The sequence below is a fragment of the Felis catus genome, chromosome A1, assembly GCF_018350175.1.
Source record: "Felis catus isolate Fca126 chromosome A1, F.catus_Fca126_mat1.0, whole genome shotgun sequence".
Classification (NCBI taxonomy): domain Eukaryota; kingdom Metazoa; phylum Chordata; class Mammalia; order Carnivora; family Felidae; genus Felis; species Felis catus.
In genome coordinates this window covers 87108342-87252520 of record NC_058368.1, presented here as the reverse complement: position 1 = coordinate 87252520, position 144179 = coordinate 87108342, and the positions used below count along the sequence as shown (strand labels likewise).

At 36.8% G+C, this 144179-nt stretch overlaps 4 protein-coding genes across 5 annotated transcripts; 3 read left to right on the top strand and 1 right to left on the bottom strand.

Moving 5' to 3' along the window:
* Positions 1-6364: 6364 nt before the first annotated feature.
* Positions 6365-7315, top strand: LOC101096031 (putative olfactory receptor 2W6). Its single transcript, XM_003980609.2, has one exon. It carries the CDS (start codon positions 6365-6367, stop codon positions 7313-7315), a length of 951 nt encoding a protein of 316 aa, XP_003980658.2.
* A 41043-nt stretch (positions 7316-48358) lies between these two features.
* LOC101095792 (putative olfactory receptor 2W6) lies at positions 48359-49306 on the top strand. Its single transcript, XM_003980608.3, has one exon. The coding sequence runs from the start codon at positions 48359-48361 to the stop codon at positions 49304-49306; it is 948 nt and encodes a 315-aa protein (XP_003980657.3).
* Positions 49307-77538: 28232 nt separating this feature from the next.
* Positions 77539-79776, bottom strand: LOC101095546 (olfactory receptor 2C3). Its single transcript, XM_003980607.2, has 2 exons — positions 78818-79776; positions 77539-77669 (listed from the first exon to the last, which is right to left on the bottom strand). Exons 1-2 carry the CDS (start codon positions 79725-79727, stop codon positions 77623-77625), a joined length of 957 nt encoding a protein of 318 aa, XP_003980656.2. The 5' UTR covers positions 79728-79776; the 3' UTR covers positions 77539-77622.
* Positions 79777-99241: 19465 nt separating this feature from the next.
* On the top strand, positions 99242-126302 carry GCSAML (germinal center associated signaling and motility like). 2 transcript variants are annotated; one of them, XM_019813897.3, is made up of 5 exons: positions 99242-99429; positions 107116-107175; positions 113110-113159; positions 125124-125152; positions 126025-126302. In XM_019813897.3, exons 1-5 carry the CDS (start codon positions 99401-99403, stop codon positions 126265-126267), a joined length of 411 nt encoding a protein of 136 aa, XP_019669456.1. In that variant the 5' UTR covers positions 99242-99400; the 3' UTR covers positions 126268-126302. The 2 variants fall into 2 exon arrangements, with proteins under 2 accessions (XP_019669456.1, XP_019669458.1); XM_019813899.2 differs by lacking the exon at positions 107116-107175.
* Positions 126303-144179: the final 17877 nt, after the last annotated feature.

Sequence of the window (144179 nt, the reverse complement as noted above, 5' to 3'; positions counted from 1 at the left end):
ATAGAAAATTTTCTTTTGTGTTTTTTGGACATTTTTCCCTTATATAGTAACTTAAAATGTTATTAATTCATTCTGATTAAGCAAGAACAAAATAAGAGCTTTGGTCTAAATAAATGATTTTACATTCTTCAAAAGAATTTGTGAATGAGGAGAGGGCAAGAGAGGCCCTATCTGATTCTGAGATAAAATGCAATTTTAAGCCCAAAGACGATGGGAGCAGAGGTTGAGGATGGGAGCTAAGTACCATAGGAAGCCTAAACTGTCCACAGTTAAACAGCTTGTGAGTGGTAGAGTCTGGAAATGAATCCAAATCTACAGAGATCTAATGCCGGGCCTTCTTCTGTTCTACCATTGGAAGAAACAATGAACTCATTTGGTTAAATAATAAATTGCTTAGAATAGTGCCTAGGACATAGAACAGAAACAAAAACAGATACTGAATTGTTTTCTTACAAAAGGCAGGAAATTAAGTTTGTTTATACCGCTTGCTAATTAGTATTTTTTTAGATGCACAACCCTGTCTCTCCTATTTAGTGACCATTTTATCAATTTCAATAACCTTCTTCAAGATCGAACTAAAAAATTGTCTCCTCTCTCACTGTGCTACATTTCCTTTGTCAGCAATATGAACCCAGTGTGTAAAATCTAACTTGTAAATTATGGCAATCTTCTTTCTAATTTATGCTAATGCAATTATGTGCATGAATATACAAGACAGCAGCTCTGCCTCATGAATTTTTGCATCCCAGGTACTAAGCAAGGTGTTGAGCGGTGGGTCAGAATTAAAGCTTGTTCATATAAAGAGTTTATGCTTTTAATATTGTTCCCTTAAATGCAATGTAACATTTTCAAATGCAGCAGAAATGTTAGTCAAATTATTTTGAGACTCCGGGTAAATGAGTACTCTATCAGTCTTTTGCAATTTACCAATTAATGTTTAGGATGAGTTTTCTTCTCTCTCATCTCTTGAGTCATCTTAGTGATTGGTCTGAAATAAAACTGTTTATATGATTTGCCTTCCTCTACATCCTCCACAAAAATCACTTGAGTTATCTCCCTTTAGGGTCTTATCTCTCTAGAGGATGGAAAAAGACCTAAGAACGCAGGCATTTCAGTCGCATAAACAACCTGAGCTCATTCTAAGAAATCTACAGGGACTTAAAGCTAATTTTCTAAAAGCTTGAAGAGCTTTAAAATTCCCTCCAGCTCAATGTGTGAAAGGAACATTGGGTTGGGGTGGGGGTTAGTGTTGGCTCCTCTTTGAAGGCAGCAAGGGGAAGGCTGATTTTTTTTCCTGGGATGGCAGAATTTCATCACCCCATTTCAGTGACTACAGAATGCTAACCACCACCGCCCCCAGCCGCCCTTGTAACTGAGCCTGTAAATTAGCCTGAATACGTACTTCTTCCCTTGGGTCAGCATTTCAGAGAGAGTCAATGTTCCTTGTTTTCTTCATTTCCATGTTGTATGTGAAAAGCTATATTAAATCCAATGCCAACATTGATTTGGTCAAATAAATCAACTGTGCAACTAGTTTCATCATCTTCATTTTTGTTCCCTAGACCTTTGCCATTTTAACTAAAAAGGGGATTCCCAATTAACATGTAATAATTTTTTTTCAGGAAAACTTACTTTTTGGCTCCCCAATTACCCACCCATGCTTTCCCAAACACTCATATTAATTTAGGGAAGAGCTAATGGGTACATCCTCTCAGGTTACACGAGTTGGTGCTAGAAATGATCTGTATATGTGCTTATGCTACTAGCAATAAAAGAGAATCCATTAATTTTATTTATACAGCAATATTCAAAGAACTATAATTTGTACAACATACAAAGTATTTTAAAATCCTGTCTTAAGTGGTTTTGCAGTTTGATTTTCCCAAGAGAACTACAGACCAAAGTATTTTCTTAATCAGAGAAAGGGCTTCTGTTTCTGTTGGCCATCTCCAAGTAGAGAATAATTTAATGTAAAGGTTTGGACGTTTCTTTTCACCTGTTTTCTTTGTATCTTTGGACCAGCATCATTTGTCTTCAACCATCTCCACTCTCCACTCATTATACCACCAGATTTCCCCTTCTAAAACTGGAATAGAGATATCTTTCACGTGCAGACCTCTGAGTCAGGAGTAGGTTGTTGGTCTGTCATGATAGCAGGATGAGCAAGAGATCAGTTGATGGCTTTTTGTAGCTTGTGAACTTAGCTGAACCTCTTCTTCAAAATCTTGGTGAGGACAAGGGCAAGATGTCGGCCATGGGCTCTGAGCATGCTCCATCCTTGAGAATTCTTTTTCCTCTTGGAGAAATGTCCTTGCTGCCCTTTTTCTGCAACTTGCCCCTTTAACAGGAGAGGGTGACTCTGGGAAGGTGCTTCATCAATCCAGGGACAACCTCTCATCCCAGATCTATTCATAATTTCTTCTGAGAACTTGATGCAGGTTAGTAAACATGGAAAACAGTGCTGCGGTGAGAGGAAATTGTTACCTAAAAAGATTTGTTGGCAGATGTATTTCATGTGAGATCATGGGCTCCCAGAACAATGTTCTAGAATACAGATGTTTTTGTATGTTTAGCATGAGTCTTATATTTTTGGAATAATTTTGTTACTTTTTCCTAACAAATATTCTGATTTTCATTGAAATAAAATATTTGAGTGCCTTTAATTTTTTTTTCAACGTTTATTTATTTTTGGGACAGAGAGAGACAGAGCATCAACGGGCGAGGGGCAGAGAGAGAGGGAGACACAGAATAGGAAATAGGCTCCAGGCTCTGAGCCATCAGCCCAGAGCCCGACGCGGGGCTCGAACTCACAGACCGCGAGATCGTGACCTGGCTGAAGTCGGACGCTTAACCGACTGCGCCACCCAGGCGCCCCTGAGTGCCTTTAAATACAAGTATTTTAAGGAATTCTCTGAAAACCCTGTGATATAGTCATTAATATTTCCTTATAAGAGGAAACCAGTTCTCATGATCATACTCAGGTCCATGAGGAGTTTCGATCTACATTTCAGATCCTGGGACAAAGGTGTTTAAATCCTATTGAAGTCTCATAGATCTGACTAATAGACCATTGCTGTAACAGATAATCAGGAATGTGTATGGTTAGGCAAATATATTTTTCAGATGTGTAATAAACCTCCTATATTTCTGCACACTTTTGTCAGTATTTAGTAATCTCTGTTTGAACATCAATTTCAAGAAGCTTGAGAGCGTTCAGAACAAGCAGTACAAGCTAATATGGTATTCTAAAAGTCCTAACAAAGAGCATGTCTGGCATTGTTAACTCTGTTCTATGGTAGAGGAAATGGAGACACAGAGATCTGCAATTCACTCAAGGGAGCTTTCTTAACTATGTGATCTCTAGGGTGTGGTGACTCACCTCAGGTCACGTGTACTTCTCAGCCCCATTTCCAATGCCCAATCCATTATAACAAAGGTCTGACAATTCTGGGGCTCCTTATGAAACATCCTGTCATCTGGAAAATGTGCAGATTATCTCCCTTCCAGATGTCTTACTTCTGAGTTCATAAATGTCTTTCTCCTCCCCATGTAATTGTCTCACCCCATCCTCTACACCATTACCCACAGATAAGGCAGCTATATGGAAAGAGTTAATGATGAGGGGTTGTGAAATGGGTAAAACCTCTCTAAACCTTTGCCAGAGTGATTATACAGATGGAAAATTCTCTTGTGTAGAGCTAATGGTAGAGACTCTCTTGCTCTGTTGCAAGTTTATAAATACACCTTTAAAATATTGTTTCGTTATGAAAAGGAATGGTCACTTTGGGTCCAACAACTTTTTGTGGTCATAGGCCTAATGTTCAGTTGACCCAACAGTGATTGAGTCCAGCAAGTGTACTCTTACTAACCAAACCCACAGATAGTTAGTTGACAAGACTGAATGTTACTTACCAGTAGAGGGAACAATATTGGTTACAGTATGACATTCAGGCCATTAGGCAGAAATCAAGGATGGCAGATCAGGGTGGATTGTGTAAGGATTGTTAGATGATCCCAGGAATATTGAATGTCCAAGACAGATGTGTTTGTTATCTACAATAAGATCTCCCATGCCAATGATGCAGGACCACTAAGAAGTGGCTTTCATATTTCTGAAAATGCATATCCTCATGTGCATGATTAAGCCTCCACTTTCTCTTTTCTAAATTCCATATAGTTAATTACTGTGATCTGTTGAGATCATGTATTTGGCTTAGTATCTCCAAGATATCAGACTCCAGGCCTGGAGCAAAACAATTAGTTAACACATGGGGAAGTATTGAATGATTCCTTGTTTAGAGAGTAGGCCTTATGTGTTCTTATCCACACACACACACACACACACACACACACATACACACACACATATGTAAGTTTGTAAATAATTATTGTCTATGGGTACATGGGATTAAGGAATTATTTTTTTTCTTTAATGGTCTTTGCTTTCTTATTTTTCTGTAACAAACATGTATTGCTTTTGGGATGAATTGTTTAAAAGTAATTCACTGAATAGATGACAGGCCTTTGTGTTTAGGGCATCGCTCTTCAGCCAAAAAATAAGAAAGAAAAATAAAAGAGTCATCCCTTTAGGTGTGGTGATTACAAATCAAAAATTACATCTCATTACAAAGTGTTTTTTAAATTTAACTTTTTATTTTAAAAATATTCAATGTAAAGAATTTTCTACCAAAAAAAGAAAAAAAATCCCTTGTATTCATGTTATAATTTCCAAGTTTGCAATTCATGCTGATGTACTTTAGCTCTTTGTGTGCATTTTCAGTACACGATCTGCAGATATGCTGTACTCATAACTTACTCAGTTCCCAAGCCATATCTTAAGTTTTCTACAGTTTTTAAGCTGATTTTTTAAAAACTCTGGCTGGAATTGGTCTTTCTATATGGCTTCACCTCAGACCATAACTTCTTCCTGAGTTTAGAGTCTGTGACCCATTATGATTGGACCACAGGTGGACATCCCCACAGGTAGACAGCAGAGCTGTGGGATCCATAGGCTTGCATTCATAGACTCTCCATTTACTCCATATTTTAACTTCTCCAGTAGTTTGTGAACCCCAAACAAGTTGATGGCAGGAAACTGAGTCCATACAGCTAGCATTTAATTATTGACATGGAGGACATGCATCTTTTTCTGTTAATTTCTGAATTTTAGAGGAGTTTGCAAGTCAAGTATTTGATTGGTGTCTGTTCAATAATGTAAATAGTCAAACTCTTATTGAAGCAATGCAGGTTGACAGGAAACCAACTCCGGCCTCCCCCAAACTCCCAAACCTGCTGCAAAAATAAACCTGCACAATGATTCTTATTTCTTTTTAGTTGACCTCTGGGCATAGTGTTATGTTGAGCTGGAATGTGCAAAAGGACATCCCTCATTTTCTGCTCATTTTGTGAATGCACATGGAAGGGAAGAAAATCCTCTCACCTCTGTGCAATCACATCCACTTTTGTTCTTTTGCCTAATGTTACCTTAATCACTGGGTCAAAAGATAGGACCAAATCATTAACTATTCAGAATCAAGTAAATTCAGGGCTTTCTTGGGGCGCCTGGGTGGCTCAGTCGGTTGAGCGTCCGACTTCAGCTCAGGTCACGATCTCACGGTCCGTGAGTTCGAGCCCCGCGTTGGGCTCTGGGCTGATGGCTCAGAGCCTGGAGCCTGCTTCCGATTTTGTGTCTCCTTCTCTCTCTGCCCCTCCCCCATTCATGCTCTGTCTCTCTCTGTCTCAAAAATAAATAAAAATGTTTAAAAAAAAATTCAGGGCTTTCTTATTTCAAGAGTCCCCAGGCTATTACTTTCTTGACTACAGAAGTAATTTAAATATTTTGTACAGAGGTACTGTCTATACTTATACCCGCAGGGCCTACCATATAGTAAGTCATCAATACGTTTTTTGTTTTTCGGTTGACTTTATAATCATGGAAACATGAGAATTTATTATATTAAGTTAAGCTATTGTTCCACAAATTTTAGGGAGTAATTTATCAGTTAGCAGAAATACACTCAAAGTCAATGGATTCTGAGAAAATTATTTGTTTTTTCCCCCAAATTACTTTGTTGCTCATTATATCAGTAAAAGTTTTTTAAAAGGATCTATCCACTTATTTCACTTAACCAGATTAGAAGATATTGAGGAAATATCGCTTCCATCACTATACAACTTCCATCACTTTACAGACAAATATTTTTAGCTCCTTACCCTATAATTCCAGGCAATGGTCAGGCAAGTGGACCAGTTAAATAGGTGGAAAAAACCTATTTTCTTGGGACAAAAATGAGGTGCATCATTTTCTGTATGAGTAACACCACAAATGTTAACCTCCCTAAACAGGTTTATCAAGCCAAGTGTGATGGAAAGAAATAATGAGAGCTCTGGAAACTTCATTCTGCTTGGGTTCTCTGACCAGCCAAAGCTGGGGATGGTCTTGTTTTTCACTAACATGGTGTTTTACTTTCTGGCTATCACGGGCAACTCGTCCATCATCTTCCTGTCCCTGGTGGACCCTCGACTGCACACACCTATGTACTTCTTCCTCTGCAACCTGTCCCTCCTGGATCTCTGTTACACCTCTAGCAGCATTCCTCAGGTGCTGGTCAACCTCTGGGGCTCACAAAAGACCATCACTTATATTGGTTGTGTCATACAACTCTTTGCGTTCCTGTCTGTGGGTGGCATTGAATGCATTCTTCTTTCTGTCATGGCCTATGACCACTTTGTGGCTGTTTGCAAGCCTCTTCACTACATGACCATCATGCACCCACAGCTGTGCCTGCGACTGGCAGCCTGTGCCTGGCTCACTGGGATTGCCAATTCCATCCTCATGTCCCCACTGACAATGTCCTTGAAGTGGTGTGGTCACCATCACATCAACCACTTTGTGTGTGAGATGCCAGCCATCATCCGCATTTCCTGCATGGACACTAGGTGTGTTGAAGGCCTGGCTCTCTTCTTGGCCATCCCCATTGTCCTGGTGCCCCTCGCCATGATACTGGTTTCCTATGGCTATATTGTAGCCATGGTTCTGCGGATCCAGTCTGCAGCTGGGAAGTGCAAGGCCTTCAACACCTTCTCTTCCCACATGATTGTAGTGTCTCTCTTCTATAGCACTATAATCTACATGTACATGCAGCCTGTGAATGTGGCAAGCCAGGACCAGGGCAAGTTCCTAACCCTCTTCTACTGTCTAGTGACCTCCACTATGAATCCTTTCCTCTACACACTGAGAAACAAAGATGTGAAGGGAGCCATGTGGAAGGTTCTTGGGAAAGACCACAGCCTGTCAGATGCAAGAGGGCACTGATGTAGGTGCTTGTTTTCCCTAAAGAATGCTTTGTTCCAGGGAGATAACAATGCATAATGTCATATAAGATGCTGGAGTGAGAATGGAGTAGGGTCTTCTCTCTTTCAGGGATCCCAGAATAAATAACTCCTGTCTTTGCTTGCAAGTAGATGGACAGGACCCCTATGTCCTTCCAAGTGACAGACTCAGTCACAAAAGATAATATTCTGATGAAGAGAAAAATGTTACTTGGATCAATGAGGTTTTATAGGGAAATAATGAGTTCTTTGCAGCAAACTTGAGACTCTGATTCCAGAAAATTGTAAAGTCACTATTAAGTCAGATCTAAGGAAAATGAGACCCCAAGTAGAAAAATGTGTGTATGTATGTGTGAGGGAGTGACTAATTTTGAGGTACACTTGTTCCACTCCATATACCCTTTTGTGCTAAGTTTTCTAGACCCTAATAGAGAGTGTAATGTTTCTTTTTCAGGCTGTTGTCTGCCTCTTCCTGCCCTGTGCAAATAATTTATAACTGCTTCTCTAACAAACAGTGTTTCTTTAAAATTTCAGGTCATATGCCACTTACTTACTGGTTATTAAATCAACTTAACAAGCATTTAAAAGTGAGTGAGAATGGCATGAAATGGAATAGAAAATTTCAGAGAGGATTGAACAAGGTATGGTAAATCAGTTGTGTGAGTGTTTATGTGTTTATGTGTATCAAAGGTTTTCCTTACAGTGAACCATTGCTACAAAAGTTTGAAAGTCACTGACATAAAGTCTTTATTGAAACAAGCTCCTAAGCAGGCAGTACTTTTGCACTGGGAAAAAATTAGGGATACAGTTCTTTTACTTTCTTTTTTAAAGTTTTTATTTACATTTCAGTTAGTTAACATACAGTGTAATATTAGTTTCAGGTGTACAATATGGTGATTCAACATTTCCATGCAACACCTGGTGCTCCTCACAAGTCCTCTCTTTAATCTCCATCACTCATTCAGCCTATCCCCCCACCCACCTCCTCTCTGGTGACCATCACTTTGTTCTGCATAGTTAAGAGTCTGTTCTTGAGTTACTTCTAAATTCTTAACAGAGAATTCTTAACCTCTAAATTCATGAACAGAAGTTCATAGAAGGAAATAGTGGCATGGTAGCATGTGGACAGGAACAGTGTAGAAAGTAACCAGGCCACAGCTGCTTACTATGAGAACACTTGCCAGGTTAAATGATGATGATAATGATGATGATGATGATGATGATGATGATGATATTAATTATTATGAATATGGAACTATAGTTCATTAACTCGTGGATTTTCACCATCAGTGAAGTAGGAAAGATTCAAATTTAAAGGCAAGGCACAGTTTAGCTTACAATATATATATTTTTTCTCAGACTTAAGGTAAAAGGTGAAAATGAGAAAATTTAAGTTGTAAAAATCAATGAAGTTAATAAAATTTCAACTATTCATAGGAACTAATTAGTCTCTGTAATGGTGAACCCTATGTATCAACTTGACTAGGCCACAGTATCTGGGTATTTTGTCAAACACCAGTCCTGCTGTTGCTGTGAAGGTAGTTTTTAGATAAGATTAACACTTCAATCAGTAGACTTTGAGTAATGGACTTCTCTCTATGTGGAGAGCTCTCCAATCAGTCTTACAATAAAATAAGCTGAGATCCCCTTAGGAAGATGGAATTCTGTCTTCAGACTGTGGTTGGTCTTTGGCTGCAACATGAACTCTTCCTTGGGTCTCCAGCCTGTACTGAAGATTTTGAACTTATGTGCCCACAAAATCACATGAGCCAATTCCTTAAAATCTCTCTGTCTACCTGTCTATCTCTCTACCTGTCTAAATCTGTGTATCTGTCATCTCTCATCTATCTATCATCTATCTATCTATCTATCATCTATCTATTATCTATCTATTATCTATCATCTACCTATTATCTATATCTATCATCTATGTATCTATGTATCTATCTATCATCTATCTACCTATTACCTATCATCTATATGTATCTATTTATGTATCTATGTATCTATCTATATCAATCTATCCTCTCTCTATCCACATATCTATTATCTATTGATCACCTATCTATTTATCTATATCTATCATTTATCTATTCTCTATATCTGTGCATTCTATTGATTCCGTTTCTCTGGAGAAACCTAATACTTTCCAAAAATTCATAAAAAATAGGTATGTCTAGATTAACTTTTGCTAAGTTTTACTTACTTTTGACCCTACCTTCTTTAGGTCTATACACAGTTTTCATATTTCTTTCCTTATGTTCAAACAACCATTTCCTTAAACAAGAGAAACTTTGCATTTATTTATTAATTTTTTAAATGTTTATTTTTGAGATGGGGGGGAGCAAGAGCTTGTGTAGGGGTGGGGCAGAGAAAGAGAGGGACAGAGGATCCAAAGCAAGTTCTTCACAGACTGTAGCAAGCCTGATTTGGGGCCCAAACCCATAAACCATGAGATCATAACTTGGTCCGAAGTTGAACCCTCAACTGACTGAGCCACCCAGGTTCTCCTTTGCTTTTATTTTTAGCCCACACTTCCTTACTGGATTGATAGAAATTAGAAAAACATGTGAGTATTGCAGAGCTTGAGGAGGGCAAGTTAGTTTATGCATATACTACTTTATTGTCTGGTTTCTCTGAATAAAAGAAAATTTGTGGCAATCTTTCTTCATTTTTGTCTTTATGAAATCTTTGAATTATATTTTCATGGTTTGCCTCTTGGTGGTCTTGATACATTTATACTTGTATGTACTAGGTATTGCAAGTTGTGAGTATATGTCACATGTTTTTGTGTAGCTTCTGGTACAATGTCACATGCATTTAATGTGGGCCTGTATAAACAACAGTGTTAAAACAGGTTTTAGTATATGTTTAAATAAGTAATTTAGAATTATAATTTACCTTTTTTTCTTTTTTTTTGTCCAGGAAACAGTCCTATAGCATCTTTCTGTTTAGAGAATCCACCCAATTTTTATATACCTACAGTATTAATTAAACATGATTGATAAAGTTCCATTAGGATAAGATTGTTACCATTTTCAAATTTTTATGAAAAAAAGGGGAGGAGCCAAGATGGCAGAACAGCATGGAAGTTTTTTTGTGTCTCGTGTCCATAAAATACAGCCAGATCAACATTAAACCATCCTGCACACCTAGAAAACTTATTTGGGGATTAACACAACAATCTGCACAACCTGAACCACAGAACTCAGCAGGTAAATGATGTGGAAGGTGAACTGGGGCAGAGAGAAGCTGCAAAGGGCAGAGAACTATTTTTGCTTGTGGAGAAAAGATGGAGATGGAAGGGCAGAATAAGGGACAAGCACCCCCCCCCCCCAAAAAAAAAACAGGTAGGAACAACTGCAGGGACTGAATTAAAAAGGGAGAAAGGAGAAAGGGGAAGATTTGAATTCCATTAAGACTGTATAAACAGGGGGAGCACAAAGTCTGAAACTCCACATCTTGATACCTGGTAGTGCTCTGGTGAGAAGGGTGAGTTCCCAGGAGCAGAGTGAAGTCTGGGGGGTCTTCAGGCCACATGGGGAGAGGTAGTTCCTCTATAGGGAGGACATCTAGTAGAGGCTGTGTGGCGACACCCACAGGAAAAGGCTCCAGTGGACCTGGGAGAACAACCACATTCTCTGGTGATGGAACAAGGTCATTGGGGTTGAAGCCTGGTGCCAGATGTGTGTTGTGATTTTCCATAAGCCCTGAAACACTTGTGCTAATGATCGTGTGAACTTCTGGGGTGGGCTTGCACCTGGCCAGTCTATGGGCATTGGCAGCTGCACAGTCCCGTGAACGTTCCTGGGTAGGGCCAGCCCCTGGCCATTGCTCAGTGTGATCCTCCTAAAGATGGACAGAATGGGTCAAAGCCACAGTCCCTCAGAAAAAAAGGTCAGGGAAAACACCCACATCTGATATAAAACTCAGGAGGTAGGTACTGCCTGGGCCTTGGTCACAGACAGTGTAAAAGTGGGGAGTGGATGGAAGCTGAAGACAAAGGACGGGTAAGGTGATTGCTGATCAGGGAGAACAGAGTTTCTATACTAGAGACTGGGTAGCTGAGTGATGCCATTTTCACCGCTCTCGCGCGTGTGCATACACACCTACAAGTGCCACAACAATCCACCCCAGTAAACTAAGCAGAGCCATCTAGTGGAGAATGAAGCCATTAAACTAAGCCCAACTGGGCCAACCTCGCTCTTCAGAAACACAAGTCTCTCTGCCTGCTTAATTTACTGACTATACAGGGCTTCATAGTTTGACTTCTAGGGGAAAATGAAATAATTTCAATTGTATTTCAGTCTGTTCTTTAGTCCATCTATATAATTTTTATTTTTTTCTTTCTTTTTTTTCCTCTTTTTCATTTCTTTTCTTTTTCTTGAATACAGAAAGAGAAAAAATTGTTCTTATTTTCAAGTTTTATTAAATATATTTTTCCTTAATTTTATTTTCTACTTTATTTTTTATTTTTGTGTAAATTTTTTCAAATTCTATTGTACTTCCATCATTTCTTTCTATTTTAGTGTATTCATATTTTTAAATTTTCAAATGATTTCCTTTTTTTTCTTTCTTTACCCTTTTTTCTTTAATCTACCAACCTCTTTCAACACCCAGACCAAAACACACTTAGGATATAGCATCATTTATTTGATTTTCTTGTGTGTGTGTGTCCTTTTTAATTTTTTAATTTTAATTTTTTAATTAAAAAAATTAATTTTAATTATTTTTTTACATCACTAATTCTTTTTGTCCCTTCAAAATGATGAAATGAAAGGATTAATTCCAAAAGAAAGAGCAGGAAGAAATGCCCAGGGACTTAACCAACACAGATGCAAGAAAAATGTCTGAACCAGAATTTAGAATCATAACAATAATAATAATACTAGATGGGGTAGAAAATAGATTAGAATTCCTTTCTGTGGAGATAAAAGAAATAAAAGCTAGTCAGGATGAAATAAAAAATGTTAAAATTGAGCTGCAATCTTAAATGGATGCCATGGCAGCAAGGATGGATGAGGCAGAGCAGAGACTCAGCAATATGGAGGACAAACTTATGGAGAATAATAAAGCAGAAAATAAGAGGAAGACTAAGGCAAAAAAGTAGGATTTAAGAATGAGAGAAATCAATGACTCATTAAAAAGGAACAACATTAGAATCATAGGGGTCCCAGAAGAGGAAGAGAGAGAAAAAGGGGTAGAAGGGTTCTGTGAGCAAATAGCAGAAAACTTTATTAGCCTGGGGAAAGACACAGACTTAAAATTCAGGAAGCACAGAGGACTTCCATTATATTCAACAAAAAATGACCATCAACAAGGCATATCATAGTTAATTTTAGGAAATACTCAGGTAAGGAAAGAATCATGAAAGCAACAAGGGAAAAAAAAGTCCTTAACCTACAAGGTAAGATAGATCACGTTTGCAGCAGACCTATCCACAGAAACTTGGCAGGCCAGAAAGGAGTGGCAGGATATATTCAGTGTGATGATTCAGAAAAATATGCAGCCAAGAAATCTTTATCCAACAAGACTGTCACTCAAAATAGAAGGAGAGATTAAAAATTTCCCAGACAATCAAAAATTAAAGGAGTTTGTGACCACTGAACCAGCCCTGCTAGAAATTTAAAAGAGGACTCTCTGAGGGGAGAAAAGATTAAATAAATAAATAAATAAATAAATAAATAAATATCAAAACAACAAAGACTAGAAAGGACCAGAGACAACCATCAGAATTTCCACCCTATAAGCAGCATAATGGCAATAAATTCATATCTTTCAGTACTCACTCTAAACATCAGTTCACTAAATGCTCCAATCAAAAGACATAGAGTAACACAATGGATAGGAAAACAACATCCATCTGAAAGACTTAAATATAAGACAGGAAGCAATCAAAATCCTCGAGGAGAAAGCAGGCAAAAACCTCTGTGATCTTGGCTGCAGTAACTTCTTACTTAACACGTCTCCAGAGGCAAGGGAAACAAAAGCAAAAATGAACTACTGGGACCTCATCAAAATAAAAAGCTTCTGCACAGTGAAGGAAACAATCAGCAAAACTAAAAGACAACTGACACAATGGGAGAAGATATTTGCAAATGACATATCAGATAAAGGGTTAATATCCAAAATCTATCAAGAACTTATCAAACTCAACACCCAAAAAACAATCCACTGAAGAAATGGGCAAAAGACATGAATAGACACTTCTCCAAAGAAGACATCCAGATGGCCAACTGAAACATGAAAAAATGCTCAACATCACTCATCATCAGGGACATACAAACCAAAACCACAATGAGATACCATCTTATACCTGTCAGAATGGTTAAGATCAACAATTCAGGCAACAATAGATGTTAGCAAGGATGCGGAGAAAGAGGATCTCTTTTGCACTGCTGGTGGGAATGCAAGCTGATGCATCCACTCTGGAAAACAGTACAGGGGTTCCTCAAAAAATTAAAAAATAGAACTACCCTATGACCCAGAAATTGCACTAGTACGCATTTATCCCAGGGATACAGGTGTGCTGTTTCAAAGGGACACATGCAACCCCATGTTTACAGCAGCACTATCATCAATAGCCAAAGTATGGAAAGAGCCCACAAGTCCATCGATGGGTGAATGGATAAAGAAGATGTGGTATATATATACAATGGAGTATTACTCGGCAATCAAAGAGAATGAAATCTTTCCATTTGCAACTACGTGGATGAAACTGGAGGGTATTATGCTAAGTGAAATTAGTCAGAGAAAGACAAAAATCATATGACTTCACTCATATGAGGACTTTAAGAGACAAAACAGATGAACATAAGGGAAGGGAAACAAAAATAATATAAAACCAGGAAAGGGGACAAAACATAAGAGACTCATAAATATGGAGAACAAACTGAGGGTTGCAAGAGTGGTTGTGGGAGGGGCGATCGGCTAAATGGGTAAGGAGCATTAAGGAATCTACTCTTGAAATCATTGTTTCACTATATGCTAATTAAGTTGGATGTAAATTTAAAAAAAATAAAAAAGAAAATTAAAAAAAAGAAAAAAGAAAACTCTGATAATAGCTGGAGACTATCCTGTGGTCTGGAAAAAAAAGAAAACAAGATCCATCTATATGCTGTTTACAAGAGACCCACTTTAGACCTAAAGACACCTTCAGATTGAAAGTAAGGGGATGGAAAACCATCTATCATGCTAATGGTTACCAAAAGAGTGCTGGAGTAGCCATACTTAGACAATCTAGACTTTACAATAAAGACTTTAACAAGAGATGAAGAAGGGTATTATATCATAATTAAGGATCTATCCACCAAGAAGACCTAACAATTGTAAACATTTATGGTCCAAATGTGAAAGCACCCAAATATATAAATCCATTATTCACAAACATAAAGAAACTCATTGATAATAATGCTATATTAGTAAGGGACTTCAACACCCCTCTTACAACAATGGGCAGATCATCTAATCAAAAAATCAACAAGGAAACAATGGCTTTGAATGACACTGGATCAGATGGACTTAACAGATATATTCAGAATATTTCATCCTAAAGCAGCAGAATATACATTATTCTCAAGTGCACATGGAACATTCTCCAGAGTAGACCACATACTGGGACACAAATCAGCCCTCAATGAGTACAAAAAGACCGAGATCATACTATGCATGTTTTCAGACCACATTGCTATGAAACTCAAAATCAACCACGAGAAAAAATTTGGAAAGGTAACACACACTTGGAGACTAAAGAACATCCTACTAAAGAATGAATGGGCTAAGCAAGAATTTAAAGAGGTAATTAAAAAGTACATGGGAGCCAATGAAAATGATAACACCACAACCCAAAACCTCTTGGATGCAGCAAAGGCGGTCATAAGGGGAAAGTATATAGCAATCCAGGCCTTCCTAAAGCGGGAAGAAAGTTCTCAGATACACAAACTAACTTTACAGTTTAAAGAGCTGGAAAAAGAACAGCAAATAAAACCCCAAACCAGCAGAAGACAGGAAATAATAAAGCTTACAGTAGAACTAATGCTATAAAACAAACAAACAAACAAAAAAACAAAACAGTAGAACAGATCAATGAAACCAGAAGCTGGTTCTTTGAAAGTATTAACAAAATAGATAAACCCCTAGCCAGTTTGATCAAAAAGAAAAAGGAAATGACCCAAATAAATAAAACAAAGAATGAAATAGGAGAGATCACAACCAACACAGCAGAAATAAAAACAATAAAAGAGACTATTATGACCAATTATATGCCAATATAATGGGCAACCTGGAAGAAATGGACAAATTCCTAGAAACATATATAGTACTAAAACTGAAACAGAAAGAAATAGAAAATCTGAACAGACCCTTAACCAGTAAAGAAATCGAACTGGTAATCAAAAATCTCTGAGAAAACAAGATTCCAGGGCCAGGTGGCTTTCCAAGGAAATTCTACCAAACATTTAAGGAAGAGATAACCCCTATTCTCTTGAAGCATTCCCAAAAAATAGAAATAGAAGGAAAACTTCAAACTCTTTCTATGAAGCCAGCATTACCTTGATTCCAAAACCAGCCAAAGACCCACTAAAAATAACTATAGACCAGTGCCCTGATGACCGTGGATGCAAAAATCCTCAACAAGCTATTAGCCAATGTATCCAACAATACATTAAAAAAATATTCATCATGACCAAGTGGGATTTATATCTGGGATAAAGGGCTGGTTCAATACACGGAACAATCAATGTGACTCATCACATCAATAAAAGAAAGAACAAGAACCACATGATCCTCCCAATAGATGCAGAGAAAGAATTTGACAAAATACAGCATCCTTTCTTGATAAAAACCCTCAAGAAAGTAGGGATAGAATAATCATTCAATGAAATCATAGAGCCATGTACAAAAGACCCAACGTTAGTATCATCCACAATGGGGAAAAACTGAGAGCTTTCCCTCTAAGGTCAAGAACAAGACAGGGATGTCCACTCTCACCACTGTTATTCAACATAGCATTGGAAGTCTTAGCCTCAGCAATCAGACAACACAAAGAAATAAAAGACACCCTAATTGGCCAGGAGGAGGACAAACTTTCACTCTTCACAGATGACAAGGTACTCTATATGGAAAACCCTAAATATTCTGCCAAAAAACGCTAGAACTGATTCATGAATTCAGCAAAGTTGCAGGATATAAAATCAATGCACAGAAATCGTTTGTATTCCTATACACCAACAATGAAGCAACAGAAAGAGAAATCAAGGAATAGATCCCATTTACAGTTGCACCAAAAACCATAAAATACTAGGAATAACTCTAACCAAAGAGGTGAAAAATCTACACTGAATACTATAGAAAGCTCATGAAAGAAATTGAGGAAGATACACACATAAAAGGAAAAATATTCCATGCTCCTGGATAGGAAGAACAAATATTGTTAAAACACCATTACTGCCCAAAGAAATCTACATATTCAATGCCATCCCTATCAAAATAACACCAGCATTCTTCACGGAGCCAGCACAAACAATCCTAATATTTGTATGGAACCACAAAAGACCCCAAATAGCCAAAGCAATCTTGAAAAAGGAAACCAAAGCAAGAGACATTACAATCCCAGACTTCAAGCTGTATTACAAAGCTGTAATAATCAAGACAGTATGGTACTTGCACAAAAACAGACACTCAGATCAATGGAACAAAATGGTGAACCCAGAAAAGGACCCACAAACGTATGGTCAACTAATCGTTGACAAGGCAGGAAAGACTATCCAATGGAATAAAGACAGTGTCTTCAGCAAGTGGTGCTGGGAAAACTGGACAGCGACAGGCAGATGAATGAAACTGGACCACGTTCTTACACCATAGACAAAAATAAACTCAAAATGGGTGAAAGGCCTAAATGTAAAACAAGAAGCCATCGAAACCCTTGAGGGGAAATCAGGCAAAAACCTCTTTGACCTTGGTTGCAGCAACTTCTTACTCAACACGTCTCCATGGGCAAGAGAAATGAAAACAAAAATGAACTATTGGGACCTCATCAAAAGAAAAAGCTTCTGCACAGCAAAGGAAACAATTAGCAAAACTAAAAGGCAACTGACAGAATGGGAGAAGATATTTGTAAATGACATGTCAGATAAAGGGTTAGTATCCAAAATATATAAAGAACCTATCAAACTGAACACCCCCAAAAAACAAATAATACAGTGAAGAAATGAGCAAAAGACATGAATAGACATTTCTCCAAAGAAGACATCCAGATGACCAACTGGGAAATACAAATCAAAACCACATCAGGGAGAGATGTGGTCCTCATCAGGGAAATACAAATCAAAACCACAATGAGATATCATCTTACACCTATCAAAATGGGTAACATTAACAATTCAGGCAATAAGAGATGTTGGGGACGATGCGGAGAAAGAGGATCTCTTTTGAACTACTGGTGGGAATGCAAACTGGTGCAGCCACTCCGGAAAAGAATACGTTGGTTCTTCAAGAAATGAAAAATAGAACTACCCTATGACCCATAAATTGCACTAGTAGGCATTTATCCACGGAATACAGGTATGCTGTTTCGAAGGCGCACATACATCCCAATGTTTATAGAAGCACTATTAACAATAGCCAAAGTGTGGAAAGAGCCCAAATGTCCATCAATGGTTGAATATATTAAGAATATATATATATATATATATATATCTTCATATATATATATATATATATAATATATACATATATATTACTCAGCAATCAAAAAAGAATAAAATCTTTCCTTTTGCCTTTTGCAACTATATGGATTGATCTAGAGTGTATTATGCTAAGAGAAATTATTTAGTCAAAGACAAATATCATATGACTTCACTCATATGAGGATTTTAAGACCCAGAACAAATGAACACAAGGGAAGGGAAACATAAATAATATAAAACATGGAGGGGGACAAAACATAAAAGACTCTTAAATATAGAGAACAAAGTGTTACTGGAGGGTGTTGGTAGGGGGAATGGGCTAAATGGGTAAGGGACTTTAAAGAATCTACTCCTGGAATCAGTTTTGCACTATATGCTAACTAACTTGTATGTAAATTAAAAAAAATGAATAAATGTTAAAAAAATAAAAATAAAAAAATAAAAACACAATTTATAACTACCAGTGGACGCAAGCTGTTTTTTTCTAATAAATACTCTAACATACACTGTTTCACACTGCTAACATATAGAGGGGACAAATATTAAAACTTTCTGTGTCTTATCAAAAATGTCTTGGAGGCTGTCTAGTAAATATATGCAGACACAGATTTTCTCTTCATTATGACAAAATGGAAATTTGAATATTGGAATGGTGGATGGTTTTATGTAGTTAGTCTCTAAATGTACCCTTTTCCTTTTGAAACAAAAGGAAATCTTTTTGCATCACAAATGCTTTTGCCTCAAGGTTGTCTCAAGGTTTAACACTGACTATGATTTCAGTTTGAGTACACATGATTTCCAACAGGATTTTAGTTAAGGCATATCATACTGTTAGCTCATGCAACTCCAATACTGTATATTGTTCCTTTTTTTTTTATTTTTTTTTTTTCAACGTTTATTTTTGGGACAGAGAGAGACAGAGCATGAATGGGGGAGGGGCAGAGAGAGAGGGAGACACAGAATCGGAAACAGGCTCCAGGCTCCGAGCCATCAGCCCAGAGCCTGACGCGGGGCTCGAACTCACGGACCGCGAGATCGTGACCTGGCTGAAGTCGGAGGCTTAACCGACTGCGCCACCCAGGCGCCCCTCCTTTTTCTTTTTAACATTTATTTATTTAATATACATATTCAGGTACAATTGGCATTAGTGTTATATTAGTTGCAAACATACAATATAGTGATATAACATTTCCATACAACACCCAGTGCTCATCATAAGTGTGTTTTTTTTAATATGAAATTTATTGTCATATTGGTTTCCATACAACACCCAGTGCTCATCCCAACAGGTGCCCTCCTCAATGCCCATCACCTACTTTCCCCTCCCTTCCACCCCTCCCTCAACCCTCAGTTTATTCTCAGTTTTTAAGAGTCTCTTATGGTTTGGCTCCCTCCCTCTCTAACTTTTTATCCCCTTCCTTTTGCCCTCGCCTTTTGTTAAGTTTCTCAGTATCTACATAAGAGTAAAAACATATGGTATCTGTCTTTCTCTGTATGACTTATTTCACTTAGCATAACACTTTCCAGTTCCAACTACATTGCTACAAGAGGCCATATTTCATACTTTCTCATTGCCAAGTAGTATTCCATTGTGTATATAAACCACAATTTCTTTATCCATTAATCAGTTGATGGACATTTAGGCTCTTTCCATAATTTGGCTACTGTTAAAAGTGCTGCTATAAACATTGGGGTACAAGTGCCCTTATGGATCAGCACTCCTGTATCCCTTGGGTACATTTGTAACAATGCTATTCTTGGGTCATAGGGTAGATCTATTTTTAATTTTTTGAGGAACCTCCACACTGTTTTCCAGAGTGGCTGCACCAGTTTGCATTCCCAACAGTGAAAGAGGGTTCCTGTTTCTCCACATCCTCTCCAGCATCTATAGTCTCCTGATTTGTTCATTTTATCCACTTTGACTAGTGTGAGGTGCAATCTCAGTGTGGTTTTGATTTCTATTTCCCTGATGATGAGTGATGTTGAGCATCTTTTCATGTGCCAGTTGGCCATCTGGATGTTCTCTTTAGAGAAGTGTCTATTCATGTTTTCTGCCCATTTCTTCACTGTATTATTTGTTTTTCGGGTGTGGAGTTTGCTGAGTTTTTCATAGATTTTGGATGCTAGCCCTTTGTCCGATATGTCATTTGGAAATATCTTTTCCCATTCCATCGGTTGTCTTTTAGTTTTGTTGATCGCTTCCTTTGCAGTGCAGAAGCTTTTTATCTTTATGAGGTCCCAATAGTTCATTTTTGCTTTTAATTCCCTTGCCTTTGAGGATGTGTCAAGTAAGAAATTGCTGCGGCTGAGGTCCGAGAGTTTTTTCCTGCTTTCTCCTCTAGGGTTTTAATGGTTTCCTGTCTCACATTCAGGACCTTTACCCATTTTGAGTTTATTATTGTGAATGGTGTAAGAAAGTGGTGTAGTTTCATTCTTCTGCATGTTGCTGTCCAGTTCTCCCAGCACCGTTTGTTAAAGAGACTGTCTTTTTTCCATTGGATATTCTTTCCTGCTTTGTCAAAGATTAGTTGGCCATACTTTTGTGCGTCCAATTCTGGAGTCTCTATAGTATTCCATTGGTTGATGTGTCTGTTTTTGTGCCAACACCATGCTGTCTTGATGATTACAGCTTTGTAGTAGAGGCTAAAGTCTGGGATTGTGATGCCTCCTGCTTTGGTCTTCTTCAATGTTACTTTGGCTATTCGGGGTGTTTTGTGGTTCCATATAAATTTTAGGATTTCTTGTTCTAGCTTGGAGAAGAGTGCTGGTGCAATTTTGATTGGGATTGCATTGAATGCGTAGATTGTTTTGGGTAGTATTGAATTCTCAACAGGATACTAGCAAATTGAATTCAACAGCATATAGAAAGAAATATGAACCATGATCAAGTCGGATTCATTCCTGGGCTGCAGGGCTGGTTCAATATTCGCAAATCAATCAATGTGATACGTCACATTAATAAAAGAAAAGAACCATATGATCCTTCCTTTTGATGCAGAAAAAGCATTTGACAAGATTCAACAACATTTCTTAATAAAAACGCTTGAGAAAGTCGGGATTGAAGGAACACACTTAAACATCATAAAAGCCACTTATGAAAGTCCACAGCTAATATCATCCCTAATGGGGAAAAAGTGAGAATTTTCCCCCTGAAATCAGGAACACGACAGGGATGTCCACTCTCACCGCTGTTTTTAACTTAGTGTTGGAAGTTCTAGCATCAGGAATCAGACAACAAAAGGAAATCAAAGTCATCAAAATTTTGCAGATGACATGATATTATACATGGAAAACCTGAGAGACTCCACCAAAAGTCTGCTAGAACTGATACATGAATTCAGCAAGTCGCAGGACGTTAAGTTTGTTTTTAGTCCCCTTTATCTGTTTCACTCATCTCCCCACCCATCTTTTCTCTAGTAACCATCACTTTGTTTTTTTGTATTTAAGAGTCTGTTTTTTTTTTGTTTGTCTCTTTTATCTTTGTTCATTGCTTTTGTTTCTTATTCCACATATGAATGAAATTGCATGGTATTTGTCTTTCTCTGACTGACTTATTTCATTTAGCTTCAAACTCTCTGACTCCATCCACATCATTGAAAATGGCAAGATTTCATTCTTTCTTATGGGTGAGTAATATTGCATTGTGTATATATATCACTTCTTTATCCAATTTTCCATTGATGTATGCTTGGGTTGCTTCCATTCTTGGTTACTGTGATTAACAGTGCCATAAACATAGTGATACATATGTATTTTTTAAGTAAGTGTATATATGAATATATATATGTACATATATATGTATATATACAAATACATATACATTTGTGTATATATATATATATATATATATATATATATATATATTCCCCCCCCCCCGCCCCGGTCAGGTGGGATTTATTCCTGGGATACAAGGATTGGTTCAATATTCACAAGTTAATCAATGTTACATATCACATTAACAAACTAAAAGATAAAAATCATATGATTATCTAAATAGATGGAGAAAAAACATTTGACAACATACAACTTCCATTTATGAAAAAAAAACTCTCAGTAAATTGGTTATAGAGAAAATTTACCTCGACATAATAAAAGCCATGTGTGACAAGCCCATTTCTAATATCATACCCCACAATGAAAAACTGAAATCATTTTTTCTAAATTTAGGAACAAGCCAAATGCCTATTATCACCACTTTTATACAACATAGTATTTTTTGTCTTATTTTTTATTTATTTTTTCTCATATAATTTATTGTCAAATTGGCTTCTATACAACACCCACTGCTCATCCCAACAAGGGCTCTCCTCAATGTCCATCACCCACTTTCCCCTCTCCCCCACCCCCCACCAACCTTCAGTTTGTTCTCTGTATTTAAGAATCTCTTATGGTTTGACACCCTCCCTCTCTGTTTGTTACTCTTTTCCCCCCTTTTCATTCCCCCATGGTCTTCTGTTAAGTTTCTCAAGATCCACATATAATGAACATACAGAAGAATGAAATTAGACCATTTTCTTACACCATACACAAAAATAAACTCAAAATGGATGAAAGACCTGAATGTGAGATGGGAAACCATCAAAACCTTAGAGGAGAAAGCAGGCAACAACCTCTTTGACCTTAGCTGCAGCAATATCTTATTTGAGGAATGTTCATATTGTTTTCTACAGTGGCAGCACCACTTTGCATTCCCACCAACTATGCATGAAAGTTAATTTTTCTCCACATTATAGCCAAAACTTGTTATTTATCGTGTTTTTTATTTTGGCTATTCAACAGGTGTTATTTGGTATTTCACTGTAGCTTTGATTTGTATCTCCCTGATGATGAGTGATGTTTAACATCTTTTCATGTATCCATTAGCCATCTGGATGTCTTCTGTGGAAAACGTCTATTCATGTCCTCTGTCCATTTTTTGACTGGATTTTTAGTGTTAATTTAAATTCTTAGGACTTTTTTATTATTTATTTTCTGAGAAAGAGAGAGTGCGTGGAGAGAAGGGGCAGAGAGAGAGGGAGAATCTCAAGCAGGTTCTGCACTGTCAGTACAGAGCCTGTTGTGGGTCTCTAACTCACAAAACTGTGAGATCATGACCTGAGCCAAAATCAAGAATTTGATGCTTAACTGACTGAGTCACCCTGGTACCCCCAAATGTGTAAATTTTTTATATATTTTGGATTTTAGCCCCTTATCATATATGTCACTAGAAAATATCTTCTTCTGTAGGTTACCCTTTTGTTTTTTTGATGGTTTCCTTTACTGTGCAGAAGCTTTTTATTTTTGTCTAGTCCTAATAGTTTAATTTTGCCTTTGTTTCTCTTGCCAGAGGAGACATATCTAGAAAAATGTTTCTATAGCTGGTGTCAGAGAAATTTTTGCCTATGTTTCCTTCTAAACTTTTTATGGTTTCATGTCTCATATTTAGGTCTTTAACCCATTTTGAATTCAATTTTGTGTATGGTATAAGAAAGTGATCCAGTTTCATTCTTTTGCATGTTACTGTCCAGTTTTCCCAGTACTATTTGTTGAAGAGACTGTCTTTTTTACATTGTATCTTCTTACTTCTGTTGTTGTAGAACAATTGACCATAAAAACATGGACTTATTTCTGGACTGTCTATTCTATTCCATTGATCTATATGTCTATTTTTGTGCCTGTCCCATTTGTTTTGATCACTACAGCTTTGTAGTATATCTTGAAATCTGGGGGTGTGATCTCTCCAGCTTTATTCTTTTTGGAAGATTGTTTTGGCTATTTGAGGTCTTTGGTGGTTCCACACAGTTTTGCTTTATTTGTTCTAATTATGGAGGAAATGCTTTGGTATTTTGAGAGGAATTTCCTTGATTCTGAACATTGCTTTGGTTAATATGGGCATTTTAACAATATTGGTTCTTTCAATTCATGAGCATAGAACATCTTTCCATTTGTTTGTGTATCCTTAATTTCTTTCATCAGTGGTTTATAGTTTTCAGAGTATAGGTCTTTCAATTCTTTGGTTAAGTTTATTCTTAGACATTTTATTATTTTTCTGCAATTGTAAATAATATTGTTTTATTAACATCTATTTTTAGTGCTTCATTGTTGGTGTATAGAAATGCAACAGATTTCTGTACAATGATTTTGTATCCAGAGACTTTATTGAAAATTTATCACTTTTTTTGGTGGAGTCTTTAGGGTTTCTATATATAGTGTCTATCTATCTATCTATCTATCTATCTATCATCTATCTATCTATCTATAGTATCATATGATCTGGAACTAGTGAAAGTTTTACTTCTTCCTTGCTTTTTAGGATGACTTCAATTTCTTTTTCTTATTTGATTGATGTTGCTAGGACTTTCAGTAGTATGTTGAATAAAAGTAACGAGAGTGGACATCTTTGCCTGTCTTTTTCCTGGACTTAGGGGAAAAGCTTTCATATTTTCACTATTAAGTATGATGCTAGCTATGAGTTTTTCCTATATGTCCTTTAGTATGTGATGTATTTTTCCTCCAAACCCATTTTGCTGAGAGTTTTTATCATGAATGGATGTTGAATCTTGTCAAATGTTTTTTTCTGCATCTGTAATCCTGTGGGGGAAAAAGTGTAAAAGATATGATCAGAAATTTTTTGAGAGAAGATATCCAGATGACTAATAGACACATGAAAAGATGTTTAACATGACTCATCATCAAGGAAAGACAAATCCAAACGCCAATGAAATGCCACCTCACACTATCATAATGGCTAAAATTACAACTCAGGAAACAACAGATGTTGGCAAAGATGCTGAGAAAGGGGAACACTTTTGCACAACCTGAGGGAATTCAAAGTGATACAGCAATTCTGGAGAAGAGTACGGAGGTTCTTCAAAAAAAATAAAAATGTGTCATGAAGAGTAATAACAATATGTTATGAAGAAAATTATCCTAAAAATGCTAGAAAATATATCACAGGTAATATCAATTTCACAAATATCCATATATAACTTAGTCATGTACACAGTAAAAGCTGTAGTATTGTTTTCTTTTTTAAAATTTTATTTAAATCCAAGTTAGTTAACATATATGGTAATAATGGCTTCAGGAATAGAATTTAGTGATTCTTCACTTACATCTAACACCAAGTGCTCATTCCAACAAGTGTCCTCCTTAATGTCCATCATCCATTTAGCCCATCACCACACCCACCTCCACTCCAGCTACCCTCGATTTGTTCTCTGTATTTAAGCGTCCTTTATGGTTGCCTTCCTTTCTGTTTTTATCTTTTTTTGCTTCCCCTTCCCTATGTTCATCTGTTTTGTTTCCTAAATTCAACATATGAGTGAAATCATAAGATATTTATTTTTCTCCGACTGATTTATTTCACTTAGCCTAATATACTCTAGTTCTAACCATGTTGTTGCAAAAGACAATATTTCATTCTTTTTGTTAACTGAGTAATATTCCATTGTGTATATATGCCACATCTTCTTTATCCATTTGTCAGTCAAAGGAAATTTTGGCCTTTTTAATAATTTGGCTACTGTTGATAGTGCTGGTACAAATATTGGGGTTCATGTGCCCCTTCAAATTAACATTTTTTACCCTTTGGATAAATACCTAGTAGTGCAATTGTTGGGTCATAGGGGAGCTCTATTTTTAATTTTTTGAAGAACCTCTGTACTGTTCTTCAGAGTTGCTGTATCAGTTTGAATTCCCTCAAGCTGTGCAAAAGTGTTCCCCTTTCTCAGCATCTTCACCAACATGTGTTGTTTCATGAGATGTAAATTTTAGCCATTATGATAGTGTGAGGTGGTATCTCATTGGGGTTTGAATTTGTCTTTCCTGATGATAAGTAATGTTAAGCATCTTTTCATGTGTCTATTAGTCATCTTGATGTCGTCTGTCAAAAAGTTTCTGTTATATCTTTTACCCTTTATTTTCACAGGATTTCTTGTTTTTTGGGTGTTAAGTTTGATAAGTTCTTTATAGATTTTGGATACTAACCCTAATCTGATGTGTCATTTGCAAATATCTTCTCCCATTCTTTTAGTGTCTGTTAGTTTTGTTGATTGTTTATTCACGGCAGAAATTTTTTTTTTCTTGATGAGGTCCCAATAGTCCATTTTTGTTTTTGTTTCCCTTTGTCTCCAGAGACATATCTAGTAAGAAGTTTCTATGGCCAGGGCAAATAGGTTGCTGCCTGCATTCTCATCTAGGCTTTTGATGGTTTCCTGTCTTACATTTATATTTTTTTTATCCATTTTGAGTTTATTTTTATGTGTGGTGTAAGAAAGTAGTTCAGATTTATTTTTCTGCTGTGGCTGCCCAGTTTTTCCAACACCATTTGCTAAGAGACTGTCTTTCTTTCCATAGGATACTCTTCCTTGCTTTGTCAAAGATTAGTTGGCCATGTTTGTGGGTCCATTTCTGAGTTCTTTATTCTATTCTATTGAGGTATGTGTCTGTTTTTGTGCCAGTACCATACTGTCTTAATGACTATGGCTATGTAATACATCTTGAAGTCCAGAATTGTGATGCCTCCAGTTTGGTTGTCTTTTTCAACATTACTTAGTCTATTCAGGGTCCATACAAATTTTAGCATTGGTTGTTCTAGCTCTGTGAATAATGCTGGCATTATTTTGATAGGGATTACATTTAATATGTAGATTGCTTTGGGTAGTATCAACATTTTAATAATATTTGTTCTTCTGATCCATGAGCATGGAATGTTTTTCCATTTGTTTGTGTTTTCTTCAATTTCTTTCCCAAGCTTTCTATAGTTTTCAGTGTATATATTTTTACCTTTTTGGTTAGGCTTATTCTTATATATGGTTTTTGGTGCAATTATAAATGAAATCAATTCCCTGATTTCTCTTTCTGCTGCTTCATTATTGGTGTATAGAAATGCAATCTATTTTAAGTTAATTTTATATCCTGTGTCTTTGCTGAATTCATGTATCAGTTCTAGCAGTTTTTTTGTGGAGACTTTTGGGTTTTTCAAGTAGAGTATCATGTCATCTATGAACAGTGAAAGTGTGATTTCTTCCTTGCCAATTTGGATGCCTTTATTTCTTTTTGTTGTCTGATTTATGAGACTAGGTCTTACAATATTATGTTCAACAACAGTGGTGAGAGTGAACATCCCTGTTGTGTTTATGAACGTAGGGGGAATGCTCTCAGTTTTTCCCCATTGAGGATGATATTAGCTGTGGGCCTTCTGTACATGGCCTTTATGATCTTGAGATATGTTCCTTCTATCTGGACATTCTTGAGGGTTTTTTATCAAGAAGTGATGCTGTATTGTCAAATGTTTTCTATGCATCTATTGAGAGGATCATATTTTTTATATGCTTTTTAAAAATTAATTGGATGTATCACATTCATTGATTTGTGGATATAGAACCAGCCCTGCATCCCAGAAATACATCCCACTGTGTCATGGTCAATAATTCTTTTAATGTATTGTTAGATTTGGCTGACTAGTATCTTGTTGAGAATTTTGCATCCATGTTCATCGGGGAAATTGGTCTGTAGTTCTCCTTTTAGTGTGGTCTCTGGTTTTGGAATCAAGGTAATATTGGCCTTGTAGAATGTGTTGGAAGTTTTCCTTACACTTCTTCTTCTATATATATATATATATATATTTTTTTTTTGGATAAACTTTAAAACAATAGGTGTTAACTATACTTTAAGTGTTTGACAGAATTCCCCTGGAAAGACATCCACCTTGGACTCTTGTTGGGAGATTTTTGATTATGGATACAATTTCTTTACTGGTTATAGATCTGTCCAAATTTTCTATTTCTTCCTGTTTCAGTTTTGGTAGTTTATATGTTTCTAGGGATTTGTCCATTTTTTCCAGATTGCCTAACTTGTTGGCATATTATTTCTCTTAAAATCTCTTATTATTGCTTATTTCTGTGGTGTTGGTTGTGATCTCTCCTCTTTCATTTGTTTTTTTTCTCACTTTTTTAAAAATTTTCTTTTTTCTTTTTTAAAATTTACATCCAAATTAGTTAGCATATAGTGAAACATGATTTCAGGAGTAGATTCCTTAATGCCCCTTACCCATTTAGCCCATCCCCCCACCTACAAACCCTCCTGTAACCCTCAGTTTGTTCTCCATATTTATGAGTCTCTTCTGTTTTGTCCCTCTCCCTGTTTTTATATTATTTTTGTTTCCCTTCCTTTATGTTCATGTGTTTTGTCTCTTAAAGTCCTCGTATGAGTGAAGTCATATGATTTTTGTCTTTCTCTGACTGACTAATTTCACTGAGCATAATACCCTCCAGTTTCATCCATGTAGTTGCAAATGGAATGATTTCATTCTTTTTGATTGCTGAGTAATACTCCATTGTGTGTGTGTGTGCATATATATATATATATATATCTCCATATTTTATATGGATAAAGAAGATGTGGTATCATATCTTCTTTATCCATTCATCCATCGATGGACTTGTGGGCTCTTTCCATACTTTGGCTATTGATGACAGTGCTGCTATAAACATGGGGGTACATGTATCCCTTCGAGACAGCACACTTGTATCCCGTGGATAAATGCCTAGTAGTGCAATTGCTGCGTCATAAGGTAGTTCTATTTTTAGTTTTTTGAGAAACCTCCATACTGTTTTCCAGAGTGGCCACACCAGCTTCATTCCCACCAACAATGCAAAAAAGATCCTCTGCATCTGCATCCTCGCCAACATCTATTGTTGCCTGAGTTGTTAATGTTAGCCATTCTGACAGGTGTAAGGTGATATCTCATTGTGGTTTTGATTTGTATGTCCCTGATGATGAGTGATGTGGAGCATTTTTTCACGTTTCGGTTGGCCATCTGGTTGTCTTCTTTGGAGAAGTGTCTATTCATGTCTTTTGCCCATTTCTTCACTGGATTATTTGTTTTTGGGTGTTGAGTTTGATAAATTCTTTATAGATTTTGGATACTAAGCCTTTATCTGATATGTCATTTGCAAATATCTTCTCCCATTCTGTCGGTTGACTTTTAGTTTTGCTGATTGTTTCCTTTGCTGTGCAGAAGCTTTTTATTTTGATGAGTTTCCAGTAGTTTCTCCTCTTTCATTGTGATTTTATTTATTTGAGTCCTTTCCTTTTTCTTTTTGATCAATCTAGATTTGGATTCATCAGTTTTGTTAGTTTTTTTAATATGAAATTTATTGTCAAATTGGTTTCCGTACAACACCCAGTGCTCATTCCAACCGGTGCCCTCCTCAATACCCATCACCCACCCTCCCCTCTCTCCTACCCCCTGTCAACCCTCAGTTTGTTCTCAGTTTTTAAGAGTCTTTGTTAGTTATTTCAACTAAAGAACCAGCTCCCGGTTTCATTGATCTGTTTTACTATTTTTTTTTAATATTTGATTTCATTGATTTCTATTCTAATCTCTATAATTTCCATACTGCTTGGTTTGGGCTTTATTTGCTGTTATTTTTCCAACTGCTTTAGGTTTAAGTTTAGGTTATGTTTTTGAGACCTTTATTCCTTCTTTAGGATGGCCTGGATTGTTATATATTTTCCTCTTATGACCACCTTTGATAAATCCCAGATGGTTAGGACTGTTGTGATTTCATTTTCATGGCTTCCATGTACTTTTTATATTCCCCTTTAATTTGCTGGTTAACCCATTCATTAAATTTTTTTAATGTTTATTTAATTTTGAGAGAGAGAGGAGAGAGAACAAGTCGGGGAGGGGCAGAGAGAGATGAAGACAAAGAAGCTGAAGCAGATTCCAGGCTCTGAACGTGGAGCTTGAACCCATGGACTGTGGGATCATAATCTTAGCCAAAGTCAGATGCTTAACTGACTAAGTTGCCCACATGCCCCATCCCATTCATCTTTTATTAGGAAGTTCTTTCATCTCCAAGTATTCATGGTCTTTCCATATTTTTTTCTTTTGGCTGATTTCAAGTTTCATAGTGTTGTGGTCTGAAAATGTGCACAGTATGATATCGATCTTTATTTACTTGTTAAGGGCTTATTTATGACACAGTGTGGATCTATTCTGGAGAATCTTCCATGTGCACTTGAGAGAATGTGTATTCTGCTGCTTTTTAGGGTGATATGTTCTGAATATATCTATTAAGTCCATCCAGTCCAGTATGTTATTGAAAGTCATTGTTTCCTTGTTGATTCTGCTTACATGATCTGTCCATTGTTGTAAGTGGGGTGTTGAAGTCCCCATACTATTATGGTATTATTTTCAATGAGTTTCTTTCTGTTTGTGATTTATTAAATTATATATTCAAGTGCTCCATATTAGAGGCATAAATTTTTACAATTGTTAGATCTTCTTTGTGGATAGACCCCTTAATTATGATATAATTATATCATGCCCTCCTTCATCTCTTGTTACAGTCTTTATTTTAAAATCTAGTTTGTGTGATATAAGTATGGCTGCTTCGGCTTTCTTTTGACTACCATTGGCATGATAGATGATTCTTCATCCCCTTACTTTCAATTTGCAGGTGTCTTTTGGTCTAAAATGAGTCTCTTGTAGGCAGCATATATATGGGTCTTATTGCTAATCCATTATGATACCTATGTCTTTTGATTGGAGCATTTAGTCCATTTACATTTAGAGTGATTATTGAAAGATATGAATTTAGTACCATTGTGTTGCCTGTGTAGTTAGTGTTTCTAGTTATGTTCTCTTATCTTTTCTAGTCTTTGTGGCTTTTGTACTTTTTTGTTTTGTTTTGTCTTTTCTCCACTGAAAGAGTCCCCTTTAAAATTTGTTAATTTTTTAAAAAATTTATTCATTTTTGAGAGACAGAGTGCAGGCTGGGGTGGGACAGAGACAGAGGGAAACACAGAAAAAAGATGAAGCAGGCTTCAAGCTCTGAGCTGTCAGCACAGAGCCCAATGTGGGGCTCAGACCCACAAACTGTGAGACCATGATCTGAGCCAAAGTTGGATGCCTAACCTACTGAGCCACCCAGGTGCCCCTCCCCTTCAAAATTTCTTGAAGCAAAGGTTTACTGGTCACAAACTCCTTTAGGTTTTGTCTGTGAAACTCTTTTTCTCTACTATTTTGTATGACAACCTTTCTGGATAAAGAATTATTGGCTGCATTTTTTTTTCTGATTCAGCACATTGAATATATCCTGTCACTCCTTTATGGCCAGCCAAGTTTCTGTGGATAGATTTGCTATCAACCTGATCTGTCTTCCCTTGTAGTTTAAGAACTCCCTCCCACCCCGCCTTGCTGCTTTCATAATACTTTCCTTGTCTGTGTATTTTGTGTGTTTGACTATGATATGCCTTGGTGATGGTAGGTTTTTCTTGAATCCAACGGGACTTCTCTGTGCTTATTGGATTTTGATGTCTGCATCCTTCCCCAGATTAAGAAAGTTTTCCAGTATAATTTGCTCACAGAAACCTGATCTTTTTTATCTCCCTTCATCTTCTGACTCTTCTATCATTTGGATGTTATTCCTTTTTAGTGAGTCACTGTGTTTTCTAACTCTTGCACTGTGATCTTTTGCCTTTGTTTCCTTCTTTTATTCTGCTCATTATTTACAATTTTATCTTCAATATTACTGATTCAGTGCTCTGCTTCACTTATCCTTGCTGTTATGGCATCCATTAGAAATTGTATCTCAGTTAAAGCATTTTTAGTTTTGGCATGATCAGATTTTAGTTATCTCTGGATCAGTGGATTCTCTGGTATCTTCTAGATACCAGAGTTTTTCAAACCCAGCTAGTATTCTTATAATCATGGTTTTAACTTCTAGTTCAGACATCTTACTTATATCTGTGTGGATTAAATCTCTGACTGTCATTTCTTTTCTGTCCTTTCTTTTGGGATGGAGTCCATCATCTTGTCATTTTGGATGAAGAGAAAAAATTAAGAAAATAAAAATTAAAAATTAAAAAATGAAAAAAAAATTCAAAAAATAAAATAAAGGAAGAAAGACCCTAGGTTTGTTTTGGTCTGCTTGTTAAAAGAACTTGACTAAATAGTAAAAAAAAAAAAAAGGAATGAAATAAAAAAATAATTAAGAAAAATTTATAAAATAAATAATAAAATAAAGTAAAACAAAGACAACATAGAATTAAAAATTTAAAAAAATAAAGAAAAAAAGAATTTGCTCTTTTTGTGTCCAAGAAAGGGAAAGAAAAGAAAGAAAGAAAAAAGAAAAGAATTTAAGTGAAACCAGAAGCAAAGAAAACAAATAAATGAACCAGCAAACAGAATGCAACCCAAATTAAGTTACATCCATTTTCTCCTAGAAATGTAACTATAGTCTGTACACCAAGCAGGTGGACAAATTTGTGCTGGGGGATGTTCTTGAATGGTGCAGTTGGCGGGGCTTGGTGTACTGGATTCATTTTCCACTAAGTGGTGCTGCTTAGCTTACTGGGGGGCATCTGTGTGTGTGTGCAAATGCGTGTGTGCACTAATGGTGTAAATGGCTTCACCCAGCTCCCTAGTCTCTGGCACAGAAACTTTGCACACTTACTTACCTGTGATCAAACACCCCTCCTTTGTCTCAGACCTCTGTCACTCCCTGCATTTACCTTGTCCATTTCCAGCCTGTCTGGCTACCAGGCGGCACCTCCCTCCCAGAGTTTTATCTCAGGTGGGGTTGTGTTTCAAAACCCCACACTTCAGAGACTCCCATGGCTTGGGCCCACACTGATTCTCTGGGAGAGGGTCTCACTGAGCAATGGCCAGATACTGGTTTGCCTCAGAAAACGTTCATGCCAGCCTGCAGCAGCAGAGTTCAGAGATTGTGGAAAATCCCAACACACAGCTGGTGCCAGGTTTCACTGCATTTTGGCACGTTGTCCCAATACCAGCAAATGTGGTTTCTCTCTAAGGTCCACTGGGACCTTGGCCTGTGGGAACGTCATATGGCCTCTACCAAATGCACTCCAAGGAGGGGAACTTCTTCTCTCCATGTGGCACATGGAGCCCTCAGAACCCACTCCTTCCTGTGGGGATTTGCCCTGCTTCCTCACCAGATCACCACCAGGCACTTAGCTGTGAACTTTCAGACTCTGTGCTTTACTGTTTATAGAATCCTGGTGGCATCGAAACCTTCTCCTTTCTTCCCATCAATAGTTTTGGGGACCAGATTTCTTGTTCAGTCCCCTCAAGTGTTTTCACTCTCTCTCTCTCTCTCTCTCTCTCTCTCTCTTTCTCTCCAGCTATGTTCGGGGTAAGTCTTTTCCTTGCACGACCCTATGTGCTTCACTCTCCCCCTTTCTTTTTCTCTCTGTCCTCTCTCCGTGAAAATGGCTTCCTACCCACCATGGCTTTACTTTCCCCCAGTTCACTTCTTCACACCATGTACCTACCAGGTTCTCAAGTTATGCAGTTTGTTGTGTTACTCCTCAGATCAATTTCCTAGGTCAAATGGTTTGGTGTGATCTATCTGCATTTCAGGGATGAGGCAATCTCAGAGTCCTCATACTGCTCTGCCATCTTACCCTTCTTCATGCCCTGTGAATTTTATATACATATAGAGTTATGTAACTACCATCAAGATAAGAATATAAAATAGTTTTATCACTATCCCCAAACTCTCTTGTTTTTATGCCTTCACTAACACAGTCTCCCCCAAACCTAAACTTTGGCAACCACTCACCTGTTACCATATTTTTGTCTTTTTGAGTTCTGAGAACTGTACAAATAAAATAAAATACCTTGATTTATTTTAAGATTTGCTTCTTTTAATAAGCAGAATGCCTTTGAGATTCATACAAATTGCTGTGTCAGTAGTACATTCTATGTTTTTGCTGAGTAGACTCGCATTGTTGGGGTGGCATCTGTTTGCTTAGCCCTTCACCAGTTGAAGGATATTTGGGTTGTTTCCAGTGTTGGGTAATTAGAAACATGGGTTTTGAATACAAGTTTCCAAAGGAACATAGTATTTTATTTCCCTGGGTTAAATACTCAGGAAGGTAAGATCCAGCAATTGCACTACTAAGTATCTACCCAAAAGATACAATAATACTGATTTGAAGGGGCACATGCACCCTGATGTTTATAGTAGCACTATCAACAATAACCAAATTATAGAAAGGACACAAATGACCATTGACTGATGAATGGGTAAAGAAGATGTGGTACACACACACACACACACGTTATGTGTATGTGTACATAAGCATATATATGTGTATATATATATGCTACATAATATATATATATATATATATATATATATATATATATGGAATAATACTCAGCAATCAAAATGAATGAAATCTTGCCATTTGTAACAATGTGGATGGAACTAGAATGTATTATGCCAAGTACAATAAGTCACTCAGAGAAAGCCAAATACCATATGATTTCACTCATGTGTGGAATTTAAGAAACAAAATAGAATACCTTATGGGAAGGGGATAAAAAAAGAAAGGGAACAAACCCTAAGAGACTCTTAACAATAGACAATAAACTGAAAGTTGATGGAAAGAGGTGGGTGGGAGGATGGGCCAGATGTGTAATGGGCAATTAGGGGGGCAATTACTGTGATGAGCACTGGGTGATATATGTAAGGGATGAATCACTGAATTCTACTCCTGAAGCCAATATTACACTGTATGTTAACTAACTAGAATTTAAATAAAAACTTGAAAAATTAATAAATAAGAGTGGGAGTACAAGTTCAGAAGGTAAGTATATATTTATTTTAAAAAGTGCAAAACCACTTTACAGAAAGGTGCACCATTTTGCATTTTTACAATCAATGTATAAGATTTCCAGTTGCCAATTTGAACAGCACTTGCTAGTGTCACTATCTAATTTTAGTTATACTATCGTTGTGCAATGACATTTCATCACAGCTTTAATTTTCCTCATGTCTAATTGATGAGGGATCATGGCAAGCTGAGGGCAAAGCACAAGCTATCCGCCACCCCCACTACCCAGGTGGGATATATGTAACATCCCTCAGTCACTTCTGGCTGCCAAGAACAAAGGAGAGGGAAAAACAAATGGTTAACTGATAGAGATCACAGTCATGCAAGACATGAGTCTTCATCAGTTTATAAATGTCTTAGTAAATTATAAGAAAAAGGTCATCTTATCAATAGTCTAATCTCCAGAAACCTATAATCTCAGTTTCTTGGAGCCCCAACATCAACCTCACTTCCATAGTGATGTGGGGGACAAAGGAAAGAAGGAAATGACAGGTAAAATTAAATTTCTTTATAATCTGCAGCCCAGTGACAAATACTTGAGACAAATACAAAGTATATATAACATTTCTCTGGGATGCCCCTAATGTAGTAATATTAATGACTTACTAGAGTAAAAACAACCTTAGCCTGACAATAGCAAGGCTCCTGGCATCTTATGAGTCCTTTTTTGCATATGGAAGCCCTTCTGGTGGCCTCCATTTTGTCTTTAATTTCCATAACTCCACAGTATATAACCAGTCACTCCTCACAACCCTTTGCAGCTCTTCCTGCCCATGGGTCCTTTACCCATGCTTTAATAAAATCTCCATTTTGTTCCAAAAACATCTCAAGAATTCATTCTTCGCTGTCAGTTCTGGACCCCCACCACTCCAAAACCCCCTCATGAGGTTGAACATCTCCCATGTGCTTTTTACCAATATATCCTTTCATTAAATTAATATCTTGTTTTTCTCATTTTAAGAATTGGGTTAATTTTTTTTTTTTTTGCCTTTCTGAAAAGTTTTGAATGTTATTTAACAATTATGGGAGGAAGTCACTTGATGGATGTAAAATTTGCAAATATTTGATCCGAGCCTCTAACTTGGCCTTTTATCTTCCTAATAGTGTCTGAAAGCAGAGAATTTCATTGGGATTAAATCCAATGTGTCAATTTTTCTAATATATTTGACTTCTGGTGTCAAGTTAAAATTTTTTTGTTATCTAACTCCAGGCCAAAAATATTTTTCTCTATTGTTTTCTGCTGAAAGTTTTATGATTTTTCATTTCACATTTGGATCTATAATCTATTTGAATTAATTTTGTAGAAGGTGTGGAGTTTAGTTAGACAACCATATTTTTTTGTGTATGGATGTCGACTTCCAATGATTTGTTCAAAATGCTTGATGAATTGCTTCCATTTATTTGCTAAAAATCAGTTGGCTACATTTCTGTGCATTAATTTCTGGGCTTCTGTTGATCTATGTGTTTACCCCCTAACTAATTTCATATTGTCTTGATCATTTCAGCTTGACAGTAAGTCTTAAGAGCAGGTTCCATGATTTCTTCAACTTCAATCTTACTTTGACAATGTGATCTAAATTTTCCTTTTATTTTCCATATAAATCAGAAATAACTGCCCATATCACCAGAAATAGCACTAAGATTTTGATAGAAATTGCATTAAATAAATAGATAAAATTGAAGTGAATTGGCATTTTCACCATGTTGAATCATCTTATCCAGGAACTTGGCATGTTTCCATATGAATTTGTCTCTTTTTTTTGTTTCAAGAGCTCCTTGATATTTAGCATCTAGATCCTTTTTTACCATATTCTAGACTCTGTGATAGAAAATTTTCTTTTGTGTTGTTTGGACATTTTCCCTTATTTGGTAACTTAAAAACTTTATTAATTCAATCTCTTTAAGCAAGAACAAATTAAGGTCTAATTAAAGGATTTAATATTCTGTAAAAGAATTTGTAAATGAGGAGAGCTGGAAAGAGAGGCCCTATCTGATTCTGAGGCATGATGAAATTTTGAAGCCCAAAAGAATGTGAGAACAGATATTGAAGGATGGGAGCTTTTCTTAGAAAACCTAAACTGGCCACAGTCAAAGAGATTGTGAGTGGTAGAGTCTAGAAATGAATCCAAATCTACAGAGATCTAATGCTAGGCCTTCTTCTGCTTTGCCATTGGATGAGGATATAATAAACTCATTTGATTAAATAATAAGTAAATTGCTTAGAATAGTGTCTAGGACATAAAACAGAAACAAAAACACATACTGCATTGTTTTCTTGTGAAAGTCAAAAAATTAAGTTTGTTTACACTGCTTGCTAATTAGTATTTTATTTACATACACAACTCTGTCTCTCCTATTTAGTGACCTTCTCATCAATTTCAATAACCTTCTTCAAGATCCAACTAAAAAATTACCTCTTCTGTCCATTGTTCTATTGAGATGATGATTGATGAGGTTTTGGGGTGATTATGGGGGTTCAGAACTGACAGCCAAGAAAGAATTCTTGAGGATGTATTTGGTACAACAAAGGTGATTTTACTAAAGCATGGGGATAGGACCCATGGGCAGAAAGAGCTGCACCTGGGGTTGTGAAGAGTGACTTATTATATACCTCCAGGTTGGGAGTGTGTTAGGGACAGCATAAATCTCTAAGGAATATTGGAAGCATGGTTTCCTTGAGGGTCCAGCTGTTGTTAGGAAGCTGTTGTCATTTATTACTTCTTAGTAAAACCTCAGTCATTGGACCCTTCAGAAGTTTATCAGGGTGCATATGCTTGGAATGTTATCACCAACATATACTTGGGAGTTAAAGATAAAGGAGGTTTGAAAAGGAATTTTTATGTGTTTAGGGAGATTACATTGATCCTGGGGGTATTCGGGATAATGTTAAGCCAAGATTCCCTGTTACCTCTAGAAAAGTGACATCATGGGGCAGCTGAGCTCCTAGAGGAAGGTCACTCTGCTTGTTTCAAGGATTGCCAATGGCCTGTAGGCAGTAAGGAACTTTAATTTTTCATTTGCCTTTGTTTCACACATCATCATGGCAATCACTTAAATTCCCTTACATCTTGATAAGGTGATATTATGGCTCGGTCTCTGGAGATCAAGCTATAGATAAGATTGCCTTTTTCTTATACTTTACTAAGTTATCCTTAAACTGAAGGAGTCTCCTGTCCTGCAGGACTGTGATCTATATCAGTCAACCATTTGTTTTCTTTCTTTTCCTTTTTTTCTTGGGCAGCCAGGAATGTCAGAGGAATTTCACACATATCCCACCTAGGGATGGGGGTGATGGTACTGTTAGCCTGTACTTTGCCCTCAGCTTGCCTTAAGTGCCCTCATCAATGATTACATTCTCTTTCTTTTTTCAGCAATATGAACCAAGTTTGTAAAACTTAACTTGTCAATTATGGCAATCTTCTTTCTAATTTATGCTAATGTAATGATGCGCATGAATATACAAGATAGCAATTCTGCCCCATGAATTTTTGCATCTCAAGCTTTTTTTAAATTTTTTTAATGTTTATTTATTTTTGAGACAGAGAGAGACAAAGCATGAACGGGGGAGGGTCAGAGAGAGAGGGAGACACAGAATCTGAAACAGGCTCCAGGCTCTGAGCTGTCAGCACAGAGCCCAAGGCAGGGCTCGAACTCACGGACTATGAGATCATGACCTGAGCTGAAGTTGGACACTTAACTTACTGAACCACCCAGGCGCCCCAACATCTCAAACTTTAAGCAAGGTGTTAAGCAGTGGGTCAGAAGTAAAACTTGTTCATATAAAGAGTTTGTGTTTTTAATATTTTCATCTTAAATGCAATGGAACATTTTTAAATACAGTAGAACTGTTAGTCACTTTTGTGACTCCAGGTAAAGAAGTACTCAATTTGTCTTTTGCAATTTACCAATTAATGTTTAGGAGGACTTATTTCTTTTTTCTCTCATCTCTAAAGTTGAGTCATCTTAATGATTGGTCTGAAATAAAATTGTTTACATTATTTGCCTTCCTCTACATCCTCCACAAAAATCACTTGAGTTATCTCCCTTTAGGGTCTTATCTCTCTAGAGGATGGAAGAAGACATAAGAACTCAGGCATTTCAATCGCATAAACAACTTGAGCTCATTCAAATAAATCTACAGGGGTTTAAAGCTAATTTTCTAACAAGTAGAAAAGCTTTAAAATTCCCTCCAGTTTAATGTGTGAAAGGAAAATTAGGATGGGTTTGGGGATTAGTGTTGGCTCCTCTTTGTAGGCAGCAAGGGGAGGGATTATTTTTTTCTGGGATGGCAGAATTTCATCACCCCATTTCAGTGACTATGGAGTGCTCTTACCCCCTTGTAACTGAGCCTGTCTTAACCTGAATTATTACTTTCTCCTCTGGGTCAATATTTCAGATGGAGTTAATGTTCCTTGCACTCTTCATTTCCATGTTGTATGTGAAAAGTTACATTAAATATAATGCCAACATTGGTTTGGTCAAATAATTGAATCTTGCAACGAGTTTGACCATGTTCATCTTTGTTCCCTAGATATTTGCTATTTTAACTAAAAAGAAGTTTCCCATTTAACATGTGATCAATTTTTCAGAAAACCTTCTTACCTTTTTTGCTCCCCAAATTACCCACCCATGCTTCCCCAAACACTCATATTTATTTAGAGAAGAACTAATGGGTACATCCTCTCAGGTTACACAAGATGGTGCTAGAAATTATCTGTATATGTGCTTATGCTACTAGCAATAAAGAGAATCCATTAATTTTATTTATACATCAATATTAAAAGAACTATAATTTGTACAACATACAAAGTATTTTAAAATCCTGTCTTAAGTGTTTTTGCAGTTTGATTTTCCCAAGAGAACTATAGATCATACTATTTTCTTGATCAGAGAGAGGGCTTCTATTTCTGTTGGCCATCTCCAAGTAGAGAATAATTTAATGTAAAGGTTTGGGTGTTTCTTTTCACCTGTTTTTCTTTGTATCGTTGGACCAGCATCATCTGTCTTCAACCATCTCCATTTTCCACTCATTATACCACCAGATTTCCCCTTCTAAAACCGAATATAGGTATTGTTGACATGTAGACCTCTGAGTCCGGAGCAGGTTGTTGGTCTGTCATAGCACGATGAGCAAGAGATCAGTTGATGGCTTTTTGTAGCTTGTGAACTTAGCTGAACCTCTTCTTCAAAATCTTGGTGAGGACAAGGGCAAGATGTCGGCCATGGGACCTGAGCATGCCCCATCCTTGAGAATTTTTTTCCTCTTGGAGAAATGCCCTTGCTGCCCTTTTTCTGCCACCCACCCCTTTAACAGGAGAGGGTGACTCTGGGAAGGTGCTTCATCAACCCAGGGACAACCTCTCATCCCAGACCTATTCATCGTTTCTTCTGAGAACTTGATACAGGTTAGTAAACATGGAAAACAGTGTTGCAGTGAGAAGAAATGTTACCTAAAAAGACTTTCTGGCAGATGTATTTCATGTGAGATCATGGGCTCCCCAAACAATGTTCTAGAATACAGATGTTTTTGTATGTTTAGCATGAGTCTTATATTTTTGGGATTATTTTGCTATTTTTTCCTAACAAATATTCTGATTTTCATTGAAAGAAAACATTTGAGTGCCTTTATTTTATTTTATTTTATTTTTTTAATATATGAAATTTATTGTCAAATTGGTTTCCATACAACACCCAGTGCTCATCCCAAACGGTGCCCTCCTCAATACCCATCACCCACCCTCCCCTCCCTCCCACCCCCCATCAATCCTCAGTTTGTTCTCAGTTTTTAACAGTCTTGAGTGCCTTTAAATGCAAGTATTTTAAGGAATGCTCTGAAAACCCTGTGATATAGTCATTAATATAAATATACATAACATATAACATTAATAATTATATATAAGAAATATATATTATTAGTAATAATAATATATAAAATATATATGTATAAATTTTAAAAATCTGGAAAAGAGCAAACAAGCATGTACATAAGTTCATTAATTATTATTTTCTGATTAAATTTTATTATGAAATTTTTTTCTCTGCTTTCTAATTTTTTGGTAGCAAACATGTATTGGTCTTAAGATGAGTTGTTTTAGAGTAACTAACTAGGTAACAAGCCTTTGTCTTCAGCCAAAAGTAGGAAAGAAAAAAATAAAAGCGTTGTCCCTTTATGTGTGGGGATTACAAATCAAAAGTTACATCTCATTACAAAGTGGTTTTTAAGTTTAATTTAACTCTTTATTTCAAACTTTTTTTCATGTAAATATTCTTCTACAAAAAAAATCTCGTGTGTCCATGTTATAATTTCCAAACGTGCAATTCATGCTAACTACTTTAGTTCTTGGAAGATCTGCAGATATGCTATATTCATAATATACTCCCATAATAGTTCTTAGGCCATCCCTTAAACTAGTTTGTCTGCAATTTTCAAGCTGATTTTTTTGAAAACTCTGGCTCTAACTGGTCTTTCTGTATGGCCTCATCTCAGACCATAACTTCTTCCTGAGTGTAGGGTTTACAACCCTTTTGATTGGACAGCAAGTGGACATGCCTCACACACAGGTAGACAACAGAGCTATGGGATCCATGGGCTTGCATTCACAGACTCTCCACTTACACCGTATTCTAACTTCTTCAGCAGCTTGTTAACCCCAAACAAGTTGATGGCAGGAAACTGCCCATATAGCTAGCATTTAATTATTGATATGAAAGACATACACGTTTTTCTGTTAATTTCTGAATCTTATTCAAGTCAAATATTTGATTGGCATCTATTAAATAATGTAAATATTTAGTCTACTCTTACTGAAGCAATGCAGGTTAAAAAGAAATCCAACACCCACTACCCCCAAATCTCCCAAACCTGCTGCAAAAATAACCCGGCACAATGATTCTTATTATTTCCTTTTATTGGCCTCTGGGCCTAGTGTTATGTGGAGCTGGATGTGCAAAAGAGCATCCCTCATTTTCTGCTTACTTTGTGAATGCCCTCACCATTGCACAATCAAATCTACTTTTGGTTTCTTGCCTGATGTTACCTTAATCACTGGGTGAAGAGATTGGACCAAATCATTAACCATTCAGAATCAAGTAAATTCAGGGCTCTTATTTCAAGTGTCCCCACGCTGTTACTTTCCTGACTACATATAGGTAATTTAAATATTTTTTAAGTAGGTACTATGTTTTATTCCTATCTATACTTATAGTTCATAGTGCAGGGTCTAGCATAAAGTAAGTTTCCAATAACTTTTTTTCAGTTGAATTTATCATCATGAAAACACGTGAGTTGATCATATTAATTGAATCTATTGTTCCACAAATTTTAAGGGGTAGTTTGTCAGTTACCAGAGAAATAGGCTCAAAGTCAGTGGATTCTGACAAAAGTACTTTCTTTTTTTCCCCCAAGTTACTTTATTGCTGATTATGTCAATAAAAGCTTAGTTTTTTCTCTTTCTCTTTCTTTCTCTTTCTCTTTCTCTTTGCCTTTCTCTTTTCTTTCTTTCTTTCTTTCTTTCTCTTTCTTTCTTTCTTTCTTTCTTTCTTTCTTCTTTCAAGTATATTTGACTTCTTTTTATTATTTTTTAAAATTTAAATCCAAGTTAGTTAACATATAGTGTCAAAATGATTTCAGGAGTAGAACCCAGTGATTCATTACTTAGATATAACATCCAGTGCTTATCCCAATAAGTGCCCTCTGTAATGCCCATCACACATTTAGCCCATCTGCCCCACCCAACACCCTGCCAACAACCCTCAGTTTGTTCTCTGTATTTAAGAGTCTCTTTTGGTTTGTCTCCCTCTCTTTTTTTTATCTTATTTTTTCTTCCCTTCCCCTATGTTCCTCTCTTTTGTTTCTTAAATTCCACATATGATTAATATCATATGATATTTGTCTTTCTTTGACTTATTTCACTTTGTATAATAGTCTCTAGCTCCATCCATGTTGCTGCAAATGGCAAGATTTTATTTTTGTGTGTATTTTTTTTGTTTTTTTTAAATGTTTATCATTTTTAAAAATGTATTTATTTATTTTATTTTATTTTATTTTATGTTTTTAAATTTATTTTTGACAAAGAGAGAGAGCATGAGCAGGGGAGGGGCAGAGAGAGAGAGAGATAGAAACAGAGTCTGAAGCAGGCTCCAGGCTCTGAGTTGTCAGCAAAGAGCCTGATGCAGGGCCCAAACTTGTGAACCATGAGATCATGACATGAGCCAAAGTTGGACACTCAACCAACTGAGCTACCCAGGTACCGCTTTATTTATTTTAATCTAAATCCAAGTGAGTTAACATACAGTGTAACAATAATTTCAGGAATAGGATTTAGTGATTCATCACTTACATATAACACCCAGTGCTCAACCCAAAAAGTGTCCACCTTAATGACCCTTACTCCTTTAGTCCTTCCGCCACCCAACACCCCACCAGCAACCCTCAGTTTGGTCTCTGTATTTAAGAGTCTCTTATGGTTTTATCTCCCTGTTTTTATATTATTTTTGCTTTCCTTCCCTTATGTTCATCTGTTTTGTTTCTTAAATTCCACATGTGAGTGAAATCATATATTTGTCTTTCTCTGACTGACTTATTTCACTTAGCATAAAGCACTCTAGTTCTATCCATGTTGTTGCAAATGGCAAAATTTCATTCTTTTTGATCACCGAGTAATATTCCATTGTGTATATATACAACATCTTTTTTATCTGTTCATCAGTCAATGGATATCTGGGCTCTTTCCATACTTTGGCTATTTTCAATAGTGCTGCTATAAACATTGGGGTACATGTGTCCCTTCAAATCATCACTCCTGTATCCTTTGGATAAATACCTAGTAGTATAATTGCTGGGTCATGGGTAGTTCTATTTCCAATTTTTTGAGGAATCTCCATACTATTTTCCAGAGTGTCTCCACCAGTATGCAGTCACACCAAAAGTGCAAAACCATTCCTCTTTCTCCGCATCCTCGCCAACATCTGTTGTTGCCTGAGTTGTTAATTTTAGACACTCTGACAGGTGTGAGGTGGTGTCTCATTGTGGCTTTGATTTGTATTTCCCTGGTTATAAGTGATGTTGAGCATCTTTTCATGTGTCTGTCATCTGGATGTCTTCTTTGGAAAAGTGTGTATTTGTGTCTTTTGCCCATTTCTTCACTAGAGTATTTGTTTTTTGGGAGTTGAGTTTGATAAGTCGTGTATAGATTTTGGACACTAACCCTTTATCTAATATGTCATTTGCAAATGTCTTCTCCCATTCTGTCGGTTGCCTTTTAGTTTTGCTGATTGTTTCCTTCACTGTGCAGAACCTTTTTCTCTTGAGGTCCCAATAGTTCATTTTTGCTTATGCTTTCTTTGACTCTGGAGACATATGAGGTATTACGTTGCTGTGCCAAGGTCAAAGAGGTTGTTGCCTGGTTTTCCCTCTAGGATTTTGATGGCTTCCTGTCTTATGTTTAGGTATTTCATCCATTTTGAGTTCATTTTTTGTGTATGGTGTAAGAAAGTGGTTCTGGTTCATTCTTCTGCATGTTGCTCTCCAGTTGTCCTAACACCACTTGCTGAAGGAACTGCCTTTTTTCCATTAGATATTCTTTCCTACTTTGTCCAAGATCAGTTGGCCACACATTTGTGGTTGCATTTCTGCATTCTCTATTCTGTTCCATTGATTTCTATGTCTGTTTTTGTTCCAATATCATACTGTCTTGATGATTACAGCTTTGTAATACAGCTTGAAGTCAGGAAATGTGATGCCTCGAGGTTTGGTTTTCTTTTTCAACATTACTTTGACTATTAGGGGTCTTTTGTGATTCCATACATTTTTAGAATTGTTTGTCTAGGTCTGTGAAGAATGCTGGCATTATTTTGATAGATAATTCATTGAATATGTAGATTGCTTTGGGTTGTATCGACATTTCAATAATATTTGTTTTTCAATCCATGAGCATGGAATGTTCTTCCATTTCTTTGTGGTTTCCTCAAATTTTTTTTTCATCAGCTTTCTATAGTTTTCAGTGTATAGATCTTGCACCCCTTTGGTTAGGCTTTTTCCTAGGTATTTTATGGGTTTTGGTGCAATTGTAAATAGGATCGATTCCTTGATTTCCCTTTCTACAGCTTCATTATTGGTGTATAGAAATGAAAATGATTTAGGAGCACCTGGGTGGCTCAGTCTGTTAAACATCTGACTTCAACTCAGGTCATAATCTCATGGATTGTGAGGACTTCTAATACTATGTTGAATAACAGTGGTGAGAGTCCACATCCTTGTCATGTTCCTGACCTTAGGGGGAACATATATGTCTTTCATATATGGCCATTATGATGGTGAGGTACTTTCTTTCTATCCCTATTTTCTTGATGATTTATCAAGAAAGGATGCTGCATTTTGTCAACTGCTTTTCCTGCATCTATTGAGAAGCTCATGTGGTTCTTATCCTTTCTTTTATTAATGTGATGTATCATATTGATTGATTTGCAGATATTGAACCAGCCCTGCAACCCAGGAATAATCCCACTTGATCATGGTGAATAACTCTTTTAAGGTATTGTTGGATTAAGTTTACAAGTATCTTGTTGAGAATTTTTGCATTCATGTTCATCAGGAAATTGGTCTGTACTTCTTCTTTTTAGTGGGGTCTTTGTCTGGTTTTGGTATCAAGGTAATGGTGGCCTTTTAGAATGAGTTTGGAATTTTTCTTCCCACTTCTATTTTTTGGCACAGCTTCAAAAGAAGAGGTGTTAACTCTTCTTTAAATGTTTGGTAGAATTCTCCTGGAAAGCCATCTGGCCTTGAACTCTATCTACTCTTGTTTGTTGGGAGATTTTTGATTACTCATTCAATTTCTTTACTGTTTATGGATCTGTTCAAAATTTCTATTCCAGTTTCAGTTTTTGTAGTTTGTGGAATTTAATCCTTTCTTCCAGATTGCTCAATTTGTTGGCATACAATTGCTCATAATATTCTCTCATTATTGTTTGTATTTCCACAGTTTGGTTGTGATATCTTCTCTTTCCTTCATGATTTTATTTATTCAAGTCCTTTCCTTTTTCTTTTTGATCAATCTGGCTATGGGTTTATGTATTTTGTTAATTCATTCCAAGAACAAGATCCTGGTTTCATTGATCTGTTCTACTGTTGTTGGTGTTTTCTTTTTTTTCCTGATTTCTGCTCTACTCTTTATGATTTGCCTTCTACGGCTGTTTTGGGGATTTATTTGCAGTTGTTTTTCCAGCTCTTTTAGGTGTAAATTTAAGTTGTGTATTTGAGACCTTTCTTCCTTCTTTAGGAAAGCCTGGATTGCTATATAATTTCCTCTTATGACCACCTTTGCTGCATCCTGGAGATTTGGACTGTCGTGTTTTCCTTTTCATTAGCCTTAATGTAATTTTAATTTTTAATTTTCTCTTTATTTTCTCGGTTAACCCATTCATCTTTTTTCAACCCCAGCTAATGTTCTTTTATATTTTTAAAAATTTGTATTTATTTTTAAGAGTGAGTGAGCACATGTGGGTGGGGGGTAGAGAGAGGGAGACACAGAATCCAAAGGAGGTTCCAGACTCTCAGATGTCAGCACAGAGCCTGACATGAGGCTCAAACTCATAGACTGTGAGACCATGACCTAAGCCAAAGTCAGAAGCCTAACTGACTAAGCCACCCAGGTGTCCCAATCCCATGTAAGATTGTTATTATCATGGTTCTAAATTCTAGTTCAGACATCTTATTCGTATCTGTGTTGATTAATTCCATGGCTGTCATTTCTTCCTGTTTTTTTTTTTCTTTTGAGGTGAATTTCTGTTTTGTCATTTTGGAGAAGGAAAAAAAATTGGTAAAATTAAAAAATTAAAAACAAAACAAAAAATCAAATAAAGGAAGCTAGATCCTAGGTGTGTTTTAGTTTGTTTGTTGAAGTAAGCTTGATAGAATAGTGAAAAAAGGAGAGGAATGAAAAAATAAGGTAAGAAAAAATTTAAATTAAAACAATTTATATGACAAAATAGAATAAAATTAAACAAAGAATAAAATAGAATAAGAATTTTAAAAATAATAAAAAGTAAAGTAGAAAATAATAAAATTAAATTTTTCTCTTTCTGAACCCAAGAAAGAGAAAGGAAAGAAAGAATAAAGAAAATGTAAGCAAAAACAGAAGCAAACAAAACAAATAAATGAACCAGCAAACAGAATGAAACACGAATGAAGTTACATCCAGTTTCCATGTAGAACTGAAACTATGAAGCACTCTAGAGTCCCTAGACTAAGCAGGTGGAGTGACTTGTGCTGGCTGGTCTCCAGGGGGATGTGCTTGGAGGGTACAGTTGGGCATGGCTTGGTGTAATAGCTCCATTGTCCACTAGGTGGTGTGGCTTAGTTTACTGGCGTGTTTTAGTGTGGTGCACATGTGCCCTGTGCTTATGCATGTGCAGGAGATGTGGAAATGGCTTCATCCAGCTTCTTAGTCTCTGGGGTAGGAACTTTGTGCTTTCAACAGTCCACAATCAAGCACCCCTCCTTTTGTCTCAGGCCTCCTTCCACTCCCTGCCTCTACCTTGTCTGTGTCCAAGTCATCTACCAGCCAGGTGGCAACTTTCTCCAGAGTTTTATCTCAGATATGGACATGCTTCAAAACCTCACACTTCAGAGGTACACTGAAGCTTGTACCTGCACAGACTCTCTGCGGAGAGGATCTTACTGAGCAATGGCCGGGGTGTTGGCTTGCCACAGAAAACATTCATGCAATTGCACAGTGGCAGAAGTTCAGAGATCACGGCAAATCAGAATACACAGCTGGCACCAGGTTTCCCTGCACTCTTGGTGTCTTTGTCCTAATACCAACAAACGTGTGCTTTCCGTGGTCTGCTGGGACCTTTGCTGGTGGGGAGGCTGTTTGGCCTCTATCAAATGCGCTTCAAACACGTGAACCAATTCTCCCTGTGTGGCACACAGACCCCTCAGACCCTGCCATTCCTGAAGATTCACCCTGCTTCCTTGCCAGAGCACCACGAGGCACTGAGCTCTGGGAACTTCAGATTCTGTACCTCATTGTTTATAGAATCCTGGTGGTTTTGAAACCCTCTCCTTTCTCACCATCAATTGTTTCGGGGAACTGATTTCTTGTTCCCTCCCCAGTGAGTGTTTTCACTCTTTCTTTTTCTCTCCAGCAACTTTAAGGGCGGATTGCTTTTCTTGCTCAATCCCAATGTACCACACTCTCCCCTTTTCTCCTTCTCTGTCCTATCTCTGCAAAAAAAAAAAAATACCTTACCCTCTGTGACTTTTCCCTCTTCACACACATAACTGTCAAATTCTGTGACTCAAATTATGCAGATTATTGCATTAAACCTCAGATCGATTTACTAGATGTTCAAAATGGTTTGGTAGTGATATACCTACGTTTCACAGACCAGGCAACTCAGGGTCTCCATGCTGATCCACCATTTTAACTCTTCTTTCCAAAGAAGACTTTTTTTTAAAGATGTATCCACTTATCTCACTTAACCAGATTAGAAGATATAGAGGCAAAAGTTACAGCTTCCATCACTTTACAGACAAATATTTTTAGCCCCTCACCCTATAATTCCAGGCAATGCACAAGCAAGTGTCCCAGTTAAATAGGTGGAACAAAACTATTTTCTTGGGAAAAAATGTGGTGCCTCATTTTCTGTATGAGTAATAACACATGTTAGCCTCCCTAAACAGGTTTATCAAGCCAAGTGTGATGGAAAGAAATGAAAGCTCTAGAAACTTCATTCTGCTTGGATTCTCTGACCGGCCAAAGCTGGAGATGGTTTTGTTTTTCACTAACATGGTGTTTTACTTTCTGGCTGTCATGGGCAACTCGACTATCATCTTCCTGTCCCTGGTGGACCCTCGACTGCACAGGCCAATGTACTTCTTCCTCTGCAACCTGTCTCTCCTGGATCTCTGTTACACCTCTAGCAGCATTCCTCAGATGCTGGTCAACCTCTGGGGCCCACAAAAGACCATCACTTATATTGGTTGTGTCATACAACTCTTTGCGTTCCTGTCTGTGGGTGGCATTGAATGCATTCTTCTTTCTGTCATGGCCTATGACCGCTTTGTGGCTGTTTGCAAGCCTCTTCACTACATGACCATCATGCACCCACAGCTGTGCCTGCGACTGGCAGCCTGTGCCTGGCTCACTGGGATTGCCAATTCCATCCTCATGTCCCCACTGACAATGTCCTTGAAGCGGTGTGGTCACCATCACATCAACCACTTTGTGTGTGAGATGCCAGCCATCATCCACATCTCCTGCGTGGACACTAGGCGTGTTGAAGGCCTGGCTCTCTTCTTGGCCATCCCCATTGTCCTGGTGCCCCTCGCCATGATACTGGTTTCCTATGGTTATATTATAGCCACAGTTCTGCGGATCCGGTCTGCAGCTGGGAGGCACAAGGCCTTCAACACCTGCTCTTCCCACATGATTGTAGTGTCTCTCTTCTATAGCACTATAATCTACATGTACATGCAGCCTGGGAATGTGGCAAGCCAGGACCAGGGCAAGTTCCTAACCCTCTTCTACTGTTTGGTGACCCCCACTCTGAATCCTTTCATCTACACACTGAGAAACAAAGATGTGAAGGGAGCCATGTGGAAGGTTCTTGGGAAAGACCACAGCCTGTTGGATGCAATAGGGCACTGATGCGGCAGGTATCACTCATCCTGAGATACTTATTGTCCATGAAAACTCTTTGTTCCAGGGCAATAACAATGCACAATGTCATATCAGATGCTAGAATGTGAACAGAGCAAGGTCTTCTCTCTTTCAGGGATCCTAAACTAAATAACTTGTATCTTTGCTTGCCGGTAGATGGAGAGAACCCCTGTGTCCTTCCAAGTGACAGACTCAAAAGATAATGGGCTGGTGGAAAAAAAAATGCTACTTCCTCTTTGCTTAGTGGCGTTTATAGGGTGATAATTATTTATTTGCAGCTAACTTTAGACTATGATTCCAGAAAACTATAATGTGACTATTAAGTCAGATCTATTTATTTATTTATTTTAAATTTTGAATGTTTATTAATTTTTGAGAGAGAGAGAGCAGGGGAGGGGCATAGAGAGAGGGAGACACAGAATTTGAAGCAAGCTCCAGGCTCTGAGCTGTCAGCACAGAGCCTGATTTGAACCACAAGATCTTGACCTGAGTCGAAGTCAGACATTTAACCTACTGACCCCCCCAAGTGCTCTACTATTGATTCAGATCTAAGGAGAAGGAGCCTTCAGGCAGAAAAATGTGTGCATGTATGTGTGAAGGAGTGACTGGTATTTTGAGGTTCATTTGTTCCATTCCATATTCTCTTTTGTTCCAAAAATTCTAGATCCCTGTGGAAAGTATACCATTACTAATTCAGGCTGTTGTCTGCCTCCTCCTTCCCCGTGCAAATAATTTATAACTGCTTCTCTAGGAACAGTATTTCTTTAAAATTCCAGGTCATAGGCCACTTATTGGTCATTAAATCAATTTGACAAGCATTTAAGGCAACAGGCATTTAACAGTGAGTTAAGTTAGCATGAAATGGAATAGAAAATTTCAGAGAGGATTGCACAAGGTAGGGTAAATCAGTTGTGTGAGTGTCTATGTGTGTATGTGTATCAAATATTTTACCTACATGAATCATTGACACAAAAGTTTGAAAGTCACTGACTTGAAAAGTCTTTATTGAAACAAGTTTCAAAGAAGGCAGTACACCTGCAGTGGGAAAAAATTAGGGATACAATTATTTTATTTTCTTTTTTAAAGATTTTATTTACATTCCAGTTAGTGAACATACAGTGTAATATTAATTTAAGATGTACAATGTAGTGATTCAATACTTTTATTCAACACCCAGTGCTCATCTCAACAAGTCCAGTCCTTAATCCCCATTACACATTTAGCCCATCCCCCCCACCCACCTCTCCTCTGGTGACCATCACGTTGTTCTCTATTGTCAAGCGTCTGTTTCTTGGATTGCCTCTCTCTCTTTTCTTTTAGGAATACAATTCTTAACAATTCAAGAGCAGAGGGTCATAGAAGGAAATAGTGTCATGTTAACATGTGGATGGGAACAGTGTGGAAAGTAACCAGGCCACAGCTGCTTAGTATGAGAACATTTGCCAGGATAAATGATGCTAATGATGATGATTATTATAATGATGGTGATGATATTAAATTATGATGAATATGGAAGTATAGTTCATTCATTAACCCATGTATTTTCACCTTCTGACTGTTCTGAAGTAGAAACGATTCAAGATTTAATGGCAAGCCACGGTTTACTTTGCAATATTTTTTTCTTAGACTTTGTTGTAAAAGGTGAAAATGAGAATCTTTAAGTTGTAAAAATTAATGAAATTAATAAACTTTCAACTATTTCTGGGAACTAATTAGTCTCTGTAATTCTGAAACTTGATGTGTCTACTTGACTAGGCCATAATATCTGGGTATTTCAAACCCCAGTCAGGATTTTCTGCGAAGGTATTTTTAGATGAGATTAAAACTTAAATCAGTAGACTTTGAATAATCAATTGCTCTCCATTATGTGGAGAACTCTGCAATTAGTGGAAGGTCTTATGATAAAACAATCTGAATTCCCCTTAGAAAGACTGAATTCTGCCTTCAGACCATGGTTGGACTTTGGCTGCAACATCAACTCTTTCTTGGGTCTTCAGCTTGTCCTGCAGATTTTCAACTTGTGACTCCCTCTGTCTGTCTACCTCTCTATCTATCTACCTGTTTACCAATGTGTGTCTGTATCATTATCTATTTATCTATCATCTATCTATCTACCTATTTATCATCTTTCTATCATTCATCTATCTATTATCTGTATCTGTGCATTCTATTGATTCTGTTTCTCTGGAGAACTCTGATATTTTAAAAATAATTAAAAAAATAAGTATGTCTAGATTTAATTTTGCATAAGTTTTACTTATTTTTTTAAATCCCAGCTTTATGTTCATGCTCAGTTTTAATACTTCTTTTCTTATGTACAACAACCATTTCCTTGAACAAGAGAAGCTTTGCTTTTATTTATTAATTTTTAAATATTTATTTTTGAGAGAGTGAGAGGGAGAGTGTGAACAGGAGAGGGGCAGAAAAAAGGGGGACAGAGGATCCAAAGCAGACACTGCACTAACTGCAGTGAGCAAGACATGGGGCCCAAACTCATGAACTATGAGATCACAACCTGAGCCAAATTTGCACCCTCAACTGACTGAACTACAAGATGCCCCGTTATTTTTTATTTTCAGCCAACACTTCTTTATTGGATTAATAGAAATTAGAAAAACATGTAAATATTGCAGATAATTAGGAGGGCAAGTTAGTTTATGTGTGTACTACTTTATTTTCCGATTTCTCTAAATAGAAGAAAGTTTGTTGTAATTTTTCTTCTTTTGTGTTTTTAGGAAATCTCTGAATCCTTTTTAATGTTTTTGCCTTTTGGTGGTTTTGATACATTTATACTTGAATGTACTAGGCATTGCAAGTTGTAAGTATAGGTCACGTGTGCTCTCTGGGTAGCTTCTGGTGCAATGGCACATGCATTTAGTGTGGGCCTGTATAAACAACAGTGTTAAAACAATGTTTTAGCCTATGTTGAAATAAGTCATTTAGAATTACCAATTTACTCTTTTCTTTTCTTTCTTTTCTTTTCTTTCTTTTCTTTTCTTTTCTTTTCTTTTTTCTTTTTGCCAGGAAATAATTCTATAACTTCTTTCTATTTAGAGAATCCACCCAATTTTATATACGTACCGTATTAATTCTAACATGATTGGTAAAGGTCAATTAAGATAAGATTGTTAGCATGTTTCAACTGTTTATGAAAAACACAATTCATAACTACCAGTAAATGTAAACATGCTTTTCTTTTTCTTTTCTTTAGTTAAATTTTTTTTTAACATTTATTTATTGCTGAGAGACACAGAGAGACAGAGCATGAGCATGGGAGGGGCAGAGAAGGAAGGAGACACAGAATCTGAAGCAGGCTCCGGGCTCTGAGCTGTCAGCACAGAGCCTGACGTAGGACTGAAACTTATGAACTGCAAGATCGTGACCTGACCCCAAGTCAGATACTTAAGTGACTGAGCCACACAGGTGCCCCCATAAACATTTTTTTTTCTAGTACATACTTTACCATACACAATTTCACACTGCTAACATATAGAAGAAATAAATATTAAAAAGTCTTACCAAAAAGTACCTGGAAGGTTTTTAGTAAATATATGTAGACACAGATTTTTCTTCATTTTGACAAAATGCAGATTTGAATAATTGAATTGTTGGATAGTTTTATGTACTTAGTCTCTAAATGTACCCTTTTCTAAACAAAAGGAAATCTTTTTGCATCACAAATGCTGTTGTATCAAGGTGTTTTCAAGGTTTAACATTGGATATGATTCCAGTTTGTATACATGGTTCCCAGTAGGATTTTTGTTGAGGAATATCATATTGTTAGTCCATGCAACTTCATCACTGTATCTTGTTCCTTTTTATTTTTAAAATTTATTTATTTAATATACACATTCATGTATAATTAGCATTAGTGTTATATTAGTTTCATACGTACAATATAGTGATACAACATTTCCATACAATACCCAGTGCTCATCATAAGTATGCTTTTAATCCCCTTTATCTATTTCCTCATCCCTCCTCCCACCTTTCCTCTGGCAACCACCACTTTGTTCTCTGATTTTTATTTATTTGTTTGTCTCTTTTAACCTTGTTCATTACTTTTATTATTCCACATACAAGTGAAATTGCATGGTATTTTTTCTCGGACTGACTTATTTTACTTAGCTTTATACCCTCTAACTCCATCCATGTCGTTGAAAATGGCAAGATTTTATTCTTTCTTGTGGCTAATATTGCATTGTGTATATATACCGCTTATTCTTTATCCAATTTTCAGTTGATGTACACTTCGGTTGTTTCCATGTCTTGGCTATTAACATTGCAAAAACACAGGGGTGCACATATTTTTTTGAATTAGTATTTTTATTTTCTTTGGGCAAACACAAAGCATTGAAAATACTCAAATATATATAAATATAAATATAAATATATATATGTGTATATATATATATATATATATATATATACACACACACACACACACACTCATACATACATACATACATATATATAAATTTTGAGGAATGTCCATACTGTTTTCTACAGTGGCGGCACTAGTTTGCATTCCCACTAGCAGTGCAAAAGAGATCTTTCTCTGCATCTTCACCAACATCTGTTGTTGCCTGAGTTGTTAATATTAGCCATCTGACAGGTGTGAGGTGGTATCTCATTGTGATTTTGATTTGTATTTCCCTGATGATGAGTGAAGTTGAGCATTTTTTCATGTGTCGGTTCGTCATCTGGATGTCTTCTTTGGAGAAGTGTCTATTCATGTCTTTTGCCCATTTCTTCACTGTATTATTTGTTTTATGGGGGTGTTCAGTTTGATAGGTTCCTTATAGATTTTGGATACTAACCCTTTATCTGATATGTCATTTGAAAATCTCTTCTTCCATTCTATCAGTTGTGTTTTAGTTTTGCTGATTGTTTCCTTCGCTGTGCAAAAGGTTTTTGTTTTGATGAGGTCCCAGTAGTTCATTTTTGCTTTTGTTTCCCTTGCCTCCAGAGACGTGTTGATTACTAATTCGACGTGTTGGTAGCACGTCGTGTTTTGTTTCCCTTGCCTCCAGAGACGTGTTACTTGACGTGTTACTAATTCGATTTCCTTATTGGTTATGGGTCTGTTCAAATTTTCTATTTCTTTCTGTTTCAGTTTTGGTAGTGTATATGTTTCTAGGAATTTGTTTGTTACTTCCAGATTGCTCATTTTATTGGCATATAATTGCTCATATTATTCTTTTATTATTGTTTTTATCTTTGATGTGTTGGTTGTGATCGATCCTCTTTCATTCTTGATTTTATTTACTTGGGTCCTTTCCTTTTTCTTTTTGATCAAACTGACTAGTGGTTTATCAGTTTTGTTAATTCTTTCAAAGAACCAGCTTCTGGCTTCATTGATCTGTTCTACCGTTTTGTCTTTGGTTTTGGTTTTGGTTTCAAAAGCATTAAGTTCTGCCCTAATCTTTATTATTTCCTGTCTTCTGCTGGTTTTGGGTTTTATTTGCCATTCTTTTTCCAGCTCCTTAAGGCGTAAGGTGAGGTTCTGTATCTGAGATCTTTCTTCCTTCTTTAGGAAGGCCTGGATTGCTATATACATCCCTCTTATGAGCGCCTTTGCTGTGTCCCAGAGGTTTTGGGTTGTGGTGTTATCATTTTCACTGACTTCCATATACTTTTTTTTTAAGATGAAATTTATTGTCAAATTGGTTTCCATACAACACCCAGTGCTCATCCCAAAAGGTGCCCTCCTCAAAACCCACCACTCACCCTCCCCTCTCTCTCAGCCCCCAATCAACCCTCAGTTTGTTCTCAGTTTTTAAGAATCTCTTATGCTTTGGCTCTCTCCCTCTCTAACCTCTTTTTTTTTCTTTCCTTCCTCCATGGACTTCTGTTAAGTATCTCAGGATCCACATAAGAGTGAAAACACATGGTATCTGTCTTTACCTGTATGACTTATTTCACTTAGCATAACACTCTCCAGTTCCATCCACCTTGCAACAAAAGGCCATATTTCATTCTTTTTCATTGCCACGTAGTATTCCATGGTGTATATTAACCATAATTTCTTTATCCATTAGTCAGTTGATGGACATTGAGGCTCTTTCCATAATTTGGCTACCATTGAAAGTGCTGCTATAAACATTGGGGTATGAGTGCCCTTCTGCATCAACACTCCTGTATCCCTTGGGTAAATTCCTAGCAGTGCTATTGCTGGGTCATAGGGTAGATATATTTTTAATATATTTTTTGAGGAACCTCCACACTGTTTTCCAGAGTGACTGAACCAATTTGCATTCCCACCAACAGTGCAAGAGGGTTCCCGTTTCTCCACATCCTCTCCAGCATCTATAGTCTCCTGATTTGTTCATTTTAGCCACTCTGACTGGCATGAGGTAGTATCTCAGTGTGGTTTTGATTTATATTTCCATGATGAGGAGTGACGTTGAACATCTTTTCATGTGCCTGTTGGCCATCCGGATGTCTTCTTTAGAGAAGTATCCATGTTTTCTGCCAATTTCTTCACTGGATTATTTGGTTTTTGGGTGTGGAGTTTGGTGAGCTCTTTATAGATTTTGGATACTAGCCCTTTGTCCGATATGTCATTTGCAAATATCTTTTCCCATCCCTTTGGTTGCCTTTTAGTTTTGTTGATTTTTTCCTCTGAAGTGCAGAAGTTTTTTATCTTCATGAGGTCCCAATAGTTCCTTTTTGCTGCTAATTCCCTTTGGGGATGTGTCAAGTAAGAAATTGCTGCGGCTGAGATCAGAGAGGTTTTTTTCCTGCTTTCTCCTCTAGGGTTTTGATAGTTTCCTGTCTCACATTCAGGTCCTTTATCCATTTTGAGTTTGTTTTTGTGAATGATGTAAGAAAGTGGTCTAGTTTCAGTCTTCTGCATGTTGCTGTCCAGTTCTCCCAGCACCATTGGTTAAAGAGACTGTTTTTTTTTCCATTGTATATTTTTCCTGCTTTGTCAAAGATTAGTTGGTAATATGTTTGTGGGTCTAGTTCTGGGGTTTCTATTCTATACCATTGGTGTATGTGTCTGTTTTTGTGCCAATACCATGCTGTCTTGATGATTACAGCTTGGTAGTAGAAGCTAAAGTCTGGGATTGTGATGCTTCCTGCTTTGGTCTTCTTCTTCAAAATTACTTTGGCTATTCGGGGCCTTTTGTGGTTCCATACAAATTTTAGGATTGCTTGTTCTGGCTTCGAGAAGAATGCTGGTGCAATTTTGATTGGGATTGCATTGAATGTGTAGATAGCTTTGAGTGTTATTGGCATTTTCACAATATTTATTCTTCCAATGCATGAACATGGAATGTTTTTCCATTTCTTTATATCTTCTTCAATTTCCTTCATAAGCTTTGTATAGTTTTCAGCATACAGATCTTTTACATCTTTGGTTAGATTTATTCCTAGGTATTTTATGCTTCTTGGTGCAGTTGTGAATGGGATCAGTTTCTTCATTTGTCTTTCTGTTGCTTCATTATTAGTGTATAAGAATGCAACTGATTTCTGTATATTGATTTTATATCCTGCGACTTTGCTGAATTCATGTATCAGTTCTAGCAGACTTTTGGTGGAGTTTATCGGATTTTCCATGTATAATATCATGTCATCTTCAAAAAGTGAAAGCTTAACTTCATCTTTGCCAATTTTGGTGCCTGATTGCTGATGCTAGCTCTTCCAACACTATGTTAAAACAACAGCAATGAGAGTGGACATCCCTGTCATGTTTCTGATCTCAGGGAGAAAGGTCTCAGTTTTCTCCCATGGAGGATGATATTAGATGTGGGCTTTTCATAAATGGATTTATGATGTTTAAGTATGTTACTTCTATCCCATTGGAAGTTACTTCTATTCCATTGGAAAATGGAAAATCATTCCATTTTCTTGAGGGTTTTTATTAACACAGGATGCTGAATTTTGTCAAATGCCTTTTCTGCATCGATTGACAGGATCATATGGTTCTCATCTTTTCTTTTATTAATGTGATATATCATATTGATTGATTTGCGAATGTTGAACCAGGTCTGCATCCCAGGAATGAATCCCACTTGATCATGGTGAATAATTCTTTTCATATGCTGTTGAATTCAATTTGTTAGTATCTTATGGAGAATTTTTTGCATCCGTATTCATCAGGGATATTGGCCTGTAGTTCTCTTTTATTGTTGGGTCTCTGTCTGGTTTAGGAATCAAAGTTATGCTGGCCTCATAGAATGAGTCTGCAAGTTTTCCTTCCCTTTCTATGTTTTGGAACAGCTTGAGAAGGATAGGTATTATTTCTGCTTTAGATGTTTGGTAGAATTCCCCAGGGAAGCCATCTGGTCCTGGACTCTTATTTATTGGGATATTCTTGATAACTGATTCAATTTCTTCGCTGGTTATGGGTCTGTTCGTGTTTTCTATTTCTTCCTGTTTGACTTTAGGAAATGTGTGCATGCTTAGGAATTGGTCCATTTATTCCAGGTTGTCCAGTTTGTTGGTGTATAATTTTTCATAGTATTCCATGATAATTGCTTGTATTTCTGAGGGATTGTTTGTGATCATTCCATTTTCATTCATGATTTTATCTATTTGGGTCCTCTCCCTTTTCTTTTTGAGAAGCCTGGCTAGAGGTTTGTCAATTTTGTTTATTTTTTCAAAAGGCAACTCTTGGTTTCATTGATCTGCTTTACAGTTTTTTTTAAAATTCTATATTGTTTATTTTTGCTCTGATCTTTATTATTTCTCTTCTGCTGGGTTTGAGGTATCTTTGCTTTTCTGCTTGGATTTCCTTTAGGTGTGCTGTTAGATTTTGTGTCTGGGATTTTTCTTGTTTATGGAGATAGGCCTGGATTGCAATGTATTTTCCTCTTAGGACTGCCTTCACTGCATCCCAAAGCATTTAAATTGTATTTTCATTTTCATTCATTTACATAAATATTTAATTCCTTCTCTAATTGCCTGATTGTCCCTTTCATTCTTTCATAGGGTGTCCTTTAACCCCCATGCATTTGGAGGTTTTCCAGAATTTTTTTCTGTGGTTGATTTCAAGCTTCATAGCATTGTGTTCTGAAAGTGTGCATGGTATGATCTCAATTCTTGTATACTTACGAAGGGCTTTTTTTGTGGCCCAGTATGTGATCTGTTTTGCAGAATGTTTCATGTGCACTGGAGAAGAAAGTGTATTCTGTTGCTTTGGCATGCAGAGTTCTAAATATATCTGTCAAGTCCATCTAATCCAATTTATCATTCATGGGCCTCGTTTCTTTATTGATCCTGTGTCTAGATGATCTATCCATTGTTGTAAGTGGAGTATTAAAGTCCTCTGCAATTACCACATTCTTATAAATAAGGTTGGTTTGTTTGTGATTAATTGTTTTATGTATTTGGGGGCTCCTGTATTCGGCGCATAGACATTTATAATTGTTTGCTCTTTCTGATGGATAGAGCCCCTAATTACTATATAATCCCCTTCTTCATCTCTTGTTACAGCTTTTAATTTAAAGTCTAGTTTGTCTGATATAAGTATGGCTACTCCAGCTCCAGCTTTCTTTTGACTTCCAGTAGCATGATAGGTAGTTCTTCATCCCCTCACTTTGAATCTGAAGGTGTCCTCAGGTGTAAAATGAGTCTCTTATAGACAACAAATAGATGGGTCTTGTTTTTTATTTATTTATTTATTTATTTTTTTATCCATTCCGATACCTATGTCTTTTGGTTGGAGCATTTAGTGCATTTATATTTGGTGTTATTATAGAAAGATATGGGTTTAGAGTCATTTTGATTTCTGTAGGTTTCATGCCTGTAGTTTTTTCTCTGGTACTTTGTGGTCCTTGCAACATTTCACTCACAGAATCCCTTTAGGATCTCTTGTAGGGCTGGTTTAGTGGTGATGAATTCCTTCAGTTTTTGTTTGTTTGAGAAGTCCTTTTTCTCTTCTTCTATTCTGGATGACAGACTTGGTAGATGAAGGATTCTTGGCTGCATATTTTTTCTGTTCATCACATTGAAGATTTCCTGCCATTCCTTTCTGGCCTGCCAAGTTTTAGTAGATAGGTCTGCCACAAGTCTTATGGGTCTCCTTTTATAAGTTAGATCATGTTTATCCCTAGCTGCTTCAGAATTTTCTCTTTATCCTTGTATTTTGCCAGTTTCACTATGATATGTCATGCAGAAGATCAATTCAAGTTAAGTCTGAAGGGAGTTCTCTGTTCCTCTTGGATTTCACTGCCTTTTTACTTCCCCAGATCATGGAAGTTCTCAGCTATGATTTGTTCAAGTACACCTTCAGCCCTTTTCTCTCTCTTCTTCTTCTGGAATTACTATGATAAGGATATCATTCCATTTGATTGTGTCACTCAGTTCTCTAATTCTTCCCTCATACTCCTGGATTTTTTTTATCTCTCTTTTTCTCAGCTTCCTCTTTTTCCATAATTTTATCTTCTAGTTCACCTATTCTCTCTTCTGCCTCTTCAATCTGAGCCTTGATGGTCTCCATTTTATTTTACACCTCATTTATAGCATTTTAAACTCCTCATGACTATTTCTTTGTCTCTTGATCTCTGTAGCAATCGATTGTCTGCTGTCCTCTATGCTTTTTTCAAGCCCAGCGATTAATTTTATGACTATTATTCTAAATTCTTGTTACATTATATTGCTTAAATCATTTTTGATAAATTCGTTAGCTGTCACTGCTTCCTGGAGTTTCTTTTGAAGATAATTCTTCCGTTTCATCATTTTGCGTAGTGCCTGCAGTGGCACCAAACTGCAGGGCACTTTCCCAAACTGCAAACTACACTTTCTGGAGTAACTTGTTTAGGTGGGCTGGGCCACAGTCAGATCTGATGTCTGTCCCCAGCCCACCTCTGGGGCCACAGTCAGACTGGTGTTTACCTTATCTTCCCCTCTCCCAGGGGCAGGACTCACTGTGGAGTGGTGTGGCCCCTGTCCAGGCTACTTGCACACCGCCAGGCTTGTGGTGCTGCTTTGATGGGATGTGGCATTTTAGCTGGGGTGGATTTGCATGGTGCACAGGTGCACGAGGGGCAGGCTCAGCTTGCTTTGCTGTGGGTGGTCCCTTGCAGGAGGGTCCCTGCATTATCAGGAGGGAGGCAGACCCCTCGGAGGGATGGATCCACAGGTGTAAGCAAGTTCATTGATGGGAACTTGTTCCCTTTGGAATTTTGGCTGTGGGATGAGAGAGGGAGATGGTGCTTGCTTTGTTCCCCCGCCGAGCTGAGCTCTGTCTTCTGGGTCTCAACAACTCTCTTTCCCAGTGTCCTTTCACCTTCCCTGCTCTCCAAGAGCAGACCTGTTGACTTATAACATTCCAGATGTTAAGTTCCCATGGCTTTAAGAACTTAGGGAGTCTGGTCCTTCCGCTTTTGTTAGCCAGACTTCGTGGACTGCCCTTCCTCCCCTCTGGCTCCCTCCCACCAGTCCGTGTAGCTGGCACTGCCTCTCAGCTCTTCTTACCCTCTTCTGTGGGCCTCTTGTCTATGCTTGGCTCCAGAGAGTCCATTCTGCTGGGTGTTTTTCTGGGTTATTTAGTCAGATATGGGTGGAATCTAAGCAATCAGCAGGACGAGGTGAGCCCAGCGTCCTTGTACACAGCCATCTTCCCCTCTGAATATTTAGTCCTTTATTAAAGTCTATTTTGTTTAGGAGAGAATGCAGTGTTGGGCATGCACAAGAAAAGAAAAAAAAACAGTTCAGAGCATGGATTGGGGAGCTAGAGGTACTGAGATCAAGGTTTTTTTCTAACAGAATGTGGAGCTCACACTAAGGTTTTAGAAATGTACAACTTTTGGGGCGCCTGGGTGGCGCAGTTGGTTAAGCGTCCGACTTCAGCCAGGTCACGATCTCGCGGTCCGGGAGTTCGAGCCCCGCGTCGGGCTCTGGGCTGATGGCTCAGAGCCTGGAGCCTGTTTCCGATTCTGTGTCTCCCTCTCTCTCTGCCCCTCCCCCGTTCATGCTCTGTCTCTCTCTGTCCCAAAAATAAATAAACGTGGAAAAAAAAATTAAAAAAAAAAAAAGAAATGTACAACTTTCTCTGGAGTGGAGCTGTGACAGGCACTCCTGGGAAGAAGGAGGACACTGGACCTGGAGTGCATAGGATGATGTAGGCTTTTTCTGGGTCTCACTAAGAGAGAACTTTCCTCTTGGAGTACATTTAGAAGAAGGTATATCTCTCCAAGGACAAAAATCCCTACAGACACCACCAATAGGCCTTTCATCAGCAAGGGACAGAGGCATATACAGAGGGCAGATAACTTGGTTACTGATTTTCATGGTGCTACACCATAGATTCCACACACAGCATAGGCTTGGGACTGTTTTTCCCCAGAGAAAGCATGGAGAGGCTCTAATCCAGAGGAAGGGGGAGAGTCTGTGTAGTGCTGAGTCTTTTAAGGTTTTGTGTTTTGGATCCCAGATTCATCCTAAAGATAAAAGGCAGGAGAGCTGTGGTGCAGGGAACATTGACACCTCTCACTATTCTGTGAGGGCTTCCTGAAAAACAGGGATGTGAGATCCCCTGTCTTGGGATGAGAGTGTGGGATGGCTCCATTTTTCTCCTCAACAATAGGGTTGGACTTCAGAGAGCAACACCTTGAGCCCCATGGGAGACAGAACCCACTTACATCAAACCCTATCCCCAGTGACTGGCAATTGCTTATATACCAGGTCAAAACTGACTCCGAGCCAGTGCAGTGAGCCTTTATTCCAGAAGGCAAGAACAGGCAGCACCCTGCATGAACCAAGTGTATTGAAAATAGATTGCTTTAAAGCTTCACTTGAAGATCTAGTGGAAATAAGACCAGAATTTTTTTTTCCTTTTTAATCTTCTTTTTTTTTCCTTTGCTATCAGGTTTATATTTTTTGTTTGTTCATTTTTTTTTCATTTTATTTTCTCTCTTCTTGTTTTTGAATCAGGCTTCTTTTTATCTCCTTTTTGTCCCTTTCATTTGTCTTTTCTTTCTCTCTGTTTGGAATAAAGCTTTTAGTGTTTGATTGTCTGTTTGTTTTTTCTAATTCATTTCCTTTCCTCTTTTTTAAAGCAGGTATACCCCCCCCCTTTTCTTCTTTTCTTTTCTTTTTTTTTTTTTGAGGCTTATTTTAACAAAGAAATAAAAGCATATCTACTTCCAGGTCCAAATCCTCCTCACTACAAGCCAGAAGGAGCTTAGCAAGGACTGAGCAGTGGGAAAGAGCACCTAAAAACAACAGCACAGTGCACACAGCATACACCAGAAGCACTTCATGAAGTGCCAGGTCCTGGACAGGGAATGACCTTTTTAAAGATAGTATTGCCCTCAGGTTCAGGATACAGAAATAGCTTTCAAATATGCAAAAGACAGAAACTTGGTCAAAATGACAAGATGGAAAATTCTTCCCAAAAGAAATATCAAAAAGAAATCATAGCCAAAGACTTGCTCAAAACAAAAATAAACAATATTTCTAAACAGAAATTTTGAACAGTAGTCATAAAACTACTAAGTTGGTTAGATAAAAGCATAGAAGGCACCAGAGAAACCATTGCTGCAGAGATCAAAGATCTAAAAGCTATTCAGGTTGAAATAAAAACGACTATAATTGAGATGGAAAACTGACTGGATTTAGTCATAATAGGTTGAGGGAGAAGAAAAAATAGGTGATATAGAAGATAAAAGTATAGAAACAAAGAATCTGAAAAGAAGAGGGAAAGAAAACTTAGATCACAAAGGCAGACTTATAGAACTCAGCAACTCATAAAGTGAAATAATATAAATGTCTTAAGAGTTCCAGAAGAAAAGTGGAAAAAGAAGGTAGGCAATTTGAGCAAATTGCAGCCAAGAGTTTCCTAATCTGGGGAAGGAAACAACCATTCAAGTCCAAGAGGCACAGAGAACTCCCAACAAAATCAACCAAATCATGTCAACATCACACATATTATAGTGAAACTTGCAAAATACAAAGATAAAGAGAGAATTCTGAAATTTGTTAGGAATAAAAGATCCTTAACCTACAAGTGTTAACACATAAGGTTAGCAGCAGACCTGTCCACTGAAACTTGGGAAACCATAAGGTAATGGCAGGACATATTCAACGTACTGGATGTGAAAAATATGCAGCCATGTCATTCATAATAGAAGGACAGATAAAATGTTTCCCAGAGAAATAAAAAATAAAGGAGTTTGTGACCAACAAACCATCCCCACTACTCTTGTAGTGGAGAGGGAATAAGAGACCAAAGTAACAAAGACTAGAAAGGAGCAGAGAACATCACCAGAAACACCAACTCTACAGGTAAAAAATGGCACTAAAGTCATATCTTTCAGTAGTCACTGTGAATGTAAATGGACTAAATGCTCCAAACAAAAGATGAAGGGTATCAGAATGGATAAGAAAAAAGACCCCATCATGTGATACCTGCAAGAGACTCATTTTAGATCTAAAGACATCTCCAGATGCTAATCATCTATCTTGCTAATTGTCATCAAAAGAAAGCTGGGGTATCCATGCTTATACCAGATAAACTAGATTTTAAAACAAAGAGTATAACAAGAGATGAAGAAATGTATTATATCATAATTAAGGGTCTACCCATCAAAAAATCTAACAATTGTAAATATTTATACCCTCAACTTGAAAGAACCCAAATATATAAATAATCACAAACATAAACTCATTTATAATAGTACCATAATAGTAGGGCACTGTAACACCCCACTTATAGCAATAGACAGATTACCTAAACAGAAAATCAACAAGGAAACAATAATTTTGAATGACACATTGGACACATGGACTTAACAGATATATTCAGAAAATTTATGCCTAAAGCATCAGAATACACATTCTTCTCAAATGCACATGGAACATTCTCCAGAATAGATCAAATAGTGGGTCACAAATCAGCCCTCAACAATTACAAAAAGATAAAAATCATACCATGCATGTTGTTGGATCACAACACTATGAAACTTGACGTTAACCCCAAGAAAAAAATTTGGAAAGCCCTCAATAACATACATGGAGGTTAAAGAACATCCTACTAAATAATGAGGGGCTACCAGCATGGAAGCAAATGAAAAATGAAATCACCACAGTCCAGAACCTTTGAGAGGCAACAAAGGCAGTCCTATGAGGAAATTATATTGCAATTTAGGCCTATCTAGAGAAGCAAGAAAATTCACAAATACACAACCCAACCTTACATCAAAAGGAGCTAGAAAAGTAGCAGCAAATAAAACCACAAGCCAGCTGAAGAAGGGAAATAATAAAGATTAGAGTAGAAATAAATGATAAATAAACCAGCAAACAAAAATTCTGGTAGGACAGACCAACAAAACTAGGCGTTGCTTCTTTGAAAGAATAAACAAAATTGATAAAGTCCTAGTATCAAAAAGAAAAGGGAAAGGACCATGATAGATAAAATCATGAATGAAAGAGGAGAGGTCACAGCCAAAAGTAGAAAAGCAAAGAAGTGTAAGAGAATACTATAAAAAAATTATACAATCTGGAAAAAACTGGGCAATCTGAGAGAAATGGACAAATTTTGAGAAACTCACAAACTACCAAAACTGAAACAGGAAGAAGTAGAAAATTTGCACAGACTCATAACCAGCAAGGACATTGAATCAGTCATCAAAAATCTTCCAACAAACAAGAGTTCTTGTCAGATGGCTTCCCAGGGGAATTCTACCAGACATTTAAAGAAGAGTTAATACCTATTCTTCTCAAACTCTTCCAAAAAATAGAAATAGAAGAAAAAGTTTCAAAACCCTTCTATGAAGCCATCATTTCCTTGATTTCAAAACCAGAGACCTCACTAAAAAAGAGAATTACAGGCCAGTAATCCTAATGAACATGGATGCAAAATTCTCAGCAAGATACTAGCAGAGCGAATTCAGCAATACATCAAAAAATTATTCACCATGAGTAAGTGAGATTTACTCCTGGGCTGCAGGGCTGGTTCAATATTCACAAATCAGTCAACATGAGACACCACGTTAATATAAGAAAGGATAAAAACTGTATGATTCTGTGAATAGATGCAGAAGGCATTTGACAAAATACAGCATCCATTCTTGATAAAACCCTCAAGAAAGTAGTGGTGTAAGGAATGCATGTCAATATCATAAAGACCATATATGATAGACCCACAGATAATATCATCTTCAGTGGGGAGAAACTGAGAGATCTTTCCCTATAGTAAGGAGAAAGACAAGGATGTCCACTTTTATCATTACTATTTAATATAGTACTAGAACTCCTAGTCTCAGTAATCAGAGAACCAAAAGAAATAAAGGGCATACAAATCTGCAAGAAAGAATTCAGACTTTTACTATTTGCAAATGACCTGATAATCTATGTAGAAAACCTTAAATATTACACCAAAAATCTCTAGAACCAATACACGTATTCAACAAAGTTGCAGGATATAAAATCAACGTGCTGAAATCTGTTGCATTTCTATACACCAATAACAAAGCAGCAATAAAGAAATCAAGGGAGAAAAGATGGCGGCGTAGGAGCATGCTGGGCTCACCGTGTCCTGCTGGTCACTTACATTCCACCTAAACCTGCCTAAATAACCCAAAAATGGCCAGAAGACTAGCAGAATGGAGTCTCCAGAGCCAAGAACAGATGAGAGGCACACGGAAGAGGGTAGGAAGGGCGGCGAGGCGGTGTGCACTACAGGGACTGGCGCAATGAAGCTGGGGTGGAGGGGCAGCCTGCCGGCCAAGCAGAGACCCTGAGTCTGGCTGGCAAAAGCAGAGGGGCTGGACGGAGTATGTTCAGACAGTGAGCGGGATTTAACATCTGGAAGGTTATAAGCTAACAGCTCTGCTCGGAGAGTGGGAAGGCTGGAGGACAACGGGAGGGAGAATTGCTGAGCCCAGGGACAACAGAGCTCAGTTTAGCGGGGAACAAAGGCACTCGCCAGCGCCATCTCCCTCACTCACCCCCTAGCCAAAATCCCAAAGGGAACCACACAAACACCCAATGCTGTGCTTCTGTGGATCCATTCCTCTGGCGGGTGGGATGACTCCCTCCAGCTGCCACAGGGCCCCTCCCGAAGCGGATCACTGAGGGAGAAGCGATTTAAGCCTGCCCCTCACACCCCTTTGCACCTTGCCTATCCACCCCAGCTAATACGCCATATTAGCTAATACTGCCAGCACCACAAGCCTGGCAGTGTGCAAGTAACCCAGACGGGCCACACCACCCCACAGTGAATCCTGCCCCTAGGAGAGGGGAAGAGAAAGTACACACCAGTCTGATGGTGGTCCCAGCGGTGGGTTGGGGGCAAACATCAGGTCTGACTGCAGCCCCGCCCACCAACGCAAGTTATTCAAGACAGCACAGGGAAAGTGCCGTGCAAGTCCGCACCACTCCAGGGACTATTCAAAATGACCAAAAGGAAGAAATCCCCTCAAAAGAATCTCCAGGAAATAGAAAGAGCTAATGAACTGATCAAAAATGATTTAAACAATATAACAGAAAGTGAATTTAGAATAATAGTCATAAAATTAATCGCTGGGCTTGAAAACAGTATAGAGGACAGCAGAGAATCTATTGCTACAGAGATCAAGGGACTAAGGAACAGTCAGGAGGAGCTAAAAAATGCTATCAATGAGCTGCAAAATAAAATGGAAACGACCATGGCTCAGATTGAAGAGGCAGAGGAGAGAATAGGTGAACTAGAAGATAAAATTAAGGAAAAAGAGGAAGCTGAGAAAAAGAGAGATAAAAGAAATCCAGGAGTATGAGGGGAAAATTAGAGAACTAAGTGATGCACTAAAGAGAAATAATCTACACATAATTGGTATTCCAGAGGAGGAAGAGAGAGGGAAAAGTGCTGAAGGTGTACTTGAAGAAATCATAGCTGAGAACTTCCCTGATCTGGGGAAGGAAAAAGGCATTGAAATCGAAGAGGCACAGAGAACTGCCTTCAGACATAACTTGAATTGATCTTCTGTACAACATATCATAGTGAAACTGGCAAAATACAAGGATAAAGAGAAAATTCTGAAAGCAGCTAGAGATAAACATGCCCTAACATATAAAGGGAGACCGATAAGTCTTGTGACGGCTCTTTCTACTGAAACTTGGCAGGCCAGAAAGGAATGGCAGGAGATCTTCCATGTGATGAACAGAAAAAATATGCAGCCAAGAATCCTTTATCCAGCAAGTCTGTCATTTAGAATAGAAGGAGAGATAAAGGTCTTCCCACACAAACAAAAACTGAAGGAATTCGTCACCACTAAACCAGCCCTACAAGAGATTCTAGGGGGGATCCTGTGAGACAAAGTACCAGAGACATTGCTACAAGCATGAAATCTACGGACATCACAATGACTCTAAACCCTTATCTTTCTATGGTAACACTGAATGTAAATGGACTCAATGCACCAACCAAGAGACATAGGGTATCAGAATGGATAAAAAAACAAGACCCATCTATTTGCTGTCTACAAGAGACTCATTTTATACCTGAGGACACTTTCAGATTGAGAGTGAGGGGATGGAGAACTATTTATCATGCTACTGGAAGCCAAAAGAAAGCTGGAGTAGCCATACTTATATCAGACAAACTAGACTTTAAATTAAAGGCTGTAACAAGAGATGAAGAAGGGCATTATAGAATAATTACAGGGTCTGTCCATCAGGAAGAGTGAACAATTATAAATGTCTATGCACCGAATACAGAAGCCCCCAAATATATAAAACAATTACTCATAAACATAAGCAACCTTATTGATAAGAATGTGGTAGTTGCAGGGGACTTTAACACTCCACTTACAGATATGGATAGATCATCTAGACACACGGTCAATAAAGAAACAAGGGCCCTGAATGATTACATTGGATCAGATGGACTTGACAGATATATTTAGAACTATGCATCCCAAAGCAACAGAATATACTTTCTTCTCCAGTGCACATGGAACATTCTCCAAGATAGATCACATACTGGGTCACAAAACAGCCCTTCATAAATATACAAGAATTGAGATCATACCATGCATACTTTCAGACCACAATGCTATGAAGCTTGAAATCAACCACAAGAAAAAGTCTGGAAAACCTCCAAAAGCATGGAGGTTAAAGAACACCCTACTAAAGAATGAGTGGGTCAACCAGGCAATTAGAGAAGAAATTAAAAAATATATGGAAACAAACGAAAATGAGAATACAACAATCCAAACGCTTTGGGATGCAACGAAGGCAGTCCTGAGAGGAAAATACATTGCAATCCAGGCCTATCTCAAGAAACAAGAAAAATCCCAAATACAAAATCTAACAGCACACCTAAAGGAAATAGAAGCAGAACAGCAAAGACAGCCTAAACCCAGCAGAAGAAGAGAAATAAGAAAGATCAGAGCAGAAATAAACAATATAGAATCTAAAAAAATTGTACAGCAGATCAATGAAACCAAGAGTTGGTTTTTTGAAAAAATAAACAAAATTGACAAACTTCTAGCCAGGCTTCTCAAAAAGAAAAGGGAGATGACCCAAATAGATAAAATCATGAATGAAAATGGAATTATTACAACCAATCCCTAGAAACACAAGCAATTATCAGGGAATACTATGAAAAATTATATGCCAACAAACTGGACAACCTGGAAGAAATGGACCAATTCCTAAACACCCTCACGCTTCCAAAACTCAATCAGGAGGAAATAGAAAGCTTGAACAGACCCATAACCATCAAAGAAATTGAATGAGTTATCAAAATTCTCACAACAAATAAGAGTCCAGGACCAGATGTCTTCCCAGGGGAGTTCCACCAGATGTCTAAAGCAAAGATAATACCTATCCTTCTCAAGCTATTCCAAAAAATAGAAAGGGAAGGAAAACTTCCAGATTAATTCTATGAAGCCAGTATTACTTTGATTCCTAAACCAGACAGAGACCCAGTAACAAAAGAGAACTACAGGCCAATATCTCTGATGAAGATGGATGCAGAAGTTCTCAATAAGATACTAGCAAATCAAATTCAACAGTTGATAAAAAGAATTATTCACCATGATCAAGTGGGATTCATTCCTGAGATGCAGGACTGGTTCAACATTCGCAAATCAATCAACGTGATACATCACATTAATAAAAGAAAAGATAAGAACCATATGATCCTGTCAATGGATGCAGAAAAGGCCTTTGACAAAATTCAGCACCCTTTCCTAATAAAAACCCTCGAGAAAGTCGGGATAGAAGGAACATACTTAAACATCAAAAAAGCCATTTATGAAAATCCCACAGCTAACATCCTCCTCAATGGGGAAAAACTGACAGCTTTTTTCCTGAGATCCAGAACACGACAGGGATGTCCACTCTCACCGCTGTTTAACATAGTGTTGGAAGTTCTAGCATCAGCAATCAGACAACAAAAGGAAATCAAAAGCATCAAAATTGGCAAAGATGAAGTCAAGCTTTCACTTTTTGCAGATGACATAATATTATACATGGAAAACCCGATAGACTCCACCAAAAGTCTGCTAGAATGATGCATGAAGTCAGCAAAGTTTCAGGATACAAAATCAATGTACAGAAATCAGTTTGATTCTTATACACTAATAATGAAGCAAGAGAAAGACAAATAAAGAAACTGATCCCATTCACAACTGCACCAAGAATCATAAAATACCTAGGGATAAATCTAACCAAAGATGTAAAAGATCTGTATGCTGAAAACTATAGAAAGCTTATGAAGGAAATTGAAGAAGATATAAAGAAATGGAAAAACATTCCATGCTCATGGATTGGAAGAATAAATATTGTCAAAATGTCAATAACACCCAAAGCTATCTACACATTCAATGCAATCCCAATCAAAATTGCACCAGCATTCTTCTCGAAATGAGAACAAGCAATTCTAAAAATCATATGGAACCACAAAAAGCCCCGAATAGCCAAAGTAATTTTGAAGAAGAAGACCAAAGCGGGAGGCATCACAATCCCAGACTTTAGCCTCTACTACAAAGCTGTCATCATCAAGACAGCATGGTATTGGCACAAAAACAGACACATAGACCAATGGAATAGAATAGAAACCCCAGAACTAGACCCACACAAGTATGGCCAACTCATCTTTGACAAAGCAGGAAAGAACATCCAATGGAAAAAAGACAGTCTCTTTAACCAATGGTGCTGGGAGAACTGGACAGCAACATGCAGAAGGTGGAAACTAGACCACTTTCTCACACCATTCACAAAAATAAACTCAAAATGGATAAAGGACCTGAATGGGAGACAGGAAACCATCAAAACCCTAGAGGAGAAAGCAGGAAAAGACCTCTCTGACCCCAGCCATAGCAATTTCTTACTTGACACATCCCCAAAGGCAAGGGAATTAAAAGCAAAAATGAACTACTGGGACCTTATGAAGATAAAAACCTTGTGCACAGCAAAGGAAACAACCAACAAAACTAAAAGGCAACCAACGGAATGGGAAAAGATATTTGCAAATGACATATCAGACGAAGGGCTAGTATCCAAAATCTATAAAGAGCTCACCAAACTCCACACCTGAAAAACAAATAACCCAGTGAAGATATGGGCAGAAAACTTGAATAGACACTTCTCTGAAGAAGACATACGGATGGCCAACAGGCACATGAAAAGATGCTCAACATCGCTTCTTATCAGAGAAATACAAATCAAAACCACACTCAGATATCACCTCATGGCAGTCAGAGTCCCCAAATGAACAAATCAGGAGACTATAGATGCTGGCGAGAATGTGGAGAAACGGGAACCCTCTTGCACTGTTGGTGGGAATGCAAATTGGTGCAGCCACTCTGGAAAACATTGTGGAGGTTCCTCAGAAAATTAAAAATAGACCTATCCTATGACCCAGCAATAGCACTGCTAGGAATTTACCCACGGGCAGCACTCTCAACAATAGCCAAATTATGGAGAGCCTACATTTCCATCAACTGATGAATCGATAAAGTAATTGTGGTTTATATACACAATAGAGTACTACGTGGCAATGAGAAAGAACGGAATATGGTTCTTTGTAGCAACGTGGATGCAACTGGAGAGTGTGATGCTAAGTGAAATAAGCCATACAGAGAAAGACAGATACCATATGTTTTCACTCTTATGTGGATTATGAGAAATTAAGAGAAACCCATGGGGGAGGGGAAGGAAAAAAAAGAGGTTAGAGTGGGAGAGAGCCAAAGCATAAGAGACTCTTAAAAACTGAGAAGAAACTGAGGGTTGATGGGGGGTGGGAGTGTGGGGAGGGTGGGTGATGGGTATTGAGGAGGGCACCTTTTGGGATGAGCACTGGGTGTTGTATGGAAACCAATTTGAATATAAATTTCATATATTGAAAAAAAAAAAAGAATTCAAGGACTCAATCCCTTTTGTAATTGCACCAGAAAGAGTAAGATAAGTAGGAATAAATCTAACTAAGAGGTAAAAGATCTGTACTCTGAAAAGTATAGAACACTTATGAAAGAAATTGAAGAGAACACAAACAAATATAAAAGCATTACATGGTCTTGGATTGGAAGATTGAATGTTGCTAAAATATTTATACTACCCAAAGAATACATTTAATGTAATACCTATCAAAATAACACCAGCATTTATCACAGAGCTAGAACAAACAATCCTAAAATTTGTATAAAACTACAAAAGTCCCTGAATAACCAAAGCAGTCCTGAAAAATAAAAACAAAACAAAACAAAAAAAATCTAGAGGCATCATGATTCTGGATTTCAAGCTATATTACAAAACTGTAGTCATCAAGATAGTGTGGTACGGGTACAAAAACAGATACATAGATCAATGAAACAGAATTGAAAACCCAAAACTTGACCCACAAGTATATGATAAACTCAGCTTTGACAAAACAAGCAAGAATATCCAATGAGAAAAGACAGTCTCTTCAACAAATAGTGTTGGGAAAACTGGATGGCATTATGCTGAAGAATGAAACTGGACCGCTTTCTTACACCATATATAAAAATAAATTTAAAAAAAAATGGAAGATCTAAATGTAAGACAGGAAACTATCAAAATCCTAGAGGAGAACAAAGGCAGCAACTTAATTAATGTCAGTTGGTTTAACTTCTTCCTAGACATGCTGCTGAAAGCGAGGGAAACAAAAGCATACATGAACTATTGGGACTTAATCAAAATAAAAAGCGTATGCATATTGAAGGAAACCAAATACTAAATTAAAAATCAGCCTACAGAATGGGAGAAGACATTTGCAAATGACACATCAGATAAAGGGATCATATCAAAAATCTATAAAGAACTTATCAAACTCAACACCCCAAATCCAAATAATTCAGTTAAGAAATGGGCAGAAGACATGAACAAACACTTTTCCAAAGAAGACACCAAGATGGCTAACAGACACATGAAAAATTTGCTCAACATTACTTATCACCAAGTTAATACAAATAAAAACCACGATGAGATACCACCTAACACATTTTGGAATTGCTAAAATAAACAACACCAGAAACAACAGATGTTGAGAAGGATGTGGAGAAACAGGGACACTTTGCACTATTGGTGGAAATGCAAACTGGTGCAGTCAATCTGGAGAATAGTATAGAGGTTCCTCAAGAAACTAAATATAGAAATACCCTACAATCCAGCAATTGCACCATAAGGTATTTACCCAAATGATACAAAATACAGATTCAACGGGGTTCATGCACACCAATGTTTATAGCAGCATTATGAACAATATTCAAAGTATGGAGAGAGCCGAAATGTCCCTTGACTGATGAATAAGTAAAGAAGATGTGGTATGTATGTATATAGTGAAGAGAACAGTGATCAAAAAGGTGGGTTTTTAACTGAGAACACATAGTCACTAAAAATCTAGGTTCCACAGCAAGTATGACCTGACATCATGCCATTTTCCCAAATTCTGTGCTCCATGACCATTTTCATTATGCACACAGTGGTCTTAGTTCTCAAAAAAAAAGTGAATTCTCCTGAAATTCATTTATAATGTAGCACAATACCAATCAAAGTGGCAATAAGATATTCTTGGGATTAGTAGGAAGGGAACTTGTGGCATTTAATCTGCTAATGCAAACATTATAACAGCCGTGAAAATTCTAAACTGGAGGAAACAAATATTATCCATGCCTTTATCAACTAGATGATAAAATGTCATATAAAGCCGCAGTTGCTAAAAGTGGGTTACTCATACAGAAATTATTAAATATTACATGCACAAAATTTTTATTCTCCAAATAAATGTATATACATAGGACATTTAGTATATGGAAAAGGTATAATTTCAGGACAATGGTTAAAATGTAACTAATGAAATGAATTGTTTGGGGACTATTGACTAAACATTTGGAAATATTAAATTTAATCCTTTCTTTCTTTCTGTCTCACATACCCAGTCATTGCAGATGGAATGGATTTAAAAGCTAAACATAGAATAGAAAATCATAAAACAACAAGGTAAACAAAATCTCTAAGTGTAATTTCAAGAACCAAGCTATAAAATCATGTCCTTTCCCAAAGTCTGAAAACACAAGACGACATTCATCTTGAGTCTCTAGGACCCTTAATTACCTGGAACTCTAGGATGTGTCAGAAATACCTTCCCACCACTCTTTCCACACCAGACCTTTCCACATAAAGCTCTTCCTCTGCTAAACCCTTTGCTCTCCTTCCTCTTGTGATTTATTCTACACCCATGTTGTGTGTCTCACTCCTTTATTTCATCAGGGAGAGCTCATATGGCAGCTCCCAGATCTCCTGTTACCTCCTCTGAGTTCATCCCACTGGATCATTGGTCCTTTTCTTCACCTACATTTGCTATTGGCTTTCTTATTTGGTGACTGTGTAGATCTCTTATAAGCAGTGACGTCGTTTCTTTGGTCTTGCAGCTCCAGACAGGCCACATACATAAAATATGTTCAAATAATAATAATTCATTTAATTTAATGAAATAATGAACACAAGATGGCACCCACTCATAATTGACAGAGTTTAGTACATAAAAATTAAAAGTTTTGTACTACAAAGCAAAACAAAAATAGCAAAAAGATAAATACTTCACTGGGAAAAAATATTCGCTGCTTATGTGGTGGCATAGGGGAATAAATTCATACAACAAAAGTACGAAGAAGAAGAAGAAGAAGAAGAAGAAGAAGAAGAAGAAGAAGAAGAAGAAAGAAGGAAAAGGAGGAAGAAAGAAAGAAAGAAAGAAAGAAAGAAAGAAAGAAAGATAAAAGAAGTTAATGAAGAAATACAAATAGTCCTAAAACATTTTAGAAGGTGTTAAAACTCACTCTTGATTAGGGTGCCTGGGTGGCTCAGCTGCATAGGCGTCCAACTTCAGCTCAGGTCATGATTTCATGGTTTGTGGGTTTGAGCCCTGCATTGGGTTCTGTGGTGGTAGTGCAGAGCCTGCTTCCGATTTTCTGTCTCTCTTTCTGTCTCTCTCTACCTCTCCCCCCACCCTGTCTCTCTTCCTCTCTATCAAAAATAAATAGATATTAAAAACCTCACTCTTTATCAAATGATAATAGTAAGACTGACAAGCAACGACTGAAATGGTCTACAGAATCCAGTGTTAGTAAAATTGTGAGATTACATGCCTTTCTTAAATTGGTAAAAGTATAAATTTATCGTTTCTGAAGGATAATTTAAAGATGTCCATAAAATATAAACATATGAACATCATTTGCTTCAGTATTCTAAGATCTATCATGTAGAACTAATAGTCAAAATTTCAGGGATTTGGATACATATGGATTGAATGTAGTTTCATTTGTAATGGTGGAGATGGGAAAATGCCCTTGGTAATGATGTTTTCAGTATGCACGTGCACAACATATATTGATATGAAAATATATCTGTGATATTGTCAGTGACCAAAATTGCCAGGAAGCCCTGAGCGTGCTCTTCTCTGGTTAGGTTTCTCAACTTTTGGTTTCTTCTCTTGGAACGAGGAGCTTGCCATATTGAGTGTTCTCATAGTTTTTAACCTTCAAATTTTTGATACCATATGGCTTCTGACACTTCATCCATTGCTCTGTCCCAAGCTGGAAGAAAAATTGCTGTGTACTGAAATTGAGGAAATAGCCTTAGTCTGGATGCCCCCAAGGCAGAGGCCATGCCCAATGCAATTGGGCTATGATCTCTAAGAACAGAGATGCAGGGCAAGGGCAAAGATGGATTTGGCCATGACCAAGCGTGACTGGTGCTCAGTCCTGTGGGGGCCAGAGAGCTGTATGAAATTGTGGTATTGTGAGGTTGAAATATATACATTAGTCTTGGTCTATGGTCCACGTTTCCTGGCATGTAATTCCCCAAACCCCTGTAATTTCCTCAGTGATTAGAGCAATAATCTTTCATTATAATATTGTTTTTTCCCCCTTGATTCCTGAAGTAGCTTTACAGCAATAAAGATTAAATGGCTGTCATTTGTTATTTATTAAAAAAAATCCTTTCAACCACACTTGAACTCATGATAATGAAGTGACTTTTGGAAAATCTCTTGATAAACACCAGATCAGGGTTGTTTCCAGGGGACTCGCTCATGTGATTAGAAAATTGGAAATTTCAGCCCCCACAACTTACCCAACATCTGGGGTGGAGAGAGTGGCTAGAAGTTGAATCAATCACTAATGGCCAATAGTTTCATCAGTAAATCCTAGGTAAAGAAGACTCCATAAGAACTCGAAAGTAAGGGGCTTGGGGAGCTTTTGGGTTGGTGAACAAGAACCATGCATGTGCTGTTAGGGTGATGCACTCCAACTTCCATGAGTACAAAAACTGTGCTTGGGACCCTTCTAGAACTCCCCCCATGTATCACTTAATCTGGCTCTTTATTTGTATCCCTTAATATCCTTTGAAATATATCAGTAATCTATTAAGAAACTGTTCTGAGTTCTCTCAGCCACTCTAGTAAAGTAATTAAACCTTAGAAAGGAGATGTGGGAGCCTCTGATTTATAGCTGGTTGCTCAGAAGCACAGGTGACCAGTTGAATTTGCATTTGGCCTCTAAAGTGAGGGTAGTCTTGTGGGACTGAGTCCTTAACCTGGGGGTCTGATGCTATCTCTAGGTAGATATTATACAAATTGAATTAAATTGTAACACCCAGCTGGTGTCAGAGAATTGGCTGGTGTGAGAAAAACACCCACACAAAATACATCTCCGATCAATTCCCTGAGGGATGAAGGGGAATCACATCTCAATCACCTCTTGTTCTTGTGGTCAGTGTGTTTTCATTTCAAGGCTGTGCAAGCTTAACTTCAGCATGATCTTCACAGCAAACAGTATGCAAGGAGACCCAGACAGGAAGTAGGGTGATCCTGGACCTCTCGGCTTCTTTGAGAAACTATCAAAGATTGTGCAAATGGTTGCAGCAAGAGGGGCAGGAGCGACAAGAGTTATGATGGAATCTAGAAGGTCTGATGTATTGGGCAGAAAAGGGGTTCAATACACAAAAGTAGGTGGTTGGCTTTCCAATATAGCATGTAAACATCTTTTCTACTGTTACTGTGACTATAGGACATATACTCAAATAGGATAGGCATTCACTCTTCCTAAATAGGGAGACCTTTCCTCACTTCTCCTCAGGCAGGCTGCACTGCCTCAGAATAGCTCTGTTGGAGGCTTCCCCAAGTTCTATGGACATGGGGCCAGAAAGTGTGTGAAATACTTGGTGCTAATTTCAGTTATTTTGGACATCAATCTGAGGCACAATCACACTTTGAGTATATCTTCTTGAATTCCAGACAGGATGTCTTAATTTCATGTTAAGCATTTAGGTAACATTTGGGATAGTAAATGACCCATCAGCCCAGGCACTTAAGGAAAGTAGAGGAAAATATGAGTAATGTTTATTATTATCCTCTGTACAAGACAGGGCTTGAGAGAAGAGCAGAACAGAGCCCAGTGCTATGCTTCATGGTTTTGGGACGACCTCTGTTCTCGGCTTTCTCTGAATAAATTGATGAGAATCTGCACTGCTGTGCTAAGTTAGACCTAGACTTGAGGTCAGGAAGATACTGCATGTTTGGGGAAATGGGGAGACCAGAGAGTCCTCCTGCCCCTTCCTTGCTGCTATATTATGAATCTGTAAAACGTTATCTACTGAGTTTGATCACAACCACAAGCAGGCAAAGGAAAACAACTGCCTTTAAACTTTGGAGGATTTTCATTCATCTTTCCGAGTAGTCAGGGAAAGTTAATATTCAAATTAAAGTTTTTTCTTCAGATATTGAAAATTTTTATATAATACTTTAAAAATTATTTTCCTTCATTTTTTCTTTTTCATTTTTTGGTACTAAATAAAATTTAAAAGTGTTAATGCACTCCATTGCTCCCTTCGCGACTCATGGACTAACATTATCATGTGTCTCTGCCCTTTCTTGCTTCTCTTCCCCTACCTAAAAGCCCATAAAAGTTGTACAATATTTAGCCATTAACAAAGAAAGAATAAGTATGTACCATTTTTACAGCTGTAACAGCATCTTATACCAGCAGCAGAGTGAAAAGAACAAGATTGTAGGACAGTCCCTATGAATGTCCTAAAATATGATAGTAAAAGGAAGTTTTCCCAATGGTCAGACTAAAGGTAGTTCGACTAAATGGATAGAGAAAATATGGGAAATGGACTCATTATGAATAACAAAAGACGTACCTCTCATCCAAATCACTCAAGAAATTCCAATGGTCCTAGAAGCTTTGTGCCACCAGGCACAAAGACCAAATTCCTATATATTTCTTATTGTATGGTTAGGGGTTATAGACAAAATGGTAAGCATGTCTATGGATAGATAGATCTAGAGTTAAATCTCAGCATAAAATCTTAGTAGTGTTGTAATTGCCTAACCTTTATGAAATTCATAATATTTAACTTGTGGATTTGTTACAAATATTAGGAAAAAATGTAAAACACTTCACACAGATTAGTCATCTCCAAAGGCAATTACTAAAAGCAATTAAAAAAATAACAATGGGGGCGCCTGGGTGGCGCAGTCGGTTAAGCGTCCGACTTCAGCCAGGTCACGATCTTGCAGTCCGTGGGTTCGAGCCCCGCGTCAGGCTCTGGGCTGATGGCTCGGAGCCTGGAGCCTGTTTCCAATTCTGTGTCTCCCTCTCTCTCTGCCCCTCCCCCGTTCATCCTCTGTCTCTCTCTGTCCCAAAAGTAAATAAACGTTGAAAAAAAATTAAAAAAAAATAAAAAAAATAAAAAAATAACAATGAATATATATAACTATACAAGCAATTAACAATATGACAATTAGCATATATATTACATATATAACAACATAAACAACTAACAAAACAATAGGATTATTAACAAAAAATTAAAACAGAAAATACTTTCTCTTAGCCTGAAAATGATGTATGAGCACATTCATATCAGATTGTCACCTACCTTGAACTCAAGAAATATTGGAATAGAAGCTACATCCCAAATATCCTGTATCCCCAATCAATTTTGTCATCTTTAATTTTTTTCTTACTTCTCACAAGTTACTCACATCTCTAATATGTCCCAATGATCCTGCAAAGCCACAGCAATTCTCTGATGCAATGTGCCTGAGAGCCTTCTTCACATCTTTGTTCCTGAGTGTGTAAATCAGGGGGTTCAGCATCGGGGTGACAACAGTATAGAAGAGGGCTATGAACTTACCCTGTTCATGAGAGTTACTCTTGGCTGGCTGGAGATACATAAAGATGATGCTCCCATAAAATAGAGTCACAACTGCCACATGGGAAGAGCAGGTGTTGAAGGCCTTTCTCCGTCCTTCTGCTGACCTGATCTTCATTACAGCCCAGGCAATGTGGCCATATGAAACCAGGATGAGACCCAGAGGCAAGACAACAAAGATAAAGCTGGCCACATACATCTCCACCTCATTGAGGCTGGTATCCACACAAGCCAGTTGCATAATGAGGGGCATCTCACAGAAGAAGTGGTCAATGCGATTGTTTCCACACAGTGGCAGAAGCATAGTGAGTGTGGAGCCCACTATGCTTGTAGTCAGACCCCCAAGCCAGGAAGCAAAGGCCAAGCTGAGACAAAGCTGTGGATGCATGATGACAGTATAATGTAGTGGCCTACAAATGGCGGCATAGCGATCATAGGACATGACTGCCAGAAGGACACATTCGGTGGCCCCCAGCCAGTGAGAGATGTAGAACTGGACCATACACCCTACAGAGCTTATGGTTTTCTGTGGTCCCCAGAGGTTGACCAGGAGTTGTGGGACAATGCTTGTGGTAAAGCTAATGTCCAGGAAGGAGAGATTGGCAAGGAAGAAATACATAGGAGTGTGGAGGTGCACATCCATGCAGGAAACCAGAATGATGATGCCATTGTCCAAGACAGACACCACATAAAACCCTAAGGCAATGATGAAGAGGATAGGTTCCAGTGAGGGTCGTGCAGAGAAGCCCAGGAGTACAAAGACTTCTGGAGAACTTGCATTGGCTATTCCCATCATCACATGCAGCCAGAAGTAAGACTAAAAGACCACCTGCAGTGAGTGGGGGGCACAGGATATGAGGTATAAAATGATTCTGTCAGCTAGCAAACTTTAGGCATAATTTTATATCCATTGTTCTTGAAACCATCTACTCAACTGCTCTGTGGATGATGTTACATCATCTTCCTGAAGGCTAGTTTGGAAAGACATGAAAATATGCATAACCTAGGGGAAAATGGACATTGATACAAAAATCTTTACCCTGATTATTTTATTGAAATATTGCTTACAGTAGCAACATCTGGAGTCAACCTGTGTTTAGTGATCAGGTTTTTCTTGAGTACCAGATGGTATTTCAAGTGATGAAACACTGCAGAGGCATTAAAATTGTTCCCTTGCCATTCCCTCTCTCAGTTAATGGCCAAATAAAATCCATCATGACATTTCTCTTTTTCCTAAATCCCACAATTAACAAATTTTTGCTTTATCATAAAATTCAGGTTCTCATCATTTCTTGTGGCCTTACTGCTACACCCCTGGACTATGCTGCCATCATTTATCACCTGAATTATTGATCTAGTATCTAAACTTGCCTCCCTGCTTTTCTCATTAGTTCCCTTCAGGGCATTCTGAACAGAGGCCAGAAGATTATGTTAAGATACAATGTGATCATATGTCTCCACTGCTTAACACCCTCATTTTCTTTGAGTAAGGCGTGCAGTGTCTTTCTCCCAAGACATCCATCCACAGACTTGCTTTCTCACCCTTTCAAAAGTCATCTTCCATTGAGGTAAATGTGTTATATTTTTTAAGTTTTTATTTAAATTCCAATCAGTTAACCTATAGTGTAATATTAGTTTCTTTTTTTTTTTAATTTTTTTTCAACGTTTATTTATTTTTTTTGGGACAGAGAGAGACAGAGCATGAACACGGGAGGGGCAGAGAGAGAGGGAGACACAGAATCGGAAACAGGCTCCAGGCTCTGAGCCATCAGCCCAGAGCCTGACGCGGGGCTCGAACTCACGGACCGCGAGATCATGACCTGGCTGAAGTAGGACGCTTAACCGACTGCGCCACCCAGGCGCCCCGTGTAATATTAGTTTCAAGTATACAAGATAGTGATTCAGCCCTTCCATACAATGAAGCAAAGGTGTAATTTAATACTGAAAACCCTCCCAGCTCCCTTCTCTTCTTTTATTGCTTTATTTTTATTTGTATTACTTATCACCATAGAACAAATATGCTATTCTAATTTATTATGTTTGTACCTGTCTAACTCAGCTAGAGTATAAATTCCGTGGACTCATGACTCTGTTTATTTTGCTTCTGGGTCCCCAGTGCCTAGCTCAGTGTGTGGCTTATGAAAATCCCTTAATCAATAGTAATTGAATGAAAAATTGTGAAACAGGTCATTAGAATATGCTTATGGTCATGATGGAGGAAGTACCAGAATGATATAAAGGCATAATTAAGGAATCTTCAGTGTAATCTCACAGCAGTGTTTTCAGGAAAGAACTATTGACCCAGATTAGTCCCTCTTCTTACACGGGTGGAAGAGAATAAACCATGACTTAGCAGGGAGAATGTGGGAAGCCAGAATCCACATAGAGAAAAATGGACAATTCCAGTCTGCTTCAGATGTCCATGAAAAGTTCTGAGGTCCTTCTTTAAAAAAAAAAAAGCATCAATATTTTTCTTCCTTGTCTTTTACAAGGAAGAATAAATTCATTATAACTACAATCCATCCAGGTGTGAAGGACAGAACAGCTATAAACTCAATTGTCATCTCTTTTAAAATCCCAAAGGGGGGGGGGCGCCTGGGTGGCGCAGTCGGTTAAGCGTCTGACTTCAGCCAGGTCACGATCTCGCGGTCCGTGAGTTCGAGCCCCGCCTCAGGCTCTGGGCTGATGGCTCGGAGCCTGGAGCCTGTTTCCGATTCTGTGTCTCCCTCTCTCTCTGCCCCTCCCCCGTTCATACTCTGTCTCTCCCTGTCCCAAAAATAAATAAAAAACGTTGAAAAAAAATTAAAAAAAAAATCCCAAGGGGTTTTAAAACTCTAAACTCATCTCTAAAACTGGAGGTTAACCAAGGAAAATAAACTTAAACACATATGTTCATTCACATATTTAAAAATACATACACAGTTTCCATCATGAATATATAAAAATGGGGCTCAGAGAGCTTCAGCCATTTGCAAAAATGTATGAGCAGAAGTTGTACCAATGTGGAGGACACTCAGCCAACATTAGGAGACAATTATCTGATTGTTATATAGTAGATCAGTATAGAACTGATGCTCTGTAAAAGCATCTGGAAGATGGATTTGGACCCCCTTCAAACTGGGGAAACATTGAGAGTTGTGAGAACATAGATGGATTCATAATATGGATATGAAAGAGAAGTGAATGAGGACAGATGTGTGCAACTGAACCATGATACAATAGAGTGATTATCCCTTACAGAAGTCACCTTGGGTGAGCATGGGGACATGCAAAAGTAAAGGGCAAAACAGAAAACTATATTGTTGCCTGTGGATATTAGCTTACCCTCTGTGGGGATGGGGAAAGCACATGGACTCATATATGAAGAAAATGTATGAACATCACCAGAGATGGTGGCCATAAGGTCAGTCACGACATAACAGTTCAGTAGAATTTTTGAGGAAGTAGAGACCTTTATGGTGACCTGATCTATTTCTAGAACTTTTCAGTGATTTACCCAAAGTTCCATAGCTGCTCAGTGCTAGTACTGCAGCTACACCAGAGACTTTCAGATTCTTAGTACAAAAATAGCATTCCAAGTAGAGGAGAAGGTTTGTTTATTCACAGAGATTCACCAAAACTGTCACAATAAATAATAATTCTTGAAAATGTGATCCCTGCCCAAAGTCTTTGACATGATGACAAAGAAAGGTAGCATAGAGACAGTTATGAAAATGTTTTGAGTTCAAGTTTTGAGTCAATTATGCAGTCACAAACTCTACTTCTGGATGTAGATAACCTGCTAAAATACCAAAGACCTCAAGAAGAGCAAGTCAGATTACTGAAATAGATCAATGTTCATCAATCTTAACTGGAATTGACAGAAACTCTGTGACACCGGTTCACCTTAAATACCATAAACAAACAAACAAACAAACAAACAAACAAAGCCAAGAATGTCACTTACTGATGGTGATTTAACAGCAGCATCTCCCTGTATGGAGATTGGAAATGTTGTATAATGGGGAGTATTTTACTTCAAAGATGGATAAAGTCCATAAATTCAGTGGATGTGGCATTAAAAAGTATGAAAATAGCCATGGGATTTGAGAAGCCCTAAAATATTGTAAATCTCCAACTCATTGATGGAAGACATGTTAGATTCTATTTAAATGCATGTCTAAAAACACATTCTTGAGTTTTAAAATCGGAATAGGTTGAAATTAGAAACACTTTTTTTTCCCTATGAAAACTGTTAGCAAAAGGAATGAGGATGGCTCACAGTGTTTCCAGAATGGGATATACATGCCAACCCTCAAAGGACCAAGTGTGTCATAAAACCTGTATAATCATGAGACATTCATTTTATCCTCTGGAGCATTGAGGAGGGAGACAGAGGGTGATGTATATGTCAGGGGAGTGAAACTGGAAGGAAAGAAACTTTGGGGATTTTTTTTCCCTACTGAATAATTACAATTTCATTGTAATCAAAATAATTGATTATTTTTATGAATAAAACATTATTTTGTTTTTATACTGCCAAACATTGTTTATAAGAACATAAGAATGAAGTCTCTCTACACAAAGATTTATCATGCAGTGGAGGAGAGAGTCTGAATATTTTCTTATTACAGTAATTTTAGTACATGCTGCTATAGATTTTTTTAAAATTTAATTGTATAATCATTTTTGTATACCACAGCAATGAGCTAACATCTTTTCTTTAAAAGTGAGATTATTTTTTATTGTATTAAAATGCATACAACATATAAATTTACTGTCCTAACAATTTTTGAAGTATACAAATAGGTGAATGATGTGCATTCACAAAATAGTGCAACTATCACCAACATCTTGTTCCAGAACTTTTTTGTCACCCCAGATGTTACTGTTCATTTGCTTTCTCTCTCCAGGCTCTGGCAACCACTAAACTGCTTTCTGTCTTTAAGAATCTGCCTATTTTGAATATTCCACATAAATGAAATCAGATATTTTATGGCTTTTTGTGTTTGGATTCTTTCACTTAGCATAAGTTTTCAAGGTTTATCCACACTGTAGCATATATCAGTATTTCATTTGTTCTGATAGCTGAATGAATATTCCATTGTGTGACTTCACCATATTATATTTACCTATTCATCTGCTGATGAACATTGGATATATTTGTTGATGGATATTTTGGCTGTTTCTACTTTTGGCTATTGTGAATAGAGCTTCTGTGAACATTTCTCTACAAGTTTTGTTTGAATGTCTTTTTTCAGTTATTTCAGGTGTGCAGCTAGGAGTGGAACCCCTGGGTCATATGATAATTCTGTGTTTAACTTATTGGAGAACTGCCAAACTTTTTACAGTGACTGCACCATTTACATTCCTACAAGTACTGCACTGTATGTTCTAATTTCTCCACATTTTTGCAAATATTTTTTATTTGCCACTTAAACATTTTTTTGTAATAATCCTGTGAGTGTGAAATCAGATTCCACTGTGTTTTTTATTTTCATACCCTAAAGATTGATGATATTGTGCATCTATTTATGTACTTTTGGTGAATTTATCTTTTTTAGAACAGTTTTATTCAGATCCTTTGTCCACTTTTAACTGCATTACTTGTGTCTTTTTGTTGTTAAGAGAAGAGTTATTTATATATTCTGCTTATATCAGATACATGATATGCAAATATTTTCTTCTGTGTTGCCGCTTTTTTTCCCCACTCTTTTTTGTAGTGTGTTTTGATAATTTTTTTTCCTTATGAAGTCCAATTGTCTATTTTTTCTTTTGCTTCTTATGTTTAGGGTGTCATATTTAGGAAACCATTGCCAAATCAAGTCATGAAGTGGTTCTTCTGTATTTTCTTCCAAGAGTTTTATAATTTTAGCTCTTATTATTAGGTCATTTATCCTTATTTACTTACTTACGTATTTATTATTCTTGTTTAAATATGGCATAAGATAGGGATTCAACTTCATTATTTAAACAGATATTTATCCAGTTGTTCCAGAACTATTTGTTGAAGGAACCGTTCTTTTCCCATTGAGTGGTCTTGGCACCTTTATCTAAAATCAGTTGCCATAGATCTATGAGTTTATTTCTGTACCACTGGTCTACATGTATATAGTTATGTAAATACCACACTTTTGATTACTATAGCTCTGTAGTGAGTTTTGAAATTGGAAAATGTGAGGTCTCCAAATTTGTTATTTTTTTTTTCCAATGTTGTTTTGGCGATTCTGGGTCCTTTGTAATTCAATATGAATTTGATGATTGGCTTTTCTATTTTTGCAGCAATGACAAGAGAAAACATTGGTATTTTGATAGGCATTGCATTAAACCCATAGATCACTTTGGGGGATATTACCATCGTAGTGATATTAGGTCTTTCCATTCATAGACATGGATGCCTTTCTATTTGTTTAGGTCTTCAATTCTTTTCATTAATAGTTTGTTGTTTTCAGTCTTAAATATCCTCAAATTTATTCCTAAGTATCTTTTTTCTCCCATGATGTTGTAGATAGAATTATTCTGTTAACTTCCTTTTGGAATTGTTTATTGATAGTGTACAAAAATACAACTGCATTTTGTGTTTGATCAAATATCTTGCAACTTTAATGAATTCCTTTATTAACTTTAATAATTTTGTGGATTCCTCAGCATTGTACACATTAAAAATCATGCCATTTGTGAGTAGAGATCATTTTACTTCTCAATTTTCATTTTGGAAGTCTTTTATCTCTCTTGTTTGCCTAAATACTGAGGCTAGAACTTCAACACAATGTTGAATAGAGATGATAAAGTGGACACCATTGACTTCTTCCTGAATTTAGGAGTAATCTTGGGTTTTCACAATTGAGTATGATGTTAGCTGTGGGTTTTTATTTTTACTTTACTTTACTTTATTTAAATATTTATTTATTTTTGAGAGAGAGAGAGGGTGAGCAGGAGAGGGGCAGATGGGGGGACAGAGGATCTGAAGCAGGCCCTGTGCTGACAGTAGCAAGCCTCATGTGGGGCTTGAACTCATGAACTGTGAGATCATGACCTGAGCTGACGTTCTATGCTCAACTAAGCCACCCAGGTGCCCCATAGCTGTGAGTTTTTAAAAACATATTACGTTATTATGTTGAAGCGGTTTCCTTCTTAAATTACATGAATTGATTTTTGTATGTTGAATCATCTTTGCATTCCTGTAATAAATCTGACTTGGCATATAATGTTTTCAGTATGCTCTGAAAGATTTAATTTGCTATTTTCTTTGAAGATTTTTGTATCTATATTCATAAAGTACATTGTTCTGCAATTCTCCTGTCTTCAATGTCTTTATCTGAGAGCAATACACTTTTACATATATTATGGAATAATTTCACTGGATAGTATTTCTTATTTCTCTAGCACTGGTCCCCAACTGAACCATGATTAATTTACTCTTCAGTTTGTGTAAACATTTGGGTAAGCATAATTACTAAGAATTTGGCCTTTGAAATTTGTCAAGACTGGATTTGCACATTGCACTTCAACTAACTAGTTCTGGCTATTAGTCTAGCCTCTTAAATCACTTGCCTTCCATTTTTTGATATGTATATTAAAAGATTTGCAGAATATAATTCTAAATTTTTAAATTCTGTGAAGGTAAGGGCTATATTTACCCTAGTTACTATTACATTGTGCCTTATCCTAATATATGCCTTGATATGACAGCATCCAATACATATACATTATTATTATTATTATTAATCAATGAATGAATGATTCTGGGTCTATTCTGTTTAGGAGTACATAATGCATTTGATATAACACAGGAATATAGTCATTGGAATATGCAATTGACATGATTTACTTCAATATGAGTCATTTTACATCCAAAATAATTTTATCTGATTTTTGAATTATCCCTGAATTATCCAATTACTCCTAATTTAACTCTGTAAAGGGCTATTATGAATGCCACCTTAGAAATGGGGCCCCTGGGGCTTTGAATGGGCTTGCTAAAGGTCAAATGGCTATTAAAGGATAGAGCAAGGACTGCACATAAGCTTGCACTTCTAAGTGATGTTTCTTTTATATTTCATGCACTTCCTTAGTGACCTAGTGTAATCCCTTCAAATACTAACCAAATCCTGAAGACTTTCCAAATTATATCTGTGACCAGCACCTCTATGCCAAACTTCAGATTTATGTAGCTAACTGCCTCTACTGAATCTTTGTTTGGGTGGTGTTATGGACTGAATTGTGTCCCCCTGCCCCCAATCTCCAGTGTAACTCCCATCTACAGTGAAAGAAATGCACTTTCAATTTTTCTTTCCTTGTGTTTGTGTTAGTGAGTTAATATGTGTGTGGCAAACTGTGATGGGAACATATGCATTAGTTTGCTAATGTTGGTAGAACAAAATATGAAAAAAATGAGTATCTAAAACAACAGGAATTTATTTCTCACTGTTCTGGAGGATACGGTTCTATAAAGATCAAGGTTCCATCAGGGTTGGTTTCTCCTGAGACATCTCTCCTTGGCTTGTAGATGGTAACACCTTTTTGTGTCTTGACATGCTTTTTTTTTCCCCTCTATGTGTGCATTTCTGGTGTCTGCGTGTCCAAATCTCTTTTTATAACACCAGTCATTTTGGATTACTACCCACCCTATTGGCCTTATTTCAAGTTAGTTACTGCTTTAAGGATTCTATATTCAAATATGCATTCTAAGGTACTAGAATCAAGCCTTCAAAATATGAATGGGGGGGGGGACATAATTCAGTCCATAGCACGGTGGTTTTTCAATTCTAAAAGTTCAGAACAATGGTCAATGCCTTAAGAGGAAAAAGTTCACTTTTTTTTCTGTTTTATTGAGACATGATTGACAAATGTATATATTTAAGGTGTGCATAGCAATATTTTTACATATGTATGCATTGCAAAATGATTCCCTTAATTAAGATAATTAACCTATCCATCGCCACACATTTTTGCCTTTTTTCCCCTCTGTGTGTGGTGAGAACATAGACTTATTCTTTTAGCACATTCCTTTTTTTTTTAATTTTCCGCAAAAAGAAAGAGAGTGAGAGTGGGAGTGGGAGAGAGGAACAGAGGAAGAGAGAAAGAATATTAAGCAGGTTCCACACTCAGGACAGTGCCCAACATGGGGCTTGTTCTCATGACTATGAGATCATGACCTGAGCTGAAATCAAGAGTCAGATGCTCAACTGACTGAGCTACCCAGGTGCCCATTTTAGCACATTTCAAGTATATAACAGGATTTTTAGCTACAATCACTGTGTTGTATATTACACCACCAGAACTTATGAATCCTATAGCTGAAAGCTTATACCCTCATGTTAGTTAGCTCTGACAAATTCTAAAACTCTCATTTAAGCAAGCAATACAGAAACAATGTCACAAAGGACACCTCTCAGGCTAGCATGTGAGTTCTTACATCCCTTCCAGACAATTTGAGAAGACAAATTTTACTTAGGCAAAGACTCATGATACCTGTGTGCATGGCTGCACACATTCACATACACATACACCCACAAATACACATCCTATTATTGTTCACCATCTTTGCTGAAACACAGGTTAGCATCTGAGTATCATTCAGTCTACTTACAGAAATAGAAAAGAAATTTTTCTAATACCACAGATACATTAGAGCAGCTTGCTGGTTTGGGAAAAACAAAAGCAGGATGCTATTTGACTGGGTTATTATTATTTTTTTTTACTGTTTCTTTGCTTAACTGATCATGATCTATGGAATTAATTGAGATTTAAACTGTGGATGCTGAGGAACATCCATACTGTTTTCCACAGTATCTGTATCAATTTAGAGTCCTACTAACAATGCACATAAGTTCCTTTTTTCCACATTCTCACTTATTTTTGTTATCTTTTATCTTTTTGAAAATAAAGATTCCAGCAGGTGTGAAGTGCTATCTTATTACGGTTTTTATTTGCAATTCCTAATGACGAGTGGTGTTAAGCCCCCTTTTTATGTACCTGGTTTTCCATGTTCATTGTAACATTATTCATAGTAGCCAAAATATGGAAATAACCTGTGTCTATTGGAGGGTGAATAGATAAAGAAAATATGGATATACAAATATATAATGGAATATTATTCAGCCATAAAAGTGAAATCCTGCCATTTGAAACAACATTGGTGAAACTGGAGGGTGTTATGCTAAGTGAAATAAGTCATACAGAGAGAAAAATACTGTATAATGTCATCTACATGTGGAAATGAAAAAGGGAAAAGGAAAGAAAGAAAGACAGAAAGAAAGAGAAAGAAAGAAAAAGAAAGAAAGAAAGAAAGAAAGAAAGAAAGAAAGAAAATACAGCATAAAAATACTGTATAATGTAATCTACATGTGGAAATGAAAAAGGGAAGAGGAAAGAAAGAAAGAAAGAAAGAAAGAGAAAGAAAGAAAGAAAAAAAGAAAGAAAGGAAGAAAGAAAGAAAGAAAATGAGAGGTAAAGGAAGGAAGGAAGGAATTCAAACTCATAGAAGCAGATAATAAAATGAAGGTTGTTAAGGGCTAGGGAGTGGGAAAAATTGGGAGATACTACTCAAAGGGTACAAACTTTTAGTTATTAGATAATTAAGTTCTGAGGATCTAATGAACAGCGTGGTGAATATTGTTTTATTGTTTTTGCTGTTGCTGTTGTTGTTTTTGGTTTCAGGAGTAAAATTCAGTGATTCATCATTTACATATAACACCCAGTGGTCATCACAACAAGTGCCCACTTTAATGACCATCACGCATTTAGCTCATCTCCCATCTGCTTGTCCTCCAGCAACCCTCAGTTTGTTCTTTATAGTTAAAAGTCTCTTTTATGATTTATCTTGCTCTCTCCTTTTTCTTCTTTCTGCCATATTCATCTGTTTTGTTTCTTAAATTCCACACATAATTGAAATCATATAGTATTTGTCTTTCTCTGACTGACTTATTTTTCTTAGCATAATAAGTCTAGCACCATACAAGTCATTCATTGCAAATGGCAAGATTTCGTTCTTCCTAATGGCTGAGTAATATTCCTATTTGTGCGTGTGTGTATATATATTATATATCTGTGTGTATATACAGCTTGAAGTCCAGAATCTTGATGCCTCATCTTTGCTTCTCTTTTTCAAGTTTGTTTTGACTATTCAGGATCTTTTGTGGTACCATAGGTCTGTCCTAGCTCTGTGAAAAATGCTATTGGTATTTTGTAGGGATTGCATTAAATGTGTAGATTGCTTTGGGTAGTATGAACTTAAAAAAATATATTTGTACATCCATTCAAGATATATTACAAAGCTGTAATCATGAAAAAAATATGGTAGAGGCACAAAAACACTCAGATCCGTGGAACAGAATAGAGAGCCCAGAAATGCACCCACAAATGTATGGCCAACTAACCTTTGACAAATCATGAAAGAATATCTAATTGAATAAAGACAGTCTCTTCAGCAAATAGTGCTGGGAGAACTGAACAGCAACATGCAGAAAAATGAACCTAGACCATTTTCTTATACCATACACAAAAATAAACTAAAAAATGGATGAGAGACCTAAATGTAAGACAGGAAGCCATCAAAATCCTAGAAGAGAAAGCAGGCAAAAACCTCTTTGACCTCGGCCCAGCATTCTTACTCAACACATCTCTGGAGGCAAGGAAAACAAAAGCAAAACTGAGCTATTGGGACCTCATCAAAAAAAAAAAAGATTCTGCACAGTGAAGGAAACAATCAACAAAACGAAAAGGCAACCTATGGAATGGGAGAAGATATTTGCAAACGACATGTCAGATAAAGTGTTAGTATCCAAAATCTATAAAGAACTTATCAAACTCAACACCCAAGAAACAGATAATCCAGTGAAGAAATGGGCAAAAGACATGAATGGGCACTTCCAAAAAAGATATCCAGAAGGCCAACATGAAAAAATGCTCAACATCACTCATCATCAGGGAAATACAAATTAAAACCACAATGAGATAACACTTACTCCAGTCAGAATGGCTAAAGTTAACAACTCAGGCAATGACAGATATTGGCAAGGATGTGGAGGAAGAGGATTTCCTTTGCACTGCTGGTGGGAATGCAAACCAGGGGCAGCCACTCTGGAAAAACAGTATGGAGTTTCCTAAAAAACAAAAACAAAAACAAACAAAAACAAAAACAAAAACAAAAAACCCAACAACAATACAAAACTACCCTATGACCCAGCAATTGCACTACTAGGTATTTATCCAAGGGATACAGGTGTGCTGTTTTGAAGGGGCACATGTACCCCAATGTTTATAGCAGCACTATCTACAATAGCCAAAGTATGGAAAGAGCCCAAATGTCCACTGATGGATGAATGGATAAAGAAGATATGGTGTATATATACAATGGAGTATTATTCAGCAATAAAAAAGAATGAAATCATACCATTTGCAACTACGTGGATGGAACTAGAGGGCATATGTTAAGCAAAATTAGTCAGAGAAAGACAAATATCATATGACTTCACTCATATGAGGACTTTAAGATACAAAACAGATGAACATAAAGGAAGGGAAGCAAAAATAATTTAAAAACAGGGAGGGGGAGGGGCGCCTGGGTGGCGCAGTCGGTTAAGCGTCCGACTTCAGCCAGGTCACGATCTCGCGGTCGGTGAGTTCGAGCCCCGCGTCGGGCTCTGGGCTGATGGCTCAGAGCCTGGAGCCTGTTTCCGATTCTGTGTCTCCCTCTCTCTCTGCCCCTCCCCCGTTCATGCTCTGTCTCTCTCTGTCCCAAAAATAAAAATAAAACGTTGAAAAAAAAATTAGAAAAAAAAAAAACAGGGAGGGGGAAAAACATAAAATACTTAAATATGGAGAACAGAGGATTGATGGAAGGATTGTGGGAGGGGGGATGGTCTAAATGGGTAAGGGGCATTAAGGAATCTACTGAAATCATTGTTGCACTATATGCTAATGAACTTGTATGTAAATTACAAAAACACCCTTATTTACTATGAATATATAAATCATAATGTAATTACCTATAATTAAAAAAATAAAAGTATATAAAAATGTTTGTACTTCCAGTCCATGAGCATGAAATGTTTTCCATTTCTTTATTTCTTTTAACTCAAATTTATTTTATAAGTGTTTTATAGATTTTAGAATACAAATCTTTTACTTCTCTGGTTAAGGTTTATTCCTAGGTATCTTACGGTTTTTGGTTGTGTGTGTGTTTCTTTGTGTTGAGAAATTCAACTGTGTCTTGTGCTCTTGACAGTAGTGACTTTATGAAGAGGAGGTCCTGTCATGCCCTGCAGTGCATTATCACCTGTTCACCAGAACCTGGCTCTTCAGGAGAGTGTCCTATCTGTGTTGCTTACACTCTGCTGTTGTGTCTGAGTCACCTTTCTTTTGAGTGTGGTTTTCTGCACCGACTCTCTGCCTGTTGTGGGTCTTGCTAGCTCTTTGTTGCATTATAAAACCCTGCCAGATGAGCTCTAAGGAACCATGTCTGCCAGGGAACTTGGGAGTAGCATGTGGTATTAGCAGAATTTGTGTTTAGCCACTAGTCTTATGCTGGATCCCCTGAAGCACTGTAGCAGCTGGGGGATTTCACAGGGGGCAGTGGGTGTGTGTGAGGCTGAGCACAGTGCACCATGGCATGGCTGGGCATGGCTGGGCCTGGTTTGTGATGGTGGGTAGGCCCATTTGGAGATTTAACAAAATGTGACATGAGACCTGGATTTAGGCTACAAATGTCTGTGCAACCTGACTTCCTGCAGGTGGCTCTGTGTTTATGCTGACGGGCAGGGGAGGAAAATGGCATCTGCCATCTCCCTACTTTTTAAAGAAGTCCCCCAACATGCTCTGGAAACAGTATGAACAGATCTGTCTCTCATTAGTGCCCAACATTGAGTAACCTGCCAGTTTTTATACTGCCTCTCTGCACAGGTTGCTGTATCTTAGATTTGTGACTCAGGTATCACTTGCTTTCCTGACTTGTCCAGTGCTGAGTCAGTTGACTTTTAATGTTCCAGGCTCCATGTCTCACTGGTTAAAAAAAAAAAACTCATGAAATTCAGCTCCTTTGGATGTTAAAGACAAATATTGTGAAGATTAGTCTTCCTGATTGGGCTCCCTGGTGAAGGCCTATTTCTGTGCCCTCTCTGAATGCAGAGCTCCTGCTCTCTCTCCTACAAGCAACCTCCCTTTGGCTATCTGACTCTCCTAACCTTTCAAGAATTATTTTTTTAAGATTTTATTTTTTTAAAGTTTATTTATTTTGAGGTAGAGAGAGAGAGCACAAGGTGGGAAGGGCAGAGAGAGAGAGAGAGAAGAAAAGAGATTCCCAAGCAGGCTGTGCACTATGCAGAGCCCTACATGGGACTTGATCTCAGGGACCATGAGATCAGGACCTGAGCCTAAACTGAGTTGAATACTTACCAACTAACTCACCCAGGAGCTCCCCTTTCTTAATCTTTCAGATTCAATGTCTCTGTATTTAGTTGTGGAGTTTGTTCTGTCAGTCTTGGGATCCCTCTCTGGTTTATTAACTTGAATGTGGATGATATCTAGTTGAAAATATAGGATATGCTGAGGTCAGGGTCCTTCTACTCTGCCATCTTCCTGAGATCTCCCCCATCATGTTGTATACTTTAAATAAATACAGTTTTTTTTAAAAAAAGCAATTCTAACTAACTAACTAATTTTTTTTTTAGAAAGTAAGAATGCTGATCTCTGGTCCAGGAAGATGGGGTATGGGGTACTCCACATCCTAAAGCCAGTTCTGTGTCATTCTTACTGAGAACCTTTTCACCAACATATATTCTAACAAAGCACAGCCCATGAGCTGTGCACCATGAGCACCACAGACATGATGTGCTTCAAGAATGCAGACCCTTTACTGTCAGGGATTCTGGATCCACTATCCAGAGTAAAAGTTTGCATCAGTAGCTTTAATAACTCTCTATGGGCTTGTTTCATTTCCAGGATAAGGCAGGGCTCAGCTCCCCAACTGGATGAGCTCCATTTTCTGTGGCTTATTACAATGTATCTAGGGACCCATAGAGAGGGCAATTTTGATAATAATCTATTCAATTAGGTATTTTCATATTGTTTCTTTTCTTTTTCTTTTTTTAATTGAAGTATAACTGACATACAATATCCAATCAATTTTAGCTATACATCATAGTTATTAGATCTTTTTATATTCTGAAACAATCTCCATGAGTCCAGGTACCATCTGTCACCATACAAAGTTATTAAATTATTATTGACTTTATTCCCTATGATGTACTTTACATCCTTAAGATTTATTAGTTTTATAGCTGAAAATTTATACTTCTTAACCCCTTCACCTATTTTACCCATTCCCAACACCTCCCATCTCTGATAACCAACAGATATTTTTCCCTGTTTCTAGGAGTCTGTTTCTGTTTTGTTTGCTTATTTCTTTTTCAGATTACACATATAACTTAAATCATATTTGTCTTTTTCTGACTTATTCCATTTAGCATAATACCCTCAAGGTCCATCCAAGTTATATATATATATATATATATATATATATATATATATATACACACATATATATATATATGTGTGTGTGTGTGTGTGTGTGTGTGTGTGTGTGTGTTTCACATCTTTACCCATTCATCTGTTAATGGGCACTTAGTTGCTTCCATATTTTGGATATTATAAATAATAATGCAATGAATATATGAGTTCAAATAGGTGTTTTCACTTTCTTTGGGTGAAAACCTAGAACTGGAATTGTTGGATCATATGGTAGTTCTGTTTTTAATTTTTTGAGAAACCTCTATACTACACCAATTTATATTTTTACCAACAGTGTATGAATGTTCCCTTTTCTCCACATGCTCACCAATTCTTTTTATTTTTGTCTTATAATAATAGTCAAACTGACAGATGTGAGGTGATATCTCATTGTGGTTTTGATTTGGTTTTCCTGATACTAGTGATGTTGAGTATAGTCTCATGAGCCTGTTGACCGTTGGTATATCTGCTTAGAAGAATGTCTATTCAAGTCTGCTCATTTTTAAAACTTGGGTTTTTTGTTTTTTGACATTAAATTATGTAAGTTCTTTATATGTTCTGGATTTAGCCCCTTATCAAGTGTATGATTTGCAAATAGCTTCTCCCATCCAATAGGTTGCCTTTTCATTTTATTTAATGATTTTCTTCACTGTGCAAAAGCTTTTTATTTTAATGTAGTCCCAATGGTTTAATTTTGCTTTTGTTTCCCTTGTCTCAGGAGACATATCTAGAAAAATGTTGCATTCGCCTATTTCAAAGAAATTACTGCCTGTGCTTTCTCCTAGGATTTTTATAGTTTCAGGTATCACATTTAGATCTTTAATCCATTCTAAGTTTGTTTTTGTGTGTGCTGTCAAAAAGTGATCCAGTTGTATTCTTTTTGCATGTAGCTGTTGTTTTCCTACCACCATTTGTTGAAAAGACTGTCTTTTATTCATCGTATATTCTTTCCTCCTTTGTCGTAAATTAATTGACCATCTTTTATTCATCGTATATTCTTTCCTCCTTTGTCATAAATTAATTGACCATATAATTGTAGGTTTATTTCTGGGCCCTCTATTCTTTCACTTTGATTTTTGTGTCTAGTTTAAGTGGAATATTAGTCATACAGAGGAAGAGATTGTGCCATTTAAGACAACATTGATAGACCCAGTGGGTATTCTGCTAAGGGAAAAAAATCAAACTGATAAAGACAAATACCATATGATTTCACTCATATGTGGCATCTTAAAAAAACCCAATGAGGGGCGCCTGGGTGGCGCAGTTGGTTAAGCGTCCGACTTCAGCCAGGTCACGATCTCACGGTCCGGGAGTTCGAGCCCCGCGTCGGGCTCTGGGCTGATGGCTCAGAGCCTGGAGCCTGTTTCCGATTCTGTGTCTCCCTCTCTCTCTGCCCCTCCCCCGTTCATGCTCTGTCTCTCTCTGTCCCAAAAATAAATAAACGTTGAAAAAAAAATTAAAAAAAAACACCCAATGAACAAAATATAAAATTAGAATCAGACCTACAAGTACAAAGAAAAAACTGATTGTTCCCAGGGGGAAAAGAGTGGGGGGTGTTGGGTAATATGGGCTAAGGGGAGTGGAAGGTACAGGCTTCCAGTTATGGAATGAAGAAGTCATGGGTATAAAAGGGACAGCATAAGGAATGTAGTAAATTATACTATAATAGTTTGTAATGGGGCAGATGGTAGCTACAGTTGTGGTGAGTATAGTGTAATGTACAAAATTGTTGAATCACTATGTTGTACACCTGAATGTAAGTTAACTTTTCATGTCAACTATATCAATTAAAAATTGTTTTGAAGTGAAAAAAAATCACAGTGATAGGATAGAGCTGGTAGCTAATTGACAATGCAGGTGGTAATCATTTTGTGCTGTATGAATGTATCAAATCAACACATTATCTTATACATCTTATACTTCTACAATATTATATGTCAAGTATATCTTCGTAAAAAATTAAAGGTGTTGGCATACTTAAATTTTTTAAACGTATATTTAATATTGAAAGACAGAGAGAGACACAGCATAAGCATGGGAGGGGAAGAGAGAGGAATAACACAGAATCCAAAGGAGGCTCCAGGCTCTGAGCTGTCATCACAGAGCCCTACGCAGGGATGGAACTCACAAACCACGAGATCATGACCTGAGCCGAAGTCGGACGCTTCACCAACTGAGCCACCCAGGCTCATACTTTAAAAAAAGAAAGAAATGGACTTAATTTAAAAAAGAAAGAAAATAGGAGAAGGAAATGCCCATGCATATGTAATTTAACCATAAAACCTGATTAATTGTCCTCAGTATGATGTGTCTTTCTACTGGAAAAGAAAGCAGAATGTTCAAATTTTATTTTGAGGAATATGTGAAAATATTTTTATTGACTTCCTCCTTCCTCCTCCTCCTCCTCTTCTTCTTGTTCTTCTTCTTTTCCTATTAATTATTGAGGACATAGCAGAATGACAAAAGAGCTTGTTCTAAGAACATTTTGAATAATAGAGATTTTTATGTTATTCTACAGTGACAAAATTAAGATTACTAAATTATATATAATTTTAACTTTATACTTACAACAAATCTAAAACCACCTGCTTTTCTATCAGTGATAAGTGCATAATAACATCAATTTCTACAGCTTTACCTCTAATATTGTTAGAACATAAGCACTAGAAACCTTAAAATTTGCTAATTCCTAGTGTCAAAGAAAACAACAGAGTATCAGAGCACTAAAGGCAGCTGAGGTAGTCCAGACAAGAGACAATATGCCTGGGGAAAAGTGCACCATGAAATCTGCTGAGAGAAAAGTTCCCGGGAAGTTACAGGAAGAATATTTATAACAGGTGTGCTAATGAAAGGTTAAATACTTACATTCCGGACACATGCAGTAAGGCCACAAATCTGTGCAGTTTGTCAAACCAAACTGCAACATTCATCATTCAGGCAAATATTTTCAACTAGGTTCTGATCCTAAAAAGGATGGTGGATAGGACCTCCTCAAATCCTCCAACACTTTGACTTTTGTAGCCTTCAAATTTCTGGTCATTTTTGGGCAACAGCACGGGAGGAAACACAACACTTCATTGTGACATATTCAGGCAAGTGGCATCATAATAGGAAATTTTTCTTCTACATTTGCAAATATTTTGTGACCACCAAGGTAGGTACATTCCCAACAAATTCTTGATGAGGACCAATTAGGCCAATTATATAATTCTTAAGCACAAAGCAATCATGATCATGATAGAGATCATCAGCCAAGAAATTATAAGGGAAGAAAACTTTAGATAAAACTTAGTAAAAGCTTCAGTAAAAACATGGTTCCTGGGGTCTTGTGAATTAAACTAACAACAGAAAGATTAACCGAGACAAAGCTTACAAATTTATTAATTTTTAGTTTTACATTCATGGAGTTTCACAGCAAGGAAGTGAATTTCTAATGGAGCAATAAAATATGAGAGCTTATATACCACCTTATCAAGGTAAAGTAAAGGGACAAAAGCACACTTAAAAACTTAAAAAATTGTTAGAAGAATATAACTCATGTTAAGTATTTTTAGCACACACACACAGCCCAAAAGGACATAAGGAAACTACTTTTGGAGGTGATATATACCCTTATAACTTTGATTGTGATGATGGTATTATCATGACTGTGTATATACAGCCAAATTCACCAGAGTGTAACTATATTCAATAACAACACTTGGAGGATTGGTGGTCTAGTGTCTAGCTACTCAAAGGAACTGCTGGAGTGGCATGACCAGCAGCTTGTTAGAATGGCAGAATGTTGAGCTGAGTTTGACAGAATCAGAATTTGCATTTAACAGAGTCCTCTGATGATTGGTAAGATGTGAAAGTCTGGGAAACAGGGTTTGGTGCATAAGTTCTCAAATATGAATTTGGTAAAGCATAACCCCAGCATGCGGTGTGTGACAGTCCTGCTTCAAATACAGTTTTCCCATGCTCTGATTGAAACAAAAAAGAGTAATACAATATTTAGAAATGATTGCAAAGCATTTGAAACCCTTGAGCTCTGCTGATGGGGAGCAGTAACAAACTTCCTCAGTCTTGGTGTCATCATACAGTTTAAAAAAATACTTTGGGATAGATGAGCATATAATTCTGAAGTTAGCAAATCAATTCCTTGTTGGATAAAAACTGAAGTTTTTATCTGTTCTACACTCTGTTGGGTGAGAGACATTGTGAGTAAGCTACTTCATTCCCCCAACAGCAACAACTCAGGGTCAGCAGTCAGCTAATCGCCTGTCTGGAAATTATCACTGAGGCCAGCTTGTACTCTGTGGCTCTGCTGGGTGGTGTAGGGGAGGAAGTGGGAGACCAGATGGTAGAGATGGGTCTGTCAGGCTCTTCTCTTTCCCCATTGCAACACTAGCCTTGGAACAACAGGAAGAAGCACATTTGCTTCTTTACCTAGCTTGAATAACATCAGTACTCTTCTATTTTCATACTTTTTCTCTCTTTTTTCCATCTTATTTTTTTGAAGTATTAGACCTCTTAGGAAAAACATTTATGTTTGATTTAACTTTTACAACCCCAGGAACAAGCAAATTTCACTTTTTTTTTTACACATTCCCTACAAGAAGCTTTCTTTTTGTGTGTTTGGAAGAGGACAAAATATGGGTATTTTGGAGATCTCAGATTTCTGAAGAATAGGAAAGCTCCTACCCCTTCTGACTCTCCAATCTGGAATTTCCTTGGAAGCAAAGTGAACACAGAACGTTAGGTTTAATCTCTGATGTTTCAGCTTGATTTTTCTTTATACACAAGCACACACGCATGTCTTCCTTTCCCCCTCCCCTTCAGAGCAGTTCCTGCCTTCTCTACCATGCCAAGCCCTTAGCAGCTCATGGTTGTGACCACACAAGCCAGTGGTCAGATGCAACGTCCTGCTCATAACTGTGCCCATTTTTGCCGAAAGTGGAGTGAAACTCAGGAGCTGAAAAACAGGGTCACAGTGAGAAAATGGGGAATTCTCTACTGAGAGAACTCAAGTAAGTCTGGCTCTGGGCAAGGCTGTTTCTTGGAAGAAGAGGGAAAAGGAGACTGGGTGTATACATTTTGAATGATGAGACAGTTTGCTTTAAGAGGTGTGTACCTGAAGACAGCATTCTTTAAGAACTCACAGTGACCTCTCGCTGCCTCAATTTACTCACTCCTTCTTTTGCCTTACTTTGGAAAGGTTGTAAGGTTACCATATTTAGAAAATAAAAACACAGGATGCCAATTCAAGTTTGAATTCAGATAAACATTTTTTTTAGTGTATATATGCCTTATGTAATATTTGGAGCATTATTGCTTGGTCATACTTATACTAAACAAATTATTTGTTCTTTATCTGAAATTCAAATTTAACTGTGCATTTTGCATTTTATTCAGGAACCTTGGTCTGTAGTCACTTGAATCTTTCTTCACCTTTCTATTCTCATCTGGGTATGGGATTTATCTTCCCACTCTTCAACTTCATGGGGTCTCTCTGTATGAGAATAAACAGTCAGGTTCTTGAAAGTCATGGATACAAAATAATGTACACCAATCCTTTTGATCTAAGTAGTGCCTTTTTGTGGTGACTTTATCCTTCCTTATCTTCTTTGAGTGCTTTTGAAGTTGTAGAATACATATGGATAATAGTCATCACTCTGCTTAATCTTAGAGGATTGTTTTTCAGTACCTCACTCTCCCATCCACTTACCCTAACTCCTTCCACACAATCTTATTATCTTGTGTTATATAGCACGAGTAGATCTTTAAAATTAAGATATAGGGACGCCTGGGTGGCTCAGTCGGTTGAGCAACCAACTTCGGCTCAGGTCATGATCTCACGGTTTGTGAGTTCAAGCCCCGCGTCGGGCTCTGTGCTGACAGCTCAGAGCCTGGAGCCTGCTTCCGATTCTGTGTCTCCCCCTCTCTCTCTGCCCTTCCTCCACTCATGCTCTGTCTCTCTCTGTCTCAGAAATAAAGAAACATTAAAAAAATTTTAAAAAGTAAAAATAAAATTAAGATATAATTTACATGTAACATTGTACACATTTAAAGTGCACCACTTGCTACTTTGATACATATATATGTTGTACTGTGTTACTGCCATAGTGTTAACAAACACCTCTATCACAACATATAAATTATCATTTCTTTTTTTTTTGTGATTGGAACAATTAAGATCTAGTCCCTTAGCAAGTTTGAAATTTACAATATAATCTTATTGATTATAATCACTATACTGTGAGTTACATCTCCAGGACATATTTATGTATTCATTGCAAGTTTGGGCCCTTAAATAATATCTCCCTAATTCCCCACCCCAGGCCCTGGTAACCACCATTCTACTCTTGGTTTGTACTAATTTAGCTTTTTAAAATTGCACAGATACGGGATATTTGTCTCTCTCTGTCTGGCTTATTTCACTTAGCATAATGCCCTCAAGGTCATGCCTTATATTATATAATACATAACATATATTATCTATCTATCCATCCATCCATCCATCCATCCATCCATCCATCCATCATCTGTCACATCTTCTCTATATACTTGTCTATTGATAGTCACTTAGGTTGTTTCCACATCCTGAGTAGTGTAAGTCATTTTGCAATAAACATTGCAGTGCAGATATCTCTTTGATACCCTGTTTTCATTTCCTTTGGCTGTATATACAGAAGTGGGATTGTTGAATTATATGGTAGTTCAATTTTTAATTCAAAAATTGCTTTCCATAGTAGCTAGGTCAACTTACATTTCTACCAACAGTGTAAAAGGGTTCCATTTTCTCTATATCCTTGCCAACACTTGATTTCTTCTTCTTGATGGTAGCTATTCTAACAGGTGTGAGGTGATATCTCATTGTGGTTTTGATTTGCATTCCCCCACTAATTAGTGGCATGGAACATATTTTCATGGACCTATTGGCCATCTGTATGTCTTATTTGGAACAATGTCTATTTAGATCCTCTGCCCACTTTTTTTTTAAGTTTATTTATTTTGAGGGAGAAATATTGGTTTTGAGTAAGTGGTTTTGATATGTGTTTCCCTAGTGATTAGTAATGTTGAGCACTATTTAATGTAACTTTTGGCCACTTGGTTGTGTTCTTTGACACAACTGCGTTAATCTGCCCATGGCAAAACTCTAATCACCTTACTCCTGTGTTTCAGCGGGCACATCCATTTCCCACTACCTAACATGTAAATTATATACCACTTGTTTTGCAATTTGAGGTCTTATATATTCTGTTTTACTAAGTCCCTCCTTCTTGTTCTCTTATCACTTTGGGCATTGCCTCCATCACTTGACTTAGCAACCAAACTCTAATCAACTTTTTTCTATTTACTAGGGAATCTCTCAAGGGTAATTGTTGCCTTGTCTCTGTGTCTCTCTAGAGCTTAGCGCAAAGCAAGGATTTAAAGAAAGTATAATTAATTTTGTTAAATATACTTTTCTGCCCTTTCTACCATAAATATATTTTATGGACCTTATATCCTTATCAATCTGACCACTGGTTACTCTTTTAATTTTAAGCTTGTGTGCACTGGCTATCAGAACTCTTAGTCAAAAGTACATTTTCAACCACCTTTTCTTATCAAAATATTCATTCTGCAATGCCCTGGCCAAATGCTACATCTTTCTTATCTCTGCCAGAAGTTATCCTTTCACTTTTTTGTGACTTGTAAATGGTTTATGTGCATTTATGACGCTAACCACATTCTACCTAGTGTCATGATTATACACACAAGTCTTTTAGATTATGGATCCTCTGATTACAATGACAGTGCCTTTAAAACCTGAAAAACCCCTGAAACTTGTGCTTATGTTCTATGGAAAGTAGGCTTTCTATATATATATTTTTTCTTTTGGCTGTTATGAAGAAGCGTGTATAATTCTCATTCCAGAACGATGATCTGCTTCAGAATACTGAGATTAAAAGGAGTTTTCCATTTTTAGTCGTGTCCCTTTTTGCATTGATTTTTAAATTTTATTTTTTAATGTTTATTTTGAGAGAAAGAGTGGGGGAGGGAGATAAAGAGCAGTGGGGAGCAGAGAAAAAGGGAGAGAGTATTCCAAGCAGGCTCCATGCTGTCAGAACAGAGCCCAGTGTGGGGCTCAGTGTCACAAAACATGAGATCATGACCTGAACCAAAATCAAGAGTTGGACACTTAATTGACTGAGCCATGCAGGCACTCTGATAATAACACCGTTTGAAACATGGGCACTTAACTCCACACCAGTTGTCTGGTCATAATGCAACTAAATTTGAAACTAAAGGGAAAATAATTCTAAAGAAGTTCTAAACTTGGGGAAGAAAACACGCATGCAGATATTTGGCTCTTAGAGAGTTTGTGACTGCATAGATAAAATAATCTGCAGTCAGTGATTACTTCCAGGAGTCAGAGGATGAATATTCATTGAATGATGTTCCTTGTGAACCACATAATTCCTGTGAGTGATTCACTGAGACAAAATATACACTATATAGCACAAGAACCTGAAAACAAGTAGTTAAAAAACAGCTATCACTGATTAATCACCTACCATGTTCTTTCTAGCTTATATGAATTGTTTCATTTTATCTTCACTACTAAATCTAGGATCTGGCAATATTCATACCCCTACTTTGAATATGGGGATATGGAATCAAAGAAACCAAGGAATGTATCCAGTACTATAGGAAAAGCAAGAAGGGATTTCCAAGGTGAAATTTATTGGGAACTATCTATTCCCTTTTTATCTAATTGTATGACCTCCAAGCAATGATGCTAATGTGCTTTACAAAGTTCACCAATAATTTACTCAAATAATACAGGAACACTAATTCAAAGGGATGCATACACCCCTTTGTTTATAGCAGCATTGTTTACAATAGCCAAGATATAGAGGCAACCCCAGTATCCATGGATTGATGAATGGATAAAGATGTGGTATGTATATACAATGGAATATTATTTAGCCACAAAAGAGAATGAAATCTTGCCATTTACAATGACATGGATGGAGCTAGAGAGTATTATGTTAAGCAAAATAAGTCAGAGAAAGACAAATACTATATGATTTCACTCATATATGGAATTTAAGAAACAAAACAAATGAGCCAATGGAAAAAAATAAGAGAGAGACAAATCAAGAAATGACCTCTTAATTATAGAGAGAAAAACTAATGGCTACCAGAGGGGAGGCGGGTGTGGGGATGGATTACATCATTGTTGGGGATTAAGGAGTACACTTGTTTTGATGAGCACCAGGTAATATATGGAAGCATTGAATTAGTATATTGAAAATTTGAAATTAATATAATACTGTATATTAGGTAACTGAAATTAAAATAAAAACTTAAAAAAATCCAAATACTACCCATATATTCCAGTTAAGTAATAGCTGTCTAAAGTTCCTTTGAACTGTTAGGATTTTTTCCACTGTTGTTTATCCCTCTTGGAATTTATCTGTTGAAGAAATGATCTGGATTTTATTGGTTACATTTGTATGCTGTTGTTTCAAATATGTCTCTTATAAGTTGTAATTATAAACTGATGCTTATATCTAGCTTGATCAAATCTAAGGTTGAAGTTGGCGGAGAGGGATACTCCATAGGCAGTTTGTAGACTTTCCTTAGGAGGTACATATTTTTTCCCTAACTTTACTAAGATATAATTGACAAAATTGTTTTGTAATGTAAAAAAAAATATTCTGGATAAATAAAAAAATTCACCAGTGAAAGGGGTGCTCTAGACAGAAATTACCTTATTTTACTTACTGGAATAAAATATCTCCCATTACCAATTAATCAATATGTCCAACCGTGCAACCCACATTTATTTGCCTGTTTATTTATTTCATGATCATAGTATATGAGGGTAATAATAACAACCACATCATACAGTAATTATAGAAAATAATGAGATAATCTTGTGAAATTCTTAAAGACTTTAAAAAAATGTTTATTTTTGAGAAAGAGAGAGAGAGAGAGAGAGAGAGAGAGAGAGAGACGATGAACCAGGGAGGGGCAGACAGAGAGGGAGACAGAGCATCCCAAGCAGACTCTGTGCTGTCAGAGCAGAGCCTGACTCAGGGCTTGAACTCACAAGTTCTGAGATCATGACCTGAGCCAAAATCAAGAGTTGGACGCTCAACCAACTGAGCCACCCAGGTGTCCCTTGCACTTTGTTTTTCTGAGATATCTATTTTAAGTCATCATGTTTATTATGTAATAGTTCATACTATTTGTTTTTATCTCTGTAGCACTTATTCTGATTTATTTATTTATTTATTTATTTATTTATTTATTTATTTAAAGTGCGAGAGAGCAAGCAGAGGAGGGGCAGAGAGAGAGGGGAAGAGAGAGAATCCCAAGCAGGTTCCATGTTGTCAGCACAGAATGTGGGGCCCAATCTCACGACCCTGTGATCATGACCTGAACTGAAAGCGAGTCGGATACTTAACTGACTGAGCCACTCAGGCAACTCTCTGAAATGTGTTTTCATGTTTGTTTAATTCCCCTTTTCTTTTTATTTAATCGACTTTGCCAGATTTTTGCTCATCCTGCCAATTTTATCCTTTTCTAATATTTAGTTTTCTACCTCATTTCTTTCCATAACTTTCCTTCTTTCTTCTTTCTTTTTTCCAACTTCTTGAGATATCTGCTTATGTTGTCATTTTCAATCATTTGTTTCTTCTTATGAATGTATTTTAACAGCTCATTTTCTTCACATTTCCCTTTATTTATATCTTGAAAATTGTCTTCTATGGCTTTCAAATCATTTTAAGAGTATTTCAGGAAATTTTCTTTATTGTTTCCTTCTTTAAAATAAGGATTAATTATTACAATACAGTGCCCGACATATGTACATTTTTAGATATTTAATTTTTGATTTTCGATTGACTTCATAAAGAAATCAGGTGAAAGGGCACCTGGGTGGCTCAGTCGGTTAAGCATCCGACTTCAACTCAGGTCACGATCTCGCAGTCTGTGAGTTCAAGCCCTGCATCGGGCTCTGGGCTGATGGCTCAGAGCCTGGATCTTGCTTCGGATTCTGTGTCTCCCTCTCTCTCTGTCCCTCCCCTGTTCATGCTCTGTCTCTCTCTGTCTCAAAAATAAATAAACGTTAAAAAAATTAAAAAAAAGAAATCAAGTGAAAATTGTTGATTTTTTGGTATTTAGATTTCCTTTATGAAGTTATAATGTCTGAAACTTATGCCAAATATTTGGGAAGTAAAAAAAAATAATTGTCAAAAAACACAGAAAGTATGGAAAAATTACGTTTGATCTCAACACTTTGACCAAGATACATTTTAAGGTTAATTTAATGTCTATTGTTTTAATTATTAGTTTTAATGATTCCTTAATTAAGTCAACAAATGTTTATGGCCTGACATTATCTAAATTTTGCTTGATTAAAGAAATACTTAGTGTACAGCAGAATTTAGTGTTCATTTCTGTTCAGTAATAATGACATGGAATTTCAATTAGGTTCCTGCTAATGTTAAGGATTTTATGTTTTTTTTTAACTTTAAAATGCAAACATGTCTTAGAAGGATAAGTCAGTGAACTATTAATAATCTCAAGGAGAATTGTTTTATAAGATTCTTCATTGGCCAGTTTAGAAAAGTGGAATTATGAGAAAACCAGGCTCTAGGGAAAAAGAAGAGAGCACATAGGACACTAAAATTAAATGTTGTCTGATTTGCAGTCTATGCTATTTGGTAATCATTACATCCAAATTTAACCGTTAGTGAATATTATCCAGAAATCTGTATGTCAGAACTTATCTCCACAAAGGACTCTTCTTCCAAAAATCTGATTTACTTTGTATTTAACAAATACATATGTATTCTATTATTTGCTTACTGGTCAAATATGCCCATATATGATGATGATATTGAGCTTTTAAGCATGAACATTGAGGAAATATCTTCTGTAAATATTGATGGCAAGCAAGAGTGGGGATCTTGCTATCATAGTCTGGGATATTTTGCATACAATCTTCTATATAGAAGCAGGAGAACAGACACATGTTTGGGATGTGATAATATAGGAAAAGAAAACATTCAAAGAAATACGATTTGGACAACTGGTGTAGAAGAAAATTTGATTCACTGAATCACAAGCTTGGGTCTGTATCTCACTATTGTATAAGCAAGAAAGCCACTGATTTCTCTCACCTCAATTTCATCACTGAGTGTTTGCTTGATTCTTATAAGGATGATGATAGTTGGTGGGAAAACATCAAGAGTAATATGCACAACCAACTTCTCTGAAGGTGGGTGAGGATCATAATGTTCTGTATGTATATGTATGGCCAAACAGCAAGGCTTGAAGAATCTTGCTCTGGATCACATGACCAAGGTTGATAGTGCTAGTATTCCACAGGGATGGATGCACCTGAGATGCTGGTCTCCTCTGGTCATCCTAGAGAAGTCAAGCCTTTCTGTGGTTAGGATCTTTCTCTATTCTTGGCCCCTCCCACCACCTTCTGACAGATCAGACTGTAGCCATTTCATCCTATTGTAGGCTTGGCCTCTTGTGGTTAATTTCTGAACTGCATTCTATATCTGTGACTGCCCTTTCTAAAGGACAAAGAAGTTTGTCAAAAAGAAAAGGCAGACTTTGTTTTAACAGTAAGGAAAGCAAGAAAAGGGGGTGAAGACATTTGAAGGGAGATAAGAATCTTTTCTTTTCTATGTGTTTCCATCTAGTTGCCTGAGAAACAATCAAAAGAAGCACAAGAAAGTAAACCAACATGTGGAAAGAAAATGGTAAGAACACAGCATATCAGAGTATTTTTCTCTGAGATTTATCTCTGTCTCGCAAGAGACTGAGAATCTCTGTCTCACAAAAGTTAACATCTTATTTGAGACCTCTTAGAGCTGGACAGAATGATAGAATTCTTTGGTCTTTGCCTCTAAGACTTGGCAGAAGTTTATTTGGAGACCCTAAAAATAATGGGCTATTGGTGCACATATGTTTCATTTCTTCATGGTTATACAAAGTACATGTACAAACAGAACTGAAATAAAGGATGGTTATTTCAGGTTGGCTATTTACAATGGACACACTTCCAACTTATTCTTCACACTTAGAATAATTTTTGGGAAATATAAGTCTCATCATGCTTTTTCCTCGAGACCCTTCAATTGTTCTCCACTGTATTCAGAATAAAATACAAATTCTTCACCAGGGACTACAATCTTATAAGGATTGACCCCTGAATGCCTCTCTACTCTCATTCCCCACTCCCCATCCTCATCCATTATCTTCCAGGAATTCTGCTGTCATTTAATGTTCTTTAAGCCACCAAGCTCAGCCTGAAGTCAATGCCCTACTGTGCACTAGTACTGCTCTTTTAGCACTCATGGTTTTTATTTTGTCCTTATGCCTGAAAGTATCTCTTCCTGGAAATTTTGACTCTCACACTGTTCTCCCAAAAATGTCCTTAAGTACATGATGTGAGAACATTGCATCCACACCCCATGGATTTCCTGTACTGCATTAAACCTTTCTATCAACTGGTAATCTTATATTTGTTAGTTTAGCTTTTTATAGTCCATGTGCTCTTTGGATCTCTGACCACTGCTTGACTTGCCATTGTCTCTCTGTTGCCCAACCTTTACAAGATACTCAAAGTAAAAAAAAAAAAAAAAAAGAGTGGAAAAACAACAGCTTTCTCACACTGATAACTTGCCCCAGCTTATATAGAAAGAAACACCCTCCCTTCTTTGCTGACCATGGGATTTTCATATCTTTGTATTCAACCTCTTTCCTAATCATTGCATCTCATCATCTGGGTTTTTATCTATGAGATGGTTTCTTTTTCTCTAAGTGTGAAACAATGAGGGATTGAGGGGAAGGCCCATATTTGTTGGTGATATGAAATGATGTTTGGAGTAATTAGCCATTCCCTAAGTATTTAATTTACGCTTTCTTTTAACAGAGGAAAAGGTAGAGACAGTAGGGTGGCTATGCCGCCATTGTGATGAACCCCCCTTTATAGTGTGTGGCTGAAGAGATGATGTTATTGAACCAAGATCCTTTTCTCAGGCTGCCACAAATACATTCTGTACAACGCAAAGTCATTTAAACTCGGCTTTTGCTTTATCATCTCTGAAATGAGATCTATGCTACTGTTCTTTTCTAATTTTCCCTTTTAAAAGAATTGAAGTGTTGACATTTTCAAATACATGCAAGTTTTTATTATAAACAGACAATAACTAAATGAAGAAAAATGAAATGTTCTACGGTGTTCCCATCCAAATGATTTTTTTAAAGTTTTATTTTAATTCCAGTTAGTTAACATAGAGTGTTATATTAGTTTCAGGCATACAATATATTGATTCAATATTCTATAGATTACTCAGTGCTTATCATGCTAAGGGGGGACTTAATCCCCTTCATCTATTTCATTCATCCCCCCACCCACCTCCCCTCTGGTAGCCATCAGTTTGCTGTCTATAGTTAATAGTCTGCTTCTTGGTTTGCCTTTCTTTCTCTCTTTCTTTACCCTTTACTCATCTATTTTGTTTCTTAAATTCCACATATGAGTGAGATCATGTGGCATTTGTCTGATCAACTTATTTCACTTAGCATAATACTCTCTAGCTCCATCCATGTCATTGCAGATGAAAAGATCTCATTCTTTTTTTATGCCTGAGTAATATTCCATGGATATTTGGGCTTCCATATCTTGGCTATTGTAGATAATGCTGCTATAAACATCAGGGTGCATATATCCATTTGAATTTGTGTTTTTGTATCCTTTGGGTAAATACCTAGTAGTGTGATTGCTGGATCATCAGTGTAGTTCTATTTTGAACTTTTAGAGGAACCTCCAAACCATTTTCCAGAGTGACTGCAAATTTTATGAATAGGATTCAGAATTTTAACCAGTCAGCTTGGTGAGGAAGATTTCAATTGTTTTGACTACCCAAGTCAATTGTAATCATATATATAATATAAGACTTAAGTGGGCTAGAATTAAATTCAGTTTCATTTTTGGCTAGTTTGATAGGATGATGTTCTTTGAATGATGTTATGTTCTGTGCATCTTCCTGAGTCAGTTTTGGTTATCTTATTTTCACTAGAATATTATCATTTAATTCATTATTTTAAACATATGTTTAAGGATAGTATGAGCTCTTTCAAGTCACTTAATTTTTTAAAATATAGTTTTATAGAGCTATAGTACCATAAAGTTCACACTGTTAGGTAAATTGTGTGATAAGTTTAGGAAAACATATATTCATGTCATCTCAATTAAGATATGGAATATTTTTATCACTTTTCCCCTCACCAGCAACCCCTGGCAACCACTGATCTGATTTCTGTTTTGCTTTTTTTCTCAAGATGTCACAGTATCATTGCTTTTATCATTATGAGGTTTTTATTTTTGCTTTCCTTATTTTTTCACTGTTGCTCTTCTAATTGCTTAGAATTCAAAACTTAAATTTTGTGTTTTCTATTTTTTTTCTTATTTAAAAATTGGACATGCAGGAATATAAATTTTTCTCTAAATAATATTTTATCTGTATGTATCCCATGTGTTGCTAAAGGAAATATTATTTTCCAACATTTTGTTACTTTGCTTTTTATGTTTTCTTGAATATGTGTTGTTTTTAATTCCAAATTTGTTTTCTATTTTTGATAATAAGGTCTGATTTTATTGCATTATAATGTTATTTCTGCTTGTGGATTTTATCAAAATTCTTTACCATCTATTGTGCCTCAACATTGAAACAAGTTACTTATATTCTTTAAATTGTGGTTTCTTCATGTGGAAAATAATTTTAAAATTAAAAATACTGTAACTTTAGATTGTAAAGGTAACATTTTAAAAATTAACATTCATACGTTAGTACAATGCCTGAGTGGAACCAGCATTTGATAAGTATTAGTTAGCATTTTGTTTATTATGCCCCATAGACTTTGAAAATTACAATGATGGGTTTTTTTAAGGGTCATACTTTTTGAAATTTATCTATTAGGAAAACTTGATGTTTAAATTTTTTTAAATGTTTATTCATTTGAGAGAGAGAGAGAGAGAGAGAGAGCAAGCAGGAGAGGGACAGAGAGAGAAAGGGACACAGAACCTGAAGAAGGCTCCAGGCTCTGAGCTGTCAGCACAGAACCCGATGCGGGGCTTGAACTCACAGACTATGAGATCTTGACCTAAGCTGAAGGTAGCGCTTAACCAACTGAGCCACCCAGGTGCCCCAGGAAACTTGATTAATTATGTATTTCAGATATTCTCTGTTCTTATTTTTCTTGATTTTTTTCTTGCTGTCTGAGAGAAATTAATCTACTACTACTTTGTTTCCGTTCATGTTCATTTTTTTTTCTTTCCTTCATATTGATTCTATTTTGGTAAGTAATAGTTCATCACAATTGTAGGTATTTGTGGTTTTGTCTTTATCTATGTCATTTCCTGTCCATCTTTGTTCTGAAATGAGAGCAGTTTATTGTCTTTATCTTGTAATATGTGTGTAGACCGATGTGGTGGAAAGGTCAAGGTAGGTTGGGGAATAACAGGCAACTCCCCTGCAGGAAACAAAGAGGATAAGAGTGAGTATGTATTAACACTTAATATTGTCTGAACTAATTTCTACATATTAGGCTGCATTCGTTTTGCTTGGGCTACCATGATGAAGTTCCATAAACTGGGAAATTCAACAGAAATATATTTTGTCACAATTCTTGATGCCTCATATCCAAGATCAAAGTGCTAGGGAGTGAGTCTCTTCTCAGGCCTCTCACTTTGGCTTATATCCCTATCTTTTCCCTGTGTCTTCATATCATCTTTGCTCTATGACTATCTGTGTCGAAATTGCCTCTTCTTATAAGGACAAAACTCAAATTAGATGAATTATGGCCAGACCTTCAACCACAGAGCTGGCTGCACAGGTTAGATTCATCATTCAACAACTTCTTTATAACATGACTTTGCATTTTATAAAATTGAAATGTGGTTTTACAGTCATCTTCTGATTTGTTCTTTTTTCCTAAAGAATTCATAGGTTTTATATCCCCTCAATACTAATATATTTGACAATACCCATTTTCATTTATTGGAGAGTCATAGGATTCTTGTAATCCTATTTTCCTCACCATTTTGTGGGCTTGCCTTCAGATGGAAGTTTGGGCTACCTTAAACGCACCTCACTGATGAAGTAGTTTCACAATGTTTTCCTCATGGATGTTTTAGAATTTATCATTATTCTTGAAGTGCAGAATCTATTGCATATCTCAATGTTCCATGTGATTTGTGTTAGTTCTCCATAAAATCAATTTTCAGGCTGAAGTCTTTATTTCAGGTATCTTATTGTATCTTTGAATGGTTTTGTTTCATTTATGTGGTTCTCATCTCCAAGATTAACTATTCTGTATGTCTGACATCATCTCTTTATGTTTTATTTTCCTTTCTCTAACCATACTACATTCTCATTTTCTACAAGTTAATGTTTATTTCAAGCATATGCTGCTGGCTTGTTTTAGAAATAATTGATTTTACATATTGATGCTTTTAGTGCTGTTTTAATCTCTCTAAATATTTTATCGTTTCTTTCAATTGTTTTCCTGCTTTATGATAGCCACTTACTTTATCCATTTATTATTTTTAATAATAATTAACATATTACATCTATCTGCCTTTAATATATTTTCTGCTTTCTTTTTATTATTATTATTATTATTTTATCTAATTCATGTTTGCAACTTTGTGCTTAGTGTTTTGAATGGAAGTAGGTGAGATAACATGGTGTGTGTTTACCTTTGTGTATTTCTTTAGGGAAGATACAAAGGAGAAATAAGCTAAGATTCAGGCTTTGCTTTTGGTATGTTGTCTCGGACTGCCTCCTCACCAAAAATTCTTCCTCTGCAGTGGGCACATCTCTGTTCTGTGTATATTGCCCTCTTCGAGGTGGGCAGGTCATTACAAAATTCTTTGTCTAGATTTTCCCTCAAGTTTATGAGACTGGGAGACAGAGAAATAGTAGACCATGTGTTGGTACTCAATCTCCTTTTAGCCAGTCACTCCCTGTTCTGGTGTGGAATCGTGTCACTGTAGAGATAATCTCTATTTCTCTCATCACCAGTCTGCACTTATTAATTTAGGTCATTGTAAATTTGTGTTCTGAATTTTTTGGACCTTCTTGTTTACCTTCCTTTGTTTTCTTCTTTTTTTTTTTTCTTACCTTATTTACCTCCCTCATCAAGAACAACAGAGAAATAAATTGGCTTTCAATATTCTCCCTCAAGTTGTTCCAAATTTCACTAAATTGCACATATGTTCCACATACATATGATATTATACCTAGTATGATAGTCTAGTAATTCTTTAAGTTTCATAAAATATGGAGTTTTATTCTCTGCTTCTTACTCTTTTGCTAGACTTTGGGTTTTTCTTTCCTGCTTCATTGGGTTATAATTGGCAAAATTTTAAAATACTTAAAGCAAATGTGATTTATGTATACTTTGTGTAAAGAACCCCCTTCATCAACATAACCATCAACTCTCACAGTGTTATCAGCTCTATTTCATGGTTTTTCCAAAACAAAGTAAGCAGGATTTAATTTCAATTAACACTTGAATTCTAAATCTACCAATAACTTTATGTTAAGAGTAGTGAAACATTTCCTTCAAGTGTGTTTTCAGCTTCAGATAACTGGAGTGTATCATGTTATTATCTCTTTCCTTTGTAGGCAGGAAATGGCTACATTTGAGAGAGAAAATCCAGTTCAAGATAAGAAAAGTAAGTCATTGCTTCATGATATTTTTCATACAAGGGAAGTTGTAAGTTTAAACACCTAAAGTGGTTCTGATACTATGTTAGACAGGATTGAAGGAAGCACTGCTTGGTGTCACTATTATTATTATTATTATTAATTATTTTGTCTAACAAAACTGATCTTATTACTTTTTGTATGACAGTAATGAGTTATTTATGATTTATTTTGTTTTATTTATATTGTTTTCCTTAGATTTTTACTTTTTTTTACACTTTTGTAGTCATTTTTTTATTAGAGATATAATTTATTTACCTTGTTAAAAATCTAATAATCCAAAGACTGTTGACCAAATGACATGTAACATACAGGAAAAAAAAAAAAAACAGATTCTTAGCTATATGCCCTATTAGAAATATTTAAGTTTTTCTTGGGTAGCCTGAATTTCTTTTGTTTTCTTGTGAATTGTACATTTTTATTTATTTATTAGGTTTTTTGAAAATTCTAGTATATTTAACATACAGTGGTATATTAGTTTCAGGTGTACAATATAGTGATTCAACAATTCTATACATTACCCAGTGCTCCTCATGACAAGTATACTTTTTTTAAAAAAAAAATATGAAACTTATTGTCAAATTGGCTTCCATACAAAACCCAGTGCTCATCCCAACAGGTGCCCTCTTCAATGTCCATCACCCACTTACCCCTCCCTCCCACCGCCCCCCCCCCACAACCTTCAGTTTATTCTCAGTTTTTAAGAGTCTCTTATTGTTTGCCTCCTTCCCTGTCTGTAAATTTTTTTTTCCACTACCCTTCCCCAATGGTCTTCTGTTAAGTTTCTCAGGATCCACATAAGAGTGAAAACATATGGTATCTGTCTTTCTCTGTATGACTTATTTCACTTAGCATAACACTCTCCAGTTCCATCCATGTTGCTACAAAAGGCCATATATCTTTCATTCTCATTGCCACGTAATATTCCATTGCGTATATAAACCACAATTGCTTTATCCATTCATCAGTTGATGGACATTTAGGCTCTTTCCATAATTTGGCTACTGTTGAAAGAGCTGCTATAAACATTGGGGTACAAGAGCCCCTCTGCATCAGCACTTCTGTATCCCTTGGGTAAATTCCTAGCAGTGCTATTGCTGGGTCATAGAGTACATCTATTTTTAATTTTTTGTGGAACCTCCACACTGTTTTCCAGAGTGGCTGAACCAGTTTGCATTCCCACCAACAGTGCAAGAGGATTCCCATTTCTCCACATCCTCTCCAGCATCTATAGTCTCCTGATTTGTTCATTTTAGCCACTCTGACTGGCATGAGGTGATATCTCAGTGTGGTTCTGATTTTTATTTCCCTGATGAGGAGTGACGTTGAACATCTTTTCATGTGCCTGTTGGCCATTGGATGTCTTTTTTAAATTTTTTTTTAATTTTTTTTCAACGTTTATTTATTTTTGGGACAGAGAGAGACAGAGCATGAACGGGGGAGGGGCAGAGAGAGAGGGAGACACAGAATCGGAAACAGGCTCCAGGCTCTGAGCCACCAGCCCAGAGCCTGACGCGGGGCTCGAACTCACGGACCGCGAGATCGTGACCTGGCTGAAGTCGGACGCTCAACCGACTGCGCCACCCAGGCGCCCCTTTTTTAAATTTTTTTAATGTTTATTTTTGAAGGAGAGAGAGAGACAGAGTATGAGTGGGGAGGGGAAGAGAGAGAGGGAGACACTGAATCCAAAGCAGGCTCCTGGTTCTGAGTTGTCAGCACAGACCTGACGCGAGGGCTCAAACTCACAAACCACGAGATCATGACCTGAGCCGAAGTTGGACGCCCAACCAACTGAGCTACCCAGGCACCACTGGATGTCTTCTTTAGAGAAGAGTCTATTTATGTTTTCTGCCCATTTATTCACTGGATTATTGTTTTTTGGGTGTAGACTTTGGTGAGTTCTTTATAGATTTGGATACTAGCCCTTTGTCTGATATGTCATTTGCAAATATCTTTTGCCATTCCGTTCGCTGCCTTTGAGTTTTGTTGATTGTTTCCTTTGCAATGCAGAAGCTTGCTATCTGCAAGAGGTCCCAATTGTTCATTTTTGCTTTTAATTCCCTTATCTTTGGAGATGTGTCAAGTAAGAAACTGCTGCAGCTGAGGTCAGAGAAGTTTTTTTCCTGCTTTCTCCTCTAGGGTTTTGATGGTTTCCTGTCTCACATTCAGGACCTTCATCCATTTGAGTTTACTTTTGTGAATGGTGTAAGAAAGTGGTCTAGTTTCATTCTTCTGCATGTTGCTGTCCAGTTCTCCCAGCACCATTTGTTAAAGAGACTTTTTCCATTGGATATTCTTTCCTGCTTTGTCAAAGATTAGTTGGCCATCCTTTGGTGGGTCTAATTCTGGGGCTTCTATTCTACTCCATTGGCCTATGTGTCTGTTTTTGTGCCAATACCATGCTGTCTTGATGATTACAGCTTGGTAAGAGATGCTATACTCTGGGATTGTGATGCCTCCCGTTTTGGTCTTCTTCAAAGTTACTTTGGTTATTCGCGGTCTTTTGTGGTTCCATACAAATTTTAAGATTGCTTGTTCTAGCTTTGAGAAGAATGCTGGTGCAATTTTGATTGGGATTTTATTGAATGTGTAGATTTCTTTGGGTAGTATTGACATTTAACAGTATTTATTCTTCCAATTCATGAGCACGGAAAGTTTTTCCATTTCTTTGAATTTCCTCAATTTCATAAGCTTTCTACAATTCTCAGCATACATATCTTTTACATCTTTGGTTGGGTTTATTCCTAGGTATTTTATGATTCTTGTGCAATTGTGAATGGGATCAGTTTCTTTATTTCTTTTTTTTTGCTTCATTATTAGTGTATAAGAATGCAACTGATTTCTGTACATTAATTTTATATCCTGAGACTTTGCTGAATTCATGTACCAGTTCTAGAAGACTTTTGGTGCAGTCTTTCAGTTTTTCCATGTATAGTATCATGTCATCTGCAAAAAGTGAAAGCTTAACTTCATCTTTACCAATTTTGATGCCTTTGATTTCCTTTTGTGGTCTGATTGCTGATGCTAGAACTTCCAACACTATGTTAAACAACAGTGGTGAGAGTGGGCACCCTTGTCGTGTTCCTGATCTCAGGGGTAAAGCTGTCAGTTTTTCCTAATTGAGGATATTAGCTGTGGGGTTTTCATAAATGGCTTTTATGATGTTTAAGTATGTTCCCTCTATCCCGACATTTTTGAGGAGTTTTATTAAGAAAGGATGCTGAATTTTGTCAAATGATTTTTCTGCATTGATTGAATGGATCATATGGTTATTTTCTTTTCTTTTATTAATATGATGTATCACATTGGTTAATTTGTGAATGTTGAACCAGCCCTGCATCCCAGGAATGAATCCCACTTGATCATGGTGAATAATTCTTTCTATATGCTGTTGAATTCAATTTGCTAGTATCTTATTGAGAATTTTTGTATCCATATTCATCAGGGATATTGGCCTGTAGTTCCCTTTTTTGGCTGGGTCTCTGGTTTGGGAATCAAAGTAATGCTAGCTTCATAGAATAAGTCTGGAAGTTTTCCTTCCCTTTCTATGTTTTGGAACAGCTTGAGAAAGGTAGGCAATATATCTACTTTATTTTTTTTTCCAATGTATGGAATTTGTTGCCAAATTGGATTCCATACAACACCCAGTGCTCATCCCAAAAGGTGCCCTCCTCAATACCCATCACCCACCCTCCCCTCCCTCCCACCTCCTATCAATCCTTAGTTTGTTCTCAGAGTTTTAAGAGTCTCTTCTGCTTTGAATCTCTCCCAATCTAACCTCCTTTTTTTTTTCCCTTTCCCTCTCCCATGGGTTTCTGTTAAGTTTTTCAGAATCCACATAAGAGTGATCTGTCTTTCTCTGTATGGCTTATTTCACTTAACATTACACTCTCCAGTTCCATCCACGTTGCTACAAAGGGCTATATTTCATTCTTTCTCATTGCCACATAGTACTCCATTGTGTATATAAACCACAATTTCTTTATCCATTCATCAGTTGATGGACATTTAGGCTCTTTCCATAATTTGGCTATTGTTGAGAGTGCTGCTATAAACATTGGGGTACAAGTGCCCCTATGAATCAGTACTCTTGTATCCTTTGGGTAAATTCCTAGCAGTGCTACTGCTGGGTCATAGGGTAGGTCTACTTTTAATTTTCTGAGGAACCTCCACACTGTTTTCCAGAGTGGCTGCACCAATTTGCATTCCCACCAACAGTGCAAGAGGGTTCCCGTTTCTCCACATCCTCTCCAGCATCTATAGTCTCCTGATTTGCTCATTTTGGCCACTCTGACTGGCGTGAGGTGACATCTGAGTGTGGTTTTGATTTGTATTTCCCTGATGAGGAGTGACGTTGAGCATCTTTTCATGTGCCTGTTGGCCATCCGGATGTCTTCTTTAGAGAAATGTCTATTCATGTTTTCTGCCCATTTCTTCACTGGGTTATTTGTTTTTCGGGTGTGGAGTTTGGTGAGCTCTTTATAGATTTTGGATACTAGCCCTTTGTCCGATATGTCATTTGCAAATATCTTTTCCCATTCCATTGGTTGCCTTTTAGTTTTCTTGGTTGTTTCCTTTGCTGTGCAGAAGCTTTTTATCTTCATAAGGTCCCAGTAGTTCATTTTTGCTTTTAATTCCCTTGCCTTTGGGGATGTGTCAAGTAAGAAATTGCTATGGCTGAGGTCAGAGGTTTTTTCCTGCTTTCTCTTCTAGGGTTTTGATGGTTTCCTGTGTCACATTCAGGTCCTTCATCCATTTTGAGTTTATTTTTGTGAATGGTGTGAGAAAGTGGTCTACTTTCAATCTTCTGCATGTTGCTGTCCAGTTCTCCCAGCACCATTTGTTAAAGAGACTGTCTTTTTTCCATTGGATGTTCTTTCCTGCTTTGTCAAAGATGAGTTGGCCATATGTTTGTGGGTCTAGTTCTGGGGTTTCTATTCTATTCCATTGGCCTATGTGTCTGTTTTTGTGCCAATACCATGCTGTCTTGATGATGACAGCTTTGTAGTAGAGGCTAAAGTCTGGGATTGTGATGCCTCCTGCTTTGGTCTTCTTCTTCAAAATTACTTTGGCTATTCGGGGCCTTTTGTGGTTCCATAGGAATTTTAGGATTGCTTGTTCTAGTTTTGAGAAGAATGCTTGTGAAATTTTGATTGGGATTGCATTGAATGTGTAGATAGCTTTGGGTAGTATTGACATTTTGACAACATTTATTCTTCCAATCCCTGAGCATGGAATGTTTTTCCATTTCTTTATATCTTCTTCAATTTCCTTCATAAGTTTTCAATAGTTTTCAGCATACAGATCTTTTACATCTTTGGTTAGGTTTATTTTTAGGTATTTTATGCTTCTTGGTGCAATTGTGAATGGGATCAGTTTCTTTGTCTTTCTGTTGCTTCATTATTAGTGTATAAGAATGCAACTGATTTCTGTACATTGATTTTGTATCCTGCAACTTTGCTGAATTCATGTATCAGTTCTAGCAGACTTTTGGTGGAATCTATCGGATTTTCCATGTGTAATATCATGTCATCTCCAAAAAGTGAAAGCTTAACTTCATCTTTGCCAAGTTTTATGCCTTTGATTTCCTTTTGTTGTCTGATTGCTGATGCTAGAACTTCCAACACTATGTTAAACAACAGCGGTGAAAGTGGGCATCCCTGTTGTGTTCCTGATCTCAGGGAAAAAGCTCTCAGTTTCTCCCCATTGAGGATGATGTTAGCTGTGGGCTTTTCATAAATGGCTTTGATGATCTTTAAGTATGTTCCTTCTATCCCGACTTTCTTGAGGGTTTTTATTAGGAAAGGGTGCTGAATTTTGTCAAAGGCTTTTTCTGCATCGATTGACAGGATCATATGGTTCTTATCTTTTCTTTTATTAATGTGATGTGTCACATTGATTGGTTTGCAAATGTTGAACAAGCCCTGCATCCCAGGAATGAATCCCACTTGATCATGGTGAATAATTCTTTGTATATGCTGTTGAATTCGATTTGCTAGTATCTTATTGAGAATTTTTGCATCCATCTTCATCAGGGATATTGGCCTGTAGTTCTCTTTTTTTACTGGGTCTCTGTCTGGTTTAGGAATCAAAGTAATACTGGCTTCATAGAATGAGTCTGGAAGTTTTCCTTTCCTTTCTATTTTTTGGAATAGCTTGAGAAGGATAGGTATTATCTGCTTTAAATATCTGATAGAACTCCCCTGGGAAGCCATCTGGCCCTGGACTCTTATTTGTTGATGACTGTATATTTTTGATGACTGATTCAATTTCTTCTCTGGTTATGGGTCTGTTCAAGCTTTCTATTTCCTCCTGATTGAGTTTTGGAAGCGTGTGGGTGCTTAGGAATTTGTCCATTTCTTCCAGGTTGTCCAGTTTGTTGCCATATAATTTTTCATAGTATTCCCTGATAATTGCTTGTATCTCTGAGGAATTGGTTGTAATAATTCTATTTTCATTCATCATTTTATCTATTTGGGTCATCTCCATTTTCTTTTTGAGAAGCCTGGCTAGAGGTTTATCAATTTTGTTTATTTTTTCAAAAAAAATAACTCTTGGTTTCGTTGATCTGCTCTACAGTTTATTTAGATTCTATATTATTTCTGCTCTGATCTTTCTTGTTTCTCTTCTTCTGCTGGGTTTAGGCTGTCTTTGCTGTTCTGCTTCTATTTCCTTTAGGTGTGCTGTTAGATTTTGTATTTGGGATTTTCTTGTTTCTTGAGATAGGCCTGGATTGCAATGTATTTTCCTCTCAGGACTGCCTTCGCTGCATCCCAAAGCGTTTGGATTGTTGTTTTCATTTTTGTTTGTTTCCATATATTTTTAAATTTCTTCTCTAATTGCCTGGTTGACCCATTCATTCGTTAGTAGGGTGTTCTTTAACGTCCATGCTTTTGGAGGTTTTCCAGACTTTTTCTTGTGGTTGATTTCAAGCTTCATAGCATTGTGGTCTGAAAGTATGCATGGTATAATTTCAATTCTTGTAAACTTATGAAGGGCTGTTTTGTGACCCAGTATATGATCTATCTTGGAGAATGTTCCATGTGCACTCGAGAAGAAAGTATATTCTGTTGCTTTGGGATGCAGAGTTCTAAATATATCTGTCAAGTCCATCTGATCCAATGTATCATTCAGGGCCCTTGTTTCTTTATTGACCATGTGTCTAGATGATCTATTCATTTCTGTAAGTGGAGTGTTCAAGTCCCCTGAAATTACCACATTCTTATCAGTAAGGTTGGTTATGTTTGTGAGTAATGTTTTATATATTTGGGGGCTCCTGTATTCGATGCATAGACATTTATAATTGTTAGCTCTTCCTGATGGATAGACCCTGTGATTATTATATAATGCCCTTCTTCATCTCTTGCTACAGCCTTTAATTTAAAGTCTAGTTTGTCTGATATAAGTATGGCTACTCCAGCTTTCTTTTGACTTCCAGTAGCATGACAAATAGTTCTCCATCCCCTCACTCTCAATCTAAAGGTGTCCTCAGATCTAAAATGAGTCTCTTGTAGACAGCAAATAGATGGGTCTTGTTTTTTTATCCATTCTGATACCCTATGTCTTTTGGTTGGCGCATTTAGTCCATTTACATTCAGTGTTATTATAGAAAGATATGGGTTTAGAGTCATTGTCATGTCCATAGGTTTCATGCTTGTAGTCATGTCTCTGGTACTTTGTCTCACAGGATCCCCCTTAGGATCTCTTGTAGGGCTGGTTTAGTGGTGACAAATTCCTTCAGTTTTTGTTTGTGTGGGAAGACCTTTATCTCTCCTTCTATTCTAAATGACAGACTTGCTGGATAAAGGATTCTGGGCTGCATATTTTTTCTCTTCATCACATTGAAGATCTCCTGCCATTCCTTTCTGGCCTGCCAAGTTTCAGTAGAGAGATCGGTCACGAGTCTTATAGGTCTCCCTTTATATGTTACAGCACGTTCATCTCTAGCTACTTGCAGAATTCTTTCTTTATCCTTGTATTTTGCCAGTTTCACTATGATATGTCATGCAGAAGATCGATTCAAGTTACATCTGAAGGGAGTTCTCTGTGCCTCTTGGATTTCAATGCCTTTTTCCTTTCCCAGATCAGGGAAGTTCTCAGCTATGATTTCTTCAAGTACACCTTCAGCACCTTTCCCTCTCTCTTCCTCCTCTGGATTACCAATTATTCGTAGATTATTTCTCTTTAGTGCATCACTTAGTTTTCTACTTTTCCCCTCATACTCCTGGATTTTTTAATCTATCTTTTTCTCAGCTTCTTCTTTTTCCATAATTTTATCTTGTCGTTCACCTATTCTCTCCTCTGCCTCTTCAATCCGAGCCTTGGTTGTCTCCATTTTATTTTGCAGCTCATTGATAGCATTTTTTAGCTCCTCCTGTCTGTTCCTTAGTCCCTGGATCTCTGTAGCAATAGATTCCCTGCTGTCCTTTATACTGTTTTCAAGCCCAGCGATTAATTTTATGACTATTATTCTAAATTCACTTTCTGTTATATTGTTTAAATCGTTTTTGATCAGTTCGTTACCTGTTGTTTTTTCCTGGACGTTTGTTTTGAGGGGAATTCTTCCATTTCGTCATTTTGGATAGTCCCTGGTGTGTTGTGGAACTGAAGGGCATTTCCCCCGTTCTGTCTTGAATAACTTGAGTTGGTGGGCGGGGCCACAGTCAGGTTGATGTCTGCCCCAGCCCACCGCTGGGGCCACAGTCAGACTGGTGTGTGCCTTCTCTTCCCCTCTCCTAGGGGCGGGATTCACTGTGGGGTGGTGTGGCCCATCTGGGCTACTTGCACACTGCCAGGCTTGTGGTGCTGGGGATTTGGCGTATTAGCTGGGGTGGATCGGCAAAGTGCACAGAGCCAGGAGGGGCAGGCTCAGCTTGCTTTTCCTTCAGAGATCCGCTTCAGGAGGGGCCCCTCTTCTTTGGGCCTCTCATCTGCACTTGGCTCTGTGGACTCCATTCTGCTAGCCTTCTGTTGTTTTTCTGGGTTATTTAGGCAGGTGTAAGTGGAATCTAAGTGATCAGCAGGACACGCAGTGGGCCCAGCGCCCTCCTACGCTGCCATCTTCCCAGCTGCCTCTGAAATTTTGTCCCCCTGAGTCTAAAGAGGACTCTTTAAGTGCAAAGGAGAGATCTCAAGTGATGGTGTAAACACATGAAACAGAAAAGTAGTAAAAATGAATATATCTATAAAATTTGGTCAAGGAACTCACACTAGAAAAAAAGGTTATAAAATATGATAACATAAAACAAGGGAGGGAAGGGGAAAAATGGGTTGAAACTTGAATGACTATCAACTTAATATAGATTTCAATTTGAAGAAGAGTTTGTATACAAATGTAACAGTAACCATATAGTAAGAACCAGTAGTAAACAGGCAAACAATAAAGAGAAAGAATCCAAATATACCATTAAAGAAAATCAGGAAAGCATGGAAAGACAAGCAAGGATCAGAGAAAATCTCCAGAAACAACCACAAAATAAGTAATAAAAGGGCAATAAATACATATCTATCAATAATTATTTTGAATGTAAATGGACTAAATACTTCACTCAAAACACATAAAGTATCGGAATGGATTGAAAAAATAAAGACCCATCCTTTTCCATGCTACCCAGGGAGGGATTCATATGATACTGCATTCTAGTCATAACTGAAAGGGAAAAATCCAGAGACTTGATGTCCTGCAAATGAATGAGGAGGATGTCCTCAAATTCCTTGTGGCAGGAACCCATATGGGTGGCACCAACCTTCACTTCCAAATGGAACAATATATCTACAAAAGAAAAATTATGGCATCTACGTCATAGATCTGAAGAGAACCTGAGAGAAGCTTCTGCTGGCAGCTTGTGCCTGTGTTGCCATTGAAAACCTGGCTGATGTCAGTGTTATCCCATCCAGGAGTACTGGCCAGCGAGCTGGGCTGCAGTGTGTTGATGCTACTGGAGCCACACTTATTGCTGGCCATTTCATTTTTGGAAACTTCACTAACTAGATCCAGGAGGTCTTCTGGGAACCAAGACCTCTGATGGCTACTGATCCTAGGGCTGACAAGCAGGTCTCACAGAGGCATCTTATGTTAACCTGCCTACCATCGCTCTGTGTAACACAGACTCTCCTCTGCACTATGTGGACATTGCCATCTTGTGCAACAATAGGGAGCTCACTAAATGGGTCTGATCTGGTGGATGCTTGCCCAGGAAGTTGTTTGAATGAATGATATCATAGCCTGTGAACACTTAGGAATATCATACCTGATCTCTACTTCTACAGAGATCCTGAAAAGAAAGAGCACACCTCTGCTGAAAAGACTGTGATCAAGGAGCAATTTCCAGGTGAATGTACTTTTTCACCTCCTGAGTTCACTCATCCTGAAGTCGCAGACTGCCCTGAAGGCATGCAGGTGCCCTCTGAGCCTATTCAGCAGTGCCCTACTGAAGACTGGAGTACTCAGCTTGCCACTGAAAACTAGTCTGCAGCTCCCACTGTTCAGGCTGCTGAATGGGTAGGAACAGCCATTGAGTGATCTTAAATTGCTCTTCCAAAAGACTGAAAGTGAAGGGCTAGAGAAACATTTATCATGCAAATGTATGCCAAAAGAAATCCAGAGTAGCAATACTTATATTGGACAATTTATACTTTAAAACAAACACTATAACTTTTTAGAGAACCTCCGTACTGTTTTCTACAGTTGCTGCACCAGTTTGCATCCCCACCAACAGTGCAAGAAGGTTCCCCTTTTTCCACATCCTCACCAACACCTGTTGTTTTGTGTGTTGTTAATTTTAGCCATTCTGACAGGTGTGAGGTGGTATCAACATGGCTTTAATTTGTATTAACCTGATAATGAATGATGTTAAGCATATTTTCATGTGTCTGTTGGTCATCTGGATGTCTTCTTTGGAAAAATGTCTATTTAAGTCTTCTGCCCATTTTGTAATTGGATTATGTTTTTTGGGTATTGAGTTTTATAAGTTCTTAATATGTTTTAGATACTAAACCTTTATCAAATATGTCATTTGTAAATATCTTCTATCATTTTGTAGGTTACCTTTTTAGTTTTGTAACCTCTCTGGCATTGTCTGTAGCAAGTTCTTTCTAGATATGTCTCCTGAGGCAAGGAAATGAAAAACCAAAATAAACTCTTAAAAATTGACATGAACAAGTGAATATGTAAGTATCTAAAAAATGGTACTTGTGAATCTAATCTTAACAACAAAAATACAAACTACTTCAGCATTGACAGATATAATTAGCCTGAATATATTTGTATTTAATTTGAAATAGTTAATCTTGTTATTTGAGTATCTATCTCTATGATTGCTTATCTTTAAAAATTATATGGGGTGTCTGGGTGGCTCAGTTGGTTAAGCATCCGACTTTGGCTCAGGTAATGATCTCGCAGTTTGCAAGTTCAAGCCCTACATCAGACCCTGTGCTGACAGCTCAAGAGCCTGGAGTCTGCTTCAGATTCTTTGTCTCCTGCTCTCTCTTTGCTCCTACGCCGCTTGCACTCTGTCTCTCCCTTTCTCAAAAGTTAGTAAACTTTAAAAAATTTAAAAAAATACATATGATTTCCCTATCATACTTTAATCAAATTTATATCCTAAATTTCATATATAATTGTTTTTTTTTTCTTTGAACTTTCCATACTTTATGGCATGTTTGTGGAGAAAATTTTATTACCCAATTCCAAAATCCACATTTATTCAGCAAATATGGTGCAGGTCACTTACACAGAAACATAGTATTAATGCTTCCTGAACATATATTCTTTCTTGATCTTGTCATTCAGGTCTGAGAACCTCCATAACAACATGAGATAGTGTCACATGCTTAGATGATGGGCTTCTTTGCAGTTAGATCACTGTATTGAAAACCTTTTCCCCCTAACTTGTGATAGTCCAAAAATGTCAATTTTTGTTTTTATCCTTTAGGCAAAGAAGTTTTATCTGCCTCTAATCAGGTAATGAAAATATTAACTTGTGTGATAAATGTCAAAATACAGATGACTTTAAGGGTAGCTATAGGTCCTTCTGATAATTTCTGAATGAACTTGTAAAGCACTTTATGTTTTAAATAATTTTCCTTATATTTTAATGCAAAAATTGTAAAATTAAAAAAATATATATTTTAACTGATTTAAATGATTGGCAAGTTTGTTGTTGTCCTTATTGTTGTCCTAATTCTACTGAAGCTTATCATTTTAATTTTCAAAACTACTGTAGCAAAAACAAAATTAAGTCAATTTACACTTATAATTTGACCACCAAAAACATTAATTCTTTTCAGCTTTCCATATTGCCTTCTAATGTTTAAACCCAGGAATTAGCATTTATATTTACAAACATGGTGGACCACATGGTGGTTAATAGACACATAAAGAATGTTTATTCCTTTTAATACTATATCACAAGCATTTTATTGATTTAATTATAATGCAGTATTTTAATGTTTTCCATTTTTTTTCATGGTCTATGCAACAAAAATATATTTAAGGTCAAAATTTTAATTGTATTTTATCTTATGACACTTTATTTTTTATGTAGTTTGACTAACTACTTATTGACATATAATTATTGCATATATTATGTCTGAATATCTGTGACTTAATGTATATCATTACTTTTTTAAAAAAATATTCAGAAGGATAATAGTATCCTTCTTTTCCCTTTTAATATTTGAAGTGAAATGAAAGTATAATGAGTAGTAGTTTGGGTACCTAATGTAAGATCACCATCAGACAAGAAGAAACAAAGGGCAGATGTTGAGCTCAAATTTGATAGATGATCCTGGATCCTTTATTTATTATTATTTTTATTTTTCTGTGCTTGGCAGGAACATGAGAATGGCAGTGGTTCTGAGGAAGTGTGCTACACTGTCATTAGTCACAGTTCCTATCGGAGGCCCTCCCTGAGCTCCAACGATGATGGTTATGAGAATATTGACTCCACCACAAAGACAGTGAAGCCATTTAGAAATGGGCCCGAAACAGAATATGCCCTTCTCAGGATGACTTGTGCTACTAGGCCTTCTTCCTGTACCGCTGACCATGATTATGAACTTGTGCTTCCCCACTAGAAATCTCATGCTTCCATTAAAAAAGATGATACAAACCAGTAGCCTCCAAAGGAGTGTTTCTGCATCTCTGAAACATGACATCTTTGTGGTTTGGGTTAAGCCATATAAATTGACATAAGGTTATAGAGTATTCTACATTTCTTTGTAAGGTTTGAGGACATGGAAATGGTGGAATCTTCCTAGGGCATTGAACATCCATCAATATATGACCTAACATCCAATTCCAACACTGCTCTACAAATTTCAAATGACAAAATTTCCACTCATAATCTATTTCATTTTTGAGGTATAATCTACTCAATAAACTTTTAAAATATAAGATCAATGACCAGACCATTTGTTAACCTGATTTTTACTTAAATTTTGACTGTTTTCACATATTGGAAGTTTTTGCTTGTTAACTTGAGGTCACAGTTCAAAAATCCATAGGTTTTTTTTTTTTAAAGTATTTTTTTTTTCAACGTTTATTTTTGGGACAGAGAGAGACAGAGCATGAACGGGGGAGGGGCAGAGAGAGAGGGAGACACAGAATCGGAAACAGGCTGCAGGCTCTGAGCCATCAGCCCAGAGCCTGACGCGGGGCTCGAACTCATGGACCGCGAGATCGTGACCTGGCTGAAGCCGGACGCTTAACCAACTGCGCCACCCAGGCACCCCAAAAATCCATAGGTTTTGATATTGACCTTTCTGAGAGGAGAAGCTGGGAGTCATTATAAAAGAATAAAAGTATCAAATTTAGTTGCTTATTGTATTTTCCTTCAATGGTAAATCAAGATTCAAAGATTAGTAAAAAACAAATATAAGGTTTGTGCATACAGCTTTGCTCACAACATACTAATTAATTTAATCTATGACTAGCTACTTCTGCTGAAGGAAGGTGAATAGTTTTGAGTCTTAAAATTCAGTATATTGGATTTCTGGGAAGATGGAAGGCATAGGAAGATCCTGAGATCACTTTGCCCCACAGAGACATTGAGATAACAGACAGATCAATGCAACCAACTCTGAAAAGGTCCTGAAGACTGGGAGAACAGATCTTCCATAGTTAATCATAAAGAGGAGGCCATATTGAAAAAAGTAGAAAAGGAAGATACATAGTTGGGAAACAAATACTTGTCAAGACTAATCACAAATGAGAAAGCTACCACAAGCATAGTAAAACAAGAAGATAAGACGTCTACACTGAACTAAGACAAGTGCCCATAACATTTGGCTTTGGAAACAAGTGGGTTTCTATAGTCAGTGGGCCTTAACTCCAGGTACTTTAAAAATCAGTGGATTTATCTCTAGGACAGCTGGAGGGCAATAGGAAACTGAGTGCCCACCCTTAAGGAGACAACATAAGAGTGAACCCTGCTGAGATGCAGCATAGAAGCAGCAGTTTGAAAAGTGCCTAGAGTGTACAAGAGATTTATTTACTAATCTCAGAACATGTATTGGAGGGGCAGGTATCATTAAAAGGCTTCACCAAGAATAAAAATACTGGTGGTCACCATTTTCTAAATAACCAGATAATATTTGCAGGAATGTCTTCCACATTGCTAATTCCATGCACTTCACCCACACATTTCCCTATAGATCTACACCCTCTAACCCACCCCACTCTGTAGGCCTCCCTCCAAAGTGCCTCAAGCCCCAACACACCCTGTGAGCAACCCCAACAGGGACTAGTACCACTTGGAAGTGACTCCTGCCCTGGGGAGAAGAGAAGATAATCAGACCAGTGTACCAGCAGTCCCAGCAACTGAATTTTATAGCTGGCAGCACAGAGAGAGTGCTTGACTGATCAGTGCAATTTCAACCCAAGTGGATGAACTGGGGGCAGTCATCTAGTCTAACTGATCTTGCCCACCAATGAAAGCTTTTCAGGGGACAATACAGGGAGAGCACCTTTCAAGTTGGTGTGACTGAAGTCTCAATAGATGGATTTAGAGTAGTCATCTGGTCTGATGGCCAGATCATCCCAACAACAAAAGTTTCTCAGGAGGCAGCATAGTGAAAGTGCCCTGCATTCACTGTGACAGCAGTCCCAGCAAATAGGCTGAGGGAGGCATCAGCTCTGACTACTGACACTGCCAACTACAAGCCCATGGCAGCTGGAGACAAGCCCATTAACAGAACTAGAACCAAACCCAGCTTAGTGTGCATATAACAGGCAAAATGGGTCACTGCAGACAACTGGACTGAAAACAAACATGGCTCAGCTGCAAGAGTTGGGAACATACAACTGACATGGAAGATGCACCTGAAGTGCTTGGTTCTGGTGAATAGGAGATATTGTGCTACAAGGCACCATAGGACTCTTCTTCATAAAGCACTACTTTCAAGATCAGGAACATAGATGACTTTCTTAATACATAGAAACAAATACAGACAGTCAGACACAATGAGGAGACAGAGGGATATGTCTCAAATAAAAGAATAGCACAATGCCAGAGCAAAAGAGCAAAATGAAACAAATAGGCAATAAGCTTGTTAGAAAATTCAAAGTAATGGTCATAAAGATACTCACTGGACTTGAGGAAAGAGGAGAAAATCTCAGTGAGACCTTCAACAAAGAGAGAGAAAACATAAAAAAGAACCAGAGATGAAGATCTCAATAACTGAAATAAAACATACAGTAAAGGGAATCAATAGCATATTAGAGGGAGCAGAAGAGCAGATCAATGATATGGAAGACAGCGTAATGGAAAGCAATGAAGCTAAACAGCAAAGAGAAAAAAATTGTAAAAAATATAAGAATAGGTTAAGGGAATTAGGTGACATTATCAAACCTAATACCATTTGCATTATAAAGATACCAGAAAGAGAAGACAGAGAGATGGGGGCAAAACATTTGTTTAAAGAAATAATAGCTGAAAATTTCCCTAATCTGGGGAAGAAAACAGATAGCCACATCCAGGAGGCACAGAGAACCCCAGAAAAATCAACCCCAGGATATGTACACCAAGACACATAACAAATAAAATGGTAAAAAGTAGTGATAAAAGAACTTTAAAAGCAGTAGAGAAGAGAAAAGTTATATACAAGGGAAATCCCATAAAGCTATCAGCTGATTTTTAAAAAAATTTTCTTTTAGTTTAATTAATTAATTAATTTATTTATTTATTCTGAGAGAGAGAGAGAGACAGAAAGTAAGCTAGGGAGGGGCAGAGAGAGAATGTGAAACAGGCTCCACACTGTCAGCACAGAGTCCAATGCAGGGGCTTGACCTCACAAATCATGACATCATGACCTGAGTCAAAACCAAGACTTGGACAGTTAACTGACTCAGCCATCAGGTGAACTATATCAACTGACCTTTTAACAAAAACTTTACAAGCCAAAAGAAGGAAGCATGATATATTCAAAGCCCTCAAAAGATTAAAAAAAATCCTGAAGCCAAGAAAATCCAGAAAAATTACTATTCAGAATAGAAGGGGTTATAAAATTTCCCAGATAAACAAGAGTTAAAAGAGTTTATTATCATTTAACCAGCCTTACAAAAAATATGATAGGGAATTATTTGAGTGGAAAGAAAAGACCATAATCAGGAGAAAGAATATTATAAAAGGAAAACCTTTAAAAGGTAATGCAAACATATAAAAAGGTAGTAGATTAATCATTATAAAATCAGCATGGTGCTTAAAACACAAAAGCAGTAAAATAAATTATAAATTCAAAAATCAGCCAAGGGATGCACAAAATAAAGAATGTAAACTATGACATAATATACATAAAATATGCAGAGTGGAGTAAAAATCTAGTGCTTTTAAAATGGGTTCAAACATTAGTGATAATGTAGACTACTATATTAATAAGATGTTATATGTGAACCTAATGGTAAACACAATTAAAAAACCTATAACAGATAAACAAAAATTTTAAAGGATTTTAAAGCATTCCACTAAAGAAATAGTGAAAATAGTAAGACAAAATGAAAGGAACACACAAGAATTACAAAAACAACCACAAAGTGAAAATAAAATGACAATAAGTACATACTAATCAATAATTACTTTAAATCTAAATAAACTAAATGCTCTAATCAAAAGACATAGGGTGTTTGGCAGAGACATGCACAAACATTTCTCCAGAGAAGACATCCAGATTTCCAACAGACACATAAAAAGATGCTCAACATCATTCATCTATGGGAAATTGAAATTAAAACCATGATAAGATATTTCCTCACACCTGTCGAAATGGCTAAAAGAAACATACACACACACACACACACCCACACACACATGCACAAGAAACACATATTGGCAAGGATGTGGAGAAAAAGGAACTCTTGTGCATTGTTGGTGGGAATGCAAATTGGTGCAGCCACTGAAAAACAGTATAGACATTCTTCAGATAATTAAAAATAGAAATACCATATAATCCAGTAACTCCACTACTGGATATTTACCTAAAGAATACAAAGACTCTAATTTGAATAGATATAGATATAGATATAGATATATAGATATAGACATATAGATATAGTAATACTATAGATATAGTAATATATATAGAAATACTATATATATAGTGTATTATACATATGTATAATATATATGGTAATACTATATATATAGTAACATATATAGTGATACTAGATATATGGTGTATTATGTATATATATGTTATATATAACATATATATATATAAAACTAATACAAGAAAATAATGAAATCTTGCAATTTGCAACAACATTGATAGATCTAGAAAGTGTAATGCTTAGTGAATAGGTCAATCAGAGAAAGATAAATACCATATGATTTCATTCATATGCGGAATTTAAGAAACAAAATAAACAAAGAAAAAAGAGACAAACAAAAAACAGTCTCCTACGTAGAGAGAACAAACTGATGGTTACTAGAGGGGAAGTGGGTAGGGGATGGGTGAAATAAGTGAAGGGGATTAAGAGTATACTTATCATGATGAGCACTGAGTAATGTATAGAATTACTGAATCTCTATATTATACACCTGAAACTAATATAACACTGTATGGCAGAGAGAGAGGCTGAATGGATAAAAAAGCAAGACTCATCTATATGCTGCCTACAAGAGGAGTCACTTCAGACCTAAAGATACCTGCAGATTGAAAGTGAGGGGATAGAGAAATATTTACTAATGTAAATGGAAGCAAAAGGAAACCTGGGGTAGCAATACTTATATTGGACAAAATATACTTGAAAACAGAATGGAATAAGAGACTCAGAATAACTCTATATAATGATAAAAGAAGTAACCTAAGGATATAAAAATTATAAATATATATGCACCAAACATGGAAAACACCTAAATATGTAAAACAGAAATAAAGGGCAAAATGACAGAAATACAATAATAGCAAAGGACTTTTAAAAAACACACTTACATCAATGGATAGATTATCCAGACAGAAAAACAACGAAACTGGCTTTGAATGACACATTGGACCAGATGGATCTAACATATATTCAAAACACTGCATTTAGAACAATGGGTTACACATTACTTTCAAGTACACATAGAACATTCTTCAGAATAGATCACATCTTAGGCCACAAAACAAGTCTTAATACATTAAAAAAGATAGAAATCATATCATACACCTTTTCTGACTAGAATGGTATGGAACTAGAAATCAATCCCAGAAATATATCTGGGAAAATTACAAAATACCTTTAGGCTAAATTACATGCTACTAAACAATAAATGAGTTAACCAAGAAATCAAAAGGGAATGAAAAAAAATGCCATGGAGACAAATGAAATTGAAAATACAATGGTTCAAAATCTTTAGGATGTAGCAACAGCTGTTGTAAAAGGGATATTTTTTAGCAATATAGGCCTACCTCAAGAAGCAAGAAAAACATGAACTAAACAACTTAATCTGACAGATAAGGGACCTAGAAAAAGAAGAACAAAATCCAAAGCCAGCAGAAAAAAAAATTAAATAATAAAAATTAAATCAGAAATGTATAAAATAGAGAAAAAAAATAGAACACAAGAATGAAACCAGGAGCTGGTTCTTTGAAAAGATCAACAACAAAAAAACAAAATTGATAAACTTTTAATCACATTCATCAACAAAAAAAAAGTGGGTCAAATAAATAAAATCAGAAATAAAAGAGCAGAAATAAAAAACCAACACAAACTGCAACTAATATCACACTGTATGTTAACTAACTGAAATTTGAATAAACATTATAAAAACAAAAAAATAACAGAAATACAAAGGATTGTAAGAGAATATTATGAAAAAGTGTTTGCCAACAAGTTGGACAACCTAAAGAAATAGATAAATTCCAAGAAATATGTCATCTTTCAAAACTGATTCAGGAATAAATAGAATATTTGAACAGACTGGTTACTAGAAATAAAGTTGAGTCAGTAATAATAATAATAAAAACTCCCAAAAAACAGGGATCCCTGGGTGGCTCAGTCGGTTAAGTGTCTGACTTCGTCTTAGGTCATGATCTTGTGGTTCATGAGTTCAAGCCCTGTGTCGGGTTCTGTGCTGACAGAAACACAGAGCCTGGAGCCTGTTTCAGATTCTGTGTCTCCCTCTTTCTCTGCCCTCCCCCCCTCACATTCTGTCTCTGTCTCTCTCTCTCAAAAACAAATAAACATTAAAAAAAAAAAACTCCCAACAAAGAGAAGTTCAAGAATAGTTGACTTCACAAGTTAATTCTACCAAACTTTTAAAGAAGAGTGAATAAATATGCTTCTCAAACTATTTAAAAAAATAGGAGAGATTCCAAATTCATTCTATGAAGCTAGCATCACCCTGATATCAAAACCAGATGAAGACACTGCAAACAAAGAAAACATCAGGCCAAATTTCAGGCCAAAATCCCTGATGAACATAGATGCAAAACTGCCCAAAATATTACCAAAAAGAATCCAACAATGCATTAAAAAAATCATTCACCATGATCAAGTGGGATTTTTTTAGGGATGAAACTGGTTCAATATTTGGTGGTTCAATATTTGCAAATCAATCAATGTGACATGTAACATTAACAAGAGAAAAGATAAAACCAATATGATCATTTCAATAGACACAGAAAAAGCATTTGACAAAATTGAGCCTCCATTCATGATTAAAAAAACTCTCAAAAGGGTAGGTTTAGAGGGAACATAACTCAATGTGATAAAGGCCATATGTGAAAAACCCATAGCTAACATTATATTCAGTGGTGGAAAACTGAGAGCTAAGATACTTTAGGATCAGAGACAAGAAAAGAATGTTCACTCTCCCCATTTTTATTTAACATATTATTGGAAGTCCTAGCCCCAGTTATCAGACAAGACAAAAAAATAAAACCCATCTAAATTGATAAGGAATAAGTAAAACTGTCACTTTTTTGTAGATGACATGCTACTATACATAGAAAATCCTAAAGACTCCACCAAAAAATATTAGAACTGATAAATGAATTCAGCAAATCCACAAGATAAAAATTAACATAAAGAAATAAGTTGCATTTCTATATACTAATAGTGAAATAGCAGAGAAATTAAGAAAACACTCTCATTTACAATTGCACCAAAAGAATAAAACACCTAGGAATAAACTTACCCAGCAGGTGAAAGACTTATGCTCTCAAAACTATAAAACACTGCTGAAAGAAATTGAAGACAACACAAGCAAATGGAAAGATACACCATGCTTATGGATTGGAAGAACCAATATTGTTAGAATGTGTATACTACCCAAAGCAGTCTACAGATGTAAGGGAATCTCTATCCAAATACCAACAGCATTTTTCACAGAGCTAGGACAAATATCTAAAATTTGTATGGGACCACAAAAGAACCTGAATAGCCAAAGCATTCTTGAGAAAGAAGAATAGAGCTGGAGGTACTGCAATCCCAGATTTCAAAATATACTTCAAAGCAGTAGTAATAAAAACAGTAGAGTACTGGCACAAAAATAGACACATGGATCCATGGTGCAGAATACAGAGTCAGACATAAACCCACATATATATGGTCAATTAATCTAGGGCAAAGGAGGCAACAATTTGTAATGCAGATAATATAGTCTCTTCAATAAGTGGTGTGGGAAAACTTAAAAGCTACATTCTTATACCATACATAAAAAATAAACCTCAGATAGATTAAAGACCTACATACATACATTCAGAGACCTGAAAACCATAAAAATCCTAGAAGAAATTGTTGGCAGTAATTTCTTTGACATAAGCTGTAGAACTATTTATCTAGATATGCCTCTTTAGACAAGGGAAATAAAAGCTGAGTTAAACTTTGGGACTCTATCAAAATAAATATCTTATGCACAGTAAAGGAAACCATCAACAAAACAATAAGGCAGCATACAGAATAAGAGAAACATTTTTGCAAATGATATTTTCAATAAGGGGTTAATATCACAAATATATAAAGAACTTATACAACTTCAAACCTAAAAACCCCAAATAATCCAATTAAAATAGGCAGATGACTTGAAAAGATATTTTTCCAAAGAAGACATAAATATTGTCAACAGATACATAAAAAGATGCCTGACATCCCTAACCATCCAGGGAATGAAAATCAAAACCACAATGAGATACTACCTCACACTTGTAAAAATGACTAAATCAAAAAGACAATAAGTAGTGCTGGCAAGAATATGGAGAAAGAAGAACTTTCATGGACTGTTGATTTAAGTGCAAACTGCTGCAGCCACTTTGGAAAAACACTATGGAGTTTCCTGAAAACATTCAAAATAAGATTATGATATGATCCAGTGATTCCATGACTGGGTATTTATCCAAAGGATAAAAAAAAACACTAATTCACAGAGATATATACATCTGTATATTTACTGTAGCATTATATATGATTATATACATATATGTATGATTATATACATCTGTATATTTACTGTAGCATATATATGATATATGATCAAGATATGGAAGCAACCTAACTGTCCACGCATAGATACTGGAGAGTAGATAATGGATAGAAAAGTCATGTTAAATATAAACAATGGGAGATTACTCAGCCATAATAATGAATGAGATCTTGCCATTTTCAACAACAGAAAAGAGGATATAATGCTAAGTGAAATAAGTTAGAGAGGGAAAGACAAGTACCATGTAGTCTCACTCATTCAGAATTTAAGAAATAAATCAAATGAGCAAACCAAGAAAAAAGAAGCAAAGGAAAATGGACTCTTAAATGCAGAGAACAGACTGGTGGTTACTAGAGAGGAGGTGGGTGGGGTGGATGGGTGAAAAAGATAAAGGGAATTATGAGTACACTTACCTTGATGAATACTGAGAAATATATAGAATTGTTGAATCATTATACTGTGCACCGGAAACTAATAAAACACTGTATATTAATTTACCTCAATAATAAAAATAAATAAAATTCATGCAAATTGGTAAATAATCCCTCTATTTTTACCTTTATTACTAAGGCTACTTTTGTATGTAAGTAATGAATCATGGGAATCTACTCCCAATGCCAAGATTACACTGTATACACTGAATGTTAGGTAATGTGACAATAAATTATTAAAAATAAATAAATAAATATAAACAAATAAAATGTCAACTTTTTAAAACTGACAAAACATTTAGGATTCGTTTTTCTATACAATTATGACATATTGACCTTTTGGCCATTGACAAACATCAATTGATAGACATCACTAACTTAGATGTTTTATACAAATTTTTACTCTTTGAGACTGTATCCAAATAAATATGTTATGCACAGAAAAGGAAACCATCAATAAAACAAAAAGGTGTGGTATTACAGAAGGGTCAGGTAATCGATTAATGAATAGTCTTGTTTAGTAGAAAGAACATTAAAATTGAAATGCTTAAATATGACCTGTTCCTTAATCATAAGTCATGGATAAACCAATTAATCTTTCTGAGATTCAGTTTCTCATCAAAGCAGAATTAAAAAAGAATTCCTATTTTATGCAGCTGCAAAAGCAAAGAACTATTGTTGTAAAAGTGTTTCTTAATCCATAAGCTGTTTTCTCATCGTTAATTTTTTATGCATCTAAATATTTGGAACTTTATAATTTATATTTTAAGTAAAATTTCCTGAAATATAATTGTATACAACAAAATGTAACCACCCTAAGGACAGAGTTATAAGAATTTTTCCAAATGTATTGACCCAGTAATCACTTTCCTATGAGGAGATAGAGCATTTGTACTCTATCGTGCTCTTTTTTCAGTCAATTTTTCCAGTCCTGGCAACCTATGATCTGCATAGTATAACTATACATTATATTTGTTTGTGCTGGAGATTCATAGAAATTGTCCCTTTCAGTATTTTTTTTTAATGCATAAGTCATCTTGCATTCATCATGCTTTTGAGATTCATCCATTTTTTAATCTTACATTAGTAGTCAATATATTTTTTCAGTAGTATATTACTCGATGATTATACCATGATTTATTAATATAATCACTTGCTGATGGATATTTGACAGTATGAATAAAGCTATTATAAATATGCTTGGATAATCAGGTGTATTTGTTTGCTAGTTCCACAGACTAGATGACCTAAACAACAGAAATTAATTTTCTCACAATTCTAAAGGCTGGAAAGTCTGAGATTAAAGTGTGAGATCAAAGTGTCAGAGAGTTGGATTTTTCTTGGGCTGATAAGGGGAAGTTTGTTTCATGCCTCTCTTCTGGGTTCTGATGATTTTACAGACTTATTGTTATTTTTAGACTTATTGTTAAGTCATTTATGTGCTGAGCAGTAGGGTGAGAATAAATCCAACTAAAATTCAGAGATCATTTACCCCAGTGAAATTTCTAGGGGTCCAGTAGTGTGGGGCATGTTGAGATATCCTTGTAAGGTAAAGGATAAATAACTGCATGTGACCCTCTTTTAAGCAAAAAAATGATTCACAATACTTGGGGGCCTTTTTGGATTTTTCAGACAACATATTATTTATTTGCGTGTGATGCTCTGACCCATATAAAGAGTAACCTGACAACTGATGAATGGATAAAGAAGAGTGGCTACACACACACACACACACACACACACACACACACACACACACACTGGAATATTACTCTGCTATCAAAAAGAATGAAACCTTACCATTTGCACCAATGTGGATGGAAATGAGTGTATAAGTGAAATAAGTCATTCAGAGAAAGACACATATATGATTTCACTCATACGTGGAATTTAAGAAACAGAAAAAAATGAGCAAAAGGAAAAAAAAGAGAGAGAGGGAAACCAAGAAATAGACTCTTAACTATAGAGGACAAACTGATGGTTCCCAGAGGGGAGGTGGGTGGAATGGGCTAAATGGATGATGGGGATTAAGGAGTGCACTTGTGATGTGCACAGGGTGATGTATGTAAGTGTTGAATCACTATATTGTACACCTGAAACTAATATTACATTGTATGCTACTTAACTGGAATTTAAATAAAAACTTAAAAAAGTAAAGAGTAACCTAAAAACCTGCTGATTTTGAGTGGGACCCAGAATAAAAGAAATATGTGAAATAGGTCCAGGCTACTGCACAAACTTCTTTGCCACTTGGACAATATGATTCAGCAGACCCAGTGGTGAATCATAGTGCAAACCTGTAGAATTTTGGAACAAATCCCATTCTTTGTGGATAGTATTCTTTTTTTCAGAAACAGCCCTCTTTGACTGTTATGAGCCTTGGTAGAGACTGAAGACTTAACCATGGGTTACCAAGTTCTCTTGCAAACTGAGCTGTGCATTATGAACTGGGTGTAATCTGACCCACCAAGCCATTAATTTACTCATACGTAACAGCACTCAATCATCAAATGGAAGTGGTATATATGAGTTTGAGCCAAGCATGCCCTGAAGGCCAAAGTAGATTACATGAAGTAGCTCACATGCCCATGGTCCCCACTCGTGCCATAGGCTCTTCTCTCTCTCAACCTGTACCTATTGCAGCATGGGGACTTCATTATAACCAGGTGACAGAGAAGGAAAGAACTTAGACTAGTTTACAGATAGTTATGCATAATATGCGGGTATTACCCCAAAGTGGACAGCTCCAGGACTATAGCCCCTGTCTGGAATATCCCTGAAGGACAACGGTGAAAAGAAATCCTTCCTGTGGGCAGAACTTTGAGTAGTGCACTTTGCTTGGAAAGACAAATGTTCAGATGTGCTATTGTATTACAATTTATGGGCTGTGGCCAATGGTTTGCCTGCATTGTTAGGGACTTTGAAAGGACATGATTGGAAAATTGGTGACAAAGAGGTCAGGGAAAAGGTATATGGATAGACCTATGTGAAAAGCCTAAAAATGTGAAGATATTTATGTTCCAAATGAGTGCTCAGCAAAGTGTGACCTCAGCAGAGGAGGATTTTAATTACCAAGTGGATAGGATAACCTGTTCTGTGGACACCATTCAGCCTATTTTCCCAACCACCCTGCCATTGCCCTAGGGGCTCATGCAAAGTGGCCATGATGGAAAGGATGGAGGTTATGCATGTACTCATCAACACAGACTTCCAGTTATGAAGGTCTACCGCTTTATGGTCACTGCTGAGTGCAGTCTGCCAGCAACAGACCAACCGTGAGAGTCTAATATGGTATAATTTCAAAGGTAATCATCCAGCTATCTGGTGGCAGGTTGATTACATTGGACCATTTCCATCATGGAAGGGAAAGTGTTTTGTCATTACTGGAATTCACACTTTGGATATCAATTTTTCTTGCATGCGATTCTTCTGCCCAATATACATCTGTGGACTTATAGTATGCCTTATCCACCATCATGATATTCTACACAGCATTGCCTCTAATCAAGAAACTTACTGCATAGAGAAAGAAGTGTAGCAGTGGGCCCATGATAATGGAATTCACTAGCCATGTTCCCTACTTTCCTGAAGTAGTTGGATTGATAAAAAATTGAGAATGTCTTTTGAAGACTCGATTACAGTGCCAGTTATGTGGCAGTACCTTTCAGTTTTGAGGAAAGGTTCTCCAGAAGATTGTACATGCTTTAAATCAGTGTCTAGTATATGGTATTGTTTCTTGCATAACCAGTATTCACAGTCCCAGATCCCACAGTTCCATACACAAAAGTGTAAATGGAGGTGACACCACTCACTATTACCCCCAGTGACCCACTGGCAACATTTTTGCTTCCTATCCTCAAAAACTTATGCTCTGCTGGGTCAGAGATTCCAAAAGAAGGAATGCTTTGACCAGGAGAAACAATATTTTCAATGAACTGGTAGGTAAGATTACCATCTAACCACTTTAGTCTCATATCTCTGGATCAACAGGCAGAGAAGGGAATTACTGGTGCTGGCTGGGGTAGTTACCCTGACTACCAACGGGAAATTGGTCTGCTACTCCAGAGTGGAGGTAAGGAAAAATATGTCTAGAATCCAGGAGATTCCTTAGGTGTCTCCTTAATACTAACATGCCATACGATTAAAGTCAATGGAAAACTACAACAACCCGATTTAGGTAGAACTACAAATGGCCCACAAATTTCAGGAATGAAAGTAAAGAACCTCAACCAGCTGAGGTACTTGCTGAAGGCAAAGGGAATATGTAATGTGTAGTAAAATAAGGTAATTCTAAATATCAGCTGCAGCCATGTGAACTGAGAGTGAATTTCAGGAAAAAAAAATAGTGCAGTTTTGGTTGTACACAGAATAAGCAAAAGTATAATTTTGTTTAATTGTTCTTTTACTAATTTCCTAATATTCATTATTCATAAATTATTTTTTTCTTCTTTTATAATTCTAATATTTAAAGTTAAAAATTTTAAAGTGAGGTTTAACCTGTTTTCCATGCATTTTAAGATACAGAATGTCTATTATTGTTCAGTTTTCAATATTTTCTATTTTTCATTATAATCTCTTTTTGACTGAGTTCTCTAATAGCACATTTTCAATTTCTAACAAAAACTTTTCTTTTATCTTTTTTACTATTTTAACTTTTTATTGTTAATTTCTAATTAATCATTGTTGGATAAAGATGTCTAGTTCTTTGAAATTTGTTGGGATTTGTTTTATGGTGTAATAGTGGACAATTTTAAAAATTATTCCATATTGAACTAAAAAATAAAGTGCTTTAGTTTTGTTCTCTATATTTCCATTAAGTAAATATGGTTAGCTATGTTGTTCAAATCTTCTATACATTTATTGTTTTTTCTTTATATTTGCCAATTACTGAGAAATGTGTTCATAATCTCTCATTATGACGATAAGCTTGTCAATTTCCACTTGTACTATACCAAATTTAGTTATATATTTTGAAAGATGTTATTTAGCTGGATGAAAATTTTAGAGTTATTGTATATCATTGTAACCCTCTTTAATTGAGGAATCCCTTAAAGTCTATTTTTATACCATTAATAAAGTCACATCAGTTTGATTTTGGTTAATATTTGCCATATTTGTCTTTTTCTTTAAAAAAATTTAATGTTTATTTATTTTTGAGAGAAAGAGAGAGAGAGAGAGAGAGTGCAAGCAGGGGAGGGTCAGAGAGAGAAGGAGATAGAACCCGAAGCAGGCCCCAGGCTCTGAGCTGTCAGCACAGAGCCGGATGTGGGGCTCGAACCCACAAACTGTGGGATCAGGACCCGAGCCAATGTCGGACGCTTAACCGACTGAGCCACACAGGTGCCCCTATCTCTTTCTAATATTTTCCTCTCAATTAAAAAAAAATGTTTATTTTTCAAAGAGAAAGTGAGAGACAGAGAGAGACAGAGAGCAGGGGAGGGGCAGAGAGAGAGAGGGAGACACAGAATCTGAAGCAGTCTCCAGGCTGAACTGTCAGCACATATCCCAACATGGGGGTCGAACTCACGGACCATGATATCATGACCTGAGCTGAAGTCAGATGTTTACCTGACTGAGCCACCTGGGTGCCCCTTCCTCTCAATTTTTATGTGTCCTTATGTTTTAGACATCTCTTTCAAAAAACATATAGTTAGATTATTGTTTTCATTTTTCATTTTTCTTAATTTTTAAAAAATATTTAGTTTTGAGAGGGGGAGAGAGAGACAGAATGAGAGTAGGGGAGGGGAAGAGAGAGAGAGACACACACACACAGAATCCAAAGCAGGCTCCAGGATCTGAGCTGTCAGCACACAGCCTAACCTGGGGCACGAACTCATGGACTGTGAGATCATGACTAGAGTTGAAGTCAGATGCTTAACCCACTGAGCCACACAGGCACCCCTAGATTCTTTTTTTTTCTAATCCAGTCTGATAATCTCTGAGAGTTTTTACTCTTTAGTTTTTAAGTTTTTTTTTTAATTTGAGATATAGTTTACATATTGCATTGTATTAGCTTTAGATGTACAACATAATTTGATATATGTATACACTGAAAAACAATTATCACAGTAAATATAGTTAACATCCATCATAGATAGTTAAATTACCAAGGATAGTTAATTTTTTTTTTTTTTTGTCTTGTGATGAAAACTTTTAAGATTTACTTTGTTAAAGGCACCTGGATGAGTGAGTCGGTTAAACATGTAACTCTTGATTTTGGCTCGGGTCAAGATCTCATTGTTCATGAGTTCAGGCCCCACATCAGGCCCTACACTGATAGAGTGGAGGAGCCTTATTGGGATTCTCTGTCTCCCTCTCTCTCTGATCCCCGCCCCCCCACACTCTATTTTTTAAACAAACATTAAAAACAAAGATTTACTCTCTTAGTAACTTTCAAATATGCAATAAAGTCTCACTAACCAAAGTCATGCTTAATATTACATCCCTAAGAAATTTTTTAAATCTCATAACTGGATTTTTTTTTCTTTTCAAGTTTTTATTTAAATTCCAGTTAGTGAATATGCAGCATAACATCAATTTCAGGTGTACAATTTAGTGAGTCAACACTTGCATACAACACTGTGTGGTTGTCACAAAGATTTCCCTCCTTAATCCCCATCATCTAATTAACTCATTCTCCCATTCACCTCTCTTCTGCTAACCATCAGTCTGTTTTCTATAGTTGAGTGTGTTTCTTGGTTTTCCTCTCTTCCCCTTCCCCTCCCCTGTGTTCCTTTTTTGTTGTTGTTGTTGTTGTTTGTTTGTTTCTTAAATTCCACACATGAGTGAAATCATCTGGTATTTGTCTTTCTCTGACTTATTTTGCTTAACATAATACTCTCTAGCTCCATCCATGTCATTGCAAATGGCACTTATGACTGAGTAATATTCCATTGTAGGTATATAACCACATCTTCCTTATCCATGCATCAGTGGATGGACATGTGGACTCTTTCCATAATTTGGCTATTTTTGATAATGCTGCTATAAACATTGGAGTGTATGTATCTCTTTGAATTATATTTTTGCATCATTTGGGTAAATGCCTACTATACAAGTGGAAATTTTTAGCTTTTGACCACCCTCACCCATTTTGCCTATTAGTTTCTTTATTTAGATATTTAGTTTGGTTAGGGAAATGTGTATGAATTCCACATAGACAGGAGGTGGGTTGTGATGGTTGATTTTATGTGTTTATTTCTCTAGGCTATGGTGCCTAGATGTTTGGCAAAACAGCAGTATGGATCTTGCTACTAAATAATTTTATATCTGATTAACATTTAAATAAGTAGACTTTGAGTAAAGCAGATAATGGTTTATAATGAAGGTGGGGCTCACCCATTCAGTTAAAAGTCTTAATAGAATAAAAAGTGATATCACCCAAAAAAGAAGGAATTTTCTCTAAAACTGCAACATGGAAACCCCACCAAACCCTCAGACTGCTGCTATCTTGTAGAATTTAGGGTCAAGACTTCACCTTTAGCTTTTACCTGAATCTCCAGCCTGCAGATCTATCTTAGGGATTTCAGACACACCAGTTCCTACAATTGTGTGAGCCAATTCCTTAATCTGTCTCTATAGATAGATAAATGGAGAATAGATTATCGATGATAGATAAATATGATAGATGATAGGTAGATAGATAGATAGATAAAGATCTGTTGATCTTATTGGTTCTGGTTCTTTGGAGACTGAAAAGTTATTCATCAATTAACTTTAGTTTTTTGAAGCATTTAAAATTAAGTCACAGACATTAGGATATTCCAATATTAATTACTTCTCCATGCATACCATGACTATAGTTAAATATTTTCTTATAATTTTTCTTTTGATGTGAAATGTAGTTCAATGAAATTGTCAAAAGTTCAGGAATAGCTGAAGTAAAACCAATGAATAAAAAAATAGTAATTAGTAAAATTTTATTGTGAACACATCAAAAATTTCACATGCCAGTGTGGGAAACAGAACATCACAATGACCATAGGTGCATATTCATTCAGCCTCTGAGATCTCTGAGAAAACTCGAGATCATGAGGTTAAAAATAACCTGAAAGGACTTGAGTGAATTGCCCTTGGAAAATGCAGTCTGTTCTTTAGTAGACAGATAGGGATGTTCTGCTCAAAGGGAGCCAACTGTATATAGTACAGAACATTCACTCCCTTCTTTGTCTTTGCTTCTATCATAAAGATTCTTATCGGATCATATGTATCTGCAAGACTGCTCTGGTACTCAAGATAAGTAGGATAGCTGAATCAGATGTACATTGTTGACATGCTTTCCTAAGCTTCTGTTGTTAATCATTGCTGATCTGTTTTTCCTGAAAACGTATATAAGAAGATGTACAATAAACTTCGGTACCTCGGGCTGTTAGCTCGGGGTCCCCTGTGCCTCGCTATACTGTCCTCTCTTTTTCTCAGTTCCTTCGCCGCCCCAGGTCCATGGCCCTTTGAGGTCGGCAAGCCAGGATCACTCAAATTAAAACATAGAATGAAGGTCAGTAATATATTGTTATAAAGCAGCTTATATAATGGGATTGTAACAGAAAAAAAAAAAACAGTATGTCTGACACCATGTTGCTTCTATTTCCCTTACAGTTGTGAGCTATAGCTTAGAAACTTCTGCTTAGCCCTGCATGTTGGCATGTTAATAATTAAA

Bases quoted from the DNA above. Each gene is read 5' to 3' on its own strand.
- LOC101096031 (XM_003980609.2), top strand. From the start codon at position 6,365: ATGGAAAGAAATAATGAGAGCTCTGGAAACTTCATTCTGCTTGGGTTC.
- LOC101095792 (XM_003980608.3), top strand. From the start codon at position 48,359: ATGGAAAGAAATGAAAGCTCTAGAAACTTCATTCTGCTTGGATTCTCT.
- LOC101095546 (XM_003980607.2), bottom strand. From the start codon at position 79,727: ATGATGGGAATAGCCAATGCAAGTTCTCCAGAAGTCTTTGTACTCCTG. The intron at 77,670-78,817 runs ACATTGCATCAG...ACAACTTTTATG, and splicing joins TGTGAAGAAGGCTCTCAGGC to GGCTTTTAGGTAGGGGAAGA.
- GCSAML (XM_019813897.3), top strand. From the start codon at position 99,401: ATGGGGAATTCTCTACTGAGAGAACTCAA. The intron at 99,430-107,115 runs GTAAGTCTGGCT...GTTTCCATCTAG, and splicing joins TCTCTACTGAGAGAACTCAA to TTGCCTGAGAAACAATCAAA. The intron at 113,160-125,123 runs GTAAGTCATTGC...TTTATCCTTTAG, and splicing joins TCCAGTTCAAGATAAGAAAA to GCAAAGAAGTTTTATCTGCC.